The 121,896-nt window shown below is 41.7% G+C and overlaps 1 protein-coding gene and 1 pseudogene across 2 annotated transcripts; both read left to right on the top strand.

The window, feature by feature from the left end:
• Positions 1-8,416: 8,416 nt before the first annotated feature.
• MANBA (mannosidase beta) lies at positions 8,417-120,663 on the top strand. Of its 2 annotated transcripts, none has more exons than XM_059664340.1 (17): positions 8,417-8,540; positions 29,611-29,705; positions 32,951-33,056; positions 33,867-34,037; positions 39,854-39,977; positions 53,871-54,046; positions 54,926-55,036; positions 66,229-66,380; positions 68,776-68,893; positions 71,036-71,122; positions 75,068-75,235; positions 85,676-85,894; positions 97,990-98,154; positions 113,228-113,372; positions 115,140-115,282; positions 116,305-116,562; positions 119,814-120,663. In XM_059664340.1, the coding sequence occupies exons 1-17, from the start codon at positions 8,487-8,489 to the stop codon at positions 120,036-120,038; spliced, it is 2,517 nt and encodes an 838-aa protein (XP_059520323.1). In that variant the 5' UTR covers positions 8,417-8,486; the 3' UTR covers positions 120,039-120,663. The 2 variants fall into 2 exon arrangements, with proteins under 2 accessions (XP_059520323.1, XP_059520315.1); XM_059664332.1 differs by lacking the exon at positions 8,417-8,540 and adding an exon at positions 8,953-9,237.
• LOC132227021 (large ribosomal subunit protein uL23-like) lies at positions 82,305-83,174 on the top strand (annotated as a pseudogene).
• Positions 120,664-121,896: the final 1,233 nt, after the last annotated feature.

Consider the following 121,896-nt stretch of genomic DNA (forward strand, 5'->3'; position numbering starts at 1 on the left):
TCCGTGTATGCTTAATTTCTAGTTGGTTCCCCAATATAAGATCGAGGGTCTTATTAGTTTTCGTGTAGATCTCATTAAGTTTATCGGCAGCTTCTAAACAGTTCTTGAGAGACCTTAAAAGTGTGGTTCTGAACTCTATATCTTCCTTTGACAATTTTGTCCTGTTTCTTTGTCTCCGCATTTTGTTATGCTTCCTTGGTTCACCCCCTAGTGGTCTTTGTTCGCAGTCTTATAGTTAAATCTTGATTGTTGTAGCTAATTCCAGGGAGGGTTTGACCTCCAGGCCAAGTGGCTATGAGAATCAGCTGTGTCAGCAGTGAGAGAACTTCTGTCCTCTAGGGAGGTGCTAATCTAGCCTTTGCCTGAGGCTATCCGGCAAATGCCTCTGTGCAGGGCGTGGGCAGGGCGGGTCGCACAGGATCAACAGGGTGGGCCGGAGAGAGCAGTTATGGCGGCTCTCAGTCCTGTCCCCAGGGGCTCTGCCTCTCTGAGTCCCAGCACCCGCTGCAAAGCTGGGAGAGAAAGCTGCACTCGCTCTGACTGAAGCCAGACAGTCCCGCTTCTCCCGTTTGAGTCTGGGTCCTTAAAGACTCGCCTGTATCTGGAGCTCAGAGTCTGCGACTCCCTCCCAATTGAAAACAACAACCTCGCCCTCCGCCGCCAGCCCGCTCCTCGAACTCTGCACCTCAGAATTTGACTTCAGCACTGCGCCTCCTCTGAGTGTCCGTGTGCGTTTCTCTTTCCTCCTAGTTGTAGGACTTCCACTCAGCCAGCGTTCCTGTGGTTCTGGGTGATGTCCCTTCCGTTTTTTGGTTTCACTTTTGAAGTAGTTGTTCAAAGCAGCAAACTCCGGCATTAACCTATGCCGCCATCTTGGTTCTCCACTTTTGTTTCTTTCAAGATTTTTTTCTGTATGTTTGGTGTTCTTAAGTCTGAGTATGATATGCCTAGATGTAGGTGGTTGTTTTTTGTTTGGTTGTTTTTTTTTTTTTTTGCATTTATTCTGCTTGGTGTTTTCTGAGCTTCCTTGATGTGTGGTTTGTGCTTTGAAATCAATTTAGAAGAAATTCTTAGTCATTTATTGCTTCAAATATTACTTGTTTTTCTCTCTTTCTTTGTATGCCTTTTGTAGTTGTCCCACAGTCTTTGGATATTCTGTTCCATGTTCCTCCAATCTTTTTCCTTGGCTTTTCAATTCTGAAAGTTTCTGTTGACATATCCTCAAGCTCAGAGAATTTCTCTCCTCAATTCTATTAGTGAGCCCATCAAAGGCATTCTTCATTTTTGTATTGTTTTTGACCTCTAGTATTTCTTTTTTTTTTTCCTTAGAATTTCCATCTCTGTGCCCATTTGTTCTAGTATGCTTTCTACTTTATTCATTACAGCCCTTGACATATTAATAATTGTTATTTTAAATTCCTGGCCTAATAATCCAAAATCCCTGCCATGTTTTAGTCTGGTTCTAGTACTTACTCTCTCTTTAAATGTATTTTTTTCTTTTTGCTTTGTAATTTTTTTTTTTGAAAGCCATACATGATATACTGAAAGAAAATGTGCAAATAGGCCTTTAATGATGTGGTGGGAGGGTATGGGGTGAGGGGAAGCTTTCCATAAAGTCCTGTGATGAGGTCTCAGTCTTTCAGTGAGCTGTGTCCTGGACTGTAAAATTCACAAGTGCTTCTCTCTTTATTTTTCACCCCCTTAGGTGGGGAAGGACAGCTAGAGGGGGCTAGAGTTTGTTATCTCCCTTCTTCCAGGTTGGTTAGGCTCTGATAAAACCCCAGCAAGCAAGGCTGATAAAGTAATTTCTCTTGGGGGCATATCTTAAGAAAAACAGAATGTTCTGGTATATTTTAATATGGTTCCTTTCCCCCTCCCCTTGATAAAATTATGAGGGAATTGTTCTCCAGTCTTCAATATGAGAACTTGATAGGCTCCTGGAGGCAAAACTCAAAAAAGTGTGGGTGACCCCGGAGACTGGGCACCTTTGAAGTTTTTAACTCTCAGACTTGTCCAAACCAAACCTCCAGCTATTCATGAGTTACAGCTTAGGTTTCCTTAACTTAGTACCGGCTACTGTGGAGCTTCCAGCTCATGGGTTTCTGCTTTGGTAAATGGTGAATCTCTGTATTCACCTGTCTATCTCTCCAGTTATGGAGGCAGCACATTTCCCTGTCATCTCAATTCTCTGATGAATGTAAGAAGAGCTATTGATTTTGTTTGTTCAACTTTTCACCTTTGTAAAACAAACTTTTTTTAGGATGGAGTGACAACTTTAAGCTCCTTACATGGCAAAACATTACTTAGAAGTCTTTTATTTCTTTGACCCATGGATTTTTGAAATATACATGTATAATTTTTTTAAGGAACTTTATTTTTTAGAGCAATTTTAAATTAACAGAAAAATTGAATAGCTAATACATAGCGTTTCCATATTCCCCTGTCCCCCACACATGCAAAGCCTCACCCATTATCAATATCCTCCACAAGAGTGGTACATTTGTGAACTTGCTTCAACACATCATCATCACCCAAAGTCTATGTAGTTTACAGCTTACTCATAGTGTTGTATATTCTATAGTTTTTGACAAATATATAATGACTAGAGGCCCGGTGCACAAAAATTTGTGCATTCGGGAGGGTTTCTCAGCCCGGCCTGCAGCCTCTCGCAGTCCGGGACCTGTCGGGGGATGTCCACCTGCCAGCTTAGACCTGCTCCCCAGGGGATCAGGCCTAAGCTGGCAGTCAGACATCCCTCTGGCAGCCTGGGAGCCCTCGGGGGATGTTCAATTAATGTCTTAGGCCCAGTCCCCATGGGGAGTGGGTCTAAGCCATTAGTCGGACATCCTTAGTGCTACTGCGGAGGCGGGAGAGGCTCCCACCACTGCCGCTACCCTGGCCAGCCATGAGCCAACTTCTGGCTGAATGGCGCTCCCCCTATGGAAGTGCACTGACCACCAGGGGGCAGCTCCTGCATTGAGCGTCTGCCCCCTGGTGGTCAGTGCATGTTATAGTGACTGGTCATTCCCAGTTGTTCGGCCATTAGGGTCAACTTGCATATTACCCTTTTATTATATAGGACTAGAGGCCCGGTGCACAAAAATTTGTGCACTTGGGGGGGCGGGGGGGGGGGTCCCTCAACCTGGCCTGTGCCCTCTCGCAGTCTGGGACCCCTCAGGAGATAACGACCTGCTGGCTTAGGCCTGCTCCCGAGTGGCAGAGGGCAGGTCCAATCCCTAGGTGCAGCCCCTGGTCGGGCTCAGAGCAGGGCCGATTGGGGAGTTGGGGCGCCGCCCCCTGTCATGCACAGAGCAGGGGGATCGGGAGGTTGTGATGCCACCCTCAGTCACGCTCAGGGCAGGGCCGATTGGGGGTTTGGGGCACCGTCCCCTGTCACACTCAAGGCAGGGTCGATGGGGAGGTTGCGGCACCACCCCCTGTCACGCACAGAGCAGGGCCAATCAGGGGGTTGGGGCACTGCCCCCTGTCACTCACAGAGCAGGGCCCTTCAGGGGGTTTGGGGCGCCGCACCCTGTCACACACAGAGCAGGGCCGATCAGGGGGTTGGGGCGCCTTCCCCTGTCACGAACAGAGCAGGGTGGATAGGGAGGTTGTGGCCCCGCCCCCTGTCACACACAGAGCCACAGGGCGATCAGGGGGTTTGGGCGCTGCCCCCTGTCACGCTGATCCTGGTGCCGGGAGGCCTCGTGGCTCCGCTGATCCCGGTGCTGGGGGGCATATTACCCTTTTACTATATAGGGTAGAGGCCTGGTGCACGGGTGGGTGCTGGCTGGTTTGCCCTGAAGGGTGTCCTGGATCAGGGTGGGTGTCCCCACTGGGGTGCCTGGCCAGCCTGGGTGAGGGGATGATGGCTGTTTGCAGCTGGTCACACATCCTTCAGGGTGGGGGTCCCCACTGGGGTGCCTGGCCAGTCTGGGTGAGGGGCAGAGGGCTGTTTTCAGGCTGGGGGTGACTGAAGCTCCTAACCGCTCCTTTCTTTCTTTCTTTCTTTCTTTTTTTTTTTTTTATTCTGGGCCAGCTTTAGCTTTGAGGCTTGGCTCCAGCTCGTAGGCCTCCGCTGCTGAAAGTAGGTTTCTGGCCTTTGCTTACAATGTTGCGATCCTGCTGGCTGAAGCCTGGCATGTTTCTGGGGTTTTGTTTAGCTTCTATGTTTGTTACATAGTTGCTTGCAGCTCAGAGGCCTGCAGTGGCAGGCGGAGAACGTTGGTGTCCTCCGTCACTGAAGCAAGCAAGCCTCATGTTAGTTTCAAGCTGCCTGGCTGCCGGCCGCCATCTTGGCTGGCAGTTAATTTGCATATCGCCCTGATTAGCCAATGGGAAGGGTAGCGGTCGTTCGCCAATTACCATGTTTCTCTTTTATTAGATAGGATATGTATCTACAGAGAAGCTACAGAGTAGCTTCACCACTCTAAAAATCCTCTCTTCTTTGCCTACATATCCTTTTCTAAACCCTGGCAATTATCGATCCTTTTACTGTCTCCATAGTTTTGCCTTTTTAAGAATGTCATTTAGTTGGAATCATACAATAAGTAGCCTTTACAGATTGTCTCCTTTCCCTTTGTAATATGCACTTAAGTTTCCTCCCTGTATTTTTATGACTTGATAGTTCATTTCTTCTTAGCACTGAATATTATTCCATTGTCTAAATATACCACAGTACATTTATCCACTTAACTATTGAAGGGTACGTTGGTTGCTTCCAGGTGTTAACAATTGTGAATTAAACTGCTATAAACATCCATGGGAGTGTTTTCGTGTGGACATTACTTTTCAACTCCTTTGGGTAAATACCAAGTGGTGTGATTGCTGGATCATTTATTAAGTGCATGTTTAATTTTGTAAGAAGCTACCAAAATGTCTTCTATAAAGTGGCTTTACCATTTTGCATTCCCATTAGCATAAATAAAGAGTTTTGTTGCTCCACATCTTTGCCAGCATTTGGTTGTCAGTGTTTCAAATTTTTACTATTCTAGTAGTTGTGCAGTTGTTTTAATTTACATTTCCTTGATGACATATGATGGGGAACATCTTTTTTTATTTTTTTATTTTTAAAATATATTTTATTGATTTTTCACAGAGAGGAAGGGAGAGGGATAGAGAGTTGGAAACATTTATGAGAGAGAAACATTGATCAGCTGCCTCCTGCATACCCCCCACTGGGGATGTGCCCACAACCGAGGTACATGTCCTTAGCCGGACCCAAACCTGGGACCCTTCAGTCCGCAGGCCGATGCTCTATCCACTGAGCCAAACTGGTTAGGGCAGGGAACATCTTTTCATATGCCTATTTGCCATCTGTTTATCTTCTTTTTTTTTTAATTTATAAAAAACGTTGACACTATTACCAATGTCCCCATCCCCTCCACCCATCCCTTGGCCTTCACTACTCTGTTGTCCGTGTCCATGGGCTATGCATATATGTTTTTTGGCTCATCTCTTCACCTTCTTTCATCCAGTTCCTCCCCCCGCACCTCTGACCTCTGTTAATCTGTCCATGTATCCAGGCCTCTGCTTCTATTTTGTTTGTCAGTTTATTTTGTTCATTAGATTCCACATATGAGTGAAATCATATAGTATTTGTCTTTCTCTAACTGACATTTCATTTAGCATATAATCCCCAGGTCCACCCATGTTGTGGCACAGGATAAGAAATATTTTTACATTCACAAAAATATTCCTTCTTTTTCACAGCTGTGGTACTATTGTGTATATGTACCAGAGCTTTTAAAAAATATACAGTTTTTAGAGATGAAGGAAAAGAGAGGGAGACAGAGATAGAATGATGACAGAGAGTCATCAGTCAGCTCCCTCCTGTACACCCACTCCTGGGGATTGAGCCCGCAACCCAGGCATCAAACCTGTGCCTGACTGGGAATCGAACCTATGACCTCTTGGTGCATGGGTGGATGCTAACTGCTGAGCCACACCAGCCAGGCTACCACAGATTTTTTATCTACTCATCTACTGATGGATACTTGGGCTATTTCCAGATCTTGGCTATTGTAAATAATGCTGCTATGAATATATGCATATATTCTTTCTGATTGGTGTTTTGGGATTCTTAGGGTATGATCTCATAAGTGGGACCACTGGGTCATAAGGCAGATCCATTTTTTTTGTGTGTGTGTGTGAAACTTCCATACTGTTTTTCCCACTACCAGTGCCTGAGAGTTCTTTTTTCTCCACATCCTGGCCAGCATCTGTTTATTTTATTAGTGATAGCCACTCTGACAGTTGTGAGATGATATCTCACTGTGGTTTCATGTATATTCGTTAGCTCATTTTTTAGTTGAGTCGTTTGTGTTCTTATTTTGGGGTTTAAGTGTTCTTTAACCTTCAAAGGGGACATTTATGACCTATTGTCCCTAGCTTTGGGGATTAAGCAGACACTCTGAGTCATTTTTCTTCTCTTTATTATACTTTATGTGATTATCTCATGGGATTGGAACATCCTTAGCCTTGGTATACCATGGCATTCCAATGAGTTTACTTACCAACTTCATACACTTAGAGATGAAGGAAATAGTGTCAGATGGACCAAAAGTCCCTATTGGCCTCCTGCCGCAGAACATTGACCCTGCATGTCATTTAACCTCTGTTAGGCTTTCTTTGTCTCTTTAAACCAGGGAGCTATCAGTTGATCTATTTAATCTGAATTCTGGGGAGCATGAAATGAGATGATCAAAATGGGATCCATTTATACAGTATAAAGCTATAGAAACAGGTGACTTTTAAAAAATTGTATTTCATATTGTGCCTTTAAATTACATAAGTTGACAAATTATATAAGTATTTCAAAATAAGATTTATTCTTCCTAGAAATTGTGAACAAAAAATTATCCTATAACAAAATGAAAACTTTGTCATATCACCTGTGCCAATGCCAGTTTTAGACAGAATACTTGTTAGGGCTTTGCATTTGCTTTAAGTTCTCTGTTTTCAAAGTGACATAATCCAAATGATGTCATGTTTGTGTCCAGGAATGAAAGGAGGAATGATGTTTCATTCTTTAAAGTATTTCTTTAAAAAATATATTTTTTATTGATTTCAGAGAGGAAGGGAGAGAGAGAGAAACATCAATGATGAGAGGATCATTGATGGACTGCCTCCTACACGCCCACTACTACAGATTGAGCCTGAAACCTGGGCATGTGCCCTGACCTGGAATCCAACTGTGACCTCCTGGTTCATAGGTCGATGCTCAACTACTGAGCCACACCGGCTGGGCTAAAATATTTCTTAATAGAATAACAGAATATATCTAAACACATTTGCTGGCATGACCTTTCCTTTGACTTTGCTTAATGGGATCTCTGGGATTTACAAAAAAATTCCTTTGCCATTCTTGCAGCCATAGTCATGTTATCAGTTTGAACAGACCAGGGCTGGCTATTTCCATGCATTATGGTATATTATTTGAATTAGAATTTTGTTCCTATCAAAAGTAAGAATGCTTCTGGAGTGAGGAAGCCTTTGAATCAGCCAGAAACTTTCCGCTTAAATATTAACATGTTCAACTGCAAGGAGACTAAGAGCCAGAAGAGGAGTGTTTTGGTCCTATCTGCCACTACCGTATATAACAGACAAATCACCCGACTTGTTTGGACCCTTTTACCTCAAAGGCTTGGGCTGTATAACCCATAATGTCCATAACGCCAAAATCTAGGTTTATGAAAAATACTAATTCTTAAAAGGTAAAATATTGTCCTGTGTCTATTGATTCACACACTTTCAGTGCCATTATAAAGCAAAACAATTTGGATTTGTGAGGAAAGAACTTCTCTTCAAAGACTGTCTCCTAAATAAGGAAATAAGGCAGATAAGATCAACACAAGAATAAGCCAGTCTATTTTATGCAATGTGAAATTCTCTGTCAGCTTCCTAGGATCAGAGTAACATTTTATTGCAAAAATGGGAGTCGAGAGGCCACGTGACTACTATGTTATTTTTTGGGCACCCTCGCATTGTTCCGGACGACCATCTACTTATTTATTTTTTTAAATACATTTTTATTGATTTCAGAGAGGAAGGGAAAGGGAGAGAGAAAGCGAGAGAAACACCAATGATGAGAGAGAGTCATTGATCGGCTGCCTCCTGCACACCCCACAAGGAATGGAGCCCGCAACCCCTGCAGGTGCCCTGACCTCCTGGTTCATAGGTCAACGCTCAACCACCCAGCCAGCCAGCCGGGCAGGCCAACCATCTATTTAACTCATTTGATGCTTCTAACGACCTGAAAAAGTACTTTCTACATTTTTTTTTCTTCAGTTCAGGAAACGGAGGTATTAGAGAATTCGTGGTTTGCGGAGTCCCATTGATCGCGGCAGAAGATTTTAAATTTGCCTGCGCGTGTAGGGAAGGTTTCAGGGCCCTAGGAGCCCCCTCTGCGGGGCTTCACGAAACAGAAGGTCTTAGTCCACTAAGATGACTGGCTAACGGGCAGGTCGCTCTCTGGACCGGGCCCCATGCTGCGCGCTGTACACGGATTTCTCAGCCCTGAAAACAACCCCACGAATGAGGTATTTCTAGTAATTGCTTACTCCTTCAAGGGCGGGGTACTTGGAGGCCACCGGGGAGCTGCAGGAGGTGGGGGTCTGGGGAAATCTGGGGAACGGAAGAGGTGGGGTGTCTCGGTGTTTCGCTTCTCTGAAGCAGAGAGAAGCCTCTCTCGCTGTGGTCTCCGCAAGCTGTTCGGTCCCAGAGCTCCCCCGGACTGTGCGCCACTTTGCCCCCAGGGCCTGTGCGCACCCATCACCGCGCACCGTTGCGTCTCCCGTTCCGATACCCGAGCAGCAGGCATGAGCGCTGAGGCGGGCGCAGAGCGCAGCGCCAGGAGCCCGAGCTGTGCCAAGGGGCTGGCGTTCCGCACCCGCGCCCACACCGCGTCCCTGCTGCTCAGCTGACCTGCGGGCGGGGCGGGGCGGGGGCCGGGGGCGGGGCCGCGGCTGGAAGGGCTGGCGCCTCGGCTCTCCGCACGCTCGCCGTGGCTTCCGTGGCCTCCCGCAGCGCGGGCACCGACACCTCCCTCCGGGTCCCAGCATGCGGCCCTGCCTGCTGCTGCTGCTCGCGCTGTGCGGTGCGGACCCCACGGCCGCCGCGCGCAGCTTTAGCTTGCGGGGAAGTTGGAGGATCCGCAACGGGAACGGCTCCTTGGAGCTGCCCGGGGAGGTCCCCGGCTGCGTGCACACCGCCTTGCTCCAGCGCAACCTCATCCAGGTACCCTGTGTGGCCGCCCCCGCGAGCCTGCGCCCGCCTTCCCTTCGTGGAGGGAGGCCCGGGACCCGCCTGTGAGTCCCCTGCCCGGGCTCTTCTCCTCTGTTGGGCACTGACTTCCCCTGTGCAGCTGGTGGTCTTTGAGGGGAACTGCCAAGGCAGCGTATGTGCTGTTGAAGAAGCGCACCACTGGGGCCCCGGCTGGATGGAGGCTGACCCGCGCCCCGACCTCCGTAACTGTAAAGCGGAAGTTTCCTTAGGGCACAGGCCTCGCTACTTGTGGTGCACTTACCGCCTCAGTTCTCCACTGAAGCGTGGATGGGAAGGACGTGCTGTCACCTATAGAGCCTAAGGCGGGGGATTACTGGTTCAGCTACCTGGATACTGCCTGCAGGGGACTATTGTGTTTTGCTAAGTAAATGCTAACTATGTTTAGTAACGTGTCTCAGGGCGTCAGATTTGGGGTTTTGCCGCACATGGGTTGAGGAGACAGACCTACAAGTGTAAGGTTAGGGATGGTCAGTGCAGGTGTGAAGGCTGCATAACTTTGAAAGCTGATTGGGATATGAGGAAAGTTGCTCTTTCTTCTCAAGGCATGCGATGTGCGTGTGTTTAGTAGATGCTCTAATTTATAGACGTGTGGAGGACATTTTCCTGGTTGATTGCCAGTGCGTGCAGATGTTTGCAGACTCTCACCTTCCGCTGTCTTCATGGTTCCACCTGCTGCAGGTCATTTTCCCATTCTATGATTATCTTTGGCTGGGACAAGATGTACATTTAAAAAGATATATATTTTTATTGACTTCAGAGAAGAAGGGAGAGGGAGAGAGAGCTAGAAACATCCATGATGAGAGAATCATTGATCAGCTGTCTCCTGCACACCCACACTGGGGAAGGAGCCAGCAACGTAGGCATGTGCCCTGACTGGGAATCCAGCCCTGACCTCCTGGTTTATAGGTCTGTGCTCAACCACTGAATCAGGCTGGCGGGACAAGGTGTACTTACTAAGTAGTTTGCATGCATAGTCTCATTCCTTATAAGAACTCTATGGAAGGCGTCTTTGCATTAGCCGGGAGCAGTTAGGAGAACTTATCCAAGATCACACCGCAGCAAAGTGGCAGAAATGGAATTCTAACCCAGGCTGGCCTGACTCCATAGCCGGGGTTCTGTACTATTCTGCTCTCAACGCTGGTGTTTTGAAAAGCCATGTATTTTTGAAGCACTGTGGTTCACAGTCAGGAGTTTCATTGAAATTTTACTTAAATGACAAGATGGTCAACTAGGGTTATTTTCTGCATTAGCTTTTTTTCAAGAATGCAAGTCAGAAAGGAAGTTTATCTGACACTGTCTACCATCCAGTTCATTTTTTAAGTAAATAATTCTCTAACTTATGTACTTTATTTTTAGTTACTCCATCTGTGGCATAGGCCACGGCTCACTTTGGCGCCCCGAGGCTTCACTTACACATGCCTTGAGAACGCCTGTGTGCATCGCAGGGCCTCTCCTTGCCTCTTTGCACTGGTGGAATTAAGCCAATGGGAAATCATTAGTGACGTTAGCAAAGCAGATCCTGCTACAGGGCCACATATCAGGAAACAGTGTTCAGTAACTAGTCAGTGAGAATGAGGTTACTCATAATATGAAATAACTGAAGTTTCCTCATGGGAATAGCTTACAGTGCCTATTAAATCTGTTCATAAATTCTTAGGAAAACTTTGTTTCAATAAGGTGGATGCGGGTCTTAAATGGTAGGGGGATGAGAGATGGGGAAGCTTTCTGGGGCTTGGAGAACTCCAGGCCAGTTGGCAGTAATCATCGACATCAGTGTCATTGTTAAATACTGTGATGTTATAACACCTGCTTTATTACATTCCTTTTCGGTGTTGACCTCAGGAGATATTCTAGAGTTTAGAGCAGACACTAGCCCAGATACTGTGTTTACATGAGAACCTGAAGCACATCTTGCCGAAGTCATTCATTCATTTATTCATTCACCTAATTATCTCATAAGTATTTATTCAATAACTCCAAGGTGGCAGGCACTGTTCCAAGTGCTTGATAGTGAATGTTTAAGAAAACGAAGTCTTTGCCCAATAGAAAAATCTCTAGTGGAAGAAAGACAATAAACAGATTAGTAGATAATATAATGACAGGTGGTACCCTGAAGAAAAATAAAGCAGGTTAAAGGAAGAGAAAGTGAAGGTCGATTGGGAAGGGTTGCTACTTTTAAAAAGTGGTTAAAGAGAGGCATTTGATAAAGCGACTTTTTAAAGCAGAAGTCTTTTTGATGAGGTCAGTTTTAGGAAGTGCATTCCCAGCAAAGAGAGAAAAAAAAAGACAGGGATAGGGAAGGGAGCATGCTTGAAAGTTCCAGGAATAGTAAGCAGGCCAGTGTGGCAGGAGCCTGTGAGCCAAGAGGGTGGGAGGATGAGTTCAAAGGAGGCGGGGAGGCAGGTGATGCCGGGCTTGTAAGCCATGGGGAACACTTTGGATTTTAATCTACAGGTGATGGCAAGTTATTGGGTGTTTTGAGCTTGGACTTGCATGATTAGATTTGCGTTTTAGAAGGTATTTTTGACTATTGTGTGAAGACCACAATGCATCAGAGTGGAAGCATGGAGGCCAGGTAGGGGATTATTACAGTTGTCTGGGCAAGAGGTAATTCCTGGCTTGGGCCAGGGTGGTAGCAGGGAAGTGATTGTGAGAACACATTTTAAACATGGAACACACAAGATTTGTTCAGCTGGATTAGTTGATAGATTGAATGTGAGGTGTGAGAGAAAGAGGAGTCAAGGAAAAGTTAAGGAGTTGCCAGTCTGAGTAGTTGGTTAAATGGAATTGGTATTTACTGAGAGGCTCTGTGGCCAGCCTTGGGTGTTCGTAAGTGATTGTGTATTTCCTATACAGAATCTAAACCTTAGGTGTCTTAGCCTCTCCTAAAGGTAACCATTCATTCATTCATCCTCCTGTTATGCCATACACTAAAAGAGGCATTAAAAAAACAAGGGGGACTCAGGCTCTGTTTTGTGGGAGGCCACATGGTAGTGAGGCAGAAAACCTAATTAATAACCTTATGATAGCCGAACCGGTTTGGCTCAGTGGATAGAGCGTCGGCCTGCGGACTCAAGGGTCCCAGGTTCGATTCCGGTCAAGGGCATGTGCCTTGGTTGCGGGCACATCCTCACTGGGGGGCGTGCAGGAGGCAGCCGATCGATGTTTCTCTCTCATCGATGTTTCTAGCTCTCTATCCCTCTCCCTTCTTCCCTGTAAAAAATCAATAAAATATATATTTTAAAAAAAATAACCTTATGATAAGCGCATAGATTAGGGGACGCTTGGGAATGCTCTCAGCTTTTCCGTGCAATTCCTTGGTGGTGTAACTTTGGAAAGCCTTTCTAAAAAAAAAAAAAAAAAGAAAGATTTTCAGCCCTAACTGGTTTGACTCAGTGGATAGAGCGTCGGCCTACAGACTGAAGGGTCCCAGGTTCGATTCTGGTCAAGGGCGTGTACCTTGGTTGTGGCACATCCCCAGTGTGGGTTGTGCAGGAGGCAGCTAATCAATGTTTCTCTCTCATCGATGTTTCTGTAAAAAAACATCCCTTCCTCTCTGTAAAAAAAATCAATAAAAAATATATTAAAAAAAAAGATTTTCAGTGTGCCAAAATTAGAAAATATAGAAAAGTGAGAAGAAGAGAACTTGGAAACCTGACTTCCAGAGATATTACTAATATTAAAATTTAAAAATACACTACATCCATTTGGAAGTTTTCGGTGTAAACAGATTTATCGTAAGTATTTATATATTCAGTTTAACAACCTTTTTATACTAAACTAGGGGCCCGGTGCACGAAATTCGTGCACTGGGTGTGTGTGGGGGGGGCGGGGGGGAGTGTCCCTCAGCCCAGCCTGACCCCTCTCACATACTGGGAAGCCCTCAGGCGTTGACCCCCATCACCCTCCAATCGCAGGATCGGCCCCTTGCCCAGGCCTGACGCCTCTGGCCTAGGCGTCCGGCCCGGGCAGCGGGGACCTGCAGTGGCAGCGGGGGGGCGCCGCGATTGCGCGGGCTCCGCCCCTGCCCCTGCAGGATGCCTCTGGCTGAGGTGTCCAGCCCGGGCAGCGGGGACCCACAGCTGCAGCGGCCCCGCGATCGTGGGCTTTGCTTTAGGCCCAGGCCAGAGACCCCTAGCTCCTGGGACTGCCGGCTTCGACCGTGCCCAGCTCCCATCGCTGGCTTCACCCCTACTTCCTGCTATCACTGTCCAGGTCGGAAAAGGTGCCTGATTCTCCGATCATGGCTGGGGGGCAGGGCAAAGGCGGCCCCAGGGCCGCCTTTGCCCTGCCCCCCAGCTCTTAGCTCCCCCCTGGGTTTCCGATCACTGTCAGTGGCAGGGGGCTTCTTCCTGCTTTCCCTTTCGCCTCCCTGCATTGTGCCTACATATGCAAATTAACCGCCATCTTGTTGGCAGTTAACTGCCAATCTTAGTTGGCAGTTAATTTGCATATAGTCCTGTTTAGCCAATGAAAAGGGTATCGTCGTACGCCAATTACCATTTTTCTCTTTTATTTGTGTAGATATTTTGTGACAGTTTTATGTGCAGTAAAGATATTTCTACAAACCATGTTTAATGGCTCTTTTAAAAAGTCCATTGTGTACATTTGCCATCATTTATTTTCTTAGACAAATTTTTAGAAGTGGAATTGCTGATTCAGAGGGTATGCACTTTTTTAGTCTGTTAATATGAACTTCCAAGTTTGTTCTCCATAAAAGCTGTACTAGCTTTATACTCTCATCATCATTTTAGCAGAATGCTTATTTTAGGTGCAGATTTGGATATTACTTAAAAAAATCAAAACAAAACAATGTACTTTCTAGTGGGGTTAAACATATTTTATATTTTTAATATGTTTATTGGTGATTTGGGGTTACTCATTTATGGGTTTTAATCTATTTTTCTATTGGCTATTCATCTTTAAAACAGATTGGTTAGACCTCTTGTTATTTAATTTAAAAAAAACTTTCACATTTGTTAATGATTATTTTGTCATACTTTTAAAGTTCTACATATTGAAATCTTACAAAGTTTTTTTCTTTTATGATTGTTTCTGTCTTTGGGATTATGCTTTGAAAGTAATCCCCTCTCTTCCAATTAAATAAATATTTGCATATGTTTTATCCTTTTAATATCTTTATAGTTCCTTTCTTATATTTAAAAAAGTTTTAATTTTATATATTTTTATTGATTTCAGAGAGGAAGGGAGAGAGAGAGAGATAGAAACTTCAATGATGAGAGGGAATCATTGATCAGCTGCCTCCTATACGCCCCTTACTGGGGATCGAGCCCACAACCTGGTATGTGCCCTTGATCCAAATCAAACTTGGCCCTTCAGTCCGCAGGCTGATGCTGTATCCACTGAGCCAAACTAGCTAGGGCTATATTTAATTTTTAAATTTTTTAAATTTATTTTATTATTTTTTCAATCTTTAATTTGTTTATTGATTAAGGTATTACATATGGGTCCACATCCCCCCATTAACCCCCAACCCCCTCACTATGCTCTCACCCCCCTGTTGTCTGTGTCCATTGGTTGGGCTTATATGCATGCATACAAGTCCTTTGGTTGATCTCTCCCCCTTACCCCCACCATCTCTTACTATTCCTCTGAGGTTTGACAGTCTGATCGCTGCTTCTCTGTCTCTGGATCTGTTTTTGTTCATCAGTTTATGTTGTTCACTATATCCCATAAATGAGTGAGGTCATGTGTTATTTATCTTTCTCTGACTGGCTTATTTCACTTAGCATAATGCTCTCCAGTTCCATCCATGCTGTTGCAAATGATAAGAATTCCTTCTTAGAGAGAACCAAGATGGCGGCGATATAGGCAGACGTGTCCCAGGTCGTGTCCCGGAGCAAATGGAACGAGCAGCTGAAGCTAGTAACACTCACACCGAATTGGCGAAATTGCTCAGCTGGTGAGAGGGTTTCCAGCCGGGAAGAGCAGAACTCCCCTGGAAAGGTAAAAAAAAACCAGGGATTTGGGCAGGAAAGTTTGCCTGACCTCTGAGCCCAGAGAGTCGGAGGGAGACCGCGTGGCAGACAGCCGCGTCCCTTGGGACAGGCACAGCCCCTGACCGGGGGGGGGGGGGGGGGGGGGGGGGGAGGGGGGGGCCAGGGAAATTGAGAGCTGGGTTCTGTGATCACGGAGGACTGAGCCTAAAGGGGGCAGCCTGAAGAGCTGACCTGACCATGCAGTCCCGGTAAGAGAAGAAGCTTACAGAAACCAAGCCTTCCCCGTTTCTGCGGCCGGCATTTGTTTGTTTGTTTGTTTTCACTGAATCCTGTTCATGGGACATTTCGGATACAGACACTCACCTGTGCTGAAGAGAGGGAGAGTGTGCTGGGGAGTGGAATCTGGGGAGAGACTGGGGAAAGAGGGGGAGCCGGGAGAGGTGGTAGTGAATTGAGTGCTGAGACACCCCAGAGCCCGGGACTGGGGCAGCCACCCGCTCCTGAGAGGGAGTCTCCTCCCCCCAGCCCCCAGGCAAGGAGCACAGCCACACCCAGATTCCACCCTGTACGAGATCAAGGATTAAAATAACCTGATCAGTCCCTGGGAGTTAACAGGGTCTGGCCTATAGGGGGATTTTCAATCCCAGCAACAACATAGCGCCGGTAACTAACTATTACGCAGTCAGCTCTGGGCAGTGAACTTCCACTGGACAGAGAGGCCCTATAGCCTCAGAGGCCAACCCCAGAACACTGCCACCCAGAGGCTGACCCACAAACTGACTCTTTGCTAAACACAAAATAAGGCAGTCTGGGAAATAAATGCGGCATGCTTTAAAATAAGGACTGTGGTTTACAACACAGAGGAACAGTATATCGCAGGGAAACTCAACACTCTCCTGAATACCTGGAAGGTCTAAGGCGAGCCACACTGAAGAATAGAAGAAACGAAGGACCTTCACTACTGCAATTTTTTTTCTTTTTTCACTTTTTAACTAAGAAACCAATTTTTTTTTTCATTCTTTTTTTTTCTGTTCTTTTTTTTTTCTTTCTTTTCTTCTTTTTCCATCACCTGATTTTACCCTTTTAATTACTACCTTCTTATTTTTAACCAGTATTATTACTGCTACCATTTTACCATTTTTTAAAGTGCCATTTTATTTTTTCTTTATTTTATTTTGGGATTAGTGTTCACCATTCTATTTTCATCGTTATATTATTGGTTGTTTCTAGTTTGCATTCATATCCAGGGAGCTGTTGCTGGAATTTGTTGGGATTAATGGCTGTTCTATAGGAGTATTCTCCTCATATAAAAAGTCTCTTCCCTCTTCCACTTCATTCTCTCTTTTCGCTCTTTTTTTTTTTTCTTTTTCTTTTCTTTTCTCGCTTTTATTTTCCCCCTTCCTTTTTCCCAATTTCATTTTTGCACTCCCTTTTTTTGGTCCCTACTTTTCTTTTCCTTTTTCTCTTTTATCTTTTTCTCTTCCTTCTTCCTTATCCCCTAATTCTCTTAATTCAGGTGGTCACCTTTAATTGGGGTTATTAATATCGTGAATATATTTGTGTATAGTGCCTGGTACGTGGTGCCTTGTTGTGTTGTATTTTGTGCCTTTAAATCAACGCAGCAGATCCAAGCAACAGCAACCTCCTGAGCACCTCATCCTCTGCTGAGGAACAGCAGCTGTACGTGAAACCTCGCCCCACCAGCCGGAAGAGCCACCACAGCTGTGAACAGCACCCACCAGAGGAGCTGCTGCCAACTGAAGAGCAGCTGCTACCACAACCGCCCGAAGAGCAACCACAGACCAAGGAGTCACTGCCACCAAGGGAGCAACCACTGAAAAACTCAACGTCTAGATATGTCACTGAGATCAAACATGGGTAGACAAAGAAACCCCCAAAGGAAAGAGAAGGAGGACTCTCCAGAAAAGCAGCTAAGTAATACAGAGGCATGCAACATGACAGATAAAGAATTCAGAATAAGGATCCTAGAGTGCATAAACCGGATGGAGGAAAAAATCGACAACCTCTGCAAGAAGCAAGAAGAAACAGATGAAAAAATTGATAACATATGGAAGAAGCTAGAAGAAACAGATGAAAAAATCGATAACATATGGAAGAAGCTAGAAGAAACAGATGAAAAAATCAACAACCTAAGTAAGACCCAAGAAGAAATGAAGAGTGATATAGCTGCAATGAAAAACTCCATTGAAAGTATCAACAGTAGACTAGGAGAAGCAGAGGACCGAATAAGTGAATTAGAAGACAAGGAAGCAAAACACACCCAAAATGTACTGCAATTGGAGAAAAAAATTAAAAGACAGGAGGAGAGCCTAAGGGAGCTTTGGGACAACATGAAATGAAACAACATACGAATAATAGGAGTACCAGAACAACAGAAAGATGAACAAGGATTAGAAAACCTACTCGAAGAAATAATATCAGAAAACTTTCCTGAGGTGGGGAAGAAAAAAGTCACACAAGCCCAGAGAGTCCCAAACAAGGTGAACCCGAAAAGACCCACACCAAGACACATCATAATCACCATGGCAAATGTTCAGGACAAAGAGAGAATCTTACAGGCTGCAAGAGAGAGACGGAAAGTTACATACAAGGGATCTCCCATTAGATTGTCAAATGACTTCTCAACAGAAACACATCAGGCCAGAAAAGAATGGACTGAAATTTACAAAGTGATGCAAAGCAAAGGACTGAATCCAAGAATACTCTATCCAGCAAGGCTATCATTCAAACTTGAAGGGGAAATAAGAAGCTTCACAGACAAAAAAAGACTAAGGGAGTTTGTCACCACCAAGCCAGCAATGCAAGGAATGCTAAAGGGACTGGTATAAAAAGAAGAAATAAAAAGCTCAGAAAGAAAACAGCCACACACACACACAAAAGGAAATGGCTACAAACAAGTACCTTTCAATAATAACTTTAAACGTAAATGGACTAAATGCTCCAACCAAAAGACATCGAGTGGCTGAATGGATAAAAAAACATGACCCATACATCTGCTGTCTACAAGAAACCCACCTCATTAGAAGGGACTCACACAGACTGAAAGTGAAAGGATGGAAAAATATCTTTCAGGCAAATGGAAAGGAAAAGAAAGCTGGGGTAGCAATACTTATATCGGACAAAATAGACCTCAAAGTGAAGGCCTTAACAAGAGATAAGGAAGGCCACTTCATAATACTAAAGGGATCAATACAACAAGAAGATATAACCCTGGTAAACATATATGCACCCAATGTAGGAGCACCCAAATTCATAAAAAAACTCCTGGAAAATATCAAAGGAGAGATCGACAACAATACAATCATAGTAGGGGACTTTAATACACCATTGACAGCACTGGATAAGTCCTATAGACAAACAATCAGCAAAGATACAGCAATCCTAAATGACTCACTAGATCAGATGGACTTAATAGACATCTTCAGAACACTTCACCCCAAAGCCAGAGAATATACGTTCTTCTCAGGTGCTCATGGGACATATTCAAAAATAGACCACATATTGGGTCACAAGCAAAGTATCCCCAAATTCAAGAAGATTGAAATCATAAAAAGCGTCTTCGCAGACCACGATGGCATAATATTAGAAATAAACTACAATAAAAACAACCCAAAATACTCAAACACCTGGAAGCTGAATAGCATGCTATTAAATATTGATTGGGTTACCAATGAGATCAAAGAAGAAATTAAAAACATCCTGGAAACTAATGACAATGAAAACACAACAATCCAAAACCTATGGGACACATTGAAAGCAGTCCTGAGAGGGAAGTTTATAGCTCTACAGGCCTATCTCAAAAGACAAGAAAAAATGGTAGTAAATCATCTAACTCTACAACTCAAAGAATTAGAAAGAGAGCAACAAGAAAACCCCAGAGTGAGCAGAAGGAAGGAGATAATAAAGATTAGAGCAGAAATAAATGACATAGAGACCAAAAAAACAATACAGAAAATCAATGAAACCAAGAGCTGGTTCTTTGAAAGGATAAACAAGATTGATAAGCCTCTAGCCAGACTCACCAAGAAGCAGAGAGAGAGGACCCAAATAAATAAAATCAGAAACGATAGAGGCAAAATAACAACAGACCCCACAGAAATACAAATGATTGTTAAAAAATACTATGGACAGCTTTACTCCAACAAACTAGACAACCTGGAGGAAATGGACAAATTCCTAGAAAAATACAGCATTCCAAAACTCAATCAGGAAGAATCTAAAAATCTCAACAGGCCAATAACTATGGAAGAAATTGAAGCAGTCATCAAAAAGCTTCCATCAAACAAAAGCCCAGGACCAGATGGCTTCACAGGGGAGTTTTACCAAACATTCAAGGAAGAACTAAAACCTATCCTCCTCAGACTACTACAAAAAATTCAAGAGGAAGGAACACTTCCAAGCTCATTCTATGAAGCCAGCATCACCCTAATACCAAAACCAGGTAAAGACAACACAATGAAAGAGAATTACAGGCCAATATCCCTCATGAACATAGATGCCAAAATCCTCAACAAAATCTTAGCAAATCGGATCCAGCAGTACATCAGAAAGATCATACACCATGACCAAGTAGGATTTATCCCAGGGATGCAAGGATGGTACAATATCCGCAAATCAATAAACGTGATACATCACATAAACAAATTGAAAGAAAAAAACCACATGGTCATATCAATTGATGCAGAAAAAGCATTTGACAAAATTCAACACCCATTTTTGATAAAAACTCTCAGCAAGGTGGGAGTAGAAGGATCATACCTCAACATAATAAAAGCCATATATGACAGGCCCACAGCCAACATCATACTCAATGGACAAAAACTAACACCATTTCCCCTAAGAACAGGAACAAGACAGGGATGCCCCCTCTCACCACTCCTGTTCAACATAGTACTGGAAGTGTTAGCCATTGCAATTCGGCAAGAAGAAGAAATAAAAGGCATCCAAATTGGAAAAGAGGAAGTAAAACTGTCCTTATTTGCAGATGACATGATATTATACATACAAAACCCTAGAGATTCCATCAAAAAGCTACTAGACTTAATACATGAATTTGGCAATGTAGCAGGATACAAAATTAACCCCAAGAAATCTGAGGCATTTCTATACACCAATAGTGAACTTTCAGAAAGAGAGATTATAAAAACAATCCCGTTTACCATTGCACCGAAAAAACTAAGCTACCTAGGAATAAACTTAACTAAAGAGGTAAAAGACCTCTACTCAGAAAACTACAGGACGTTGAAAAAAGACATAGAGGAAGACATAAACAGATGGAAGAACATACCGTGTTCATGGATTGGTAGAATCAACATCATCAAAATGTCCATACTACCCAAAACAATCTATAAATTCAACGCACTTCCCATTAAAGTACCAACAGCATACTTCAGAGATCTAGAACGAACTTTCCAAAAATTCATCTGGAATAAAAAAAGACCCCGAATAGCTGCAGCAATCCTGAAAAAGAACAAAGTAGGTGGGATCTCAATACCAGATATCAAGTTGTATTACAAAGCCACTGTTCTCAAAACTGCCTGGTACTGGCACAAGAATAGGCATATAGATCAATGGAATAGAATAGAGAGCCCAGAAATCGGCCTGAACCAATACGCTCAATTAATATTTGACAAAGGAGGCAAGAACATACAATGGAGCCAAGATAGTCTCTTCAATAAATGGTGTTGGGAAAATTGGACAGATATATGCAAGAAAATGAAACTAGACCACCAACTTACACCATACACAAAAATAAACTCAAAATGGATAAAGGACTTAAATGTACGACAGGATACCATAAAAATTCTAGAAGAATCCAAAGGCAAGAAAATCTCAGACATATGCCGAAGCAATTTCTTCACTGATACAGCTCCTAGGGCACTTGAAACTAAAGAAAAAATGAACAAATGGGACTACATCAAAATAAAAAGCTTCTGCACAGCAAAAGAAACCATCAACAAAACAACGAGAAAACCCACTGTGTGGGAAAACATATTTGCCAATGACATATCTGATAAGGGCCTAATCTCCAAAATTTATAGGGAACTCATACAACTTAACAAAAGAAAGATAAACAATCCAATCAAAAAATGGGCAAAGGACCTAAATAGACACCTTTCAAAAGAGGACATTCAGAAAGCCAAGAGACATATGAAAACATGCTCAAAGTCACTAATCATCCGAGAGATGCAAATCAAAACAGCAATGAGGTACCATCTCACACCTGTCAGACTGGCTATCATCAACAAATCAACAAACGACAAGTGCTGGAGAGGATGTGGAGAAAAAGGAACACTTGTGCACTGCTGGTGGGAATGCAGACTGGTCCAGCCACTATGGAAGACAGTATGGAGTTTCCTTAAAAAACTGAAAATGGAACTCCCATTTGACCCTGTGATCCCACTTCTAGGAATATATCCCAAGAAACCAGAAACACCAATCAGAAAGGATATATGCACCCCTATGTTCATAGCAGCACAATTCACCATAGCTAAGATCTGGAAACAGCCTAAGTGCCCATCAGTAGATGAATGGATTAGAAAACTGTGGTACATCTACACGATGGAATACTATGCTGCTATAAAAAGGAAGGAACTCTTACCATTTGCAACGTCATGGATGGAACTGGAGAGCATTATGCTAAGTGAAATAAGCCAGTCAATAAAGGAAAAATACCACATGATCTCACTCATTCGTGGACAATAGAGACCATTATAAACTTTTGAACAATAATAGATACAGAGGCAGAGCTGCCTCAAACAGATTGTCGAGCTGCAGCGGGAAGGCCGGGGAGGGTTGGGGGGCAGGAGGTAGGGGGGTAAGAGATCAACTAAAGGACTTGTATGCATGCATATAAGCATAACCAATGGACATAAGACACTGGGTGATAGGGGAGGCTAGGGGACTGTCTAGGGCGGGGGGATAAAATGGATACATATGTAATACCCTTTGTAATACTTTAAGCAATAAAAAAAAAAAAAAAAAAAAAGAATTCCTTCTTATATTTAAAATTTTGATCCATTTGAATTTTTTAAAAATGGTCAGTCAGTTTTTTTACTCTATGATTTGAATAATGTTTCTTTTGTCTACTGATATAAAACACTAGTGGCCCAGTGCACAGATTCGGGCACATTGAAGGAAATTAATTAGAAGAAATATTTTAAAATCACTATTTGCCCTTTATCTATAATAGAAGTGTCAACCAAATTTATGATCTATAATGACAAATCGAAACACGTATGTGATTGGCGGCAGTGAGAGCTTTATATGTATCACATATGCGCTAGTCACCTTAGCCTTTTATACATATAGAGTAAACTTGCTTATTTAGACCTGCTTTCTGATTTAGCTAAACTTTTTCCAGCCCAGTGAAGCACCCCAACTTCTCTTTCAGGTAATTGTCAGCAACACAGCAGTAAATGTCAACACGAAGCAGATTATTATTGTAGATCACGCAGGGAGAACAAAGAATAAAATATTTAACTGCAGCAGTGTTTGACTATATTCCGTGCAGTGAGAAAACCTGAAGTCATTTTCAAGTTCCACCATTTCTTACTTCTTTTCAGTGGGGTCAAGGTTCTAAACTTTCTAAATCTCTCTTTTCCGGATAATGAAAAGAAAATAGGATTCCACCAAGTCTCCTATCTACCTACTCCAGGACTTCTGTGAGGATCAAATGAGATGAGGCACGTGAAAACATTTCACAGACATTTGGTTAAACTGTAAAATGATTGCACCTGGCTATAAAGCAAGTTGTGTTCCTGGGCTGAAGAAACTCCAAGGAGGCTAGCTGCTAGGGAGAGGAAACTGGGTGTTGCTACGTGATGTCATTACCTGGCGCCCACAGCCACCATTTCCAGGCTGGGCTGGGCTGTGGGCTGTATTTTGCACCATGGGGTCTTGGCAGCGTTGGCTGCAATTTGGTGGGCTGTCACTCTGGGGTGGTGGCAGGGCCTGTGTCCCACTTGGGGGAAGCTGAGTGTTGCTTTATCAGCGCCAGGTTCGCAGTACCATTTCTTTGTAAATGGCTGACAAGAGTCAGGGCAGTTCCTGCATGAGCGTCTGACCCCTCGTTGTCAATATGTGTCATAGTGACTGGTTGAATGGTCAGAGGGACATTTTGCATATTAGCCCTTTATATATATAGATTACTTTTATCATGCATGAAATTCACATATACTGGTATTATTTTCTTATTCTCTCTCTGTAAATTCTTTAAAAATAATTATAAATGTTTAATGCTTATTGTACAAAAACTGATGCAGAAAAATATAAAATATAAGGAAGGGAGAAAGCCAATAAAAAAACATACTATAAAGCAGAGGTAATTGCTGTATGTATATCTTTCCAGATTTTTCTAAGTATATACAAAGAAATCCAATAATATAAAAATGAAATAAATCTTTAAGATGGTTAAGTAACTTCGTCATTCAAAATATATGGTGAACATCTTTCTGTATCTATGTATTTATAAATATGGATCTAGAATAATATTTAGTAACCACATAGATTTTGTTATAAAGATGTATTCTTAAAATCTTAAATATAGAATAAAATATGTTATAAATATATAAATATACACATATACTAAAAATGGTAGGTACCAGATGCTTAGTACTTTTCTCTAAATTTTATCAGTACCTTAATTCTTCACATGTAATTGGGACAGATGGTCAGAGAAGAATATTTTTAGATGTGTAAATTTATAAAATATAAACTATAAGATTATATCACAGTAGCTACACATGTGATGAACAAGTTAATTTGAATCACTCTGTCCAAGGAGCCAGGACTCTGTCCCTGGAAGCCCTAATGTACAGCTTATCACTCATCAATACATTCCAATAAAATATGTGCATCTGTGTGGATAAATGTGTATTTTGGTACCTTTTGAGTATTCAAGAGGCAATTGCCATGTGAATATACTTTTAAAACATTTTATTATAGTGAATTTCAAACACATATGATAACAGTAGCAAAATGAACTCCCATTTACCCATTACCTGGCTTCATCAGTTCATGACTGATTTTGTTCCTCCATCCACTATGCTCCACCTCCCTTATTTTGTTTGGTTTTGTGTTTTTTTAATCTTCATCCAATGATATATTTATTGATTTGAGAGAGAGAAACATAGATGTGAGAGAGAAATAGCGATTGGTTGCCTCCCGAATGAGCCCCAACCAGGGATCAAACTGGCATTCCAGGCATGTGCACTGACCAGGAACCAAACCACAACCCTTTGGTGTACTGGAGGTGCTCCTACCAACTGAGCCAGCTGGCCCGGGCTCCCCATTGAGTTCTTACCACCCATCTCAGAGACAGCAAGTGTGGCTGTGGATCTGTTTACATGCCTGTCCTCTCTGAGAGCAAGTGTGATTGGATCCTCTTCTCTGATCTTTCATATCAGTCATGGATCTCTCTCCAGGCATCTATCCTAAACTTCCATGAGTTCTGGCCCTTAGGAGTGGGCTAAGAAAAATGCCTTGTTTCCTCTTTTAAGTTCCCCCTTTAAATCCTCATTGGTCATAAAATAAGAAATTTCTTTACATTGTAACCCCTTTTTACCTAGAGCAGTAGTTCTCAACCTTCCTAATGCCGTGGCCCTTTAATACAGTTCCTCATGTTGTGGTGACCCCCAATTTCATTGTTACAAATTGAACATAATTAAAGCATAGTGATTAATCACAAAACAACATGTAATTATATATGTGTTTTCCGATGGTCTCAGGCGACCCCTGTGAAAGGGTCGTTCAACCCCCAAAGGGGTCGCGACCCACAGGTTGAGAACCGCTGACCTAGAGGTATGTTATTTGGGAAGCACTACTTAGTAGTTTAAGCATTTTAGAAAAAAATATTAAGATCACTAAAATGTTTTGATGACTCATGAGCTTGAGATCTCTTTTACCTATGTGCATCCTCTGAAGTAAGCCTTGTAGTTGAAGCTCATATTTGACAGTAGAGACACTGAGGAACATAAATCCCTGTGTAGTTGAAAGTGGCTTAGCTTCCCATGAGCATTTTTTTTTAATATAGTACTCAGTACATGGAAAGTTATGTGCATGTGTGTGTTTATGGATTTTAAAGTCTAATTTAAATGAATACCCATGTGCCTGCTATTCAGTTTATGAGCCCGCACATTCCCAGTACCATTGCAGTGACCTTGCCCCCCCCAGTCCCACCGCCTGCCTCTCTCCAAGGTAACCAATATCCTGAATTATCATTCTCTTGCTTTTTACAAATTAAGGTTTTACCAAATATTGGTGAATCTTAATTAATATATTGTTTAATTTTTCTTGTTTTTGAATAAGTGTTTTCTTAAACTTGGTTTATTTATTTTTTGCCTGTGTCCAAGAACACAATATGTACATGAAATGATTATAAACTCTTCTTTTCTCCAGTGAAGTAATTATGTCTGGGATAGAAGCAGGCATTGGACTGAAGCAGAATTGGGGAGTAAAAGAAATATATATACCTGGTCAAGGAGTCTATGTGTCTATATGCAGATATAGATAGAGGTAGTTCAGAAGTGTCCAGCAGTGGTTCTCAACCTTCTGGCCCTTTAAATACAGTTCCTCATGTTGTGACCCAACCATAAAATTATTTTCGTTGCTACTTCATAACTGTAATGTTGCTACTGTTATGAATCGTCATGTAAATATCTGATATGCAGGATGGTCTTAGGCGACCCCTGTGAAAGGGTTGTTCGACTGGTGACCCACAGGTTGAGAACCGCTGGTCTAGAGAAAACGAGACTTATACTGTCATTTGCATGGTTTGGTGACACAGAGTTTGTTGACTTGTAGTAAGTGCGGTAAGTATCAATTATAAATGACTGGCTCAGGCCCCACATAGCCTGTTTACCTCCTGGCTCCCACTTGGTAGGCAGCACTGACATTGGAATTGTTGACAACCTTTGGGACAGTGATGGCAGTGTCAGGTAATGATGAGGCACGCGGACTGGAGCCAGATATTCTGGGCCTGAGCCAGTGACCCACCGCATAATTGTCATTTGACTTGAGCCTTGGAGTCTTAATAAAAGGAGTGATGATAATACCTGCCCCCCAGGGTCCCAGGCAGTAACTCTCAGCTTCTACTGTGGCACGATCCTCTGGTGTAAAGGGTGAGTTTGTGTGGCGTGAGGTACTGTGGTATAGCTGGAAGAATGCAGACCTTGGTGTTGGACTGAGTTGGTTTCGTTGCTGGAAGTACTTCTGCTTCGCCCTGGGGCCTCGGGAAAGTCACTCACCTTTTGGAGCTTTAGTGTCTTCTTCTATGAAATGGTGTTTGTTTTGGAAATACGAGTGGGTGAGCGCCTTCTTGGAGGCTGACAGTAAATGGTCAACAAATGATACTGTTGTTGTTTTTAGGGTTCATGGGTTTGCTTAACAATTCAGTGACTTACATGGGTCCTTGGTCATTAGATGTGACACTGAGCCACTGTTTGCTTTAAGTGGGACTCAGAATTTTAATATGAGCACAGGAGGTCAGACCAATCTGGAACCAAACTATGTTGGTTGCTTTCGCTCAGCATTCGGAATAGTTATTATAAAAATGTAATCTAAGCCTCTGCCACTTTTACTTTATGGACAATAAGATATTTTCTCTTAGTAAGAGAATTTTATTTAAAAACTTCAGTTTTTTGGAGCAATTTTAGGTTCACAGCAACATGGGATGGAAAATAAAGACAGCTCCCATTACTCCCACACGAGCACAGGCTTCCCATTACCAGCATCCCCATCAGGGTTGGTACCTTTATTACTATCAATGAGCCCACAGTGGCGCTGCGTCGTCGTCACTCAGAGGCTGTAGTTACATTAGCCTTCTCTCTTGGTGGTGCACAGTCTGGGTTTTGACAGATGTGTAATGATATGTACCCACCACTTCAGCATCATTCAGAGTAACTTCACTCCCTGCTCTGCTCTGTCTGTTCATCTCTTTCTTCCCTTTAATCCCTAGCAACCACTGATCTTTTCACTGTCTTTATAGTTTTGTCTTTTCCAGAATGGCATGTAGTAGGACTCAAAGAGTACGTAGCCTTTTCAGATCAGCTTCTTTTAAAGAAGAAAAAAATTTCAACCTCTAAATCCCGTCTACAGAAAATATATTTGAGAAGATGGCCCCCGTGAACTCAACACGCAGCTTCCTTCAAGGATCCAGGAGACAGGAAGGTGACTTGTGCCCTGAAGGCCAGGTCATCGGCAGCCCTAAGGCTTAGCAGGTGGACATGTTGCAACTGCATTAGCCTCACGCCTTCTTTCTCATGATATTTTTAGCTGTATTGGGCTGAGTCCATAGTGTAGAGTTATAAATAGGGCTGGGTGGACACACATGGGTAGGCCAATAACTGGGTGCCTCTTCAAACCTGTGTCCTTAAGTATTTATTGCATGTTTATTCATTGGAGAGGCTAAGTCCTATGTGTGGGGAAAAGCAGAAAAGGAAACAAGTTGGCTGGCTCTGGTACACCTCATTTAGCAGAACAAAACCAGACCTTAAACGTCAGTTTGGCCCGGCCCGTGTGCTTCAGTGGTTGAGCACTGATCCATGAACCAGGAGGTTTCTGTTTGATTCCTGGTCCGGGATTTGGGCTCGATCCCCAGTAGCGGGTGTGCGGAAGGCAGCTGATCAATGACTCTCTCTCATCATTGATGTGTCTATCTCTCTCTTTCCTGTCCTCTCTCTGAAATAAATAAAAACATTTTTAAAACATTAAAAAATATATCAGTTTGGTGATTCCTGGTTGTTAATAAATCTCATCAACCACTCCCTCCCCTAGTAGCTTATCAAAATACATCCTCCGGTCAGGAGCACTTTCTGGCAGGTGCCTTCTTTCCACCTCCAAACACACCCAGTGATGAGGTGTCTCTTACAGGTTTGGGCTCTGTGCCCAGCTGGCCTTTGCCGACCTAACTTGGTCGTCCAGCCCTTACCTCTGTGGAGCCTGACAAAGACGGCTTTTCCGTCTCTTTCTTGCAGTCCCTGAGGAAATCTCCCAGTCAGGGGGAGAAGCCCTCCGGTCCGCACTGTTTTCCTCTGTGCAGCTGTGGGGATGTTCATAGAAGATGCACCGAAAAGCTCTGCTAACCACTCTCCGTTCTGCCCCCTGTCCGGGCGCCCTCACCTGGGAGGTCAAGGGTGGGAAATGAGTAGGAGAAGAAGACGTAAGGATGTTGAAAGGGAGGATGTGGGGCTGGACCCTCCGTTGGAACAGCATCGTGGACACCCGACAGACTGGTCACCTGGTCACCTGGGCAGTGGTTGGCAGCCATTTTCAGTAAAGGGCAAGGGATTAGGCTTCCTGGGCCATGTCATTGTAGCATGAGAGCTGCCATATATACTTGGTACAGGAATGGGCATGGCTGTTTTCTACTAAGACTTTATTTTGTTGACATGTGTCCATTCTTACTTGGCTGGCCACACAAAACAGGTAGTGAGCTGCATTTGGCCTGTGGGTGGCTGACCTGGTCTGGGATAATCCAGGAAACCTGAAGTGTGATGGTGTCTGTGCTTCCTGTGTATTCTCTATAGAGACCCTTCTTGTGCTCACTTAGCAAAGCTGAGTGAAAAACAACTTTGGAAATGCTAAGTGAATCCAAGGAGTGGGAGTTTTGCTGACCTTCGGGCAGTGGAGGAGAAACATCTGCCCCGGAGGCCAGCTGAGATTGCAGCAGCAATAGGCAGAGAGAGACCCGCAGGGCGGGGAGGGAGTGATGGCTGCACATCAGAAGGTCTGTCTTTCATTTAGTGCTAATCCCTTGGCGGTTCTGAGTTTGGTTTTAACAAGGGAAGCCAATCTTAATCTCCACACATGTTGTTTGATAAAGAAACTACTATATCATTTATATTTCAGAGCTCTTCATTTCAGATATTTTGTTGAACTTTAAAAAAACCCGCATTTTAGTACTTTTAGTATGTGAATGCCATGTTCACTTTTTTTTTAAAAAAATATTTTTACTGGCTTCAGAGAGGAAGGGAGAGGGAGAGATAGAAACATCACTGATGAGAGAGAATCATTGATCGGCTGCCTCTTGCATGCCCCCCACTGGGGACCGACCCGCAATCTGGGCTTGTGCCCTTGACCGGAATCAAACCTGGGACCCTTCAGTCCGCAGGCCAACGCTCTATCCACTGAGCCAAACCAGCTAGGGCACCATGTTCACTTTGTTTCTTAAATGAATGGAACTTTAGCCTTGAGGATGAGATTTGCTGGCATGTGAAATGCTTGTACTCCTAAGCCAAGAGTTCATTCATTTTTAGGTGATAAGTAGCTATTGTTAATAATTTGTTTCACGTTTAATTAATTTATTTTTGCATATTTAGTCATCTACCATAATTTTTATCAACAGGATCCTTACTACAGATTTAATGACCTTAACTACAGATGGATCTCCTTGGATAACTGGACCTATAGCAAGGAATTTCAAATCCCTTTTGATATTAGGTATGTATGTGTCTATGTCTATATTTATATTTATATTTATATCTATATCTAATTTTTATGTATTTATTATTTAAGCTTTTTTTTTTCTTTCCCTGTCTCTGCAATAATCTCTTATTTTTTTAAAATATATTTTTATTGATTTCAGAGAGGAAGGGAGAGGGAGAGAGAGATAGAAATATCAATGATGAGAGAGAATCATTGATTGGCTGCCTCCTGTACACCCCCTACTAGGGACAGAACCTGCAATCCAAGCCCGAAACACAGGCATGTGCCCTGACCAGGAATTGAACGGAGACCTCCTGGTTCATAGTCGACATTCAGCCACCCCACTCTGGCCAGGCTAATCTCTTGTTTTTTAGGTTGCATATCAGAGAGTCATTCGACTAAAGCCTTGTACTATAAAAGTGAATATATGATTATATTTGATTTATAGATGAAGATGTTGCCATGGATCGTGAGTTATGAAATTATGTCCTAATCACCCCAGCCAGTTTGGCTCAGTGGATAGAGCGTCAGCCTGTGGAGCACAGGGTCCCGGGTTCAATTCCAGTTAAGGGGATGTACCTTGGTTGCAGGCTCCTCCCCAGCCCAGGCCCTGGTCGGGGCTCCCGCAGGAGGCAACCAATGAATGTGTTTCTCTCACCTGGATGTTTCTATCTGTCTTTCCCTCTCTCTTCTACTCTCCCTAAAAATCAATGGAAAAAATATCCTCGGGTGAGGATTAACCAGAAAAGAAAAAGAAAGAGAAAAAGAAAAAGAAATTGTCTTAGTCATTTTTCCTGTGGTTATAATGAAGTCACCTAAACCTGGTCAATTCTCTTACCTGCATTTCCCCTCCCTGCTCACAGTAATCAATAGAGCATATCTATACTAATAAAAGGGTAATATGCTAATTGAGCAGATGTCTTCCAGACATCCTTCCGGATGTCCTTCTAGACAAAGTTGCAGTGGCTGTCTGAGGCTTAGGTAAGCCGCAGATGGCCGGCAGTGGCAGCAGCAGAGGCATGATGGGAGCGTTGCCTTCCCCTGATCAGTCCGGTTGCCTCCCACAGAGGGAGGCCAGGGGCAGCAGCAGCGAGGTGTGTTGGGGGCAGGTGCCTTCCCCTGATCGGCTGGTTGCTCCCCACAGTCAGTAGAACATCCCCTGAGGGCTCCCAGACTGGTAGAGGGGGCAGGCGGGGCTGAGGGACTCCCCTGGCCCCCAGTGCATGAATTTTCGTGCATCAGGCCTCTAGTCTATACTAATAAAAGGGTAATATGCTAATTAGACAGGATGTCCTTCCTGATAAAGCTGGGTCCTGGAGAAGCTGCCTGCGGTCCTGGGCGCCTCTGGCTGTGGCCGGCCAGAGGGAGGGAATCCCGGGTTCCAGGTGCCTGCGGCTGGCCGGAGGAGGGAAGCCTGGGTCCTGGGGGCCAAAGCAGATGTGGTTAGGGGCGATCAGGCCAGCAGGGGAGCAGTTAGGGGCGATCAGGCTGGCAGGGGAGCAGTTAGGGGCAATCAGGTAGGCAGGAGAGATGGTTAGGGGCGATCAGGCAAGCAGGCAGGTGAGCCGTTAGGAGCCAGTGGTCCCGGATTGCAAGAGGGATGTCTGACTGCAAGTTTAGGCCTGATCCCAGCAGTCGGACATTCCTCGAGGGGTCCTGGATTATAGAGGGTGCAGGCCAGGCTGTGGGACCACCCCCCCAGCCCCCACCCCCGTGCATGAATGCACCAAGCCTCTGGTATATTTATAATATTGTCAAGTAGGATCAGAGATACAGCATTTGTTGAGTGTGGTATTAACTAGCCATTGAGACTATTGCTTTGGTGTCATATTATGTCATGAGGCCATGAGGAAAAGCATGTTCTAGTTTTCAGTAATTTTCAGTAATGTTCTATGAAGCAGAATGTAACCCAATTATGTCTACCACTGTTATTGCTAAATAAAAAAGTTCCTCAGTCCCTTTTATAGGTCTTTTCTGGAAATCTCATATAAATGGGATTATATCACAGGTGGTCCTTTGTGCCTAGATCTTTCACTTACCATGATAATGTTCTCACAGATCATCTGTGTTACCACATTCACAAGTACAGTAAGTCCTCACTTAACATTCTTGAAAGAGAAGCTTACATATAACAAGGCCAGTTTTACCATAGGTGAATTGATATAAATAAGAGGTAAGTTTCTAAGCCATAATCCTGGTCACAAAAATATCACCAAACTTATAAATGAGGACCCAAAACACTTCTACTATTAAACATTGAGATAAATAGGAGCTCTACATCCATTTAACAAAGATAAATAAGCACAAATAAGATCATGATTTTTCCAACCCACTAATTTCAGTTCAGGGTCCCTCTCGAGGCAGCTCAGGGCGTAAGCGGGACCTCACACTGGGACAGTCTACTCTAGACATATCAGTTCATCTTTGGGAGGTGGGAGGAAACCAGAGTCCCCAGAGAAAACCCACACAGACGCGGGGAGGACATGCACACCCTGCACAGATGGTGGCTCATACGGAATTGACTTTTCCCCCCTCGATGTTACAAAGAAATGACATAGAACAAAACAACATTTTTCAAGGACTTGCTGTACTTGGTTTCTTTTATTTGTCAAATTAGATTTTATTGTGTGGATATACCACAGTTTACTTATTCTGTTCTTCTTTAAGTTCTTGTTTCCTTCTTAAAGTCTTTCCTTATAACGTAAACTCTAAAAGGACCGTAGTCTGTCCAATAAGACTATACTACAAAGTAGGAGACACAGAGTTTTCTCTTTGTTTTTAGGCTTGAATGCCAACCAGACCGCAGTCTTCTTAAATTTAGAGACTGTTTGAATTTCCTGTGAGGCTTAGCAGAGTGCTGATCACATGATATTCACTCACAGATACTCGTTAGTTGGTTAATGTGTTCTCTTAGATACTGTCGTGAATTTAATACTTTGTAAAAATGTTTTGTGTCTATTATTTAATTTGGTTTTTAAAAGAACTTTGTGAAGTTTTCTAGAAAAAAAGTTAGTGAATTTGGAAAATGTAAGTTGTTCTCATAGTTTTATGGTGATTGGAATATTATGAAGAAAGATAAGGATCACTCAATATAAAAATGTATTAAACTAATACTTCTCTAAATTTCATTGGAAACTGATTATTAAGGATGTATATTTTCGGTGAAATATTTATTCCTTTAGTTCTTAACTAATGAAAAAGGACTTATCTAAGTTAATGTTTTTTATATCCTGTTTTAAACATCTTTTCTTTTTTTTCAGCCAATGGCAAAAAGTAAATTTGATTTTCGAGGGTGTTGATACAGTTTCAAAGGTCCTGCTCAATAATGTTCTTATTGGGAAAACAAACAACATGTTCAGAAAATATGTAAGTACAAAATAACATCAGGCAAAAAACTCCCACTTATATGTGTTTGCTCATTGTTATTGTAAGTAGAGAAAGCTAAGTATTTGCCCATGCAGGCTGGTACAAGCTTTGCGTACGTTACTTTATTTCTCAGTTGACATATTTGTAGAATGATGAAAACACTGCAAACCCTATGGAGTTACTGTGAGGACTTAGTAAGCTCACAGTATAAAATGATGGGCACAGTGCTTGACACATGGGAAGTATTCAACAAATGCTCTTCCCTTCTCCATTACTCGATGATCCAGAGTTTCATGGGAAATGAAAATTGACCCACCATTCTAAAAGAAAATGTTCCTTCCTATCTGGAATAATGGCACTATGAGGTCATATTTTGATCTCTCTTCCCTTTCAAGGGTAGACTTTCTAAAACAAAAATAAGTTATGACTTAGAAATACATGCTATTTATAGCAAAGAGTCAGGTTGTCATGCAGCGTCTAGGAAACCCTTGGCAGTTCAAGGCCATATGTAAATAGCCAGAGCACACATTACGGAGCTAAATATATTTTCTACGTGCTCTGTTTACTAGGACTATCATCTGTCAGTAAAAACAGAAGGAGAAACCTAGAAATCCACGTTCAGGCAGGAGAATGTACTCAGTTAGAGCTAAAAGCCGGCCACTTAGATATACTATTTTGGAAAAGTGCTTTCCTTCAGCAAGGATCACTCTAAAGATTTCAGTTGCATCTCTTCTTCCATCGTGTATATGCCTATATCTAAAGCGTTACAGACGAGGCGTCTTCCACATTTGCTCTTTCCTTTTAATTCAGAATTTTGATGTTACCCATGTGGTCAAAGCCCTGAACTCCCTTGAGCTGCGTTTCCAGTCACCGGTGCTGTTTGCGGCCCAGCAGAGCAGGGATCACGCTCTCTACGATGTGCCCCCAGACTGCCCGCCCAGCGTACAGAAGGGGGAATGCCATGTCAACTTTATTCGAAAGGTAATGGTCTTGCAAATGGATGGGAGACTTAACCTTAACCTCTCTTGCCCCCTTCGTGGGATTAAAAAAAAAAAAAAAAAAGAACCCAAAGAGTATATGAATTTTTGTCTTTGTCAGTTTTTTTTTCTTGAAGCATGCTTCAGAATTTAGGTAACATCAGAAAAAGAAGTCAAACAGGTGACTGGTAATGTAACTTTACAAATTATTTTTCTACATTTAGATTTATCAAACTCTTCACCAGACTGTAACGTTCATATTTATTAGTGATTCTTGTTACATTAATATATTTGTTGACATGTTCTTGTATTTTACTGGTAGGTTCTAATCCTATATAATAAAAGCCTAATATGCTAAGTGTCCTGTCCTCTGGTCAGCCATTCAACCAATCAAAGCATAATATGCTAATGATATGCTAAGACCAATCAACTGCTCACTATGATATGCACTGACCACCAGGGGGCAGATGCTCTGACCAGTAGGTTAGCTTGCTGCTGGGGTCCGGCCCATCGGGACTGAGTGAAACAGGCTGGCAGAACACTCCCTGGAGCCCTCCCAAGGTCCCTCTCTGGCTGGCCAACCTCCTGCATCCCTCTCTGGGCCCAGTCGTGCACCAGTGGGGTCCCTCGGCCTGGCCTGCGCCCGCTTGCAATCTGGGAACCCCTCAGGGGATGTCAGAGAGCAGGTTTCGGCCCAACCCTGCAGGTCAGGATTCGTGCACCAGGCCTCTGGTAAAATATAAAAAAAGATAACAAAAGCCATAAGAGAATTTTTCTCTGAGTCTGATGTTAGTCTAGATGACTTGGATTGATTCTAGTTTATGGTTAGATTAGTATTCTATGTGATATTTAGCTTTTTATTTTTAAAAATTATTTTAATTGTGGTAAAATACATATAACATAAGATTTACCATCTTAACAACTTTTTAGTGTACAAAGCATATTCACACTGTTTTGAAATCAATCTCCAGAACTTGTTTCATGATGCCAAACTGAAACTATACTCATTCAAAAATAGCTCATTTCCCCCTTCTCCCAGCCCCTGACTCCCACCATTCTTTATGTTTCTGTGAGTTTGACTCCTTTATGTATCTCATATAAGTGGAACCATACAGTATTTGTTTTATGACTGCCTTATTTCACTTACTATCATATTCTCAAGGTTCATCCATGTTGTAGCATATATCAGCATTTCCTTCCTTTTTAAAGTATGATAATTTTCCATTGTATGTATGGACCACAATTTGTTTATTCAGTCATCTGTACATGGGCATTGCTTCCACCATTGGGTATTTTGAATAATGTTGCTATGTGCAGATATACAAATATCTCTTTTGAGTCCCTGCTTTCAATTTTTTTTTATATATACCCAGAAATGGGATTACTGCGTTCCCTGAGAATTCTATTTTAAATGTTTTGATGAAGTAGCATTTAATTTGAACAACAAATGTAATCACTGGTTTCAGTGTGAAGATACTAAGCGTATTTTTTCAGCGGCTCGTTGACCAGAACCTCAGTTAGTAAATTCTGATTAGTTATGTTAAGCAGCTCTCTGTAGGCTGGATAGACGGACCATTCAGTCACATTTCCTTAAGATAAGCACTAAGGTCAAAATCATACCCCCATCTGTTTGACTCAGCCTACCCAGATTCGTGTCGATAGCCATGTGTTCACATGGCTGTAACTGGACCGTGTGTGCCCGAGCAGCCAGGCATCCCGTGGAACACTTGTGTACTTACACTTCTGCTTAACCATCAGCTTTTATTTTTTGCCTTTGGCTTCAAATGGCACAGCAGTTTTAATACTAGAGGTTGCTCTTTCCCCTCTCCTTTTCCATCTTTCACCTTCTCTCAAAATGAGGACTTCCTGGATCCTAATGTGAAAAGTTTACTTGTCGGGTCGTCGGTAAGGTGTATATATGCTCTACTATATCCATGTAGGAGTTTCCCTATACTCCCTGGTCACGTTGTGGCATTTAAACCACGCTTTCAAGTTAACTAGATAGAACAAAGTCCTTTGTCACTGGTATCAGGAATCAGACCCAGGTTTCTGCTCTCATAGTGTGTGGGACTAAACTTGGGGCAAACTTGCCAGCAAATGAGTTGCATCTTGGTGTTTCTGGCTAGGTTGGCCTGATCCAGTAGGAAGAGGCCTGAGTTGGAGACCAGGTCAGGGAGAGAGATAGAAACATCAATGATGAGAGAGCATTGATCGGCTGCCTCCTGCAGTCTCCACACTGGGCATCGAGCCTGCAACCCAGGCATGTGCCCTGACTGGGAATCAAACCATGACCTCCTAGTTCATAGGTTGGCGCTCAACCACTGAGCCACGCCGGTCAGGCTCCAGTGACTCTTAATATTGTATTTTCAGTCTGGACCTCTCTTTAATTGCAGACCCGATATTCAGCTGCCTATTTGGCATCTTCACTTGGCTGATTCACACGGACGGAAGGGTCAGTGTGCCCAATACTGCCCTGGAGATCTAAACCCTTCTCCCACTGCGCCCTGTCTTGCTGAATGGAATACCATACAGGACAGCTCCTAGGAGTTATTTTTTGATACCTCCCTCTCATTTCCCCCCTCTTTCAGTCCACGACTAAGTCCTTTTGACGGTGTGAATGTTACTTAAAACTCTTCAGTGGCTCTTGATCTGCCCACGCTCCATTTCTACTGCCATGCTTGAGTTCAGTCTGCCATCATTTCTTGCATGAAATATTGCCCGGTCACCTGACTCGTCTCCCTACAACCTCATTCGCCTTCCTCCAGTTAATTTCCCACACATCAGCCAGAATGTTCTTTTCAGACAAAAATTACAGCACTTTCCTTCTTAAAACTCTTCAACTGTTTTCTAGCCCTGGGCAGGTGGCTCAGTTGGTTGGAGTGTCACCTGCACACCAAAAGTTTGCAGGTTCAATTCCCGGCGGAGGCGTGTATGGGAGGAGCCAATCAACGTTTATCTCTTACATCCATGTTTCTCTCTCTCTCTCTCTCTCTCTCTCTCTCTCTCTCTCTCTCTCTCTCTCTCTCGATATCCTCTTGTAAGGATTAAAAACAAGAACAACTCTTCAACAACAGAAAAACTCTTCAACCTTTTCTCATTGCTTTTAGGCTAAAGTCTAGAGCCCACCACCACTTTTCCAGTCTTCTCCCACCTCTTCCATTGTTCTCTCTTCATTTCCTGAAGGCACCACACTCTCTTGCACATGTTGTTACTTTTGAAGGGGATGCTTCACTTCCCTCTCCTCTCAGCACACTGGACAAAGGGGCCCCACCCTTCAAGTCTCCATATAAAAGTCGCTATTATTCAGGAAATCTTGCCTTGATATCTCCTCCCCCCACTTGTTCCCTGTCTGCTTCCTTTGTATTTGTGATTATTTATTCAGTGCCTGAATTTCCTGCGGTACTGTGAACACTATAAGCACAAGGACTGTGTCTGATTTGTACATTGATGTACTCCCAGCCTAACACATAGAAAGCATTTTACAAATATTTTTGAATAAGTAATAACTTGTATTTGGAGAGGTTGTATGAGTATAAGTGATTTGTAGCCCTTAGTGGGGAAAATAGTCTGCCTTAGAAGCTGTTGATTATTTTTGCCCCCCTCTTTCTCCCTATTCCTAATAAAAAATTACACATCTGAATTTACAAACTCTCCAATAAATATCCCCGAGATGGGTTTCATTCTGAACACGAGAATCTGATATTTATGCGGTGAATTTAAACAGATAGGCATGTTATGAAGTGGTTTTAATTCTTTGTTTTTCCCTGACATGGAAACAAATTGATTTCTGTCTCTGATAAATGAAGCACTTAGCAAATAATACTGAAATGGGAACAGTTTGGCCAAATCCTCAGGCTGTGTTCTACAAATGCTGTGTTCAGAAAGATCAAAATACTTCCTCTGGGGCTTGTTCCTTTCTAAAAGCTGAACTCAATGTCTCACACATTGTAATTAACTGCCTTTTGAAAATAATTTTTTCTTTCAAAATTAGAAATAGAAATTAGTACTAGTTCACTTCTGGTGGGAATGCAGATTGGTGCAACCACTATGGAAAACAGTATGGCATTTCCTCAAAAAATTAAAAATAGAACTTCTGTTTAACTTAGTGATTCTACTTCTGGTAATATACACTAAAAACTCCAAAACACTAATCAGAAAGAATCTATGCACCCCTATGTTCATAGCAGCATTATTTACAATAGCTAAAATTTGGAAACAGCCCAAGTGCCCATCAGTAGATGAACGGATAAAAAACTGAGACATTTACACTATGGAATACTATGCAACTGTAAAAAAAAAAAAAAAGAAAATAAAAGAGGGACCTCTTACCCTTTGGCACAGCCTGGATGGACCTGGAAAGTATTATGCTAAGTGAAATAAGCCAATCCAAGAAAGACAAATATCACATGATCTTACTTATTTGTGGAATCTGGTGAACAAAATGAATTGACCAACAAAATACGACCTGAAGCAAGGGACAGACTGACATACCTTGATGTGGGATTTGGGGGACAAGAAGAGATAAACCAAAGACCTTATATACTTATATGCATGGCAACAGGGTAGTGAAGACCTGGAGGGGCTGGGAAGAGGTGGTAAAGGGAGGGAAAATGGGAGATATCTGTAATATTATCAATAACAACAATAATAAAAAGAAGTAATAATTAGTAAAAAGAAGTATAAATTAGAAAAATTGTGCTTGAAAAGGGATTTATTTTAAGGGAACCATCTCCTGCTTTTGAATTTGACCCTTTGTAATTAAAATGGAAATGGAAATGTGTCTGAAGGGAGAGACAGCTAGCCAGGCTGGATAAGAGTGGCCACCTGTGCCAGTGAACTGATTGTTTTTGGGCTGTGAGTTCAGAAACAAGTATTTCTGAATTCATACTAGTGGAAAATAGGGGTTGGCAAGTCTAGCTAGAGTTTCTTAAACCTATTTATAAATATTGTAATCTTCCAATGTGTTTCCTCATTCTTTATAGTTATTCCAATTAAATACAATATTCTCTGTAGTTATTCCATTTGAATATAATATTCTCTATAGTTATTCCATTTAAATACAATGGTAAGTTAAGAGATATTTTTGAGAAGTCTAAAAAGCAACTCTTCTGTTGCCTCAATGTAATATGTTTTTGGAGACCAAATGTACATAATTAAGTTTTATGTTCTTAGAACATTTCTGCAAAATTTAACTAGTTGATATATTAGTTATCTAGTTCTATGTAATCAATAATGCCGGAAGTTATCAGCTTAAAGTAGCATTTATTGTCACAGTTTTTGTCAGGAATGTGTGGCTTAGCTGGGTGTCTGTGGCCCAAGGTCACTCATGGGGTTACAGTTGAGCTGTGGACCAGGGCTGTAAACATCTCAATAGGGGGTGGGACTGGCCTGCCCACCTCCTGCAGCCCCTTTCCCCCAGCCAGCCTCGCCCCTGATGGGCCTGAAGCCCCTCCCCCTGGCCAGCCCCACCCCAGATCGGCCCCCATCACCAGGGTGGGGCCCGCTGGCCAATAGCCTGTGGTCCCTACCCTCGGCCAGCCCGGCCCTGATTGGGCCCAATTGGGGCCGGGCCAGCCAGACCCCACCCATGCATGAATGTGTGCACTGGGCCTCTAGTAAGAAAATAAATTTCTGTTGTTTAAGCCATCCAATCTATGCTATTTTGTTATGGCAGCTCTAGCAAACATTTTACTTTTATAATATTTTTTACCACTTTTATAATATTTTAAAAGGAAAGGTTTTTGTTTTTTTTTAATGTTTAAAATGTTTAAGTTTCATGGTAATCAGAATTTATCTCCTTTTTTCCCCATGAAATTACAGGAGCAGTGTTCCTTTAGTTGGGACTGGGGGCCTTCCTTTCCGACCCAGGGCATCTGGAAAGATGTCAGTATTAAAGCCTATAATATTTGTCATCTGAACTACTTCACGTTTTCCCCTAAATACGGTAAGCTAAGAGATGCGATTTCTTGCTTTACTTTTCTGAGCCTCTTTTGTGTTGCAAGTATTGGGTTTGCAATTTGAATATATAGATTTACTTTTTGAAGAGTTATTTTTTAAAAATTTTGTGAGACATTCAATTTTCAAAAGTAAAAAATATGTACAAACTGGGATTTGTCATAAAAATTTACAATAGAAAGCAGGCAGGTAGGCAGGTGGCTGCCTTTTAACACATTTTGAAAAGAAAGGAAGATAGAAGGAGCGAAAGTGTGATTAGCTCTAGTTTTCCTGAGCGAAGTGTTCTTTCCTAAAAGAAGTGGGCCTGCTGGTTTGTGCTCCTTCCCGCCTCCTCTGTGGTCCCTTTCAGAACACCACTGTCCTGAGGTCTTGGTTTGCTGAAGGTGTCAGGCTGACTTCCTGTCACTGCACATTCTCTCCTCTGAAGACCATGACACACCTGCCTTGTTAAGAGTTAAAAATAAACTGGAAGGCATGTAAGTTTTGTAAGGCACAGTGTTCTACTTGTTCCATTGAAGGAGCTATTCACAAGAAAGAAGCATTGAATAAAAGCTCAGAAATCTCACAGGTGTCAGGGGTCAGTTAGGAGCTGGTCAAATATTTGTTGAGTTCTTTGCCCAGCACCGTGCTTGTTTGTTTGGCATAGGAAAGAAAGAATCTCATTCTCGCATGTGGATTGGGCAGAGCGGGGAGATACACGCGATTACCAAACCAAGCAGCTTGTGTAATGGTCTTCTGGGAAGGGAGCCCCCGTGGTTCAGAAAATCAGAGATCAGTGAGGATTTGAGAAGTTGGGGGAATCAGGGTGAATGAAGGTGGATCTTCAGTGGTAGCTGACAATGCCTGATGCTCCGTTAGTTCTGTGCAGGCCTCACTGGATGACGTCAGTAAGCAAGAATGTGGTGTGTCAGTACAGGAGTCCCGCTATTTTTAGGTGCTGGGGACTCTAGATTGCTATTCAATCGAACCTGGTGTTCAGTGGAACCAAATCTGTGTTTTCTAAAGGCAGAAATAGTTGATGTTTGAGGAGGTCATTTGGTGGTGCTGGTATTTTTTAATGTTAAAAAGGTATTAAAAGATCTTATTTAACTTGCACCTATAAATGTGGCTGTTTTAGCTCTCCAGTGCTTCTCAAACTATTCTTCAGAGGTGTAACCTGAACTGAGTCATGCTACTAAATTCAAATAATAGTTCATTCTTCCCCAACCCTACCCACAGTTTTTCTCAGCTTACAGGGTGGGGCAAAGGAGGTTTACAGTTGTGAGTACTCAAAACAGTTATTCTTGTATTATTATTTATAAATTATTGTATTATTTTCCATACTAACAACTGTAAACCACTTTTGTCCCACCCTGTGTATAATAAGGTCTTGTTTAAGAAGGGGTCTGATTTTGCAAAAAGGTATTTATTTAATAGTTTTGAAGCTTAATCAGCGTTTGAGATGGTTAGCAAAAAGCACTGAGCTCCAGAGACCCCAATACCTAAAAACTTTTGAATAACATTACTTTAGTTTAATTAACATTTTAAAATATGAAGCTAAACATTTCTTCCTGAATATGAGTCATTAGAGTTCAGTTTATTAGTCATTAGTGACTCAGTGAATTTTATTAGGATAAAATCAATTAATTTAAATGATGTTTAAAATTTAATTAAATTTGTATAACCAGTTTCCCATAGCAACTGTATTTTTAATGTTTTATGACTGCAGTTTATTTTGTACTTAATATAGAGAAGAATATGGTTCCTGTTCAAAAGATGTGCCCTGTGCATATTAAGTAGTGATTCTTATATTTCTGATTAATTTTATAGATTTCAATTAAGAAAATTGAAGCATAACTTTATGAAAGCATTAGGAGGGGAACTTCCCTAGGAATTTTTCCGATTTTTTCTTCATCACTGAAATCAATAGAAAATTTTTAATTTTTTAATTAAAAATATCTCTATTGTTGAAAGTATTACATAGGTCCTCCTTTTCCCCCATTAACCTCTTCCAGCCTGCTTCCCCCTCCCCTCACCCCCCAGGCCCTCACCACCCCATTGTCTGTGTCCAAGGGTTATGCATATATGCATACAAGTTCATTGGTTGATCTCTTCCCACCCACCCTCCCCTACCTTCCCTCTGAGGTTCAACAGTCTGTACATGCTTCTCAATAGAAATTTTTTAAAGTTGAAAAATAATAAAGAGAATAAGCTAATATATGCTGGATACTTTTATGTATTTATTTGACACATACTTTGAAGCAGGCATTGTGAGAGTTACTAAAAGTAAAAAAATAAATTCATAATAAAAATAGAAACATCTAATTTTTATTTAAAATAAAATATATTAGTTTTTAAAATTTAGTGTGAAATGAGATTGGTCAAACTAATGTACACCGTAGCAATCTCTGGGTATTAATGCTATAGATAGTTTGTATTTTATTCTGCTCAGTTGTGTTTTCTTTTCTTTTCTTTTTTTTTTTGCTTAAAGTATTACAAAGAGTATTACATATGTCTCCTTTTTCCCCCGCCCTTGACAATCCCCTGGCCTCCCCTACCCCCCAGTGTCTTATGTCCATTGGTTATGCTTATATGCATGCATACAAGTCCTTTGGTTGATCTCTTACCCACCCCTCCTGCCCCCCAACCCTCCCCAGCCTTCCCACTGTAGTTTGACAGTTTGTTCAAGGCAGCTCTGCCTCTGTATCTATTTTTGTTCATAAGTTTATGATGGTCTTTATTATCCATGAACGAGTGAGATCATGTGGTATTTTTCCTTCATTGACTGGCTTATTTCACTTAGCATAATGCTCTCCAGTTCCATCCATGCCATTGCAAATGCTAAGAGTTCCTTCTTTTTTACAGCAGCATAGTATTCCATCGTGTAGATGTACCACAGTTTTCTAATCCATTCATCTACAGATGGGCACTTAGGCTGTTTCCATATCTTAGCTATGGTGAATTGTGCTGCTATGAACATAGGGGTACATCTATCCTTTCTGACTGGTGTTTCTGGTTTCTTGGGATATATTCCTAGAAGTGGGATCACTGGGTCAAATGGGAATTCCATTTTTAGTTTTTTGAGGAAACTCCATACTATCTTCCATAGTGGCTGCACCAGTCTGCATTCCCACCAGCAGTGCACGAGTGTTCCTTTTTCTCCACATCCTCTCCAGCACTTGTTGTTTATTGATTTGTTGATAGCCATTCTGACAGGTGTGAGATAGTACCTCATTGTTGTTTTGATTTGCATCTCTCAGATGATTAGTGACTTTGAGCATGTTTTCATATGTCTCTTGGCTTTCTGAGTGTCCTCTTTTGAAAGGTGTCTATTTAGGTCCTTTTCAATCTGTAACAGACTGAAATTATGGTTAGCCATTTGATCCTCAGGGGTAAATTCACTAATTTTAAATTTAAATAGAACATCTGAAAAAGCAAAAATGTTATCTCTTTCTAGCCTCACCAGGGATAAAGCATAAAATATCAGAGTCAAATTAGTTTAGCCCTCCAGATTGAGATGGCTGAAATTACTAGATAGATTAGTTTGTTTTAGCTACTTTCCCCTTACTATGGAAACAATATAAACTCAATTTTTTCAATCTGTAACAGACTGTGTACAGTTGTTTGTGATAACTCACTACATTCGGACCAGTGCCTTTGCCCATTTTTTGATTGGATTGTTTATCCTCTTTTTGTTAAGTTGTATGAGTTCCCTATAAATGTTGGAGATTAAGCCCTTATTGGTGATAACATTGGCAAATATGTTCTCCCATGCAATGGGCTTTCTTGTTGTTTTGTTGATGGTTTCTTCAGTTGTGTTTTCTAAATTTCCATATTGAGTTTATATTGTTTCCATAGTAAGGGGAAAGTAGCTAAAACAAACTAATCTATCTAGTAATTTCAGCCATCTCAATCTGGAGGGCTAAACTAATTTGACTCTGATATTTTATGCTTTATCCCTGGTGAGGCTAGAAAGAGATAACATTTTTGCTTTTTCAGATGTTCTATTTAAATTTAAAATTAGTGAATTTACCCCTGAGGATCAAATGGCTAACCATAATTTCCCAACATAATTGTGTATAGTATGACAGGAAAACAACGTTAGACTTTTAAAAAATTAACTTGAAATTCCTGTGAATTAATTTTCTTTCTATGTGTGTGTACCTTTTCTGCATTCTTAGTCCTTATAATGTCATTACTGAACTTTAGCACTTTTCAATAGCCTGTGGTCATTTGTTTGATTTTGCCTTAAGCTCAGCTTCTTAATGTTTTAAATAATGAAAACACATTTATATTTGAAAAAAAAAATACTGAGTTCAAAGGAAAACAAGAATTACTTCCATTATCTCTTAGCTCTTGTCACTTTTCTAGCTATTAAGAGCTATTGATTCATTGATGTGACTTTTTTTTAGGACCTCATTAGAAACTATTTATTTGAATGATTCATCCTTAGCCCTGAAATATTCTAATCAGGTTTTAAATAGCAGTAGCTGTTTTAGGGCACCTATATTTTCAGTATTGTAAACAGTGAAAGATTGACTGTGGGCATTGAAAAGGGAAGCTCAGATGCTTTTTACCACTTATGGAAACCCTGCAAGATTCTACTGTTCTTTGTCCTTGCGGACGGGGGTGGGGTGGGGTAGGAGACTATCCCCAGCTGCTGGGGAAGGGACAGGAAAGTCTGGGCTGGACTTGAGTTTCCAAGGTGTGGTGGGAGGGGCGAGGGGAGAAGACAACTGGTGTGTGTGTGTGGGGGTGATGCCCCAGTTCTAGAGATTTGGACATTTACAAGCAAATAATCTGGCCAGAAATGCAGGCCCTGGGTGTAGTGGTAGTGGTGGTAGTGAAGGTGGTGAAGGTGGCATGTGTATGAGAAAGAGAAAGAGAGAGATTCATTTATTGATCATTTTCTTTTTTTAAAAAAAATATTTTTATTGATTTTTTACAGAGAGGAAGGGAGAGGGATAGAGAGTTAGAAACATCGATGACAGAGAAACATCGATCAGCTGCCTCCTGCACACCCCCTACTGGGGATGTGCCCACAACCAAGGTACATGCCCTTGACCGGAATCAAACCTGGGACCTTTAAGTCCGCAGGCTGACGCTCTATCCACTGACCCAAACCAGTTAGGGCTGATTATTTTCTTTATGCTAGGTCTTTCATACTTGTAATCTAATGTAAATTGTTTGCATTAGGCCCTAAAATTCATCAGGAAGGAATGATGATTGCCTAGTTCTATGGGTTTTTCGTAAGGTTACATAAACATATTCAGTCCAAATCCTATCTAATAAAAGAGTAATATGCAAATTGACCATCAGTCCAATGCACAAGATGTCCGCCCCCATGTGGGCAAAGATGGCCACCACAAGATGGCCAGCAGGGGAGGGCAGTTGGGAGTGACCAGGCCTGCAGGGGAGGGCAGTTGGGGGGGACTAGGCCAGCAGGGGAGGACAGTTGGGGGGGACCAGGCCAGCAGGGGGAGGACAGTTGGGGGGACCAGGCCAGCAGGGGAGCAGTTAGGTGTTGATCAGGCTGGAAGGGGAATGGTTAGGGGCTGATCAGGCAGGCAGGCAGGTAGGCAAGTGGTTGGGAGCCAGCAGTCCTGAATTGTGAGAGGGATGTCTGACTGCCCATTTAGGCCTGATCCCACACCGGGCAGTTGGACATCCCTAAATGGGCAGTTGGACATCCCTCGAGGGGGTCCTAGATTGGAGAGGGTGCAGGCTGGGCTGAAGCACATACCCTCCCCGCCCAACCCCCCCTCCATCCACAAATTTCGTGCACTGGGCCTCTAGTATATAAGAAACAAGAGACCTGGTGCATGAAATTCATGTATGGATAGGGTCCCTAGGCCTGGCCGGTGATCAGGGCCGATCTGTGGGGTGATGGGCGGGATGATTGGGGCCCCTGCTCACACCCTCCTTGGCCTGGTGCTGCCCGCTCACTGGCCCTGCTCCCCCATCGCCACCACTGGTCACCTTTTATGGGGCGACCAGCAGGGTGATCAGGGCCCCTGTTTGCACCCAGCTTGGCCTGGCACCACCCACTAACCTGCTCCGTTCTCATCGGGGCCCATTGGGGCTGGCAGCGCCTCCGCTGCTGTTTACTGCCAGCGCTGCATTGCCAATGCCCGCCACGTTCTGTGCCGCCCCCCTGGTGGTCAGTGCATGTCTAACTCCTGGTTGGTCAAACTCCTGCCCGTGGGGACAATTTGCATATTAGCTGTTTATTATATAGGACTAGAGGCTCGGTGCACAAAAATTTGTGCACTCGGGGGGGAGGGGGTCCCCTCAGCCTGGCCTGTGCCCTCTCGCAGTCTGGGACCTCTCAGGAGGTAACGACCTGCTGGCTTAGGCCTGCTCCCGGGTGGCAGAGGGCAGGCCCAATCCCTAGGTGCAGCCCCTGGTCGGGCTCAGAGCAGGGCCGATTGGGGAGTTGGGGCGCCGCCCCCAGTCATGCACAGAGCAGGGCGATCGGTAGGTTGTGATGCCACCCTCAGTCACGCTCAGGGCAGGGCCGATTGGGGGGTTGGGGCATCGTCCCCTGTCACACTCAAGGCAGGGTCGATGGGGAGGTTGCGGCGCCACCCCCTGTCACGCACAGAGCAGGCAGGCCCTCAGCCCCCCCCCAATCAGGGGGTTGGGGCTCTGTACCCTGTCATGCACAGAGCAGGGCCCATCAGGGGGTTGGGGTGCTGCCCTCTATCACCCACAGAGCAGGGCCGATCAGGGGGTTGGGGCGCCTCCACTCTCACACTCAGGGCAGGACCGTTGGGGAGGTTATGGCTCTACCCCGTCACACACAGAGCAGGGCCCGTGGGGGGGGGAGGGTTGGGGTGCCGCACCTTGTCACACACAGAGAAGGGCCAATCAGGGGGTTGGGGCGCCGCACCCTGTCACACACAGAGCCGCAGGGCGATCAGGGGGTTTGGGCACTGCCCCCTGTCACGCTGTTCCCGGTGCCGGGAGGCCTCTTGGCTCCACTGATCCCAGTGCTGGGAGGGATATTACCCTTTTACTATATAGGGTAGAGGCCTGGTGCACGGGTGGGTGCCGGCTGGTTTGCCCTGAAGGGTGTCCTGGATCAGAGTGGGGGTCCCCACTGGGGTGCTTGGCCAGCCTGGGTGAGGGAATGATGGCTGTTTGCAGCTGGTCACACACCCTTCAGGGTGGGGGTCCCCACTGGGGTGCCTGGCCAGACTGGGTGAGGGGCTGAGGGCTGTTTTCAGGCTGGGGGTGACTGAAGCTCCCAACCGCTCCTTTTTTTCTTTTTCTTTTTTCTTTTTTATTCTGGGCCAGCTTTAGCTTTGAGGCTTGGCTCCAGCTCGTAGGCCTCCACTGCTGAAAGTAGGTTTCTGGCCTTTGCTTACAATGTTGTGATCCTGCTGGCTGAAGCCGGCCGACTAAAGCAGGTTTCTGGGGTTTTGTTTAGCTTCTATATTTGTTACATAGTTGTTTAGAGTTGCAGCTCAGAGGCCGGCAGCGGCAGGCGGGGAACGTTGGAGTCCTCCATCACTGAAGCAAGCAAGCCTCATGTTAGTTTCAAGCTGCCTGGCTGCCGGCCGCCATCTTGGCTGGCAGTTAATTTGCATATTTCCCTGATTAGCCAACGGGAAGGGTAGCGGTCGTACGCCAATTACCATGTTTCTCTTTTATTAGATAGGACTAGAAGCCCATTGCACGAAGATTCGCGCAATAGGCCTTTTTTCCCCTGGCTGCTGGCACCGGTTTTCCTCTGGCACCTGGGACCCAGGCTTTTGGTCCGGTTGCAGCGGAGAAGCCAAGCCTCGAGGCTAGGCTTCTCCCCTGCGGCCAAGCCTCTTCAGTCTTCAATCTTCAGTTTTCAGTCTTCACTCCAGCCAGAGTCTTCAGTCTTCGCTCCTGTGCCTGCATATGCAAATTAACCTCCATCTTTGTTGGGTTAATTTGCCTAGTTGCTCTGATTGGTTGGTGAGTGTAGCGGAGTGATACCAATTTGCATGTTTCTCTTTTATTAGTGTAGATACTAGAGGCCCGATGCACGAAATTCGTGTAAGAGTAGGCCTTCCTTCACCTGGCTGCTGGCACTGGCTTCCCTCTGGCACCCTGGACCCAGGCTTCCCTTGCAGAGGGACGCCCTGCCCACCTGCTGCAGCCCGGTTGGTGGCCTGGGCCTTCCTCTGTGACGCAATCATGGGGCGATGGCCAGGCCCTGACCAATCACATCGCACCCGCCTTGGCTGGCCTGTCGCCAGTGTGTGTCATAGCGTGGTCTTCTGGAAGGTCATTCAGTCTAATTAGCATATTACATTTTCATTATTATAGATATTCTGATGAAATGCTACATTGTTTAATCTTTTGTTACCACAGTCAGAAAATATAGTATAGAAATGTTTTCAGCATTGAATCCTCCTCTTCAGCTGAGGATCTTTGAGCTGCGCTTGAGCATCTCACAGTCCCTGCCTTCCCCACCCCCTTCAAATTGCCTCAGCCTAAAGCACCCCCTCCTACCTTCTCCAAGACTTAGCCTTGAGTGAGCCTAGCTCTCAGCTCTACCCTGGCCGCACAACAGAAACCTGTATTGAAGGTCAGTGCTGCCTGTTGCTTACAGCTTACTATGGAGAACATAATACCACAAAGGAGCAAAGATTTGCCTGTCTTGCTTAGTGCCTTGTTTGATGCACTCATTTTTCTTTCTTGCATTCACTTTGAATCACTTTTTCATTCATCATTAAATACTTTACTCATAAAAATGACACTATTCACCTTTGAAAATACCTTTATGGGTAGGTAGGTTGCTTGAATAATCTCTCCTCTGATTAGCTGCCTTGTTGCATAAATAGGGTTTTTCCCCTCTGGAATTTACCAATTTATCTTTGTTTTTTCCCGGGGAGGATTTTGTTTTGTATCTGTTTTGCCTGGTGGATTTCATCTTTGAGGATTTCGTCCTGCTGAGTAGGCAAGGAGATCTTGACTGCTCAGTAAAGAAGGGGAAACAGCTTTTCTGTGGACCTGCTTTTCTGGCTAATGCAAGCTGTTAGCTCTTTGAAAAGCAGCTGCTGAAGTCTGTGCTCTAATTCCAGCAGGAGCACAGGAAAATCTCCTCCGTGTGAGTTTAAACATTCTGTGGCTTGGTCATTTCAGCTGCTGTTGTTACTGTTCCTTCCAATGTGCAGGACTACCTTTTCACTAGGCTTTTCATCATCATTAAAGATGCAAGAAGAGAGCAGGCAAGAGGAGGAGCTGTGAGCAGCTCTGCAGGGCGAAGCTCATCAAGGCAGCTGTCTCTGAATAGCTTTTCGCCCCAATGAGATGAAGCGCCTTCTTTTATCTTGCATAAGCAATCTACCAGTGTTTGCAGTTCCATCCCAGGCTGACCTGAATGTTCTTCCATTTCTCTGCCAGTTCTTAACCCCCAGATGCCATTTAAGAGTCTTTCTTTTTTCCCTCTCTCCACTCCTAGTACTTTTCCCATTTTCTGAAATGACCTTGTATTCCACTTCAGGAGGGCTGGGGGTATTCTTTAAGAGAGATCAGATAGGAAGCTCTGTTCTGGAAATGGGTCTTCATTTATTAGGGCTCTCTCTTTAACTAGGAAATACGATTTTTTAAAAATAATTTTTAAACAAATATTTTTATTGATTTCAAGGAGGAAGGGAGAGGGAGAGAGAGATAGAAACCTCAATGATGAGAAAGAATCATTGATCAGCTGCTTCCTGCACACCCCCTACTGGGGATCAAGCCCACATCCCGGGCATGTGCCCTTGTCTAGAATCGAACCCAGGACCCTTCATTCCGCAGGCCGGCACCCTATCCACTGAGCAAAACCAGCTAAGGCAGGAAATATGGTTTTATATATTTAAAAATTAGCAAGTAAACAGGTAATACCAGGAAAATTATCGATTTTTGAAGACTCTAAATGTGCTTTGTGAACCTAAACTACTTAAATTCTCCGTGGCTTCTGGAAGAAAGGGTTGAACCCTTTTTGGAAGAAGATGAGAGGGCAAAATATGTTGGCATAGTGAATTAGATGATGACACAATAGGCTTGTGAGTCTTCGTACTGAGTTTTTAATTCCACAGCCTTAGTTTTTTTCATTTAGTGGCACTGAAGGGAGTTAACAGGATGAGCTCTAGAGGAGTGCCGACTTTAGAACTGTCCATGTTAGAAGACATGGGATTTTGCCAGCTCTTTGGGGATTGCACCCTCTGTCCAGAGGCCCTTACAGGCTGCTCATTCCCCACTGCAGAAGAAGTGATGGAAGCAGCAAAGGAACCGGCTTGACCTTGATGGTTACTGGTTGGTAGGAGGTGCCTAGAGGGCAGACCTTAAATCTTTAGTTTGGTGGAAATTAAAAGTGAATTTGGCTGGTTGTGAGATACAAGTGATGAGTGTAATGAATGACTATAATAGTCAAGGCTAGCAAAAAAGGAAAGCCTATTTTGTGAGGCAGAGGTTTTTGTCATAGGTATTAAAAAAAAATTAGAATGACCTTTTTGGGGAAATATTCTAGAGTAAGGATCAGCAAACTTTTTTTTTTTAAAAGAATTGTTTATTGATTTTTAGAGAAAGAGGAAGGGAGAGAAACTCTGCCTAATGACATGTTCGATGCCTAGCATAGCTTGATATCATTAAAACAACTGTTCCCCTATGTAATAAACCCCCTCCCCAATGTCAAAATCCTGAGCACCACTGAGACATAGTTTTGGGGAATTATTTGGGTGAGATTGGCATAACTCTGAGGCTGTGTATAGTCTTTAGTTTCTGACTGTCTTGGTTCACATCCAAGCTCTTGGGCAAGTTACTTAACTTCTCTCTGCCTCAGTTTTCTCATCTATTTATTGATGATAATAGATTTACCTTATAGCAACGTTGTGATGCTTAAATAAGATAATACATGTTGAAAGCCTAGCTCAGAGTAAGTACTTGTAAATGTGATCTATTATTCTGTGATAGGGACCTAAAGGTCATGTAGCTGTCAAAGATTTAGGGATATTTTATTTTATTTGTTTTTTAAAATATATTTTTATTGATTTCAAAGAGGGAGAGAGAGATAAAAACATCAATGATGACAGAGAATCATTGATTGGCTGCCTCCTGAACACCCCCCACTGGGGAACGAGACGCAAACCCAGGCATGTGCCCTTGACCAGAATCGAACCTGGGATCATTCAGTCCACACGCCGATGCTGAGTCAAACCAGTAGAGCAAGCACGTCAAACTCAAAGGCTAACATGGGCCAAATAAACAAGGTTTAAGTTTTTGTGGGCCACAAAAAAGCAAAAGCTTCAATTTTCATAGAAACGTAGGTTTATTTTGATAGAGACACGCTGAATACAAAGGGCTGAAATAAATGAGTAATCATTAACATAAAATAATAGAACATTTTAATAAAAATTAATACTTTCCTTGAACATTAACTTATCAGACAATAACTGCACAAATTAATAAGTGTCATGCAAATAAACCTATTTTTCTTGTTCTCTGAAAGTGAAATATTTCCTGTTGAGCTCACCAAACAAGTCAGTGCAAAACTAATGACATGGCAATTGGCTGCTAAAGTATTTGCTGCTGGTATTAGTGAGAGAAATGGTGCTCCTTCGTGTAAGGCGCCTAAGGGAAATGAATGCAACACGATTATAGTAATCAGTCATTAGTGAACGTTGTAGTTCGTTATTAATCATTATGTATAACAGGATATTGTAAAAATTAAGTTACTAAATTTTTAAAAAATGTTTCCTACATACCGTTATATTGGCTGGGAAGCAAAAATATTCGTGTGGGCTGCATGTGGCCGGTTGGCCGTGAGTTTGACATGCTAGAGGGATTTAGGGATATTTTAGAAAATAAACAACTTTGGATCAGTTGGAGTGTGTGCTTCTGTTTAAAAACAATAAAAATGCCATGAAAGGAAAACTGAGAGACTTAGTATATACTTACTATAAGAAATGCATCTTTAACTAAAAAGTAGTTGTCTTATATATTTTGTGTGTCTTAGAAAAACTTGGAGTCTGTCGGTGGGTAAGCTGCAAAATTGACTGGGGCAGAACAAACCTAATTCAAGGCTCAGTGACTTGTATTCTTAAGAATGAATCGATCAATAAGTAAAAATAGTTCTTAAGTCCAAGATTAGGTTTTCTTCAGTGTGGGTCAAATCCATCTATACTTTTGGCTGGTTGTGAGATACAAGTGATGAGATGTAGTGTGATCATCCTTAGAACAGGTCTGGTGTGGTTCTACATTCGGAAGGAATGCCAGTTATAGAGTCTGCAATGTGTGATGATGAAATTGGAAAGTTATCAGCCCCCTTGCTATTGGTTGGAGAAGGGTCTTTATGATATTTCTCAGCAGATAACCTTCTCCCATCTCTTCTTCAGTAAGAAAAACAGAAGCCATTTAATAGGCACTACCTTAATTTCTTGTCAGGAAGTATACAAACTTAAGTGCACCAGCGCCTCCTTTCTGTGGCCGTGGAATGAGAACGTTCCTTGGTGGTCTGACACCCTGCCCATCCTGCCTTTTGGGGTATTTTTATCCCGTGTAACCTCAAAAAAATGGGTCCACTTTTCTATTTGGGCATTTAAAGCCCCAAACTCACGCACACATCTGATTCTGGAGATATGAAACAAACAATGTAAATTAAATGGGTGATGGAGGAAGGGGTTATATTGTCCATACGTAATTTGAAACACTACATCAAAATCCCCTTGAAACATGCTGCCCCATCCCCAAACTCCACTCCCAAATCCCATTTCTTAGGCAGCTGTCTCATCTTTCTTTTCTCCCCATAACTTTCCCCTTCAGCCTTGTTCCCTCTTTTTTTTTTTTTTCCTTTTCCTCCTCTCCATTCCTGGATTTCCCACATGGCACTTTCCTTTTTGCACAGGTAGAAACTTCATGTCTCTCTGCTTCTTCCATCTGCATCCTGGTGCAATTGCTGTGCTGGGCCCTCTACTGAGCAAATCTGGGAATGTTATCCTTTCTGATGAAAAATCTTCAATGGCTTCCCATTGATCTAGTGTGAGGTTGCCAGACTCCTCACAGGACCCAGCATAAGCTGAATCCTGCTCGCCTCCTCAGTCCTGCTGGTCTCCCTTACCAGTGTCATCACTGCCTAGTCTTTGTTATGGAGTTGCTCACGCTTACATGGCTCTTTACACTTGCTTTTGCCATGCCCAGAATAATTGTTTTCCTCTGGACTTATCAATGACAGCATCCTTCTGGGCTCAGCTAGATACTGCTTTTTCATCAAGGCCTTTCCCTCACCCTCTGTAAGTTAGGTGTTCTTTCCTGTGAGTATTTTCTCAGAATAACCTTTTACCTCTCCCATCCTAATATTATCACACTTCCATTAGACTAAGCTCATGAGGGTAGGGCCAAGTTCATCCTGGTCAACCATTTCATTCCCATCACTCAGCAAAGTGCATGGCACATCGAAGGTTCTTCATAAATATTCCTTGGATAGATAATTACATTTAAAATATATCTCTATTTTTTAATGTTTGATTACTTCAAATACATCTAAGTTTATACCTTTTTATATGGCTTAAAACCCTCAGAATTTTTACTTTATAAAAAGGAACAAGTGTAGATCAACCTTGGAAAATTTATGCTGTCTTTTCATTTGCAATTTTCTGTTTGTACCCTATTTACACATTTTTTATGGCTTATGATTATAATATTTTTAAAGTAGAGTATCTGTAAAATATATATTTTTAGTTATTCTTCTCCAGGATAAAGGATTAAACTAAAGATTGAAAGAGAATTTCCACTGAACTTCGGTATCATGGCAGCATTTGTGGAGTACTTACTATTTTGCAGGCTGCTTTGGTCTTTTCTTCAGTGAACCCTAAGGAGGGCAGGGATAATGTTTAGCATATTTTATATATACATTTTTTCTTTTCTTTTTCTTTTTATGCCTTAGACAACCATGCCCAGCAGTGGAATCTCAAAATAGAGTCTTCTTTTGATGTTGTCAGCTCAAAGCCAGTCCCTGGTCAAGTGATCATAGAAATCCCTAAATTGCAAACACAGCGGACATACAGCATTGAACTTCGGCCTGGGAAAAGGATTGTTAAGCTCTCTGTGAAAATTAACAAGGTGAATGATGGTACTTCCTGAGAAGCATGAGATAAAGAGCAATATTATTCAAAAGAAATGGTTACAAAGAAGGGTCTGAGTCAAAGAAAAATGTACTTTTTTACTTTTCTCCTTTACTTTTAACCTCTCATATATTTTGTTTATGTGCCAGCTATGAAATGATTTTCCCAGATTTTAAGATCTAGAGATGGAAAATATGTGCTAAACTTGGCATTCTTTTTTTTTCTTCAAGAAGCCAGGTGTGTTGTATTTTAATTTTTTGCAGTATTCTAAATCCAAAATACATTGTAAGCATTATATTTAAATATAGTGATTATTTTTGGTACTTGTAAATTATTTTGAGTATTTGTGGTTGTTTTACATGCAGAATTCTAATTCCATGATCTTTCATGGGTATAGGTAGGCTAGACTTTACCTTTTCTTTTTAAAAATTCCTCTGATCATTGTGAATGGAAGAGGATGGAACAAATCAGCATTCAGTAACTGTTCAGATAAAGTAAGAACTCAAAACAATTTCTAGTTTTGGCCTTAAAACAAGAGTCAGCCTCAAAGTTCAATTCTAAAAGTTAAAGAATGTAGAATAAATGTAAGCTTGAGTAATAGAAATAGGAAGAGTTGTTTACTGAATTTCCACGTTATCCTGTGTTTTTTTTCCCCCTTCCCTTTTGGCATATTAATCCATGTTACATTCCTAAAATGTTGACTTGTAACTATTATCTATGTATTGATATAATTTGGCCTACTATAGGGAGGGAGATTTATATTGTTTAGAACCTAGAATTTCTATGAGAAATAGATATAAATGCTCTGAATCAGCATATTATTTTGCTGAAAATATGCCACAGATTACTTAGAATGACTTCCATTTTTTCTTAAAAGAAAATTACTGTAGAAACTTGGTGGCCTCATGGACATGGAAACCAGACAGGGTACAACATGACAGTTCTTTTTAAACTGAATGGAGGCTTAACAATTAAAAAATCAGCTAAGGTAAGCAAATATTTGAAATATTTTTTTGTGAAAAAAGTTTATTTATTAATAAAATAACAATACAGATCTTTGTAGGAAAAGAAGAAACCAATAAAATCCCTGTAACCCCACCACCCAGGGATAATCACGAGTAACAGGTATAGACATTCAAATGCTTGTGTGTGTGTGTGTGTGTGTGTGTATAGTAAGTCCTTGCTAACATTGTCATTAAGTTATGTGACTTAAATGAAATGATGTATAATGAATCCATTTTTACCAGAGGCTAATTGATAAAAACAAGAGTTAAGTTCTTACGGTATTTAACAGTGAAATGATGTTGAACAAAATGATGTCATTTGAGGACTTATTACATTTTTAAATAAATTAGACTTTACATATTAATTGTTGTTTTAATATATAATTTATTTAATTGTAAATTTATATAATTTAATTTTTAAAAATGATTAAAACATTTTTTCAGTAATAATTGACATACACTATTACATTAGTTTCAGGTGTACAACATAGTGACTAGACATTTATATAGTAACTTAGGAAGTAAACACCTCAATAAGTCTAGCATTATTATTATACTTATAAATATTTTTCTACTGTTTTTTTAAAAATATATTTTATTGATTTTAGAGAGGAAGGAGAGGGATAGAAAGTTAGAAACATCAGTGAGAGAGAAACATCGATCAGCTGCCTCCTGCACACCCCCCACTAGGCATGTGCCCTCAACCAAGGTACATGCCCTTGACCGAAATCAAACCTGGGACCCTTCAGTCCACAGGCTGACGCCCCATCCACTGATCAGGGCTATACTGTGTTTTTAAATTACTTTATATCAGAGTAATACATATATATAATTTTAAAGCTCAAATATTCCTAGAGGTTTATGTGAAAAATAGAATCCTTTGCCCAGCCCTTCCGATTTCTATTTCCTACTCCTCAGAATTAATACTTTAAAATGTTTGCTTATTTCTCGTGCCTATTTACCTATATTTTCCCAAATAACATGCTTTTACTGGTGTTTTCTAATTTTTCAGCTTTGGATATTATCTGTTGATTTCTAACCTAACGGAGGAGGCTATAGCTCTCTTACACGATTCTCTGATGACTCCTGCTTGGCTCATGAATACACATTTGCCTTCCTCTGTCCTCCCAAAGTATTTTTGTTAACTCAATATTCAGTGTTTACATGATTATATTATGGAAATATTGTTCAAAGCTGAACCTCATGGTGTACTAAAATTGTATTTCCTTTCTTATGCAACTTTCTGTTTGCCTTAGAGTTAATAATTACCTCATGTTTCTTTGTTTTCTGTTTACTTTCCTCTCAATCATATACAAACACTCTTAGATACTTGGATACCTTTAAGATGTTTTATTCTAAAAGCAAAACTCAAGTACATTGTTTTGAAGAAGGGATGCTGAAGCTCACTATTATTTTGCCTTTCCCAATCAGAGAGGCTGAGGACGGGGAGCCCGCTGCTAGATGACACTCTGTGGTCAATGTGTTCATCCCCTGCTGCCAATAGACTCCCTGAATGGTAACGGCCAGTCTTACGCTCCCCAGGCAAGAGACTGGAGAATGTCCTCATTGACAAAGCTAAGCAAACACACACACACACACACACACACACACACACACACACACACACACTCACCAGCTATAGCAACTGACATGTGGGCATCACCCCATGATAAAGTTGGTTTCCACTGGAATACCTAACATTGCAGCTCATATAGGGCTTCTCATCTGCAATTCTGTGCCTTAATCTTCAGAATGGATGAACACCAAGGACAACTGAATATTCAAGAAAAGTCTCTAATGGGGACAATGAGGCCAAAACAAATAGAAGAAGTAAAGGAATGTGGGGGAAGTGGGCAATGCAGAGAAAACTCCAAAAATACTACTAATAATTAACACTTTAAGAGAAATGAGAATATATTACAACCATAAAATACAGTTTACAATTTTTAAAGTAAAATTTAAAACTCTTGAGAAAAATTTTAACTGATAAAAATAAAATATCTAATTTTAAAAACTGAATATGAAATCAAGCAACTCTCCCAAAGGATAGAATTTTAAAAGTGAGATGAAATATAGAAGAAAAATCTAACAATACTGTTCAGCCCAGGAGATACAATATCTGATTAATAGTTGTACCAGAAAAACACAACAAAGATAACAAATGAAAAATTATAAAAAATACAAGACAATTTCCAGATTGAGTTTCTATATCAGAAAAGCTCACAAGATGACTAGCACAACAATAAAAATCTACTCATTTTCAAAGTTTCAAATTTTAGGGACCAGAGATAAAGAAATCCTAAAAACTTCCAGACGCAAACAAAAACAGCTCTCTCTTAAACATTCATTCTTATTCTAACCCTTTTGGCCAAAGACCTGTGCTCTCTCACATGTTGAGTCTGTTGTGTGTCACCTTCATGAAAGTGTAAAAATGGATGAGTCATTCTAACTTACCACAGAGAAAGAAGGGGAACTCCTGTGGTTTTTTGTTTGTTTGTGGGAAATAATTATTCTTCACTCAGGCTAGTATGGGTGCATCATATTAAAATGCTACTCTTTGACCAGCAACAGGAGTGAAGGAAGTTGTATTGCTTCATGCCTTGTGTTAATGCATGTTTGTGAAATGTGCCCTTTGACTGTGGCTGCTGTGGAGTTTGTTATTTTTGAGGCTCATTTGTTCACTAACTACTTCGGGAGAGCTATCACATTTCAGTTCCTTTGCTAGGCTTTGGCACTAAAGTAGTGCATAAGACACTGCTTTCATTTCACTTTGAGATCAGAATAAAAGAATTTGGTTGGGAAATTAAATAATTAAACAAACAATTGCAATAGAGCGTGACAAACACTCTAGAGAAATGTAGAGTACTGTAGAAACACAGAGCAGGGGCATTCTTGGACAATTCCCAGAGAAAGTGATGTCTGTGTCCTGAGGGATATGTAGAATTTGACCAAACAACAAAGAGTCAGAGGTATAAGAATATATCAAGGCCTGGGGATTCGAAGAAACAGTGTGTGTTTGTGGAGGTGAAAGAAATGTCGTGTGGCTGTTTGAGTTTGAACAAGGAATGGTGTAAAGGTAGGTAGAGCAAGATCATGCAGGGCCTTATAACCCATGGGCAGGAGCTAGGCTGTCCTGATGGCAATGGGAATTCTTTCAAGGGTTTTAAGGAGAGATCATATTTGTCTTACACAGATTGTGTAGATCAGATTGGAGGAATGACAAGAGGGGGAGGCCAGTTGGAAGACGATGGTGGTAATTCAGGTACAAGATGATGATTTACTCACTCTATAGAATTGCTGAGGACATAGATTTGGGAGAAATTGATCAGAATGGAAATCAGATAGCAGTGGGTAGAGGAATGACTGAAGGTGAGGAAGTAGAGACAGTGAGTATAGGCAACTCTTGAAAAATGGTTGGTGAGAACCACACCTGAGTCAGGTGGCAGTGATGGCTATTTGGGGTCAGGAGATTGGCTACATATAGGGTACTATGCAAATAAATATATTAAAGTACTGAAAGCCAGCTTTTTCATGGATGCAGAAAGGTGATATAGAAAGGGAAAAAGCTAGAATGGATTGGAATCTGAGCTAATAGTGTGAACTCATGATTTTTAGTATATGTAGATAGATATAGAAATAAGTATAGATGTAATTGTGTGTGTGTGTGTGTGTCTGTATTTACAGACACACACATTTTCTAGCTCTCTCCAGGCCTTCCCAGAAAGTCTAGAAAGAGTGGCACTCTGGTAGCAATGAACAGAGATAGCATCCAAATCTTAGTTTTGGGGTACCACTTTCTACTAAGAGGCATCAGGGCTCTTTGGAGAAATAACTGATTTGGGGGATGAAGCCTAGAATATATTGCTGCCTAGAAAGTTAAGAAGGTACTCAAGAATGATGGCCCAGATCAAAAGGGACACAGGAGTCAGTTTAATGTGCTTCCAATAGCCAAATCTGAGAGAATTTGAGTATTAAAATAAAGAATAGTGGTAAAAGATTATAACCCATTTAACATAGTAACAATCCTTGAGCACACTGATATAAATAAACTAGTGACCCGGTGCATGAAATTTGTGCATGGGGGAGGGGGGTGTCCCTCAGCCCAGCCTGCACCCTCTCACAATCTGGGACCACTGGCTCCTAACCGTTTGCCTGCCTGCCTGATTGCCCCTAACGCTTTTGCCTGCCAGCCTGATCACCCCCTAACTGCTCCCCTGCCGGCCTGATGGCCCCAACTGCCCTCCCCTGCTGGCCCAATTGCCCCCAACTTCCCTCCCCTGCCAGCCCCATCACCCACAACTGCCCTCCCCTGCCGCGACCCACCTCCTCCTCCGGGACCCACCTCCTCTGCGCAAGATGGTGGAGACATGGGGACCAGCCTTCTCCGGGCTGCATGGTGCAGAGCCACGGGACCCTCAGACCTCACCATGCGGAGCAGCTGCTGGTGTGGCCATCTTGTCATGGCCATCTTGTGGTGACATCACACCCAAGGGCCACCTAGGCTTTTATTAGTATAGATACATGAATAAATCAATGAGAAAAAGGAAAGTTATTCCTCAGGGTGGAATGCCAACTAATAAATGTAGAAGGAGCAATAGAACTAGAATAAGAATCATTTGATAACTATCATAGTTATAAGTAGTTCAGGCAAGAACTATGAATGGATACTAAAACTAGAGGGTAAAGTGGCATGGAATATGGGACATTTATCTAGACTCAAAGCATCTCTCAACAAAATATTTATTAATTATATTGGAGAAAAAAATACAGTGAAGAAATCCAGCAGACACCATCTTAAGTGATTAATATCACCACCAATGAGACATAGTGACATGTTATCTACCTGTCAGACTGCACGAGGAATCCAGCATCAGTTCTCTGCTAGTCCTGCCAAAGAGATAACCTGGATCTATCATGAGGAAGCATCAGACAGTCTGAAATTGAGCTCCATTAACGAAAGTCTTCAAATCTACTTCGATCTACTGTAATCTTTGGAAGTATCAAGGGAAAACCAAGGAACTGTTCCACATTGAAAAAGACTAGAGAGATGTAACAGCTGGGTACAGTACCTGAATTTTTCCCCCTATAAACAATGTCATTGGGCAACTGACCAAACTGAATGGGGTCTCTACATGAAGGGCATCCAGGAGTTCTTTGTACTATCACTGTAATTTTTCTATAAGTTTAAATTGTTTCAACACAAAATAGGACATCGTTAAAAGAATGAAAAGCAGTGCAACAAAATCCTGATGGAAGGGGCCAGTAGACAGGGAAGGACTGAAAATAGCTCAAAATTAGAGAGAGAGTGGAGAGGGTAAGGTCCCTGATAAGTAGGGGAGGATGGCACCACCACCCTAGAGCATGGATTCACTTGGAGATGAGAGGCTCAGTTTTTGTCATAGGGACAAAAGGTAAAATAACATGTAGAGGGAAGCATGGAGCTAGTGGCTAGAGGTAATTTTGAAGATCTGTAGGACCACATAAGGTATATTGGGAATTGTAAACTCTTCTTTAGGAGCAAAAAGTGATCCTGAGAAAGTTTAGGGAGTTTTTCTGGTCAGATCACTTTTTTCTTTCCTGGGAACTAGGATGTAGTGTTGCCTGCTGAATGTAATGGCGGGGGAGGTGGGAGGGAAGCAAGTTAGAAATCTGAGGAAAGTGAAGGCTTGAGATAGCCACTGTGGACCAAGTGCTTGAAAGGGCTAAGGCAGTGGTCGGCAAACTCATTAGTCAACAGAGCCAAATATCAACAGTACAATGATTGAAATTTCTTTTGAGAGCCCAATTTTTTAAACTTAAGCTATATAGGTAGGTACATTGTTATTAACTTAATTAGGGTACTCCTAAGGCTTAGGAAGAGCCACACTCAAGGGGCCAAAGAGCCGCATGTGGCTCGCAAGCCGCAGTTTGCCAACCACTGGGCTAAGGCAACATTATAGGATTGTGAGGCAGCATTGAGGGCCCAATTGAGATTGAAAACTGTGAATCTCTTTATCTGAGAGTCAGAATACCTTGACTTTGAAAGAACTATTGATTTCTGATTGTGCTACATTAGGCTGGTTTGGTGGTGTTTTGTAAGACATCATAGGTATGTGATTTGATTTGAAATTGTTTTCTGGGCCTTCTGCCTACCCTGCTTGTACAGATCCCAATTAAATCTCTTTTATTTGAGCAGTACTTTAAAGGCTTGGGTTCCAAACGAGGTATCATTCTCTGCTATGTTTTTTTAAATTATCTTATTTCTAAAATGTATAGGAGCACTAGTTGGTATGGCTCAGTTGGTTGGGCATTGTCTTGTGCACCAAGGGGTTGTCAGGTCTATTCCTGCAACAGCATATGCCTGGATCATGGGCTTGATCCCCAGTAGAGAGTGTGCAGGAGGCAGCTGATCGATGTTTCTCTGTCCCCCTCTCCCCCTTCCCCCCCCTCTTACTTCCTCTATCTCTAAAAATCAATATACTATTCTTTAAAAAAAATGTTATAGGATCAATAATGGTATACTATGTAGAAATATCAAGGTGCTATTTTATTGAGCCTGTTAAAACCTTCCTACAACATTTTAGTCAGCTTTGCAGTCTGCTCATTTAGAAGGTTCAGAGGAGAGCCATGAAGGCGATTAAAGGAAGAGAGGACAAAGGGATAAGATAATTTAACTTCAAGGAGAGCTGAGAACATGCTTGCTAATTCTTTAGGTTGTTATTTTTGATATTCTTTCATTCATCCGTCATAGGGTAGGTGTGGAGGAGGAAGTGGTTACTCATGGGAAAGGCTATGTGACAGCCATGGTTGTTTATACTGGAGCAGTGGTCGGCAAACTGGCCCCTTGAGTGTTGCTCTTTCACAAAATACAACGTGCGGGCGCGCACGTACAGTGCGATTGAAACTTCGTGGCCTATGCCACGGGGCCAAAGAGCCGCATGTGGCTCGCGAGCCGCGGTTTGCCGACCACTGAGCTAGAGTGGCGTAACTGAGGAACATCTCAGAATTCATTTGCAGTGGGAACTTTGAATAGTTTTTATGTTCATTTGCCCGTTTGACTGAGATGTAAGAGGTTGGATTGAATGATCCAAAAGAAGACAACAGAATGATGCAAAAATCTGAGCTTCTTGCAAGTTTCAGGATTCAATGTTTGCTTTGATATTTAGATAAAAAGTATAGATTAGAGAGAGAATATTTAATTCACCCTTGTTTCCATCCAGGGTGGGCCTTTGAGGGAATTCAGTTTCTCACCAGTCCTAAGTTTCTTAGTGTTTCAGATGATTTCAGACTTGCCACTGTTTCAGCAAGTAAGAAATTTGACTGCTACTTGCCATCATTATCTGTGTTCTGGCCCTTAGTCTTATTTCTTTCCAGCCTTTATTTGTTGGGAATGTGTCAGATCCAGGTTTCTTTTTATTTTTTATTTATTGTGAAGCATAACGCATATACAGAAAAGTACATAATGTGGAGAAATGCTTAATGAATGATTACAAAATGACCACTTATGTAACCATCATCCTGATCAAGAAATACTACATTACTAGAACCTCAGTAGCCCCCTACCCACCTCTCCTTCCTAAAGATCCATTCCCCTGACTTTTAACACTATAGCTTGTTTCTGCCTGTTTTTAAACTTTACATATGTGGAACCATATAGTATGCATTATTTTGCGTCTGGCCAATTTGGCTTAACATTATATTTGTGACATTTAATATGTTGTTGTGTATAGCTGTTCCATGTTTATTTACACTGTTGTATAATATTTTCTTGTATTGCACATACTGCTGTTGCAATTTGGATAGTTTCCAGTCTTGGCTATTCTGAGTATTGCTGCTCTGAGCATTAACAACATGGTGCTCCAAGTACATACAGCATTTCTGCTGGAAGTGGGATTGCTGAATCATAGGATGTGTGTAGCTTCAGTTTTTAAAGAGAATGCTAAACTGCAAAGTGGTGGTATTTCCATCCAAAGTGGTGGTATTTCATCTTTATCTATTGTTGTTCAATTTGTTGGCATGTAGTTGTTTGTAATATTTTCTTATAATCCTTTGCATTTCTGTGGTGTCAGTTGTTACTTTTCTCCTTTCATTTCTGATTTCATTTATTTGGGTCCTCTTTTTCTTAATGAGTCTGGTTGAAGGTTTATCAATCTTGATTATCTTTTCAAAGAAACAGCTCTTGGTTTCATTGACATTTTGAATTGTTTATTAGACTTGATTTCATTTATTTATGCTCTGATCTTTATTATTTTCTCCCTTCTACTCACTTTGGGCTTTGTTTTTTGTTCTTTTTCTAGTTTCTTTAGGTGTACATTTAGATTATTTATTCTTCTTTTTCCTTCAGATATGCATGTATTGCTATAAATTTCCCTTTTAGGACTGCGTTCACTGTGTCCCATAGATTTTGTGTTGTGTTTTCATTTTCATTTGTCTCAAGGTATCTTTTGATTTCTTCCCTGATCTCATTTTTAACCTATTAATTGTTTAGTAACATGTTATTTAGTCTCCATGTGTTGGTGTTTTTTTCAGTTTTATTCTTTTAATTGATTTCTAGTTTCATACCATTATGGTCAAAGATGTCTGATGAGATTTTAATCTTCTTAAATTTATTGAGACTTGCTCTGTGGCCTTTTGATTTGAAGTGGGTCTCTTGTAGACAGAACATATGTGGACCTTGTTTTCTTTTTCTTTTTTTAAAAAATATATTTTATTGATTTTTTACAGAGAGGAAGGGAGAGAGATAGTTAGAAACATCGATGAGAGAGAAACATCGATCAGCTGCCTCCTGCACATCTCCCACTGGGGATGTGCCTGCAACCCAGGTACATGCCCTTGACCGGAATCGAACCTGGGACCTTTCAGTCTGCAGGCTGACGCTCTATCCACTGAACCAAACCGGTTTCGGCTGGACCTTGTTTTCTTATTCATTCAGCTATCCTATGTCTTTTGATTAGAGTATTCAATTAGCTTATATTTGAAGTGATTATTGATAGGTATGTATTTATTACCATTTTGTTATACATATTTATGTTTCTCCTTTTTTCTTTTCTTCTTCTTAAAGAAGTTTCTTTAACATTTCTTATAATACTAGTTTGGTGGTGATGAACTCTTTCAGCTTTTTCTTGTCTGAGAAGCTCTTTATTTCTTCTTCAATTTTAAATGTTAGTCTTGTTGGGTAGGGTATTCTTGGTTGTAGGCCCATGCTTTTTATTTCACTGAGCCACACTGGCCTGGAACTCCTAGCTCTTGTCTCAAAAATCCATTCAGCTATCCTGTACTTTCAAAGTTAATCCTTCTATTTTAGAAATGAAATCATAAAGTCAATTAGAAAACTCATCTAGTGAGTTAGAACCTTCACTTATTGAAATAGAATCTTCAACAGTAGAAAAAATTGGAAATTAAAAAATTTAAAATTCGAACTGCTTGACTTACATATTTAGGTTCTTAGATATGTACACTTATATTTACTTTTAGGCACTAATATACTTTGTTGGGCTGTTTAAACTATTTCTAATCTTGTAAAAAGACAATATATTCAGTTTGGCTGTAAGTATGTGTTACTTGAGAGTCTTTTCAAAAATCCTCTTTGAGAGACTATTATTTTCTCAGAAGTAAAATACCTGTTATAGAGGAAGGCTTTTATGTTACCTCTCAAGACTGCCTAGAGATATGCAGAATTACTGACACTAATCATGGACCCAACACCTTTAAGCTATCAAGGAATGCCCAGAGGGAGAGGTGGCTGGAATTACTGCCTCTTCTTTGAGGCACTGTCAGATGGTTTAGGGTTTACTTTGACCTGGGTTATAAAACTGTTATTGCAAGAGTTGGGAGACAGAAATAGCTGTCTTTGTATGAGAATATTTGCACAGAAAAGAAAAAAAAATGTTGGAAAATGTGTTTTAATAGTAATACTATGTGTAGCATTAATAAAAAAAATTAAAGGGTTCTATTTTCTAGATTAGTGATTCTCAAATTCTTTTGGAATCAGATTACTTTACATTCGTAAAAATTATTAAGAACCCCAAAATGCTTTTGTTTATGTGAGTAAATGTTAAAGCTTATGATGAAATATTTTTCATTTCAAATTAGGTTAAAAAAAACCCCTATCACATGTTACTCTATGAGTTATTTTATATAAATACTAGGAACTCAGCGCACGATTTGAAATCTCGCAGCGCCACCCTGCCTTGACACCCGAACCTTTCCATACAGAGCTCCAGCCCCCAAACCCTCTGGCCTTCTCTGGCCACTTCAAGCCCCGCCCTCAGTCCCTTGAGTCGCCTGAGGCTGGTCCCACCTTCTCTGGGCGCCTCCCTGCCATATTAATACCGGCAAGGGCAAGAAAATGGAAGAATGGTGGACACTTATAACATGGAATACATTGGTTAATTCATTTACATTTTAATTTGAGAAGAAATGCATGATCTTGGTTCAGGGCTTGCCTTTATTGGTGTAAAACCATGTTCCTCATTCCTTGGTCCAGTTTATGATGGGAAAGAATGAAGATTTGGATAAGAACATCAATCTGCTCTACCTAGGGTCTTGCTGCTTATGTAGCTGAGGGAAACCAGGGTAGGCTTTTCACAGGGACAGAGGTTTCAGCTTCCTCTTCTGTAGCCATGGTGATAGTGGGGTATGTGCTCCTATCTAGTCTTTTAATTGGAACACTGCCTACATCTCCAGTTCCATACCAGAGCTCTCTCACACATTGAGTTTAATGTGATAATTAGCTAGGATTAAATTGCCTATTAAACAAAGTGATCTTAATCAATAATGTGCTATTATAATTGGAAGGATGTTAAATTATTACATACCTTGTGCAATATTTCTTTGATCTTAAGTGTACATTTTGACATATTTTAACAATACTGAAATGAGAAAGTGTTTTTCAATCAAAGATGTGGCAGTTTAACTGGTGGACATTTCTCCATACCCTCATCCTCTCTGCCCCCACAACTTTGTAAAATAGTATCAGTTTTTGAAACGTTATATTTAAATACATTTCTTTTTTTAAAAATTTATTTTATTTTTTAAAGTATTACAGATAGTAGTAAATATGTCTCTCCCCCCCCCCCCCCCATTGACCTTCCCCCGGCCTCCCCTACCAAATACATTTTTTTGGTTATAATTACAAATGTCTATTTCATGAGGAAGACTACAATATAGTTCTCGTTTTTAATTCTGTTCATAATAGGTTTTTTTTAGGACAGTGGAACTGATACAAGAGCCCATAAAAGGTTCTCCTGGTCTGAGTTTCTACTTCAAAATTAATGGGTTTCCCATATTTCTGAAAGGATCAAACTGGATCCCAGCAGATTCGTTCCAGGATCGAGTAACCTCTGACTTGTAAGTTATCATCTTTCTTTTCTTGTTTCTCTTTTATTAACAGAGCCACAAAGCTTAAGAGCTGCTCATTCTTACTTTCGTTAGTTCCAGTCGAAGGAATTGAGGGGCAATATAGAATTCTAGGATAAAAATTTTTCTAAAAGATGATTAAACTTGTCCCCCCCCTCTGCTACTGTTTTGAAGAGAACCTTAAATATTTTTGTTCATCCTTTTAAATATTTATCTCCTCATGCTAAGATATTTGCATATTCCTTTACTTTTATCTTAATAAAAAGAACTAAAACAATCTTTAAAATTTTAGATCTAGGAAAAAAATTAAAGTATTTTTCTGAAGCTGTGAGAATTGAACAATATAAGAAAACTAGGGGCCCGGTGCACGAAATTCGTGCACTGGGTGTGTGTGGGGAGGGGAGTGTCCCTCAGCCCAGCCTGCCCCCTCTCACATACTGGGAGCCCTCAGGCGTTGACCCCCATCACCCTCCAATCGCAGGATCGGCCCCTTGCCCAGGCCTGATGCCTCGGCCAGAGGTGTCAGGCTTGGACGGGGGACCCCCATCTCCCCCTGATCACTGGCTCTGGCCCCCGCCCAGGCCTGAGGCCTCTGGCCCAGGAATCATGCCTGGGCAGGGGACCCCCATCTCCCTCTGATCGCTTGCTCCACCCCCCGCCCAAGCCTGATGCCTCTGACCCAGGCTTCAGGCCTGGGCAAGGGGACCATCATATCCCCCCAATCCCCGGCTCTGCCCCCCGCCCAGGCCTGATGCTTTGGCCAGAGGAGTTGACCCTCATCACCCTCCGATCACCAATCACTGGATCGGCCCCTTGACCAGGCCTGAGGCCTCCGGCAGAGGTGTCAGGCCTGGGCAGGGGACCCCCAGCTCCCCGCGGTTGCAGGCTCCGCCCCTGCCCAGGCCTAACGCCTCTGGCCTAGGCGTCCGGCCCAGGCAGCGGGGACCCGCAGCTGCAGCGGCCTCGCCATCGTGGGCTCCGCTTTAGGCCCAGGCAAGGGACCCCTAGCTCCCGGGACTGCCAGCTTCGACCGTGCCCAGCTCCCATCGCTGGCTCCACCCCTACTTCCTGCTATCACTGGCCAGGGCGGAAAAGGCACCTGATTCTCCGATCATGGCTGGGGGGCAGGGCAAAGGCGGCCCCAGGGCTGCCTTGGCCCTGCCCCCCAGCTCTTAGCTCCCCCCTGGGTTTCTGATCACTGTCAGTGGCAGGGGGCTTCTTCCTGCTTTCCCTTTCACCTCCCTGCATTGTGCCTACATATGCAAATTAACCGCCATCTTGTTGGCAGTTAACTGCCAATCATAATTGGCAGTTAACTGCCAATCATAGTTGGCAGTTAATTTGCATATAGCCCTGATTAGCCAATGAAAAGGGTATCGTCGTACGCCAATTACCATTTTTCTCTTTTATTAGATAGGATAATTTTTTAAATTGGGTTTGTAAACTACTGTCTTTGTGATAGTGAAGATAAGCCTTGTGAAGTGAAAATAAACACTGTTAACGTATTTATAAATGTATAAATATGCATTGCAGTATATTACTAGATGTTTAGAATGTAGATGTGGTTGGTAACTAAACTCTAATTTTTCCCAAGCTTGTAGTAATTTCCTTTTACATATACATATATATATATATATATATATATATATATATATATATATGTATATGTATATATATATATCCCCATATTATCTATCTATCTATCTATCTATCTATCTATCTATCTATCTATCTATCTATCTATATAGTTTTGAATTTTATATTAAAATGAAATTATCCTCCAGGCATAGGCCCAGGTAATTAGCTGTCTCTCTCTTTTAAATGCTCCTCTCCTATCTGGCTGGTTTTGGTGCAGCTGTTCAGCACAGCTGGGCCAATTAGTAAACCTGCCCGTGGGCACCTTTGCTCAGAGTCAGTGCTCTGGGTCCCGGGCTAGCCTGTTACTGGTCTTTTTCGTTCCTTTCTGGGCATTGCTCTGGAGATAGAAGGTACATGCATGTCTCTCAAAGTGGCTGTAAATTTCTAGACTTTTCTTTTTTAATTTTTATTGATTTTAGAGAGGAAGGGAGAGGGAGAGAGAGATAGAAACATCAATGATGAGAGAGAATCATTAATTGGCTACCTCCTGCACGCCCCACATTGGGGATCAAGCCTGCAACCCTGGCATGTGCCCTTGACCAGAATTGAACCTGGGATCTTTCAGTCTGCAGGCCGATGCTCTATTCACTGAACCAAACCAGCTAGGGCCAAACCATCATCATTTTAAAATGTGTTTTTCTAGCAGAGATTTTAAGTGTGTTTATCACCCACATGTGTTTCTTAAAATCTTTTTTTTTAGCATCCCCAGGTTTTCAGATTAGTGTTTGTTTTTAAAATTTCTCTATAGGTTATCACTCCTTTTGCAGTCTGTTGTGGATGCTAACATGAATACTCTTCGGGTGTGGGGAGGAGGTATTTATGAGCAAGATGAATTCTATGAACTCTGTGATGAACTAGGAATAATGGTGAGTAGTTGACAGCACTTTTCTTTTTGACTAGAGGCCCAGTGCATGAATTTGTGCATGGGTGGGGTCTGGCTGGCCCATCCTGATCGGGGCCGACCGAGCTGGGCTGGCTGGGGGTAGGGGATGCAGGAGATTAGCCGGCCGCCCCGTCTCTGATTGGGGTGGGAGGGGCCAATAGGGGACGGGGCCAGCTGGGGGGAGGGGCCATGGGTTGTTGGCCGGCCAGCCCCACCCCCTGGCCGAACTCCCGGTTGAACTCCCAGTCAAGGGAACAATTTATATATTAGCCTTTTATTGTATAGGACTAGAGGCCCAGTGCACGGAATTCATGCATGGGGGTGGGGGCAGTTCCTCAGCCTAGCTTGCACCCTCTCTAATCCGGTACCTCTTGCAATCCAGGACTGCTGGCTCCTAACTGCTCGCCTGCCTGCTTTCCTGATTGCGCCAAACTTCCTCTGCCTGCCTGATCACTCCTAACCACCTCTGCCTTGGCCTTACACCCAGGACCCAGGCTTTCCTCCTCCAGCCAGCCACAGGAACCCAGGATTGGGGCCGGCTTCGCCTGGGCCGGCTGCAGGCACAGGCACCTGGGACCGTGGGTGGGCAGCTTCTCCTGGGCCCAGCTTTGTCACGAAGGACGTCCAGAAGACATCTGGCCTAATTAGCATATTACCCTTTTATTAGTATAGATATGTTACTTTTTCTGCATTCTGAGAGGGTGATATTGCTCATTCCTTCTTTTCTCAGAGTCAGGAATGATGTTCCTTTTTTTTTTTTTTTTTTTTTTTTTTGCAAAAGATTGAATGGCATCTTAAGAACCAAGAGCCAGAGTTGATAGCGAGTATCACAAATTATTTAATTATTTTTGAATGATAGGCATTCTCTATAATAGTTATATCAGTATGTATCTATCTACATTTTCTTTGTGATTTGAGACTATGCATAAAAAAGAAAATAAGATATTTAAAAACTTTAACTTTAAGGAGCACCAACAAGCCCTAGAGAGAAGAAAAATAAAAACATTAAAGTAAAGGTGTGCTAGCACTCCCAACATGTTTTACATTAGTGAGGGCTACACAAAGAAAATATATTTTTAGTTTTAGTATTACAGTTCTAAAATTTAAAGCTCTCCATAGAAGAGTCGTAATTATAATAATATTGATAATGCTGATGGTCATGATGATGTGACAATATTCTGTAATATTTATTGAGTGCCAGGCATTGTTCTCCGTGCTCTGCATCTATTATTTTGTTTGAACTGCATGCCTATTCTGTGGGGTGGTGGTTGTTGCTCTATATCCCCATTTCACAGAGAAGGACACTGACATGTGCAGGGTTAAATAACTCGCCCACAGCACATGGTGGGGCTATGGTGGAGTCAAGGTTCCCACTCAGGCCCAGTGAACCGAGGCCCTGCTCTCAACCACTTAGCATGACAGCCTCCCCAGGAATGAGCTTACGTGGTGTCAGTACTAAAATGTCCATGTAGTAATTATTTTTGGCTATGAAAATGTATTCCTTCATAAACAATGTATATTTCTTTCTTTCTTTTTCTGTTTTAATTAAATTTATCTTTATTGTTGAGAGTATTACAGATGCCCCTTCTCTTATTGTCCCCTCCACCAAGTTCCTGCCCCACCCCAGGCCTTCACCACCCTATGTTGTCTGTGCCCATGAGCTATGCATATATGCATATAAATTCTTCGGTTAATCTCTTCCCAGCTCCCCACTCCTCCCTTCCCTCTGAGAAATGTATGTTTTTAATAGTCTGGTCCATCTCTCAATACCAAATTTCCAGTGGCAATTAGAGTGAGTTAGGAGTAAGGAGGGGCTGGGGTAGGAAGCTTCATTTAGAATTTTATTTCCCCCTCAACACACTCACTATTTCCTCACTTGAATTCTCAGTCTTTCCTGCTTCCCTTGCATTTTATCTTCTCGGCTTTTCCTACGGCTATGTGCAGTTCTGGGAAGTCAGGGGACCCCGAGTGCCTCGCACATAGTAGGGCTCAAATGATCACACTCATTGGACGAACTTGATTTTTCATCTGCATGAAAGATAATCCCCACAGTTCAGACTGAGGAATTTGTTTCTGTGTGGTAAATCCATGGAAGTGCTTTATCACCTTTTATTTGGTTTGCTAGGTATGGCAGGATTTCATGTTTGCCTGTGCCCTTTATCCAACTGATGCGGACTTCATAAATTCAGTGAGAGCAGAAGTTGCTTACCAGGTACGTTACTACCATTTCAAGAAGGAAAAGGCTTACGTTTTAGTTTTGCCTTTTGTTAAACCACTCCATATTTCTTTTTGTTGTTCTCTTTACTAAACCTCATGAAAAATCACAATCAGGTAATTGTTTTCCTAGGTGATTCCACCCAGTCTCATGGCTTTACCATATTACCACTCTCATATTTATCTCTGGCACAACTTCTCTGCTGAATTCCTGGTTCTTATATCCAACTGCTAACTTGGTGCCTCCACTTATGGACATCCCAAATGTAACATGTCCAAAACAAAGTTATATTACCTTCCCTGAACTTGCTTTTCCTGCAGTTTTCAATAATTGGCAATGCCAGTCTGAATTTCTCAGGTCAAAAATTTAAAGTGATTCTTGACTCCTTGATTTCTTTTGCATTCCACATATACACACTTATATTTGTACTAGAGGCCCAGTGCATGGATTTGTGCACCAGTGGGGTCCCGTGGCCTGGCCTGCGGGGATCGGGCTGAAACCAGCTCTCCAACATCCCCCGAGGGGTCCCAGATTGTGAGAGGGCGGTTCTTGGGTGACACACCCCGGAATCTGGCTCCCTCCTCTCTGGTTCTGGATGCATCACCCAAGAACTGCCGCTGCCAAGTGACTGCAGCTGGCAGCTCCTGTGTTGAGCATCTGCCCCCTGGTGGTCAGTGCATGTCCTAGCTACTGGACAGTTGGCCGGTCAGCCGGTCGCTTAGGCTTATATATATATAGATATAGATTTATACATCTGTAAATGCAAGGAGGTGATTATATCCTAGCTCCATCCCCTGAAGAGACCCAGAAACAGTGAACAACATAGTAATATTGAGACTCCTTATATTAAAATAATATTTCCCATTAAGAGAAGGTCTTTGGCTTAATCAATAAAGAAAAAAAGAGAGAGAGAGAAGGTCTTCTTAGAGACATGACTTACTTCAGGTGTGGGGCAGGAAATATACTAGATTATCCTGGAAGATTTTGACAGATACAAGGAGGCAATGAAAGATACGCCAAAAGGACTTTGGTGGGACTCTGACCAACCCAAAGTGGGACAGTTTGAGGTTCAATAAGGATAAGAATGTCAGTGGATCGAAATCCATCAACTGTGTTGAAATACATGAGTTTATAGTTATAAACTGTGTATTTGCATGAAAAACCAAAACAAAAGCAAGGAGATGATTACTATAACGCTCAAGATAGCGCCTATTTTGGAAGGAGGACAGGACCACGATTGGGAAGTGGTTGGTAAAGTTTTCTTCCTGGTCTGGGTGGTGGTTATAGACCGATTGCCTAATAATCGTTTACTGTGCCATAATTTATTTTCTTCACCTGTGTTTTATTAAAAAAAATAAGGCTTTAAAGTACAAATTGAGTCATCCCTTGCTGAAAGCCCTGCAGATAGAGTTAAGGACCCTCAGCAGGCACTGTCCCGTCTCTGCCTGCCTCTCCACCTCACCAAGCACCGCTTCCCCTGCGTGTATGCCCTGGCCCACCATCCCCATCACCTTCCCTTGTGGACCACCTCACTCATTCTCTCCGGCCCCTGTTAACCTTGAGCAAGGCTTCCTCTGGTGAAGAAATCTTTCTGAATCTGCAAATCTAGATGAGGTCATTTGCCCTCTGTGAGCCACGTCACACTTTGGATTCCCCGTTCAGGCGTTGCCACCCCTGTAAAGTTGCAACCTCTCTGAGGCCAGGGCTTGTTCCCTTCTGTGTCCCTCCTCCCCGGCTGGATTATTCACCCGGTAGATGGATGGAGAGATGAATGAATAACTTTAAACTATTGATTATAGTTATGTAGGTTGCAAACATTTCAGCTTTTTTTTTTTTAATCCTCACCCGAGGATGTGTTTTTTAATTGATTTTTTTAGAGAGAGAGAAGGGGGAGGAGGGTAGAGAAATAACGATGTAAGAGTTTTTAGAAAACTCTTGATTGATTGGTTGCTTCCTGTTTACACCTTGGCCAGAGACTGAACCTGCAGCCCAAGTATGTGCCGTGACTGGGAATTGAACCTGCAAGCTTTTAATGTATAGCACGATGCTCCAACCCACTGAGCAACCTGACCAGGATGCAAACATTTCAGTTTTATCTTTACTTTTCTTTTATACAAATAGTTTAATATGGTATCTGTGTGCCTTCCAAAAGAGGAGAACTTCTAATGCAGAGTTCGTTAACATTTTAAATTGAAGCTTACAATGAAATTCTCAGTCATTTTGAAGGGTATCACAGTCACTGAAGTTTTCTTGCCTCTTCAGTGTTTGTATCTGTGTTTTCACCAGCACCACAAACATGCCAGTCATTGCTGGTAGCAGTCTCACTTACCTGGGCATATGTAGAGGCAAATAAAGGAAATACTGTTTATAAGGATGATTTAGAAAAACACAGGATGTTAATTTTTTTAAATGAGCTATATCTCTTTAATGCATCTCTGTATGATGTATGAATAACTTAGCATCTTGAATGGAGACCACAGTGGAAACAGCAGCTGGGATCCATCACTGTGATCATCCCTGACTGTGAAAGAGAAGGGGTGAATACCACGGAGGTTATATTGCTAAGCCATGTTCCAAAAGAATTTCTCGTGACCATTGAATCCCTTTGTTGTCCTCAAAGGCTTAATTGCCCTCTTCTATTGGGGTGCATCTCCCTGTGTGTCAGAAGACCTGACGCAGGGCTGGCCCACAGTGAGCCCAGCTCATGCAGACCTAAATTTTTTCAATATTGTTAACTTTTTATTCCATAGTCTTACAGTTTATTTTAATGTATATCACACACAAAAAGATATTTTCCCCATGTCTTTTATTGAATTTATTGGGGTGACATTGGTTAATAAAATTGTATAGGTTTCAGGTGTACAGTTCTATAATACATCTCTATATTGTGTTGTGTATTCACCACCCCAAGTCAAATCTCCTTCTATCACCATTTATCCTTCCTATACCCTCCTCCATCTCTCCCCACTTCCCTTTCCCTCTGGTAATCACCATACTATTGTCTGTGCCTATAAATTTTGTTTGTTTATTTGTTTTCAGGCCTCAATTCTGGAGGCTGGCAGGGTTTTAGATAGATTCAGTAACAGCCTTAGTTGATTTCTTAGGACATGACATTGATACTTCTTTCACGTGACATCCTCTTGATGCCCTAATCTATTTTTTTCTTTAGAATATTCCATATGTTTGTCTTCAACTTCCAGAGCATCTCTGGTACTCACTTGCTTTGTAAAACCCTCTCTAGTTCTCATGGGTTTTGACCTTGGTGGATGGGAACCTCATACCTCTTTCAGCCTAAGTTCTGTCTCATTCGTATCTTCACTCAAAGCCCCAACTTGCTCTTGAGACGACTAACCCTGTAATTTAATGTAAGATGTCCTGCATTCTGTACTTCTTAGAACCTTGTTGTGGCCGAGTCAGATAATGCTGAGCTTGATTTATTTTTCATGTTTAATAAAAAAAATTATATTTTCTTCAGTTTTTGTACAGTAGAGAAGAGCAGCCTTACCTTATCAGTATTTAGAAAATCTAGATAAAAAGAATCTCAGAGATTTTAAAAAATGTATTCCCACAGGTAAAGTTATAGCCATTTTCTAATGGGCTTTGTGGCATGTCAAAATTTATGTGCAGAGCTGGCCAGCCTGGCTCAGTGATTGAGCGTCGAGCTATGAACCAGGAGGTCATGTTTTGATTCCCGGTAGGGCACATGCGAAGGTTGTGGGCTCGATCCCCAATGTGGGGCATGTGGGAGGCAGCCAATCAGAGATTCTCTCCCATCATTGATGTTTCTATCTCTCCCTTTCCCTTCCTCTCTGAAATCAATAAAAATATATTTTTAAAAATTTATGTGCAGAAATTCAATGGCTATAATTTTATATTTATTATAGTTCTGAGTTTTTTTATGTTGAGCATTTGAAAATTATTTTATGTTTTCTTACATTTTAGATCAGGAGACTGAAATCTCATCCCTCCATCATCATATGGGGTGGAAATAATGAAAATGAAGCGGCACTAATGATGAATTGGTATAGCATAGACTTCACATACCTCCCTACTTACATGAAAGATTATGTGAAACTATATGTTGAAAACATCCGAGAGCTCGTTTTGGAAGTAAGTAATGGTTTTAATGCAGTAGAATTTAAGAACCTGTTTTAAAAATGGATCAGTTTGAAATTTGGTATAATATATTTTTATACCCTTTATTTTAGGGCAACCTTCAACAATATCATTTTAATGCAGAGCAGTCCATTATAATACTGCAGCCTGTGAAAGGATTCATGGGTTTTGGACTTCTTTAAGAATCAATGTATCTGTGGATCTCCCACACATACACCAATATTGTGTTTATAATTGAAGGTTGTCACAGACACTTTGGAGGCCATCCATGGATCCTCAATGGTTGTGAATCTATATATTAGATGATTATTGATATGCCACTTCTTTTCTTTTTTAAAAAATACATTAAGATAGTGAATTCTGTGAATGAATTTTCTAATGATAACCTGGTCCTGGTATAAGCATTATGTAGTTAATAATGCTTTCTTCTTTTCCTTTATGCCAGATATAATTTGCTGATATTAATTATAATTAAAAATATTCATATTCACAAGTGAAATTGGTCTCTGGTAAGTATTATAAACTCAAATGTTTGAAGGAGCCAAATTTGTTTTTAAAAATTGAGTAGAGTAGAGGAGGCTCACAAAGAGAGAAGAGGGGCTGCGGCAATAGGAGAATGGATGTTGGATCTCATAACGTTTATATTCAGCAAGCTGCTTCCAGCAGCTTTTTCATACAAACATCCAGTCTCAGTTTGTGATACGGACTTTCATAAAATCTCTCGAAGGTTCACAAACCCTTTGCAGCGACAGGCCTTGGGGTGCCGTGCCCTTGGCCTAATGGACCCTGGCCAGGCAGCTGGCCTCAGTTAGAAGCTTAGCCTTTCCCAGGTACCTCTCCCAGGTACCTACAAACCCAGCACAAGTGCCAACCACTTGTAGACAACTTGGCTTATTCAAGGTGGCCCCAGGCTGGGCACAGGCAGTAGCCAGAGAGGCCCCAAGTAAACACATGTTATGGCCAGCTTCAGACCACATTAGAGCACCACTGATTCACCCCCACAAATGACACACCCAAAGGGCAGTCTTGGTAGGCATGCTAGCCTAGCTAAAGCAAATTCTGGTTTGAGGGTCAGCCCCTGCCCTCCTCTGTAGTCACAGCCATTTCTCACAACCAGTAAACTAAGAGTCAGTTCTTCCCTTGGAGTGCTAAGAGAAATCAAGGCTTTACTACAACTGGAGCTGTACCCACACAAGGGACACACCTGTAGCATCCAGATAAGGTGACCAGGGAGAGTGCACTACTGGGCCCCACCAGATACCTACTACATAAGACCACTCTAGCAATACCAGGAAATGTAGCAGATGTACCTAATGGGGAGACAAAGAAACATCTCCCAAATGAGAGAATAGGAGACATTGCCAGAGAAAGAGCTAAATAAAATGGAGACAAGCAAACTACCACATGTAGAGTTCAAAACACTGGTTATAAGATGCTCAATGAACTTAGGGGAAGAGTGGACAATATCAGTGAGAACTTTAACAAAGAGATGGGAAACATAAAAATGGAGATAGAAAACATAAAAAAGAACCATTTGGAAATTAAGAATACAACAACTGAAATCAATAGTAGATTAGATTACCCAGAGGATCAAATCAGAGATTTGGAAGACAAGGTAGCAGAAAGCAATCAATCAGAACAGAAAAAAAAAAGAATAGTTTAAGGGGCCTCTGGGACAACATTAAGCATACCAACATTTGCAACAAAGGGGTACCAGAAGGAAAGATAGAGAGCAAGGAATTGAAAACCTATTTGAAGAAATAATGATGGAAAATTTCCCTAATCTGGCAAAGGAAAAAGACACCCAAGTCCAGGAAGTACATCTCAAACAAGATGTACCAAAAGAGGCCCACACCAAGACACATTATAATTAAAATGGCAGTTGTTAAAGGCAAAGAGATAATCTTAAAAGCAGCAAGAGAAAAGCAGTTAGTTACTTACAAGGGAGCTACTAAAAAAGACTGTCAGCTGATTTTTCAACAGAAACTTTGCAGGTCAGAAAGGATTGGCATGACATATTCCAAGTATTGAAAAGCAAGGACCTACAACTAAGATCACTCTACCCAACAAAGCTATCATTTATAATCAGAGCACAGATAAAGAGCTTCCCAGACAAGAAAAAACTAAAGGAGTTGATCACCACCAAACCAGTATTACAAGAATTGTTAAAGGGTCTTCATTAAGAAGAAGAAAAAGACCAAAATTTGAATAATAAAATGGCAATAACTACATACCTATCAATAATTTAGATGCAAATGAATTAAATGTTTCAATCAAAAACATAGGGTGGATGAACAACAAGACTCGTATATATGCTGCCTTCAAGAGACCCATTTCAAATCAAAAGACCCACTCAGACTTAAAGTAAAGGGATAAAAAAAAGATATTTTATGCAAATGAAAACAAGATAAAAGCTGGGATAGCAATACATACATCAGGAAAAATATAAGACTTTAAAACAAAGGCTACAACAAGGGACAAGGAAGGACCCAGCAATCCCACTTCTAGATATTTATCCAAAGAAACTCAAAACACTAAATTGAAAAGAAAATGCACCCATATCTTTAATGAAACATTATTGACAATAGCCAAGGTATGGAAGCAACCTAAGTGTCCATTGATAGATGAATGGATAAAGAAGATATGGTACATATGTACAATGGAATATTATTCACCATAAAAAGAGTGAAATCTTGCTATTTGTGACAAAGTGGATGGATCTAGAGGGTATCATGCTAAGTGAAATAAGTCAGAGAAAGACAAATATATTACTTACATGTGGAATCTAAAATACTAAATAAATAAACAGAAACAAACTCATCAATAGAGAACATTTTGATGTTTGCCAAATGAGAGCGGGTTGGGAAGATGAATAAAAAGGGTCAAAGATTAAGATGTGCAAATTAAGGAAAGGAAGAAGAAGGAGAAGGAGAATAAAAAATATGAACAACAAAATGGCAATATATACATATCTATCGACAATTGTATCTAAAAATCAAACTAAATGGACAAGGAATCTAATGAACAAAATAAACTGATGAATAAAATAGAACCAGAGGCATGGAAACATGGAATAGACTGACAAATCTCAGAGGGAAGGGGAGGTGGGGAGAGATTAACCAAAAAACTTATATGCATATATGCATTAGCTATGGACACAGACAATAGGGTGGTAAAGGCCTGGGGTGGGGCAGGAACCAGGTGGAGGGGGACAATGGGAGGAAAAAGGGGGACATCTGTAATATTCTCAACAATAAAGATTAAAAAAATAATGTGCAATTTGCCAGTTATAAAAACTGTTATGGGGATGTAAAGTACAACATAAAGAATAGAGTCAATAATATTGTAATAATTAGTATCGTGTCAGATGGGTATTAGGCTTATCAAAGTGATCAGTTTGTAAGTTGTACAAATATCTAGTCACTATATGGTAGACCTGGAACTAATGTAATATTGTATATCAACTATAATTAAAACTTAAAAAATTATTTAAAAAATAAAATTATGTAAGTAAATGCTAAAGTAGAATTTGCTATCTGTATAATGTATGAATATGTTGGTGTATGATATAAGGGTTAAATGTAGAGGAAAGAACTGGTTCCCAGCTCCACTTAGGGCAGTTCTCTTTGCACCACTCTTTGTTAGATAGGCATAGCATACTTGTATTTACTACATGCATATATAATCATATCTTAATACAAATTGGCCTTTTTTTTGCAGGTAGAGGAAACAGCATTTTTGTTTGTTTTTGAAGTAATGCCTTAAAAAATTTAACTTTTTAGAAACTGTAATGTTTATCATGTGATTTAATCATCTGATTGTATTTACAGTTTTAATCGTAATTAGATGTTTTAAGTACTCGCCTATATCCTGAAGCAATTCTATACAGGATATATTTAGAAGAATACTATATGATTTTGGCACCCAAATATGCCCAGTTGATGGCACTTTTCTATTTATGTGAAGAAACTTCAGTGGGATTACTTGAAAAACATAGGCTTAAGTTTTTAGCTTTTCTGATATGCTAAGTCATGTATCATGAAGAATTTTTCTTTTCACAAAGTGTTGTGGTTTAAGCTTTAATTAGTATTTATAGAACATTTGTTTTAGTCTTTTAACTCACAGTATTATGTTTTTCATATCTGAGGGATTTAAGAAATAGATTTTTATATCTGATGATTTTCATTTCATTGCTTAATTATTAATCATGACTTCAAGTCCTTGCTGGGCCACTACATGTCTATGTAATCTTGGGCAAGTTACTGAATCTCCACTTTATTATTTATAAAATTGGGTTAACAATAGGCACTAACTATTAAGAGTTGTTATGTGGATTGAGTGAGTTAATGAATGAAAGGTACATTACACAGACTTGGGCACATAGTAGACTTTTAATTAATGCTAGTCATCATTCTCATCCTTTGTTGGTTTTACTAAACAAGCTAGGTCTTCAGATAGTTACAAACTTTAATGTCTAATATCAACACTACATTCTTGAACTTAAATATTTATTTGAAGATAGAAAGGATTAAGTGCTATATAATCATTACTGTTATTTTTATGAAAGCATTAGACATTTAAGGAAAAAGACCATGACTGATCTATCCACATACTAATCGTAATAATTAGTTTCCTAATGATTTTTCCTAAAAAAATAGTAGTTCTCTTGGTTTATCTTATGGTATTTCTTGGTCTGAATAAGCATTTATGGTCATGACTTAGAGAGGGGCCATTTGATAGAGTAAAAATCAGGCCTTAAGATTAACTGATACAAAAATGGAAAGAAATCATAGTGCATCATCAAGAGCAAATATTTTTAGGGAGAGACTCATTAGTGATTTTACTGACTGGCTCATCTTATCAAATTTTCAAGAATCTGGAGGAATGGGATTGGGGGAGGGGGGGCAATCAGTCCAGCTTGATTGGTTAAGGCCAATTAATTGGCCTTCTCCAATTTTACTTCAAAGCCATTATAACAGAATATTGTTTAAAATTTAAGAGTACCTACAGTCTTACCATGTGTTTTTATGTTTTAAATTCAACTACCATCTGCTGCATATGTATTACGAGGAGCAAAGCCTCCTTCCCAATGCTGTGGGGAAACTTTTCCTCCTGGGCTTCCAGTCTGTGCTCAGGGGAAACATGGGAAGAATTACAGGGCAGAATGAAAGAAGTGCTATAAAAAATGTAGTGCCAGCATGGTGGGAACTATGTGAAAGACCATCATTTATTTTTTTACTGGAGGCCCGGTGCATGAAAATTCATGCACTCGGGGGGTGGTCCCTCAGCCTGGCCTGTGCCCTCTCACAGCCCAGGAGCCCTTGGGGGATGTCCACCTGCCAGCTTAGGCCTGTTCCCCGGGGAATCAGGCCTAAGCTGGCAGTCAGATACCCCTCTGGCAGCCCGGGAGCCCTCAGGGGATGTCTGACTGCTGGCTTAGGCCTGCTCTCCCTGGGGAGCAGGCCTAAGCTGCAGTCAGACATCCTTAGCGCTGCCAAGGAGGTGGGAGAGGCTCCCTCCACCACCGCTGCGCTAGCAGCCATCAGCCCAGCTGTGGCTGAGTGGAGCTCCCCCTGTGGGAGTGCACTGACCACCAGGGGCCAGCTCCTGCGTTGAGCATCTGCCCCCTGGTGGTCAGTGCATGTCATAGCCACCAGTCATTCTTGTCGTTCCACCATTAGGGTCAATTTGCATATTACCCTTTTATTATATAGGATTTTTTAAAGATCATCATTTTAAATGGAAGGATCTAGGAAGGCTTTTTTTTTTTTTTAAATATATTGATTTTTTTTACAGAGAGGAAGGTAGAGGGATAGAGAGTTAGAAACATTGATGAGAGAGAAACATCGATCAGCTGCCTCCTGCACAACCCCTACTGGGCATGTGCCCGCAACCAAGGTACATGCCCTTGACTGGAATTGAACCTGGGACCTTTCAGTCTGCAGGCCGACTCTCTATCCACTGAGCCAAACTGGTTAGAATGGAAGGCTTTTAAATAAAAGGTGACATTCAAACCAAGCCTTTAGGTGGAGTAGAATGTGAGGCAAAGGATTATTCAGTAGGTGTTTTAGACCATAAAACAATGTGAATAAAAGTAAAAAGATGTAGGAAGCAGCATGCAGTGCCCAGTGCTTGAAGCAAAGGATTCCTGATTTGGTGTTGGAAAGTCAAAGATAGAAAAGTCAGCTTGGAAACAAATCTTTTTTTTTTTTTTAAATATATTTTATTGATTTCTTACAGAGAGGAAGGGAGAGGGATAGAGAGTTAGAAACATTGATGAGAGAGAAACATCGATCAGCTGCCTCCTGCACACCCCCTACTGGGTATGTGCCTGCAACCAAGGTACATGCCCTTGCCCAGAATTGAACCTGGGACCGTTGAGTCCACAGGCAGATGCTCTGTCCACTGAGCCAAACCGGCCAGAGCAAAAAATCTTTTTTTTTTAAAAAAAATGTATTTTTATTTTTTTCAGAGAGGAAAGGAGAGGGAAAGAGAGACAGAAACATCAATGATGAGAGAGAATCACTGATTGGCTGCCTCCTGCACACCCCCTACAAGGGATTGAGCCCGCAACCCAGGCATGTGCCCTGGTTCATAGGTCGATGCCCAAGCACTGTGCCATGCCAGCCAGGCTAGAAACAAATCTTAAAAGGACTTTGAATGTTATGGAGTGGGGCTGTATTCAGGAGACAGTAGGAAGCTAGTGGATATTTTGGCTGAGGGGAGGACCTTTATCCAACCCATTCTGGAAGGTACCTTTACTAGCAAAGAATTAGGGAGGTGAGAGATTTGAGGTTAAGAAACAAGTTATAAAAACCAGCGATATCAAGTTATTGAGAATAATAAATGCCAGACATTGACATATTAATTATGATTATTGTATTAATTAATTAATATTATTAATATATAGTAATGATATATGTTTTATAGAATTTATTTATTTAATTTTTGTAACTATCCTGAAATGTAAGTAATATAGTCTTTATTTTAGAGATGAAGGCATTGGAGGCTTACAACGATTCATTGCTCATGGTCATATTGGGTATAAGTAGAGTCCAATGGAGTGGGGCTGGAAATGAGGTGATGGAAAAAATATTTGAATTCAAAGTGACTGAATGCGGGGGCGGGGGAGTAAAATAGAGAGGGGGAGAAATTGAAGATGACTCTTACGTGGGTACCCTTAATGAAGGTAGGAAGCACAGTCAAATAATTTTGTGATTAATAAATAAGGACTTCTGCTTTGAATGGTTGGATTTGAAATGTTGTCAGGACAAGCCGGGTGGAAGTGTGGAGATGGTCAGTGGGAGTCGAGTGTGGAGGTGAAGTAGTCTGAGAGTAGTCCAAACATTTGGTGAGAGGGAATGCCTTGGGATAAGCCCATGGGAGCGGGTCTCGGAAACCCTTTTTACGAAAATGGCGCTGAAAGCTAAGAAGGAAGGCCCTGCCCCTCCCAAAGCCGAAGCCAAAACAAAGGCTTTGAAGGCAAAGAAAGCAGTGTTGAAAGGCGTCCACAGCCACACACAAAAAAAAGATCTGCACATCACCCACCTTCCCACGGCCAAAGACACTAAGGCTCCAGAGGCAGCCTAAATACCCTCGGAGGAGTGCACCCAGGAGAAGCAAGCTTGCCCACTACGCCATCATCAAATTCCCCCTGACTACCGAGTCAGCCATGAAGAAGATGGAAGATAATAATACACTGGTGTTCATTGTGGATGTCCAGGCCAACAAGCACCAGATCCAACAGGCTGTGAAGAAGCTCTATGACATTGACGTGGCCAAGGGCAACACCCTCATCAGGCCTGATGGCGGGAAGAAGGCATATGTTCGACTGGCTCCTGACTACGATGCTTTGGATGTTGCCAACAAAATTGGAATCATCTAAACCGAGTCCAGCTGCCTGATTCTAAATATAAAAATTTTACACTGTGAAAAAAAATAAGGAATGTCTTGGGAGAGGGGACTGACAAGGAGAGGCTGAAGAGAGAGCTCTGTCCCTCGGAGAAGGAGAGGGGAGCTGGGGAAAGAAGAATCAGAAAGGTCTGGGGGAACCAGAAGGTGAAAGAGTAGTGAATGAGCCCCAGGGTGGAGAGAACTTCAGAAACAGTGGGTGGTAAATACTCATTTGCTCACATCAGAGAGGGATGAGTGTGGGGTTTTTGCTTTATTTGGTAAGTAGAAGTCCATGGATAGTTTTTGAAAAACCAAACGAAAACTAACAACAATTTTAATTAAGTGGAATGATGGAGAGCTTAGTCAAGGGCTGAGGAGTGAGTGAGTGTAAAGAAATCTGCTGTACTGCAGGGACGGAGGGAATTGTTGGTCAGGATGAGAGGAGTCCTTAGGCTGAGGGAAGGGGGCAGTAGACAGAGATTTCTTTAAAGAGTGGAGGATAGTTGATTGGCTATAGTTCCAGAGTAGGTAGGCTGGTAAAGAAAAGAAATGAGAGTGTTGTTGTTGTTTTTTCTATGACAGAAGAGAAACAAGAAAAAATGGATATAACAAAAAAAGTGAAACTTAACGGAAAAAACTATTTTCTGATAATCTATTTCTCAGGGAGGCCTCAGTGGCCTTCTATAATATGTTTTGTTTCCAAAGAGCCCTGTACTTTCCCTTCAAAACATTCATCACTCTTACCCCACACTTGTTCAGCATCTGGTTTCACCACTAGATTTCAATCTATTCTTTTAAGAGGTCAGCCAGATGTCTGTCCTGTTCCCTGCTGACTCTTCCATACATAGAAAGAGCTGCATGCCTGGCCCATTGCCACCGCTCTAGAGATTTGATGTATTAATACTGGACAGTGTCACAGGTTTTCTCTATTTTTGCATTGCGGCAAAATGCCCGACACGCAATCGACACTTGATACATACTTGCTAAATGAAGGATTCTTCTCAGCACGATAGGAAGTAAGTTCATCTGCTGAGGTGATAATAACCAAAACCTTTTGCGTTCTCCCTGTTGTGCTGGGCACTACATTAAGTATGTATTTGCTGGCTGCTGGCAGAGTTGCACTGGTTTGCATAATAAACATTTCTTACTCAGTAACTCTACTACTGGCTGCTCCTGACGGACAGGCAGCTGTCCTCCTTTCCGAGACACAGGCTCTTTCCACCTTCTAGCTCTGCCATCTCCTAGGCCAGTGATGGCGAACCTTTTGAGCTCGGCGTGTCAGCATTTTGAAAAACCCTAACTTAACTCTGGTGCCGTGTCACATATAGAAATGTTTTGATATTTGCAACCACAATAAAACGAAGATTTATATTTTTGTTATTTATTTTATATATTTAAATGCCATTTAACAAAGAAAAATCAACCAAAAAAATGAGTTCGCGTGTCACCTCTGACACGCATGTCATAGGTTCGCCATCACTGTCCTAGGCCCTGCACATGGGGGAAGAGGATGAGAACAAGGCACCTGGCCCCGCAGAGGTGCAGAAGCTAGGAAGCCACTTCCTGGGGACAACTCTATATATTTTGGAAATGGGAACATGGATTTTGGTGGACACTTAGCTACCTCTTCCACACATAAGTTCCTTACCATTCACGATAGCCCTATAAAGGAGGTACTGTTATCCCCATTTCACAGATAGGCTACTGAGGCTTACACCTATCCCAAACCAGTAAGGTTCTGATTTAGGATTTAAACTTAGGTCCCACCTGACTCAGTAGCCTCTATTCTTAACCACTAGACTAGTGTTTCTCAAGTGGAGGTGATTTTTGTCCCTAAGGGACAGGGGACATTTGGCAACATTATTGATCTTTTTTTTTTTGGTGGTGGGGGAGGGAGGTACTACTGGCATCTAGTGGGTAAAAGCCTGGAATGCTACTAAACATCCTAGAATGCATAGGACACCTCCAACACACACACACACACACACACACACACACACACACACACACACACACACACTCACATATTATCAGGCCCCAAATGTCATTAGTGCCAAGGTTGAGATTCTGCACTAGCCTGTACATTACCCATCATGGCAGAAGGTAAGGTTGAGGAAGACATGATAGAAAAAGATTAGGAACACCTGCTGTGAGGAATAAGCTATGTGCCAATTATGAAAGGACTAGAGGCTCTCGTTGTGGCCTGTGGGGGTCAGGGGAGGAGCAGATCCCGCACATCCCGGTCAGCTGAGAAGCGCTCTGGCTGTGGGAGCACACTGACCACCAGGGGGACACTCCTACATTGAGCATCTGCCTCCTGGTGGTCAGTGCACGTCATAGCGACTGGTTGCTTAGACTTTTATATATATAGATAGAAAGGATTGGCAAATAGTAGAGAGGTGCTGGGGGTTGTTTAATGTGGAAGAAGGTAAGTGGTTCTATTACTTTGCTATTGGCTGCTAGGCATTTCTGGGTCTTGATAGTATATTTGAAGAAGTAAATTGTACCTTATCCTTTAAACCATTTTGTTTCTGAACTCAGGCAGACAAGACTCGTCCTTTTATCACTTCCAGTCCTACAAATGGGGTCAAGTCCATTGCAGAAGGCTGGCTCTCTGCCGACCCATATAACAATTATTTTGGGGACGTACATTTTTATGACTATGCCAGGGATTGCTGGGATTGGAACATTTTCCCAAAAGCTCGATTTGCATCTGAATATGGATATCAGTCCTGGCCTTCCTTCAGTACATTAGAAAAGGTAAGCCATCTTTGATTCCCCAGTGGCTCAGAATGGTGGCCTAGGGCATATGTCATTTCGTCAATAGTGGTTCAGAAAACTAAATGAAACCTATTTATTTTAAATCAGGGTCTATCATTTTAGGAAGAAGATAATAGAAGATAACTTTTTTTGTTCTTTAACCTTTGGGGAGCTAAACTCTTGTAGTCATCATTTTGGGGATAGCTTTTCCATATTGCTTTTAATTATAAAATGGGAGCCAGTAGCTGCTTAAGCCTGATTTATTATTACACATGAAAATAACTCCCACTTGCTACTTTCTATATGTCATACAACTTAAAAAATTATTTACAGATATTCAGAACTGGAAAGTTTATCACAGTAAGAGACATGAATGTGATAAATAAGTCTGTCTAACGTTATCACATCAGGTCATTCACTTCTTTTCTCTCCTCTTTCATTTCCTCCTCTTCCTCCTCCTTTTTCTTCATGTTGGTGTATTTGATTATCAGTATGGCGTTTCACTTTCTCTGTTCCTAATGATTCAGTTTCACAGATGCATTCTGTTTTAGAGTTATATGTGTTCTTTTCTTTTATTTACTTTATTTTTTTCAAGTTCCTATTTTATTTTTATTTTTCAATTACAGTTGACATTCAATACTGTTTTATAAAAAAGCAAAGCTCTCTTGACCCAACCCCATCTCCTTCTAGGTATCACCCTATTTCTCAGCTCCCGATGTGGCCAGACTTTCTGAAAGAGCAGACTTCATGCTCTGTCCTCGCTTCTCCACTTCTTATTCAGACTTCACCCCACCCTGTCTTAGCTGCCACCCCTCAATGACTAACCGATGTATTCGGATACCATATCCAAATGCGCCTTTCTTTCTTTTTTTTTCAAATAAATCTTTATTGTTCAGATTATTACAGTTGTTCCTCTTTTGCCCCCCATAGCTCCCCTCCACCCAGTTCCCACCCTACCACCTGCCCTTACAACCCCCACTGTCCTCATCCATAGGTGTACGATTTTTGTCCAGTCTTTTCCCGCACCCCCCACACCCCTTCCCCCCGCCCCCCGAGAATAGTCAGTCCACTCCCTTTCTATGCCCCTGATTCTATTATATTCACCAGTTTACTCTGTTCATCAGATTTTTTATTCACTTGATTTTTAGATTCACTTGTTGATAGATATGTATTTGTTGTTCATAATTTTTATCTTTACCTTTTTCTTCTTCTTCCTCTTCTTAAAGAATATATTTCAGCATTTCATATAATACTGGTTTGGTGGTGATGAACTCCTTTAGCTTTTTTTTTATCTGTGAAGCTCTTTATCTGACCTTCAATTCTGAATGATAGCTTTGCTGGATAAAGTCATCTTGGTTGTAGGTTCTTGCTATTCATCACTTTGAATATTTCTTGCCACTCCCTTCTGGCCTACATAGTTTCTGCTGAGAAATCATTTGACAGTCGTATGGGTGCTCCCTTGTAGGTAACTGACTTTTTTTCTCTTGCTGCTTTTAAAATTCTCTCTTTGTCTTTTGCTCTTGGCATTTTAATTATGATGTGTCTTGGTGTGGTCCTCTTTGGATTCCTTTTGTTTGGGGTTCTCTGTGCATCCTGGACTTGTAAGGCTATTTCTTTCACGAGGTGGGGGAAGTTTTCTGTCATTATTTCTTCAAATAGGTTTTCAATATCTTGTTCTCTCTCTTCTTCTGGAACCCCTATAATTTGGATGTTGGTTCGCTTGAAGTTGTCCCAGAGGCTCCTTACACTATCTTGATATCTTTGAGTTCTTTTTTCTTTTTGCTTTTCCAATTGGGTATTTTTTGCTTTTTCATATTTCAAATCTTTGACTTGATTCTTGGGATCCTCTTGTCTGCTGTTGGATCTCTGTATATTATTCTTTATTTCAGTCAGTGTATGCTTAATTTCTAATTGGTCCTTTTTCATATCCTTGAGGGTCTCAGTATGTTTTTTGAGGGTCTCATTAAGTTTATCGGCGGTTTCTAGAAAATTCTTGAAAAACCTTATAACCATGGTTTTGAACTCTATATCCAGTAGTTTGCTTTCCTCCATTTCTGTCACTTGTGACCTGTTTCTTTGTCTCCGCATTTTGGCTGCTTCCCTGTGTTGATAGAGTGGCTTTGTGTGCTAGGTGTCCTATAGGGCTCAGTGGCTGAGCCTCCCCAATTGCCTGAGGTGGACACTCTTGGTGCACCCCTTTGTGGGCTTTGTGCATAGTCTAGTTTTAGTTAAGCCTTGATTGTTGTAGGTGTCACCGGGAGGAATTGACCTCTAGGCCAATTGGCTGTGAGAATCAGCTGTGTCTGCAGTGGGAGAACTTCTGTGCTGGAGACACCCTTCTGGGGCAAGACTTGCTTCAGTGGGGCTTTGGTGCTCACTGAGTCTGCCCCCTGAGTGTGTCCCTTATGGATCTGAGGAGTTGTAATCTGGATGGTTCCAATCTGACCACTGGGTACATGGGCTCTTGGATCTCTAAGGATGTGCTAATTTAGCCTCTGCCTGAGGCTACCCAGCAGGAGCTATGAGAGATCTGCAGATTCCTTTTCCTTGTTTGGGGTTTGGAGGTGCCCAGGTGAGGCCCAGCTGTGAAGCAATGCAAGCTACTGTGGGGCCTTGGGCCTTCTTTTGGATGTTCTGTGTCTCTCTGACCCAGCTGCAGTTTGTTAGGTAATTTTAGATCTCAAAGGGCCAGCCCATTCATATGCAAAATACTCTGCTAGCGGCTTGTGTGGGGCGGGGTCTCAGGGAATCAACAGGGCAGAGCAAACAGCTATGGCTGATCCTCAGCCCTGTCCTAAGAGGCCCCCGGGTCTCAGTGTCCCATCTCAGTGTCCCGTGGTAATCGCTGCAAGCACCTCTGAAAGCTGCCCTCGAGTTCCGACCAATGCCAGACAGTCCATTTTCTCCCCGTATGAGTCTGGGTCCTCAGAGATTCACCCGGAACTGGAGTTCAAGCTGTTGGGAGCTTGTGACTCCCTCCTGATTGAAAAAGACACTGGCGTCCTCTGTTGCCAGCCCTTGCCACGTGTGCCTCGGTACCTCTGCACTTTACTTCCTCACCTCCTCTGAGTCTCAGTGTGCTTTTCTCTTTCCTTCTAGTTGTAGAATTTCCACTCAGCCAGCCTTCCTGTGATTCTGGATGATGTCCGTTTTGTCTTTTAGTTGTAGTTTTGAAGTGGTTGTGCAAGGCAGCAATTTCAGGTGTTTACCTATGCCTCCATCTTGGTTTCTCCCAAATGCGCCTTTCTTTATTGTTGTTGTCTTACTGCCCTCAGCAGCATTCCTCACAGTGAGGCACTCTGTCCTTCTGGAAGCACGTTTTTCTCTAGGCTTCCCTGGTCCCCATTCTCCTAATTAGGTCCTAGTCCACCATCTTCTCCTTCCCATTCCAGGTGTCGGTTCCTCCTACTTTACCCAACATGAAATGTCAATGGTCTTCAGTGCTCAATCTTTTTTTTTTTCTACCTAGAGACTCTCGTTCATGCCCATGGTTTTAAATATTGTGTATCAACCACTAAGTTTATATTTTTTCCTATTTTTTCTTTTTCCATTTTCTTCTCTATTCTGTGTCCAATATAGAGCCATCATCTTGAGTGAGTGACTCTAGAGACAGCTCAATCCTCATCTCCAAGTGCTGCCCTAGGAGCAGTGGGGATGGTGGTCTTGTTGGTCCCAAAGTTAAGGCACTGGAATTCTCATAATTGCTCTGCCACTAACTTGCTACATGATCTTAACCAAATAATGTAACCCACTCTGTGCCTCAGTTTCTTCTTCTGTAAAATAAGGGTCTGTAAACTGTTTCTGAAGTCCTGACTTCTGAAATCCAGACTTCTTCAGGTCTTCGGGTCTTAACCTAAATCCTACCTGAGGGTTAGGTTGTGTGTTCTTTTAAAAACAACATTAGTGAGATGTAATTCTCTGACCATTTAATGTGTGCAGTTTAATGGTTTTCAGTATATTTCCAGAGTTATGCAGCCATCAACATGATCTAATTTTAGAATGTTTTCATCACCTCCAAGGAAACTCTGTAGGTAGCAGTCACTCCCAACTCTCTCTGACAGTGCCATCCCAGCTGTAGGCACCACTACTCACTTTTGCATTTCTATATATTTGCTTGTTCTGCACATTTCATATAATTGGAATCATAATATATGTGATCATTTGAGACTGGCTTCTTTCACCTAGCAAAAATTTTCAAGGTCCATCCATGTTGTATCATTTATTAGTATGTCACTCTTTTTTATTGCTGAATAATACTCCATTGCATGAATATATATTATATTCTGTCTATCCACTTATTATTTAATGTATATTTGTATTAGTCCCACTTTTGTGCTATTATGAATAATGCTGCTATGAACACTTGAATACCTGTATTTGTGTGACCATCTACTAAGTTATACCAAGGAATGGAGTTTCTGGGTCATATGTTAACTGTTTAACATTCCAAGGAACTACCAGACTGTTTACCATAGCAGTTCCACCATTTTACATTCCTGCCAACAGTGTATGAGGGTTTCAGTTTCTACACATTCTTGCCAATACATACTTGTTATTTCCCATTTCCTCCTTTTTTTTTTTTTTCCATTTCCCTGGACATTTATATTTATAGAAAATTTGCATTTCTTTGGCTAATCATTTGATCATGTTTTCAAGTGCTTGGTGTTTATTTAAATATCTTCCTTTGAGAAATGTATATTCAAATATTTAGCCCATTTTTAAATTGGGTTATTTGTCTTTTTATTATTGAGTTGTAAAATATATATTTTTTAGATATGTTCTTTATCATGTATATGATTTACAAATATTTTCTCCCAATTTATGGGTTGTCTTTCTACTTTTTTGATAGTATCCTTGAAAGTACAAACATTTAAAAATTTTTTAAATATATTTTATTGTTTTTTTACAGAGAGGAAGGGAGAGGGATAGAGAGTAAGAAACATCAATTAGAGAGAAACATCGATCAGCTGCCTCCTGCACACCTCCCACTGGGGATGTGTTCTCAACCAAGGCACACGCCCTTGCCCGGGATCAAACCTGGGACCCTTCAGTCCGCAGGCTGACGCTCCATCCACTGAGCCAAACTGGTCAGGGCCATTTTTAATTTTGATGAAGTTCTACTTAGCAATCTTCTCTTTTGTCTCTTGTGCTTTTAGTGTTGAACCTAAGAAATCATTGCCTAATGTACATCACAAAGGATTATTTCAATGTTGTCTTCTAGTTTTAGATTTTAAATTTAGGTCTGTGACTTATTTTTTTTAAATATATTTTATTGATTTTTTACAGAGAGGAAGGGAGAGAGATAGAGAGTTAGAAACATCGATGAGAGAGAAACATCGATCAGCTGCCTCCTGCACACACCCACTGGGGATGTGCCTGCAACCAAGGATATGCCCTTGACCAGAATTGAACCTGGGACCTTCCAGTCCACAGGCCGACACTCTATCCACTGAGCCAAACCAGTCAGGGCAGGTCTGTGACTTATTGTCCTGATGGTGTGAGGTAGGTGTCTAGGTTCATTCTTTGGATGTGGATGGCCAATTGACCCAACACTATTTATTGACAAAACTATTCCTTCCCTCACTGAATTCTCCTGACCCCTTTGTCAAAAATCAATTGGCTCAAATGTTAAGATTTCTTTTTGGATTTTCAGTTTTGTTCCATTGATTTGTGTGTCTGTTTTATGGCAGTATGCACTGTCATGATTACTGAAGATTTGTAGTAAGTTTTGAAAGCAGGAAGTACGAGTCTACCAACTTTGTTCTTCTTTCAAGATGTTTTGACTTTTGTGGGTGTTTTGCATTTCTATATGAATTTTAGGATCACCTTGACAGTTTCTGCAAAAAGCCAGCTGGGATTTTGATAGGGATTGGGTTGAGTCTGTAGATCACTTTGCAAAGTATTGCCATCATAACAATATTGTCTTCTGATTCAGGAACATGTGCTATCTTCTTTAATTTTGTAGGTTTTTTTTTTTAATCTTCACCTGAGGACATGCTTAGAGAGGGGAAGGGAAAGACAGAGAGAGAGAGAGAGAGAGAGAGAGAGAGAGAGAGAGAGAGAGAGAGAGAGATCAGTTGCCTTTTGTATGTGCCCCGACTGGGGATCGAACCTGCAACCCAAGTATATGCTCTGACTGGGAATTGAACTGGCAACTTTTTGGTGCACAGGATGATGCTCAACCAACTGAGCCACTCCTACTGGGCTAATTTTGTAGTTTTTAGTGTACAAGTCTTATACTTAGGTTAAATGTATTCCTATTTTATTATTTTTTTGGTGCTATTGTAAATGAAATTGTTTAGTGTTATAAAGATACAATTGATTTATTTTGTTTACTGAACTTATGTTCTGCAACCTTACAGAACTCATTTATTAACTCTAATAGGTTTTTCTTTTCTAAAAATTTTTAGAGGTTTCTATATAAAAGAGCATGTCATCTGCAGATAGAAATAGTTGTATTTCTTCCTTTGCAATCTGGATGCCTTTTATTTACTTTTCTTTTTTTTTAAATATTTTTTATTGATTAAGATATTACATATGTGTACCCTCTACCCCCCCCCCCCCCGCTCATCCCCTCACCCCCCCCCCCCCCGTTGTCCGTGTCCATTGGTTAGGCCTATATGCTTGCATATAAGTCCTTTGGTTGATCTTTCCCCCTTGCCCCCGCCCTCCCCTACCTTCCCTCCAAGGCCCGACAGTCCAATCAATGCCTCTCCGTCTCTGGATCAGTCCTTGTTCATCAGTTTATGTTGTTCATTATATTCCACAAATGAGTGAGATCCTGTGGTATTTATCCGCTCTCCAGTTCCATCCATGCTGTGGCAAATGGTAAGCGTTCCTTTTTCTTCTTCCTCTTCTTAAAGAATACCTTTCAACATTTCATATAATGCTGGTTTGGTGGTGATGAACTCCTTTAGCTTTTTCTTATCTGTGAAGCTCTTTATCTGACCTTCCATTCTGAATGATAGCTTTGCTGGATAAAGTAATCTTGGTTGCAGGTTCTTGCTATTCATCTCTTTGAATATTTCTTGCCACTCTCTTCTGGCCTGCATGGTTTCTGTTGAGAAATCAGCTGACAGTCGAATGGGTACTCCCTTGTAGGTAACTGACTGTCTTTCTCTTGCTGCTTTTAAGATTCTCTCTTTATCTTTTGCTCTTGGCATTTTAATTATGATGTGTCTTGGTGTGGTCCTCTTTGGATTCCTTTTGTTTGGGGTTCTCTGAGCTTCCTGGACTTGTAAGTCCATTTCTTTCACCAGGTAGGGGAAGTTTTCTGTCATTATTTCTTCAAAAAGGTTTTCAATATCTTGCCCTCTCTCTCCTTCTGGTACCCCTATAATTCTGATGTTGGTACGCTTGAAGTTGTCCCAGAGGTTCCTTACACTATCTTCATATTTTTTGAATCTCTTTTCTTTTTTCTTTTTCGGTTGGGTATTTTTTGTTTCTTTGTATTTCAAATCTTTGACTTGATTCTTGGGATCCTCTTGTCTGCTGTTGGATCTCTGTAAATTATTCTTTATTTCAGTCAGTGTATGCTTAATTTCTAGTTGGTCCTTTTTCATGTCCTCCATGGTCTCACTATACTCCTTGAGGGATTCATTAAATTTATCGGCGGTTTCCATAAAATTCTTGAAAAACCTTATAAACGTGGCCTTGAACTCTATATCCAGTCGTTTGCTTTCCTCCGTTTCTGCCATTTGTGACCTTTTTCTTTGTCTCCGCATTTTGGCTGCTTCCCTGTGTTGATAGAGTGGCCCTGCGTGCCAGGTGTCCTGTAGGGCCCAGTGGCTCAGCCTCCCCAGTTACCTGAGGTGGACACTCTTGGTGCACTCTTGGTGCCTTGGTTGTTGTAGGATCACTGGGAGGAATTGACCTCCAGGCCAATTGGCTGTGGGAATCAGCTGTGTCTGAAGTGGGAGAATGGTCCCCCTCTGACCACTGGGTACAGTGGCTCCTGGATCTAAGGAGGTGCTAATTCAGCCCCTGCCTGAGGCCACACAGCAGGAGCCACGAAGAGGCTCAGCTGTGAAGCAATGCAAGCTGCTGCAGGGCCTTGGGCCTTCTCTTGGAAGTTCCGGGTCTGCCTGGCTGGGCTGTAGTTAGGTACATTCACATGCAAAAGCCTCTGCCGCAGCCTGGGTGGGGCGGGGTCTCAGGGAGTCAAAGGGCGGTGAAAGCAGCTATGGTGATTCTCCGCGCCCGGAGCCGCGCATCTCAGTGTCCCAGTAACGGCTGCAGGCACCTCTGAGGGAAAGCCGCCCTCAAGTTCGCCCGCTGCCGCCTGACAGACCAGCCTCTCCCCGTATGAGCCCTGGGTCCCCAGAGACCCGCTGGAACCGGAGTTCAGAGCAGTCGGGAGCTTGTGATTCAAAAAGACAGCCGCGTCCTCAGGCGCCACCCCCTTTCCGCGCGTGCGAGCCGCCGCCGTACCTCTGCACTTCACCTCCGCACCTCTGCACTTCACCTCCGCAGCTCCTCTGGCTCTCAGCGTGCCCCTCTTTTCTTCTAGTTGTAGAAATTACACTCAGCCAGCCTTCCTGTTGTTCTGGACGATGTTTGCTCTGACCCTTGCGGCATTCTTCAATTGTTGTGTGAGGCGACAATTTCCCGGTGTTTATCTATGCCGCCATCTTCTTTATTTACTTTTCTTGCCTAATTGCTCTGGCTGGGACCTCTAGTACAATGTAGAATAGAAGTGGCAAGACCAGACATCCTTGCCCCATTCCTTTCCCAGGGAGAAAGTTTTCAGTCTTCACCATTTAGTATGATGTTAACTGTAGGTGTTTCACAGGTGCCCTTTATCAGGTTGAGACAGTTCCCTTTTACTCCTACTTTGTTGAATGTTTATGTCATGAAAGGGTTTTGGATTTTGTCTAATGCTTTCTGTTCATCTATTGAAATGATCAGGTAGTTCTTAACCCCCTCCCCCATCATTTGTGTAACGTAACCACAAAGTTTTAAAACAATTTCAAAATCTTCCTCAATTTCACCGCCTGAACACAACTATATTTTCTTCTAGATATCAAAGTAATATTGTATTTGTAGCTTTCATAGTAGTGTTATAAACTTAGTTTTATTACTCTCATATTGGGGGGCTGGTCTTTTGGGAATGATATTATTTTAAAATGCAGGAGGAGGAAGTACAGTATCCCAGTATTCTGACTTAGTCAGAAACAAGTACGGAGAATGGGAAAGAAGGAATGAAATGTTGATTTCAGGTACTTACTGCTTTATTTAACAGTAATTCACCCTCTTCTGCTTTCACTGAGGCCCAGGAGGAAACCAAGGCAGTGGAGAGTGAAAGTTCTAACTCTATCCCTACATAGTAATTCAAACTTATTATCAGACCCAAATCTGATCACTTTCTTTCCAGTACATTTCAGAAAGGTGAGATTTAGAAATTACTAAACCTTTTTCTTTATTGATTTTTTTTTTTTTTTTTTTTAGAGAGAGAGAGAGGAAGGGAGAAGGATAGAGAAGTAGAAACATCAATGAGAGAGGAAAATCATCTATCAGCTGCCTCCTCCTTCCACTAGGGTTTGAGCTTGCAAGCCGGTCTTATGCCCTGAACGGGAATTGAACCAGTGACCTCTTGTTTTCTGGGTTGATGCTCAACCACTGAGCCACACCAGCTGGGCTAACCCTTCTTTTCAAACGTATAAGCATTTCTATTCCACCTCCTGAAAATAATGGAAATACCATGTTTTTGTGATGTCTAATGATGTTCAAAGATACTCAACACTGTATTTTAAAATAGGGAAAGATGAGAAGTTCTGTTCATTAAGATTCCTTTATTTAGTCATTGCCTCTTTTCAAGTGACATTGCTTAGTTGAGGATTTGAATAGGTAATTGTGAAAATAAAAGAAACCAAAAGAATAACTTTACATAAAAAGTTGGTTCTTTTACTTAGATCTTTTCTGGTGTATCCAAGACAAATATTAAAATGTCTCTCTCTAGTTTGGGATACATTAATTCTTTGTAAAATAATCATGTTTTTAACAGGCAATTATCAATATTGCACAGTGATTAAAAGCTTGAGCTTTGGAATAAGCAGATCTGGATCTGAATCTTAGCACTGCCCACACTAGTTGCATTGCCTTGGGCAAATTATTTAATCATATTCTTATTGGTAAATTGGGGTTAGTAGTAGTAACTAACCTATTAGGAGTGTGTATGTGTGTGTGTGTGTGTGTGTGTGTGTGCATATGTGCATGTGATCGTATGCAAAGATTAAGTTAATTAATACTTAAAGCCTTAGTACTTGCCACATAGTGAGAGCCCATAAAATGTAAGCTATTGTTACTATTCATCATGGCCAGTCTGGCCATATCATTGTTTTATTTTCTTCAGATGCATCTAGGTTTAAAAAACTAGAGGCTGGAACTAGACTGCACAAATTAGCTTTGGATCTTGGGCAAATTACGTAACCTTTCTGTGCTTGATTTTTCTCATCTGTTCAATAGGGTGATAATAGTGTCTACTCGTTTGGTTGTTATGAGGATTAAATGAATTAATATTCTTAAAAGCAATTAGAACCTTACCTGGCACTTTCTAATTTTTTCTGGTAACATTGTTATAGATTAAGTTTATAAGACTTCCAAAACACAACTATCAGAAGGTAGGCAGTTTCCCACATAACAGAAGAATAGGGTTATGATTATGGGATACATTCAAATCATTACCAATCAGAGAGAGGGTTGGGAGGTCCAGAGGTGTGTTTCAGACTTTAAAAAGGAAGAAACATTAAAAAAAGAAATATTATTGATATGTGCCTCTCAGATGTGTACAGATGACTGTAATACTAATATCTCTATTTTAAATAAATTACAGGAGCAATCCATGTTCTCTAAACTGTCTCTAAACTATATAAATCTAGAAAAACTTCCACATTAAATATGGCTAATGTACATTACTTAAGTTTGGTATAAATAAATGCCTAAAGAATAACTTTTTCCTCCTAAGGTGATTGGTCTGAGCAATGCCTGATTACTGGGGATTATAAGTCATATTTTATTTAAAAATGATTTTTTAAATTGCTGTATTCTTTTTTAAATGTCTTTATTGATTTCAGAGAAAAGAAGGGAGAGAGACATAGAAACATCAATGATGAGAGAGAATCATTCATTAGCTCGATTGACCAAAATTAAACATTTCAAATATATTTAGTAATCACTGAGAAACAGATGAGCAAGTGCTAAAGCATTTGCCATCTTTTTTTTTTTTTTTTTTAAATATTTTATTGATTTTTTACAGAGAGGGAGAGGGATAGAGCTCCTGCACACTCCCCACTGGGGATGTGCCCACAACCAAGGTACATGCCCTTGACCGGAATCGAACCTGGGACCCTTGAGTCCGCAGGCCGACGCTCTATCCACTGAGCTAAACCGGTCAGGGCAGCATTTGCCATCTTAATAGTGATATTTCATTCCTGTTAAAGAATTGACAGTTTTAACAAAATGTTGATTTCAGTTCATTATTCAGTTTTGACAATTTGCTTACTTAAATAGATAAAATGACATTTAAAAATACACATAACTAGCCGTGGCCAGTGTGACTCAGTTGGTTGGAGCGTCATCCCATACATCGAAAGGTTGTGTGTTTGATTCTGGGTCAGGGCACATACCCAGGTTGCAGGTTTGATCCCCAATTAGGGTGTGTGCGAGAGACAACCAATCGATGCTTCACTCTCACGTGGATGTTTCTCTCTCTCTCTCTCTCTCTCTCTCTCTCTCTCTCTCTCTCTCTCTTTCTCTCTCTCCCTCTATCTCTAAAATCAATAAAAACATATCCTCATGTGAGGATTAATTTTTTTTAGGTAAAAAATATACATAACTAATGTTTATAAAAGGAACAATATTTTGATAGGACCTTCAATGGAAATATCACATTGTAATTTCTTAGGTTTGAATAAGGAAGGGTATAGGTGCCAAATCCTGGTTTTGTGATTCAATTTTGTACAAGGCTGGTCTTTCACCACCAACAAATGTGATGAAAAAAAATCTGTGATTTTATTCCAGTGTATAGAGTTTATCAGAAATGTGTAGAAAAGTACTCCTGATTTCTCAATTTGTACCTCTTATTCTTTACTCAAAAGGTTTCATCTAAAGTAGACTGGTCTTACAACAGCAGCTTTTCAAGTCATCGACAGCATCATGAAAATGGTAACGAAGAAATGCTTTTTCAGGTTGGACTTCATTTCAAACTCCCACATAGCACAGATCCATTACGTGAATTCAAAGATACCATTTACCTTACCCAGGTAAGGCATTCTCATCTGGAGTTCAAAAGGCTCCTGCAATTAACATAAGAGATCATATAAGTTTTGTAAACCTATGTGGTGAAAACTGTTTTTCATTTTACTGATTAAGGAATTGATCTTCAAAATTGATGTATGATGCCATGTAAGACTTGAAATAGTTAATTTTTGGCATTTGTCTCTCTTACAAGAATAGCTCAGAAAGTTCTACAAAAATGTATGCATTAAAATGTTTCCCAGCTCAGGATTACTATAACGTTCCAGGAATTAAGACAGTAGCATTTCCCAAGGATAAAATGGAACAATGGGACATAATAGAGTCAAGAAACAGACTCATGTAAAAGATAGTCTCCTGACTTATGGACACGATACCACTGCAATCTTGTGGGAAGGGATAGTCTTATCAGTGAACAGTGCTATAGATGGTGGGTATCTTTAGGGGAAAATAAATGAACTGTGACACTATAAACAAAAAGTAATTTGATCAGTGATTAAAGATTCCACTGTGAAAGGTAGTACAATAAGGCTTCTAGGAGAAAACATAAGAGAATACTTCATTATATTGGCATAGGGAAAGATTTCTTAAACAGGACATCTACACTAATAAAAGAGAAAGATGCAAATTAACCATCACTCTGCCACTCTGCTACACCCACCAGCCAATCAGAAGCGAATATGCAAATTAACCCAACTAAGATGGTGGCAGCCATGGAGCTGGAGCGAGCAGGAGGCTTGGGTTGCCCCTGGCAATGTAGGAAGTCAAGCTTCCTGCCTTCCCTGGCTGGCCCTGGGCTCTGCTCAAGGCTACAAAGTTTCAATTATAGAAGATAAATAAATCCCAGATACCTGCTTCCAGCCTGCCCTGGTCTCTGCTCAAGGAGGCACTGAAAAAAAAAAGAAAAAAAGGAGAGGCTGGGAGCTTGGGTCACCGGGGGGTGTGGCCAGCCTGAAAACGGCCATCAGCCCCTCACCCAGGCTGGCCAGGCACCCCAGTGGGACCCCCCCCCCCCCGAAAGGGCTGTGGCCAGCCTGCATACAGCCATAGCCATCAGCCCCTCACTCAGGCTGGCCAGGCACCCCAGCAGGGACCTCCACCCTGAAGGGGGTGTGGCCAGCCTGAAAACAGACCTCAACCCCTCACCCAGGCTGGCCACACCCCCATGGGGTGAGGGTCCCTGCTGGGGGCTGTGGCCAGCCTGCAAACAGCTACCAGCCTCTCCCTCAGGCTGGCTAGGAACCCCAGCAGGACCCCCACCCTGATCTGGAACATCCTTCAGGGCAAAGCAGCTGGCCCCCACCCGTGCACCAGGCCTCTATCCTATATAATAAAAGGGTAATATGCAAACTGACACTAACAGCAGAATGACTGGGAATGACTGGTCACTATGACACACAATGACCACCAGGGGGCAGACACTCAATGCAGGAGCTGCCCCCTGGTGGTCAGTGTGCTCCCACAGTGGGAGCTCTGCTCAGCCACAAGCCAGCATAGTGGTGGTGGCGGGAACCTCTCCTGCCTCCTCAGCAGTGCTAAGGATGTCCGACTGCATCTTAGTCCTACTCCCCGCTGGCAAGTGGACATCCCCCAAGGGCTCCTGGGCTGCCAGAGGGATGTCTGGCTGCCAGCTTAGGCCTGATCCCCCAGGGAGCGGGCCTAAGCCAGCAGGTAGACATCCCCTGAGGGGTCCCATAATGCGAGAGGGCAAAGGCCGGGCTGAGGGACCCCCCGAGTGCACAAATTTTTGTGCACTGGGCCTCTAGTAACAACTATAACTGTGAAAGAAAGGAATGATAAATTGTACTTCATTAACATGGACATTTGTATATCAATAGCACCATTAAGATAGAGAAAAGGTTAGCCACGGATTGGGGAACAATATTTGTAATACATATACCTGATAAAAGATTTGTATATTATACAATAATGAACTTCTATATAAAGCAGTAAGAAAAAGACAGACAACCTATTAAAAAATGGGAAAAAGCTTCAAATAGGCACTTCACCAAAGACAATATCCAAATAGAAAGTATAGGAAAGTCTGCTCAATTCCATTCTTAATGAAGGAAATGCAAATTAAAGCCATGCCAGGATACCTCTACTTGCAGTATAATTTTAGCACAATGGCTAAAATTAAAAAGATTGACATTACCAACTGTTGGTGAGGAGGTAGGACAGCTGAAACTTTTTTTTTGAAACTTGTAGACATTGTTAGTAGGAGTGGAAATTTGTTTAACCACTTTGGGAAATGCTATGGCAATTTCTACCCAAGCTAAACATTTGCTTACTTTTGAGTCAGCATTTCTACTTCTAGCTATGTACCCTAGAAAACTGAGTGCATACGTCTGTCAACAGACATCTAAAACAAGTGTTCATAGCAACTTTATTCATAATACCCCCAAACTGGAAACAACTTAAATATTCTTTAACAGAAGAATTTATAAGCAAATAGTGGTATATTTATACTACAGCGAATACTCCACAGCAATAAAAAAACAATGAACTACTAATATTAGCATCAACTTGGATGAATCTCACAGGCATTATATTGAGCAAAAGAAACACTGAAGTTTCAATATAGACAAAATGAATCCAGATGATAGAGAACAAATTAGTGCTGCCCACTCTTGTGGAGGGGGATGGTGAACCACGAATAAGAAAGGGTACAAGGAAACTGTCCTGAGTACTAAAACTGTTATATCTTGATCTGGGTGCTGGTTCCATGGTGTAAACATATGTTAAAAGTCACTGGATTGTACACTTATGATCTGTGTATGTTACATTTTGCACCTTCCTAGACTTTTTCTAAAACAGCTCTATTGAAATATAATTGACAGACCATAAAATTCACTCATGTTAAGTGTACAATGCAGTGGTTTTTACTATATTTATCAAGTCTTGTAACTGTCCCAGGTTTCAATTTTAGAACATTTCTTATATCTCAAAAGGATTCCTTGTGCCTATTTGTACTCACTCTCTTTTCTCCCCTTAAGCCCCAGGCAAACATTAATCTGCTTTCTATCTCTACAGATTTTACTTTTTTCAGCATTCCATGTAACTGGAATCGTATAATATGTGATCTTTTTGCATTTGGCTTTTTTTTTCTTCTGACTATAATGTTTTTGAAGTTCTTCCATGATACAGTATATATCTATACCTCATTCCTCCTTCTTGCTAAATGGTATTCTCTTGAATGAGTATGCCATTTTTTATTCATCTACTCATTAGTTGAGGGACATTTGGATCATTGCTAACTTTTGACTGTTATGATAATACTGCTATGAATACTTACATACAGATTGTTGTGCATGTATTTTAATTTCTCTAACATAGAAATATATGAGTGAAATTCCTGTTATGTAGGAAATTTATGCTTAACTTTTTACGAAACCATTGAACTGAATTTTGGATAATAATTTCATTTGAATGTTCCCATTTTACTTTTTTTTTCTTTTTTTTTCTCCCTCTCCCCCTCCCTTTCCCTCCCCCTCCCCCTCTCCCATTTTACTTTTTTTATTTGCTAAAATTTCATGAAACTGTGAACTATGTGAAACTATATTAAAGCCTCTGCTTAGTTATTTGTTGTTTTGCCATTTCAAGTTCTGAGAAAAAAGGTAAGAGCCTAATCCCCATCATGTGAGTTGATCTGAGATAGATCACAAGTTTTTTGTCAAACATGATCATATTTACATTTTTGCATCTTAGTGCCTAAAAATGTACCAATTTCTATCTAAACTCATGCTCACCCTCATCAGTTTTTCCCCGTATGAAAATGCAAAGCCTCAGATAGAAGCTGAAGCAGAAAACTGTAAGCCAAAAGAATACCCTTTGTTAAAAGGCAAAAAAACTGGTTAAGAGAATTTCAAAGTTTCAATAATAATCTTATCAATTAGGGAAGTTTTGCCATTGTGATGTGTAATTTATGAAATTACCTCACAGAACACAAGTGTAAAGATAAGGTTGATATCTGACCCTTTGAAAGTGTTACATTTCATTATTATTAGCTTTTCGTAATGAATATTTTGTAAAAGTCTCTCAATTTTAATATATGAAACAAGATTATCCGTGTGTGTGTGTGTGTGTGTGTGTGTGTGTGTGTGTGTGTGAACCTTTTCAGCTGTTGTTTTTCATGCTGGCTTCCCTCCTCCCAGCTGTTCACTTTATGACTGATATTTTATTCTGTTTCCTCAAAACCATATTCAGAGAACTGACAGAAAGAATTCTTTCTGAACTCGTTAGCATTTGAGGTAGTTAGGAACTGGGTGGGCAAGTGTACTTCTATGTTGCTGGTTTTTGTTGGTGATGGTTTTGTCTGACAATTGAGTATTAATGTTCCATCAGGTCTTGGCTCACAACTGTACCTGTCTTTGCTAGTCCCACCTTGGGACTTTCTGCTATATTAGATGGGATGTAAGACGAAAAAAAAATGCAAATTGGGATTTTTTTGTTTTTTAGTGCTGGATTTTCTTGACTGAAAGACAAACAGAGAAGGCTGGGGTAAAAAGTGTTTCCCCCTCTTACTACCTTGATTTTAGAACAGTCACCTTTAACCATGTAAAACCTTCTGTGGTCCATTTTCTTTGTTCCCACTGCCCTTGTTATTGTTTTTCTGACAGACTGCCATACTGTTCTCAAGAACAGGGAACTGACCTGTGTGCCACTTTTTCAAAACATTCTATTAAGCATTATTTTTCATAACTTTCTTTTATTTTAAAAATATTTTTTTATTGATTTCAGAGAGGATGGGAGAGGGAGAGATAGAAACATCAATGATGAGAGAGAATCATTGACCAGCTGCCTCCAGCATGCCCCCCACTGGGGATCGAGCCCGAAACCCAGGCATATGCCCTGACCAGGAATCGAACCTGGGACCCTTCAGTCCACAGATCAACGCTCTATCCACTGAGCCAAACCTTAGCTGAGGAAGCTGTGCAGTAAGTTTCTTCACATTTAGATGCTTCCCTATCTTCTCTTTATCTTATAAACTGCACAGGTATGCCGGGAGGATCTTACCTCTTTAATTCTTCTAATATTCCAAACGAATCTTTCCTCACCTTTCATTCTTCTACCACATGCTATTGTACTGTATTCCGCGTAGCCTACATACCCAGGCACACCCTCGTCAGCTGTGTCACACATACCTCACTGCTTAGCTGAGGACTGGTTAGCTACACCGACACATCTGAACTAACTGTTAGGTGACTTACTCTGCAGCTCGGCCTCTTACTAGGCTCTTAGAGAGGAAGCTGGGTTAGTGACAGTCCTTAATAACCCCTTAGCTCATATCCCCTCTAGTGATTCTACTTATTCTTTCACATAGTTATTGAGTGTGTAATGGGGGCTGGATGCTTGAGGATGTCCTTGAGAGATTCATATTCTTTAGGGGTCCATTTTATCTCCCCATGTTGCAAGTAACTTGATCACAAGAAGAACAAAAGGCAGGCTGTGCCTCAGTGGGCCCAGGTGTTGATGACAGTTGCTACCCTAGAATAGTTATTTGTTTGGTAAACATCACTGAGTCATGATGGAAGATCCAGGCCATGCTGAGCTTTGAGAGGAATGAAAGTGAGATTACTAACATAGTCTATTACATACTAGTATATTATATTTATATGCATCATGTAATTTAGCAGTCAGGCAGATGATCAGCATTCTTTGAGTGTCTACTAAATGACTGGCCCCAGGCGATGAGGTGCTTTGTATATGCCTTCTCATGTAATTCTAACATCTCCAGACATCTGTGTTACTATTTCCATTTATTATGTGAGAAAACAGAGGCTCAGAAAGACTAAGTATTTTTGTCAAAATTCTCAGGGCAATATATGGAGCAGGTTTCTACTTTTAAAATTATATCCCATCACAATTGTGATAAGAGGAATTCTATAACTACTGAGGTATTTGGTTGAATTAAAACATCTATTTTCAGCAGATAAGTAGAATAGACATCAGAAATTTGGTACATTAAAAAAAAAAGGCGTTATTGGAATAATAGAGAAAATCAACAAAACCAAAAGTTCTTTGAAAAGATGAGCAAAATAAAAAAAACTTTTAGCCACTGGCCCGGGGGGTGGGGGGGGGAAAGAGAGAAGACTCAAGTTACTAAAGCAGGAATTAAAAAGGAAGCATTAATATTGACCTTACAGAACTAAAAAGGGCAATAAAGGAATACTATAAACAATTGTATGACAATAAGTCATATCACCTAGATGAAATGGACAAATTCCTAGACACAAACTATGAAATCTAACTCAAGAAGAAATACAAAATCTGAAAAAAAATCTATAATTAAAGAGATTGAGTCAGTAATAAAAATAAAAATGTCCTTTTACAAAGATGGCTTCACTAGTGAATTCTAAAAAACATAAGAATTAACACCAGCCGAAACCGGTTTGGCTCAGTGGATAGAGCGTCGGCCTGCGGACTGAAAGGTCCCAGGTTCGATTCCGGTCAAGGGCATGTACCTGGGTTGCGGGCACATCCCCGGTGGGAGGTGTGCAGGAGGCAGCTGATCGATGTTTCTCTCTCATCGATGTTTCTAACTCTCTCTATCTCTCTCCCTTCCTCTCTGTAAAAAATCAATAAAATATATTTAAAAAAAAAAAAAAAGAAAAAAAAAAAGAAAAAAAAAGAATTAACACCAATCCTTCACAAACACTTCCAAAAAATAGAAGAGGGGAAACCACCTCCTAACTTATTTTTAAGCCATTATTACCCTGGTATCAAAACTAGATAAAGACATATCAAGAAAAGCAAACTATAGATAAATATTCCTTATAAATATAGACAGGAAAAATCTTCAACAAAATACTAGCAATCCAAATCTAGCAGCATATAAAAAAATTATGTACCATAATCAACTGCAGTTCATCCCAGGAATGCAACAATGGCTCATCATATGAAAGTCAAACACCTGTTAATAGAATAAAGGAAAAAATAACCATATAATCATCTCAATAGATGAAGAAAAACCATTTAAAAAATCCAGCACAATAATGAAAAAGATACCCCAATTAAAAATGGGTAAGAGATTTGAATAGGCATTGCTCCAAAGAAAATGACCAGTAAGTACATGAAATGATGCTCAATATCATTAGTCACTAAGGAAATGCAAATCAAAATCACAGTGAGATACATAGATAGTGAGATATCTAGAACAAAAAAAAGAAAGTAAAAATACTAGTATATATGGAGATTTATTATAGTTATTGACTCACATGGTTATGGAGGCTAAGAAGTGCTAAAATCTGCCATGTGCAAGATGGGAAACCAGGAAAGCCAGTGATGTAATTCAGTTCGAGTCTGAAGGCCTGAGATCTGAGAGGCCATTGGTGCAAGTCCTGGAATATGAAGGCCTGAGAACCAGGAGCTCCAATGTCCGAGGGCAGGAGAAGTTGGATGCCCCAATTCAACAAGAGAGAGAGAATTCGCCCTTTCTCTGCCTATTCAGGCCCTCAACTGATTGGATGATGCCCACTGACCTTGGTGAGGATGGATCTTCTTTAGTCAATCTACCGAATCACCGGAAACATCCTCACAGTCACACCCAGAAATAATGCTTTACTAGCTATTTGGGCATTCTTTAATTCAGTCAAGTTTACACAGAAAGTTAACCATCACAGTAAGGATGTGGAGAAATTGGACCCTATATGTATGTTGCTGATGGGAATGTAAAATGGTACAACTGCTGTGGAAAAGTTTTTCAAAGAGTTAAATATTGAATTATCATAGGACCCAGAAATATTACTCTTAGGTATATATCCAAGAAAACACGTGTTGACACAAAAGCTTGTACATAAATATTCATAGTATTTTTCATAATAGCCAAAAAGCTAAAACAGTCCAAACATATATCAACTGATGAATGGATAAGAAAAATGTGGTACATATCCATACAATGAAATGTTATTCAGCAATAAAAAAGAATAAAATACTGATACATACACCATGGATGAACCTTGAAAACATGGTAAGTGAAGGAAGCCAGTCATAAAAGGCCACATATTGCATTATTTCACTTATATGAAATGTTCAGAATAGGCAAATCCATAGAAACAAAATGGATTAGTGTTTTCAGAAGCAAAGAAGAGGGAAGAAAGAGGAGTGACTGTTAGCCATTACGGTGTTTGTTTTTGGGGTGGTGAAAATATGCTGGAATTAGGTGATGTACAACCAGTAACTATACTGAGGCCAAGACATGGAAACAACCAGTGTCCCTTGATAGATCATTGGATAAAGAAGATGTGGTAGATATAAATAATGGAATGCTACTCAACCATAAAAAAAGATGAAATATTTCTATTTGCGATAGCATGGATAGAGCTTGAGAATATCATGCTAAGCAAAATAAGTCAGACAGAAAAAGGCAAGAACCATATGATTTCACTCACATGTGGGATATAAAACTGAAAGCAACAAATGAACAAACAAGACAGACAGAAACTCATAGATGGACGCAGACAACAGTGGGGGCAGGTAGTAAAGGTTAAAGGGGGTCAAATATATGGTGATGGAGGGAGATTTGACTCTGGGTGGTAAACACACAATGCAATGTACAGATGATGTATATTGTAACTGGAAACCTATATAATTTTATTAACTAATGTCACTCCAATAAACTTAATATAGAAAAAAACCCCCAATGAATCAAAATAGGGTGAATTATATCTTAGTTTAGGACAACGGCTTTCTTGGAAGATTCTTATTGTCAAGATAACTTGAAGTAATTATATAAAGGATATAAATCACATCTGTCAGGAGAACTTAGCCACATGACTACTCCTAGTTCCAAGGGTTGGAGTGTGATTCTGGAACATGCAGGTCACCTACAAATCTGTCACTCAGAAGGAAGGGGAGGATGGGTTTTTGTAGACAGCTGGTAACCTCCATCACAGAGCAGAGCTGGAATTGGAACCTTAGGTCTTGGCGTCCTGGTCCAATTTCTTTTTACCATACCATCTGTTTCTCTAAGGAGACCGATTTCATGAGTGTAATCAGGCAAGCTGCTGAATATAGGCATATTTTTGAAACTAAAATAAGATTTGTCTGCTAACATTGGGACTGAGTAACCTTGGAAATGACTAAGCATTTATCTTGAAATATGTGAAGATTGCCCTCTTTAGGAAAGTGTGCATGGGTGTACAAATATAGGTACAATTTTAAAGAGAAAGAGTCAGTTCCAGAGAGAGTCCAGAGATCTAGGATTGTACAACTTCCCTTAGAAGAATAGTGGGAAGTGGCCTTCTGCATTTTTTTTGAACAAACATGCCATTCATTAGTCGTGACAGGCACCCATTGGTTTGGATAAATCCAGGTCCATGTTATTGGCACGGCACCATCTGTCTGTTGAGTGTACTTCACCATGCAGAGCCCGGAGTACTAAAGAGTCTTGATTTCTCCCCTTCACACTAAGTTACGGTATGATAGGCAACCAGTTAGAGCTTGCAAGGGTTAGAAGCTCTGCTTGCATTAAACATTTTTTTTTCTTTTTTCTTTTTTAATTAAATCTTTATTGTTCAGATTATTACATTTGTTCCTCTTTTTTCCCCCCCATAACTCCCCTCCTCCCAGTTCCCGCCCCACCCTCCGCCCTCACTCCCCACCCACTGTCCTCATCCATAGGTGCACGATTTTTGTCCAGTCTCTTCCCGCATCTCCCACACCCCTTTCCCCCCCAAGAATAGTCAGTCCATTCCCTTTCTATGTCCCTGATTTTATTATAATCAACAGTTCATTCTGTTCATCAGATTATTTATTCACTTGATTCTTAGATTCACTTGTTGATAGATGCATATTTGTTGTTCATAATTTGTATCTTTACCTTTTTCTTCTTCTTCCTCTTCTTAAAGGATACCTTTCAGCATTTCATATAATCCTGGTTTGGTGGTGATGAACTCCTTTAGCTTTTCCTTATCTGTGAAGCTCTTTATCTGACCTTCAATTCTGAATGATAGCTTTGCTGGATAAAGTAATCTTGGTTGTAGGTTCTTGGTATTCATCACTTTGAATATTTCTTGCCACTCCCTTCTGGCCTGCAAAGTTTCTGTTGAGAAATCAGCTGACAGTCGTATGGGTATTCCCTTGTAGGTAACTGAGTTTCTTTCTCTTGCTGTTTTTAAGATTCTCTCTTTATCTTTTGCTCTTGGCATTTTAATTATGATGTGTCTTGGTGTGGTCCTCTTTGGGTTCCTTTTGTTTGGGGTTCTCCGCGCTTCTTGGACCTGTAAGTCCATTTCTTTCACCAGGTGGGGGAAGTTTTCTGTCATTATTTCTTCAAATAGGTTTTCAATATCTTGCTCTCTCTCATCTTCTGGAACCCCTATAATTTTGATGTTGGTACGCTTGAAGCTGTCCCAGAGGCTCCTTACGCTATCTTCGCATTTTTGGATTCTTTTTTCATTTTGCTTTTCCGGTTGGGTGTTTTTTGCTTCCTCGCATTTCAAATCATTGACTTGATTCTTGCGCTCCTCTGGTCTGCTGTCGGGAGTCTGTATAATATTCGTTATTTCAGTCCGTGTATGCTTAATTTCTAGTTGGTTCCCCAATATAACATCGAGGGTCTCATTAGTTTTCTTGTAGATCTCATTAAGTTTATCGGCAGCTTCTAAACAGTTCTTGAGAGACCTTAAAAGTGTGGTTCTGAACTCTATATCTTCCATTGACAATTTTGTCCTGTTTCTTTGTCTCCGCATTTTGTTATGCTTCCTTGGTGCACCCCCTAGTGGTCTTTGTTCGCAGTCTTATAGTTAAACCTTGATTGTTGTAGCTAATCCCAGGGAGGGTTTGACCTCCAGGCCAAGTGGCTATGAGAATCAGCTGTGTCAGCAGTGAGAGAACTTCTGTCCTCTAGGGAGGTGCTAATCTAGCCTTTGCCTGAGGCTATCCGGCAAATGCCTCTGTGCAGGGCTTGGGCAGGGCGGGTAGCACAGGATCAACAGGGTGGGTCGGAGAGAGCAGTTATGGCGGCTCTCAGTCCTGTCCCCAGGGGCTCTGCCTCTCTGAGTCCCAGCACCCACTGCAAAGCTGGGAGAGAAAGCTGCACTCGCTCTGACCGAAGCCAGACAGTCCTGCTTCTCCCGTTTGAGTCTGGGTCCCTAAAGACTCGACTGTATCTGGAGCTCAGAGTCTGCTACTCCCTCCCTATTGAAAACGCCAACCGCGCCCTCCACCGCCAGCCCGCTCCACGCACTCCGCACCTCAGAATTTGACTTCAGCACTGGGCCTCCTCTGAGTGTCCGTATGCGTTTCTCTTTCCTCCTAGTTGTAGGACTTCCACTCAGCCAGCATTCCTGTGGTTCTGGGTGATGTCCGTTCCGTTTTTTAGTTTCACTTTTGAAGTAGTTGTTCAAAGCAGCAAACTCCGGCTTTAACCTATGCCGCCATCTTGGTTCTCCCAAAATTTTTTTAATTTAAAAATTTAAAGCATTATTAATATTTACCTATTAAATTACAAAAGGTAAATTACAGCAAGGAACTTGGGAACAGAAATAAATAATTATTGCAGGGACTTTTGAAAATTGGAATAGTTTAGGGACTGAAAACTCAAATGTTTATAGGCAGGTAATTTTGAATGGATGAGAGTATGATTATTGGGAATCGTGGCAAAATAGAGTGTAGAGGCCCTGCCTTTAGACATTAAACAATGACAGCATCAACAACAAGAAACATAAAACACCTGCATGTGGGCCTATTAAAACCCATGTGGGGCTAAGTTTAGCCTGGAGGCCACCAGTTTATGGCAACCTCTTGACTGGATCATAATATAGGAATATGGAACAAAGACTTTAAAATTTCTCATGTTATCAAAAGAGGCAATGCAGGAAGTCAAGAAATTAATTGGGATATAAAATGTTCTTTGCTTTTTTATTTAAAGAAAAAAACTGGCTTAATATTTAGAGAATGATTCAAATTATGATATAACTACGTAACTGTTTAAAGCACAGAAATATATAGAAAGTGCCAGCACATGGAAATATATCTATGTGAAAATTAAGTGAGAGTAGAATGTAAATTATAAATGTAAATGAGTTATAATATATGTTAACAAAGATTGGGGAAAAAATGTGAGCGATGTAAATAATTTGATGGTCATCAGATTTCTTTTTCCTGAAAAGAAGCTTAAATTCACCAGGAAGAAAAAGACAATGCAGGCCATCTCTATGAAGCACATCGGTGAAATATCTAATTGTCCTTTGGATTCCATCTAACTAAGCAGGAGTATGACTGTTTCAATAGGTGATAGCTTTGTCCTATAAAAAAGTGGTCATTTTTACCTGGAAGAGATGACTTGATTACTTTCTCTGTTATACACTGATATTTTGTTCCTGCCTCAGAATTCTGTGTTTTACTTTTTTCCTCTCCACTCTACTTTATAAATATGGATCCAAGGAAAGAGATTCCTGTCCCAAACTTCTTGAGTGAACCCCTCCTTTTATGCCATTCATGAGGGGGTAATGTCAGGATGTTCCAGGCTCTTTGGCTTCAGAAATGGCCCAGACTTTGCTTCAGGTCCTGGGGTTTCCAGAATGTGGCCGCCACCCAGAGTGGAGTGTCCATGGTGGTTGCCACTCGATGCTTGTGCTTGGCCAGCAGCTCTGAAATGTCTGAGGGTGACCAGGACCCCACTCCCCCTGTTGTTACTCATTGGTGTGATGAGGGCCTCCTCCGTCTCCCTCTTGTGCTCCCTTCTCACACAGCCCATAAAGCAGTGGCTGCTTTTGCAGGAATCTTGGGATGAAGACAGAGATTTCTTGTCTTTCTGGGCCTCAGGTGTAATTGCTACAGGGACAGGGACTGGATGTTGTGTCATAGGCCAATTATAGCTGGGTTGGTGGGGCATTATTTGGAAGCTCAGGGTGATTTAAAAGAGTTCAGATTCAGCAACTGTTTGAAACAAACATAAAGGTTACTTTCCGTGCTGACGGGGGGCGTGAATTGATCATTGGTGTTGCTCTCAGATTAGTTTCTACTGAGATTTCACTTCTTGGTTGCTTCATCATTACTGAACTTTTTAGAAGTTGCTCCACAACACTAATTTTGTACAATAACTCAACATATCTGTGAATGCTTACTCAAGCGACTTAATTCCTCTGTGCCCAGCAACCTAGGCCTACAGGTAGATAAATCGCTTTCTTCAGTTGAGACAATGATGTTTTCGCAAGGATCTTGGCTGGAGATCCTGAGCCTAATTGCAGATAGCTTGACTGACATAAAGCACAGCTCTCCGGTCTGTTTTTCTATTGCACCCCCTCTGACTTAGTGTTAGACTACTGCATTCAGACGGTATTTTGTGATCATTTTGAGTTGGCCCCATTGCTGCTTTGTGTGTGAGATTCTTAGTTTCTTAGCGTATTTGCCTGTGGTCCTCCCTGTGGTCCTCCCTGTGGTCCTGGTGGTCTGGTTCCTGAATGAGAAGCACATTTCTTTATCTGCTCACAGCTAAAGGCGTCTCTTGCTTGGAAGATTTTAATAGCTGTCTGCATGGTGTCCCTGAATTCATTCTGGCCCCCTGCAACCCGTTCTCCTTTCCGTAGCCAGAGTTGTCTTTTGGAAATACAACTCTGGTCTCGTCACCATTTAGCTTAAAAGCTTTTGTGCCTTCCAGTGGCCTTTAGGCTGCACAGGAAAACCTTCCCAGGTCCCGCCTCTCCCCAGCCTCTCTCCTGGGGCTCCCAGTTCTCTGTGCTCTGGGCACCTGAGCCTTCTTGCGGTTCTTCACTCGGGCTTTCTCCTCAACCACATGTTGTCCTCTCTGCAGCCAGGTTCTGCCTCTTTCCTTTCCTCTTTCCTCTTTTTTGAGGCCAGTCCTCATCCCTCAGCTGCGCCCTAACATCCAAGCTCGTAACGTTGCATACCTCTCCTGCTTAGCACTCATTCCTGTTTAAAGTTCACCTTTATGTGTGTGATTCTTGGATTAAGACCTGTTTCTACATAAACCAATAAGCTCCACAAGGGTGGGCTGTATCTTTTTGGCTGAGAGAGGGGCTTACCATTGCCAGCTTGTAACACATGCTGTAGGTGCTTATAAATATTTATTGAATGACCACGATTTCTTCTTGGTTTACCCTTCTGGAATTTTATGGGTCTGCCTCATGTAAGTTGTCACTTCATCTATGACTTCTTCCCTAGCCAGCCTACTTTTATCTAAAGGCTCTACCTTTATCTAGTTTTCCCAGCTTTATAAGAAGGCATCTGGGCTTAGTCTTCTAGTGACCAGATATGCAAACCTTCTTTCTTCCTCTAAGGCCATCCTTTCCTCTGACTGAGGAGTCCTTGCAGCCCCGACCATCTCTCCGGGTTCCCCTTGGCAACGTCTCCTAATGAGCTCCCATTTATGAGCCTTTCTGAGCTACAACGCCAAGCTGGGAGCGTGTGACACCCACAGTCTCAGCAACAGCAGCAATAAAAGAGATTGATTTTCAATGATAATGGCAGTAATTAAGGATCCTACATGAATTTGTTATTGCCTTGCAAACAACAACTAAACTCGCTTGTCTCATTGCTGCAGTTTACCATCTCTTCTGCCATGATGAAGGAATTGCATTCTTAAGAAATTTTACATTCTCAAAAGTCATGATTTAAAAACAATTGCTTGACTAGGAAAAAAGGGGGACAGGGATTGGTCAGGATCAGACTCAAAATAAAGGTATTTTTCCTACAGATTTTTTTCTAATAAAGCTTTAAAACAACAACTCTGCAAATGTTAGTAAAGCCCATCACTGCAAAAACCTTAGTGTTTCACCACATATAGCATTTGCTCCGGAGTAAGTCTTAGTTTCCCATCATTGCCTATACTACCGTTAGCAAAGAACCTTTACACCGTCCGTCCTGCTTCTTTGATTACCCAATTGTTATAATGAATCAAACACCAACCCTCCCAAACCGGCCAGCTTTTACAGACAATAGCTTCTCTCATGCTAAGGGGGTAGTTCCAGATCTAGTATAATAGTGGTATATGTAATGCTAATCAAATTCTCTGATTTATTCCATTTGCTTTAAAAACAAACAGTCTGTAGTTTTCTCAGACCTGGACAGCCTACATCAAACAATCACGCCTGTGTTTTAATGCTCTCCCCGACTCAGGTGATGCAGGCCCAGTGTGTCAAAACAGAAACTGAATTCTACCGCCGCAGTCGCAGCGAGATAGTGGACGGAAAAGGGCACACCATGGGGGCACTGTATTGGCAGCTGAATGACATCTGGCAGGCTCCTTCCTGGGCCTCTCTAGGCAAGTGTCTCAGCATTCCTTGTGTGTGTGTAAGAGAGAAAGCAATCCTTGCGGGGAGAGGTGCTGAGAAAACCCAGAGGCCGAGGTCAGGAGATTCTCCAGCATCTGGTCAATGAACTGGACCCCCACCTGCTACCCTCACAGTCTTTCCAGGAGCCTGAGAGGCAGCCTCGCTATGAGTTCTGTGCTGTGCAATGTCACAGAAGTGGGCTAACAAGGTGGGTAGATTCATGCACGGAGATCTCAGTTACGTGCCATAATCATTGCTTAGATTTGAATTTATTTAAGAGGACTTTCCAAGGCAAAGGAGCATTTACTTACGCATCTCTTCTTCCGTTTGGGAGACTTCAACCATGTGGAAGGTTGGCCCCACTAAGTGTTAAAATGTCCCTTTGCTTGACTCCCGTTTAAGACCATGAGGTCATTTTTATTCTGCCCTATTTATCTCTTGAAAGGGGAGGTCGTAGTCAGAAGTCCAAGTAGGAAAGGTTCTCAATTGAAGCAGTCCAACTAGCAATAGGTGAGGTGACTGGCATGGCACTTGCAGGTTGAATTATTCTCCTTTGGCACATGGAAAGCCATCCAGAAGTAATGATAAACCTTTGGCCTTCACCCGAGGTGGTTTGAAGCAAAGTTCAGTTAATACCAACAAAAGTCTGGGGTCAAAAATGAGGCAAAGCCGTGAAGTAAAAAGGCCATGTTGCTGGGTAAGGCCTTAAACCAGCTCTGGATACAAATGTAAAATCCATTCACCACAGGCTTTGATGAGTGCCAGGTCACCTCTCGAGGGGCACTGGAGTTTTGATCAAGTTAATCTGACTAAACTCTTTATCAACACCAACCAGACAAAAGGGTATTGGATAAGAATCACAGGTAGAGCATGGGGGGAATAGCCCTTAATGCAGGATGAAGAGATTCTGTTTAGAGACACTTGGGCAGTATTTACTTATTTATTTATAGAGGAAGGGAGAGGGAGAGGGAGAGAAACATCCATGTGAGAGCGAAACATCAATCGACTGCCTTCACCATGTACCTACCAGGGATTGAGCTTGCAACCTGGGCATATGCCCTGACCGGGAATCGAACTGGCAGCCTTTCGGCACATGGGACGACCAACTGAGCCACACCGGCCAGGGCGAAATATTTTTTAGTTTGTGGGGTTAGCATACCAGACTTGCCAACAGGGCACAGCATCCTGCAGGCCCTTGGCACCTTGTAACTATATGTGAGGCACTGCCATTAATTGCTGTCGGCTGGGTGTTCTGCAGTCGGAACTTGCCGGCCACATTGGTGACAGAGCTTGTTTTGTCTCCCTCAGGGGACTGTGCTCATGGGAACAGGGGACTGAGCCCCAAGTCATTCTTACGAAGGACTGTTCGTAACCGGTGCTCCTGCCGGTGCTGCTGGCTTCCTTCTTCACATGTGTGTAGTGAAAAGGAGCAGGGCGCCTTGAGCTCCCAGAAGCAAGGAGTCAGCTCTGGGCCCAAGACGGGCCTGTGGCATGTTTGACTTAACAGCTTGAGCCCCTGGTTCCTCATTTGAAAATGGATGTTAATGTGTGCCTCCCCCAGATGTGAGGAGAATACGTGGTAATGTCCGAAATGCTCAGAGCCCTCAGCAGATGTGGGTTCCCGAGCTTTCTGGGTCTCCCTTCCACTCTCAGTCCTTAGGATCATGACAGATTCATGTTCACTGGGCCGTGTGGGTGATGATTCTGACTGACGGCTTGGCCCTGCCCACCTCCTAAGTTTCCTGACTGTTTTTTAGAATACGGAGGAAAGTGGAAAATGCTTCATTACTTCGCTCAGCATTTCTTCGCACCACTGTGGCCAGTGGGTTTTGAGGATAAAGGAGTGTTTTTTGTCTACGGGGTGTCAGACCTTCACTCGGACCTCATGGTGACGCTCACTGTAAGTCGATTGGCTTTGCTCTCTGTGATGGAGAGTTTTAGGTTATTTCTTTAGTTATTCGGTGCCTTTTCTTTTGGGAAACAGAAAAGAGAAATTAATTTGTACCAAAATGTTTCCAGCGCCTGGAGTAGAAAATGGGCTGTCCCAGAGTCAGCATATCTCTTTTCAGGGTAAAACTGTTGTTTATTCTGTGACCTTAAGCCTAATGTCTTAGTGATTCAGTTTCCTCATTTGTAAAATGATACCAGCCTATCTTCTTTTTAAAAAAATATATTTTTATTGATTTCAGAGAAGAAGGGAGGAGGAGGAGAGAGAGAAACATCAATGATGAGAGAGAATCATTGATGGGCTGCCTCCTCCATGCCCCCCACTGAGGACTGAGCCTGAAACCTGGGCATGTGCCCTGACCAGGAATTGAACCCTGGCCTCCTTGTTCATAGGTTGACACTCAACCACTGAGCAACGTCAGCCCGGCCAGCCTATTTTCTAAAAGGCTTCCTATGGGTAGTGGATAAAAGAATTAGATGCAACTGAATTATAAAGTGCCACTTACATGTAAGCTTATTGATAATCACGGAAAGCAGGAAATAGCTTTATTGAGAATGCATACGTGGGAAAGTAGACTTGGATCGAAAACAATGCTAGGCGAAAAGAAAGGGTAGAAACTCGTCTTGGGCGGCAACGGTATGGAGGACATTGAGCATAGGTCATGCTTATGGAGTAATGGCGGTGCCTGGGCACTGTGCCTCCCATAGATCACTTCACTGAATTCTCACAACAGCCCGCAGAGTTAGTGCTGCTGTTATCCTCATGCTACAAAGGAAGAAACAGAGACGCTGAGAACCTGATTAACTTGCTCAGTTACACAGCTAGTACTTGGTGGGGCGGAGGTTAAACCCGGATTTCATAGTCTCTTAACCATTCCTGCTGTTCTGCCTTTCGTCAATGATTACTACCATTTTCCTCTTTAAAAAGTAGTGACCCAGGAACGTTTGCTTTTGTTCTGTGCTGTTTCTCCACAGGTGAGAGTGCACCGGTGGAGTTCCCTGGAGCCTGTGTGCTCTCACAGGACCCCGGATCTTGCGATGAGAGCCGGGAAGGCTGCCCTCCTCTATCAGGAGCCGGTGTCTGCAATGCTGCAGAGATGTGGGCATTGCACACGGCAAAGCTGTGTGCTTTCCTTTTACCTGTCAGCCAACAGCAAACCCTTGAGCTCAACCAACTATCACTTCCTGTCCTCACCGAAGAAAGCCGAGGGGCTCCAGAAGGCAGACATCACTGTAAGCACCGGTCGGTGGGGTCACCGTGGCCTCGGGAGCTGCCCTGCTCCTGGGCAGGCACACTGCATCTTGCTGTTTGCAAACTTTTCCCTTGGAACAGAGCTTCTCCAAGGCCTGGGAATTTTGGCTCCTTCCCACTGGAAGCAAAGGCCAAATGATTTTTATTTCTAATTCAGCATTTGTCAAAGTTTTTGGTTCCTGATACTCCTACTGTCCCATCAGCCCTCCCTCATGGGACAGTGGAGGGAGAGGCACCAGTGTCATCAGGGATTCCCTCTCTCGCCCCAAGTGTGTCAAACTCGGTCCTGGGGCTTTAGTGCACCAACCCCGAAGTATTATTGTTGATGTAAGAAATGGTCAAACCTATAGAGAATTTTCATAAGAGTTTATTTGAGCCAAATTGATGGTACATGCTGAGGAGTAAGATCTTAAAACCTCCAGAGAATAACAGCTTTGCAGCTTCTTTTATGCATATGAAATTAAGGAGGGAACAAGGAAGATTGCATGAAGATGGGAGGAAGCAACACAGGGATTGTATTACAGGATAGTTAACAAGATTGTGTGCTGTCTGGAGTGTTAATACCCCTTCCAGGTTATTACTTCTGGACTTTCTTTCTGTATTTATTTTTTATTTTAATCTAATCTATCTACCTATAGCTAGATACTGGTTAACAAAATGATACAGGTTTCAGGTGCATACTAGTAATTCCACAACATATCATCTGTGTACTGTATGGTGTGTTCACCACCCCAGTTGAGTCTCCTTCTATCACTTCTGGTTTTTCAAAGGTGTGTTAACCTAGATACACAGCAATGATGGGCAGGGTTTACTTAAGGCAAAGATAAACCTTTTACTAAAGAAGTTATAGGTGTGGGTGTGACCACCCACCATGACCTGCCCAGTTAGGAATTTACGATCAGAGCACCCTATGAAGTTACTTTCCACAGAACCCCATTTTTCATCCACTTTATCATCTGTGTTTACAAGTGAGCAAACTAGTCTAGAGGGACTGACACGCTTAAGCAAAGTGCTCAGGGAAGCATCAGAGCCGGGGGAGCACTCTAATTTTGAGATTTTTAAGTAGAGTCTATTAATCTTTAAAATTTTCATTCTACGCTCCTTGATTTCTTGCTGCAAAGTAGCTTAATTATCAAATCTCTTTATAATTGCCAAGAGAAACAATGGCATGATCAGGCTGTGTTGTTATGAAACTGTGCAGCTGGAGAATTTGGAATCTCTTTAGTCAATTGAAACCCTGTCCTTCCTTTTCCTCCTACACATAGTGATTGAAAATATTTTTCTAGGAAGGTCCATTCTCTAGTTTTAGCGAATTTAAAAAATATATATTTTATTGATTTTTTTACAGAGAGGAAGCGAGAGGGATAGAGAGTTAGAAACATCGATGAGAGAGAAACATCGATCAGCTGCCTCCTGTACTCCCCCTACTGGGGATGTGCCTGCAACCAAGGTACATGCCCTTGACCGGAATCAAACCTGGGACCATTCAGTCCGCAGGCTGACGCTCTATCCACTGAGCCAAACCGGTTAGGGCTAGTTTTAGCGAATTTTCAATGTGTCTTCATTGAGAAGCCTTAAGTGGGAGGATTTTTTACATTTACTTTAGAAGTAATGATATAGAAATTCTTAATCCTTGATTTTAAAAACATGTATCTTCTTTCCCAGTAATGAAAGATTCATGTAATGAAATCTAAGTTATCTGTAACAACAGATAAGAAGGAAATGACATATATTTAAGTAGTTTTTTTTCCAGAAAAGAAAAAACAACAACACCCCACTATGTAGCAGACTAGACCTCGGATTTTGAAAACAATTCTTTCTCTTTCCTTAGCTAAGCCTTCATTATCTTGGGATAATTCAGGGTTGGAGAGAAGTAGGACTTCTTTATTTTTTCTACCACATTTGAATTTTAGTGAGACTTGCCTTTCCTAAAGGGATACAATAACAACAACAATAAAGCATTTATTGCAGGCTTAACATAGGCCAGGCACTTGAGTGTTCTGTCCCCAGGTGGATACCAGAAATTTGTTTTCTCTGCCTCCCTGAAGCCAGGGTGCAAGCTTGAGCCCCAGGCTCCATAGTCAGATGCATTGAAATGAGATTCCAGTTGGAAGAAGGCAACAAGAGTGAGCAGGTACCAGAGTCACTTTTGGCCTTGGCCTTGGCGCAGCAGTGACCGGGGCCTCCGTAGCAGCCATGTGGGCTGGCCAGGGCCATCTGTGTGAATCGCGTGCTGTGACTGCTTTACCGGAACAGGTGGACGATTGATTTGGGAATCTGACATCTAGCTTCAAGCCTGAATCTCTGACCGTCTGCGAGCTACCTAATATACTTAATTTTCATTTCTGCTTCTACCACAGTAGGTTTGTTTTATTGTTTGTAGCTCAGAACTCTGAATGGCAATCAGACAAGTGTGTAAGGCCAAAGTTATGTATAGTAAAAATTCTCCTTGGAAATTCTTGATGCCACACATAACATGTAATGTCAGACCTATGGTGTGGCATGTACCCATGCTAAGGACTCGTTTTTCATGATGAAGGCCGAGCTTTGACGACCAGGTCACACTCATCCATACTCTCTCAGAGAGGCTCTCGAACCCCCACCTCTAGGGCTGAGCTCAGCCTCACTGTGCACGTGCTGCTTGTTGACAAATGACAAGATTTAAATTGTGCTTTTGTTTGCTGATACTGTGTGGGGTTCACACCTCTTACAAGTGCTCATGATTGTGGCTTTGCAGTTCTATGTAATGAAGAAGAGAAAGCTCTCACGCTAGACCTGCTGTACATGGCTGGCAGGCTGCTGTCTAGATTTCTGGATCTTTTCAGAGGACCAGGAGGTGAGCTCCGGGGTTGTGCTCTGCAGCTGGCTCCAGATAGAAACCGAGAAAGTCATTAAGCGGCCCAGCAGTTATGCAAAGACGTTCCTCTCTTGATGATACCCTGAGAAACACTGTAAATGATAGAAAGCTTTGAGCTTCTCGTGAAATAGTCTCTCACATTTCTGCACTTGGTTTGAGATTACAATTTGGTAATTTCCCAGAGCCTTAACAGATTTCCATGTATTTCTCAGTATCTGACACAGTGCATGAAATATGTGACTTTAGCGGCCGCTGAACCAAAGTTATAGGAAATAGACTCCCTGGTAGGCCCACAGAAACACGCTCTGATAGGCATTGGCTATGGAACGGAGAGCTCGTCCCTCATCCTTCACTTCATTTATCTTTTCCTTTCAGGCCATCATCTCTCAGCACAAGGACACCTTTGTGTTTGATCTGGAAACGAAGGCCGTGGCACCCTTTGTGTGGTTGGATGTAGGGAGCGTCCCGGGGAGATTCAGTGACAATGGTTTCCTCATGACGGAGAAGACGCGGACTATATTTTTTTACCCCTGGAGGCCCACCAGCAAGAGTGAATTGGAGCAATCTCTTCATGTGACTTCCTTGGCTGATATTTACTAAAGGAATCCAGCTGCTTTCGAAAGCACTTCTAAGCCACCCGCGAGAGCTGCAGGCAGCCAGAGACCAGGGATGGAGCCGGAAGGTCCACCTGTGCCAGGCATCTGGTGCATCGCTCCCCCAGCGGTGTGCACAGCCCCTCTCAGGGCAGCTGTGTGCTCGGGGCCCCTCCAGCGAGCTGTGCCAGGTCAGTGCTGTTAGGTTTCCCCTCCTAGCTTCACCACCACATGATATAACCCAACTGCCCCTCCCTCCCCAGAGAAGGATGTCTGCACAGGTCAGCCTCTGGGGATCCACAGGGACATGACCACAGGGCTTCCGATTTGGCTCAATCCAAGGAGCTTTTCCGTTCAGAGGAGTTAGATTTAGACTGTTGACTCTGGCGGAAAAGTGGCGTTCTTTTTAGTTTGGGTTTAAATCATTTTACATCGATTGATTAATTATAAGAGGCTACATATTACTTTATTACACATGATCATGTTCATAAAATTACGTTGATAAAGCAAATGGGGAAATTGTTAATAAATTGTAATAATTTTGGTAAAGGTTTGTAGGGATTTTTTGTACTCTTTTGCAACTTCCTGTAAGTTTGAAATCATATAAAAACTTAAAATGTACATAAATTGCATCAAGTGGCTTATTTCATCTCTGGCTTATTTAATCATTCCATAAATATTCCATTGTGCCCAATACTGTGCTGACCGTTAATTCCCATGTGTATATATATATACACACACATATATACATCCTATATAATAAAAGCTTAATACGCTAAGTGTCCAAACATTCGTTTGACTGGTCCATCATTTGCTTATGCGCACTGACCACCAGGGGGCAGACGCTTTGACCAGTAGGTTAGCTTGCTGCTGGGGTCCAGCCGATTGGGACTGGGCAAGACGGGCTCGATGTCCCCTGGAGCCCTCCCACAATCCCTCCTTGGCCTCTAAAATATTTTTTCTAATTAATTTCCTTTGAATATGCACAAATCTATGCATCGGGCCTCTAGTGTGTGTGTGTGTGTGTGTGTGTGTGTGTGTGTGTGTGTGTGTATACACTGAGCAGCCAGATAATTATGACCACCCCATCAGGACTTTGTTGGGCCACCTTTTGCCTTCAATACTGCAGCGATTCTTCTTGGCATTGACTCCACGAGATGTTGAAAGGTGATGCAAGGAATCTGACACCATGCCCGATGAATAGCACTGTCCAGTTCTGTGAGATTGGATGGTTGTGGAACCAGCTGCCTGATGGCTCTTTTAACTTCGTCCCACAAATGCTCAATTGGATTGAGATGTGGTGATTGTGGGGGCCACCTAAGCAAGGTAAAGTCTCCCTCATGTTCTTGAAACCACTCCTGCACAGTACGAGCACTGTAGCATGGCGCATTGTCTTGTTGGAAGAAGCCATCTCCATTGGGATACGCCATCAACATGATAGGATGAATTTGATCAGCAATGATACTTAGGTATGTTGTGCTATTCAGACGTTGTTCCACATGAATTAAAGGGCCCAAATCATGCCAGGAAAACATGCCCCAAACCATAACACTGCCCCCACCAGCTTGAAGGGTTGTACTCATGCATGTGGGGTGCATGCTTTCATGCTGTTTCCACCAAATTCTCACTCTGCCATCTGCATGATGCAACTGGAAATGTGATTCATCGGACCACATGACTTTTTTCCAATGCTCGACTGTCCAACCCTTGTGTTCCTGTGCGAATTGGAGACGTTTTATCTTGGTAACTGCAGACAGCAAAGGTGTTTGAACAGGCCTTCGGCTAATTTGCCAACAAACGTCAGGTGGTCATAATAATCTGGCCACTCAGTGTATGAACCTTATGAGGGACTGGGACTTAGGCAT

The sequence above is a fragment of the Myotis daubentonii genome, chromosome 1, assembly GCF_963259705.1.
Source record: "Myotis daubentonii chromosome 1, mMyoDau2.1, whole genome shotgun sequence".
Taxonomy (NCBI): Eukaryota; Metazoa; Chordata; class Mammalia; order Chiroptera; family Vespertilionidae; genus Myotis; species Myotis daubentonii.

Bases quoted from the DNA above. Each gene is read 5' to 3' on its own strand.
- MANBA (XM_059664332.1), top strand. From the start codon at position 9,061: ATGCGGCCCTGCCTGCTGCTGCTGCTCGCGCTGTGCGGTGCGGACCCC. The intron at 54,047-54,925 runs GTGAATGATGGT...TTTTCTTAAAAG, and splicing joins TCTCTGTGAAAATTAACAAG to AAAATTACTGTAGAAACTTG. The intron at 71,123-75,067 runs GTACGTTACTAC...CTTACATTTTAG, and splicing joins GAGCAGAAGTTGCTTACCAG to ATCAGGAGACTGAAATCTCA.